Source organism: Silurus aristotelis (assembly GCF_946808225.1).
Source record: "Silurus aristotelis genome assembly, chromosome: 26".
Classification (NCBI taxonomy): domain Eukaryota; kingdom Metazoa; phylum Chordata; class Actinopteri; order Siluriformes; family Siluridae; genus Silurus; species Silurus aristotelis.
In genome coordinates, this window is record NC_139599.1 from 8,743,896 (window position 1) to 8,879,227 (window position 135,332).

At 37.4% G+C, this 135,332-nt stretch overlaps 3 protein-coding genes, 3 long non-coding RNA genes and 1 pseudogene across 8 annotated transcripts in view; 3 read left to right on the forward strand and 4 right to left on the reverse strand.

Annotated features, from left to right (window-relative positions):
* Positions 1-20,669: 20,669 nt before the first annotated feature.
* Positions 20,670-22,644, reverse strand: timm8b (translocase of inner mitochondrial membrane 8 homolog B (yeast)). Its single transcript, XM_083532080.1, has 2 exons — positions 22,397-22,644; positions 20,670-22,080 (listed from the first exon to the last, which is right to left on the reverse strand). Exons 1-2 carry the CDS (start codon positions 22,511-22,513, stop codon positions 21,913-21,915), a joined length of 285 nt encoding a protein of 94 aa, XP_083388206.1. The 5' UTR covers positions 22,514-22,644; the 3' UTR covers positions 20,670-21,912.
* A 13,220-nt stretch (positions 22,645-35,864) lies between these two features.
* Positions 35,865-65,486, forward strand: LOC310720810 (carotenoid-cleaving dioxygenase, mitochondrial-like). Of its 2 annotated transcripts, XM_083531904.1 has the most exons (14): positions 35,879-35,934; positions 36,029-36,230; positions 36,681-36,767; positions 44,738-44,927; positions 45,287-45,495; positions 51,201-51,316; positions 52,563-52,665; positions 52,751-52,879; positions 55,727-55,887; positions 56,046-56,213; positions 56,297-56,434; positions 59,952-60,134; positions 64,598-64,708; positions 64,862-65,486. In XM_083531904.1, the coding sequence occupies exons 2-14, from the start codon at positions 36,224-36,226 to the stop codon at positions 64,973-64,975; spliced, it is 1,716 nt and encodes a 571-aa protein (XP_083388030.1). In that variant the 5' UTR covers positions 35,879-35,934; positions 36,029-36,223; the 3' UTR covers positions 64,976-65,486. The 2 variants fall into 2 exon arrangements, with proteins under 2 accessions (XP_083388029.1, XP_083388030.1); XM_083531903.1 differs by having other exon boundaries at positions 35,865-36,230.
* LOC310720917 lies at positions 65,133-69,201 on the reverse strand. The gene is made up of 2 exons (XR_014531859.1): positions 69,115-69,201; positions 65,133-66,114 (listed from the first exon to the last, which is right to left on the reverse strand). It is a non-coding gene; the product is annotated as an uncharacterized lncRNA (long non-coding RNA).
* A 510-nt stretch (positions 69,202-69,711) lies between these two features.
* On the forward strand, positions 69,712-89,714 carry LOC310720813 (carotenoid-cleaving dioxygenase, mitochondrial-like). The gene is given in 13 exon segments (XM_083531909.1): positions 69,712-69,823; positions 72,911-73,097; positions 73,346-73,554; positions 77,504-77,619; positions 78,667-78,769; positions 78,953-79,081; positions 82,807-82,929; positions 82,932-82,963; positions 83,248-83,415; positions 83,506-83,643; positions 87,670-87,852; positions 89,024-89,134; positions 89,270-89,714. Coding segments are annotated over 13 exon segments (1,641 nt in total). The 5' UTR covers positions 69,712-69,795; the 3' UTR covers positions 89,384-89,714.
* Positions 89,715-91,596: 1,882 nt separating this feature from the next.
* LOC310720665 (carotenoid-cleaving dioxygenase, mitochondrial-like) lies at positions 91,597-102,186 on the forward strand (annotated as a pseudogene). Its single transcript has 10 exons — positions 91,597-91,745; positions 91,968-92,072; positions 93,746-93,851; positions 95,324-95,432; positions 99,869-99,971; positions 100,065-100,193; positions 100,685-100,845; positions 101,123-101,461; positions 101,807-101,917; positions 102,070-102,186. The product of its transcript is annotated as a carotenoid-cleaving dioxygenase, mitochondrial-like (transcript).
* A 26,004-nt stretch (positions 102,187-128,190) lies between these two features.
* The window catches only part of LOC310720913, a 94,242-nt gene continuing 87,100 nt past the window's right edge, over positions 128,191-135,332 (reverse strand). The window contains exon 4 of the long non-coding RNA XR_014531852.1: positions 128,191-128,449. This is a non-coding gene — a long non-coding RNA (uncharacterized lncRNA). The remainder of the gene's footprint in view (positions 128,450-135,332) is intronic.
* LOC310720915 lies at positions 131,380-135,307 on the reverse strand. Its single transcript, XR_014531856.1, has 2 exons — positions 134,526-135,307; positions 131,380-134,195 (listed from the first exon to the last, which is right to left on the reverse strand). It is a non-coding gene; the product is annotated as an uncharacterized lncRNA (long non-coding RNA).

Consider the following 135,332-nt stretch of genomic DNA (forward strand, 5'->3'; position numbering starts at 1 on the left):
ACACTTAAAACTCTGACCCCACCCCAAGATTGTAACCTTAGATATCGTGCCACCATCTAATAATCTAATGTTCAGACAACATGCTGAGAGACGTTCAGTGTACTGAGAGAGACCAAAGATGAAAAACTTGATTGCACACTGTCCAGCTGCACAAACAGACGATGAGGGGAAAAACTCTAAAGCTCAAACTTTGCCTTGGCCTTCCAGATAAGGTTTAAATGACACAGCGTGTTGGTCACGGACTCCAAGCACCTGCTTGTAATTTTGTGTCCTTTCATTTCTGTGACCTACGTCAACCCAGAGAGTGAAACAGAATGAGGGAACGAGTTTGGGGGACTTGGAAATGGAATGTGCTCCAATAAACATCAGAATTTGATGATGTGTCAGGATATAATATTATACTGTAGATAAAACCTCATACATACATTGAACAGTGAATTATTAATACAGTAATATTATATCAAGACAGTTATGGCATGTATTAGATATTTCAAAGGTAAATGTGTATGTGCCAAAAAAGTACCCTTTGATCAATCAATCAGTTATGTAACTATAGATAACCACTTACCAAGACCAAGGCAACAGGTTGATAATGGAGGCTACACTGTTCTGAATATGACATTTTTTAAAAAGCCATGAGAAGACACACATATGATGAGCAAACTTTTAAAATATCTTGTACAGGGGTGTCCAATCTTTTCCACAAAGGGCCAGTGTGGGTGCCACTTTGAATTCCAGCCAATCATGGGCCATACCTGATAGTCATTGAAAATAAAATTTAGATTTAAACAGGAAGAATTTGATGTGGATTTGCTTGGTTGGAATGAAAACCTGCACCCACACAAAAGACACCCCTGATTTAGTAGAATTAAGTCATGGCTTTTGTTCTTGTCTAAGTTTAAACACATTTTGCTAGAATAATTTTTTATTTTATTTTTCTAAACATTCTTAATTCTTTAAAATTATCTACAGTATCTACATGTAATTCATGTACACTGGGTTTTAGTAAAAAAAAAAAAAAAAAAAAAAAAGAATAACCATATTTTATTTCTTCAAATTTACAACTAGATGTATTGAAGAACATACTTTTTTCTGAATCTACCCATTTTTATGTGATCAAATATCTCTGAATGTCTGCTCTTCATTTGAGCTTTGTGATGACTGCATTTGCTGTTAAAATGAATAAAGACCAGAGATTAAGAGGGGGGAAAAGCAAAATTTTGACACTGAGAAAAAAATCAAACAGCGACAATGCACAAGCAATGTGCATAGCTAGAACAACTATTTGAGTGTCTTGAACAAAAAAGTTATAGCACAAAACACAACCATTCGTCAGCAGAAAAATGCTCTGAAACCAAAACTAATCTTTACCTCTTTTAAAGCAAAAAAAAAGTTTAGAGAAAGAAAGAATCTGCACATGATCCAGAGCATAAAAGTTAATCAGTAAAACATGGTAAAGGCAGTGTCATGGCTTGTGTGTGAAGCAATCTTCCAAATGTTTTTGCTGTTGTAGCTAATAGTGTAACACCAAAACTTAAATAACTTAAGTACTGTATGTATTTCAAACTGCTGAAAAAGGAGATTGTAGGGAGGAACAACAACCGAGAGAAGCTGCAGTAGAAGCCTGGAAAACATGCCAGTGGGTCATTGGCTTTATGCATTTTGTTTAAGAAACAGTTTGGTGGTCTTTCACTAAAGGCTTGAAAAAATTTGTCCTGGGTGGACTTTTTTGCAACAGGTTACTGTAGCCTGCTTTTTGTAAAGAAACTACAATACATGGTAAAGTAAGCCCATTATTCCTGTGACAGATGCATTCAATTTCTTCAAAGAGTGTAAATAACATTTTGTACCTGGATTGTGTACACTCCGAACACTATAGATTAAATCCTTTATATAATGTCCAACATGAAATGTGCTGTATAAGCATTTTCACAAATTTTCTTGCTACACTGATTGCCACTTTCCATAGGACTGCTTCACCACCTTGATTAATTTACCGTGTTCGTTTATCGACAACAATCCGAGGCAGCCTTGCAGTCTGGTGGAAACATCTAATAAAAGTTCCAGGATAGAGGCCAAGAAAATCATGTCTTCTATCAAACATGGCCCTATTAAACAGAGCAGACGCATGAACAGATGCATGCAAAAGTCCCTGTGAGCAGTCGAAACAGTGTGTTCTCTTAGTTTTTTGGCAAACATCATTTACTTGTTAAAACTCTAGGTACTCAAGTCAACTCATTTGATATCCAACTTTACAGTGTATTATACTAGGTGGGTTTGACTCCTAAACTGCATGACAAAGGCCTCAGATATGCAGAGAAGATCTTAAAACATCATTAATATTGTGGGGTTTTTTTTTTTTAGAAATATAAAATGCAATTAAATTTTAGCTTTTTATGGCAAGAAAAAGCCTAATACTAGAATTAGGCTTGGGCCCAGCGATACAATATTAGACAATGTACTGGGAAATACCAGGAAGTCTAGAAATAGACAACAAGCAAACGCATTTAATAACAAGACATGGGTCTGTTTTTTATTTCAAGCTTCACTTTAGGATTAGAGTGCATACTCTGGCTTTTTGTGCTCAAGTATGTTTATTACCATATATGCACAAATAGACCTTGGTCTGCTTCTCTCGTTATAAGAGCAAGAAATTAGCTGTACAAAAAGAACCAATAGTAAAAGGGTCAAGTTTTGTTTATCCAAAAGATGAATAGAAATATCCTGACTTGGCTTTATTCAATATAAACACTAAAGCAATTCAGAGCTATCTGTTTTTCCAGCCACAGTTCAATTTTGAGTAGTATAGACAAATCAAGATGAGAGATCATCTAATTATATACAAGCTAGTGTGCGATGAAGCAACAAATGCATAGCATGCCACTAGATACAAATGACTGTGAGATAAAATTCAGACACATTTGTTTTTTGTTTTTGTGTACATCCATTGCATACAATATATCCAATTAAATTTTACTAACAATATATTTTGACTTATAAATGATGTATGCTTAAGTTTTAAGGACAATATTATCAGACAGCACTCAAATAGAATAAAAACTTGCAAAGCCATATGAAAGACCATTAACATCCTTGTGAGAACATGTGGTTTAAAAATAGAATACTATGCAATCACAATCATTTCTGTTGTTACACCCAACACAATTTTTCTCAGATAAAAATCACAGAGATGCACACCTTAAAGGATTTAGATAAACCAGTGCACATTGAACAACAAAACAGTACTGCGGTTAATCTTACTGTAGACATTCCAAACCTGTAAATGTGGGCATTTGTTAAATAATACCTATTTCCTCTTACTGTCCCTATTAAAATCAAAATGGTCCTGTTGTGCATCTAAACTTATTTACAGTATGGCCTTGTAACTGGTTACCACAGACCCTTTAATTTTTTCCTTATTAAATTTATATAAAATATGTACTCAAAAATTTGAGGCACAATGGATATTGTCACTCCTGCACAGCTCTAGGGTCACTGGTTTGAACTTTAGCTTTGCTTACTTTCCATGTAGAGTCTTTGTGTAGGTACTCAAGTTCTTTCCACCATCCAAAAACATGCCAAAGGTGGCTTGTCTATACTAAATAGCTCCTATTTGTTAAGGAGTGTGTGTGTGTGTGTGTGTGTGTGTGTGTGTGTGTGTGTGTGTGTGTGTGTGTGTGTGTGTGTGTGTGTGTGTGTGTGTGTGTCCGCGCTGCCATGCAGTCGGCTGTCCCACCCAGAGTGTATTTGCACCTCACCCAAATAATACATTCAATTCTACTAAAAATTCTTTATTAAATAAGACTGAAGAACCTACAACTGTGAATGCTGAATCAGGTTATCATATACTATGTAGCAACAAGAATGATCTTACTTGACAAGAATGATCTTTCTGTTGACAATAAGGTTTATTTACATTAAAGAATAACATAATTTCTCAATTTTTATCACTTGGTTAAAGTTATATTTATACAAGGGTTTCTTTTCAACAGACAACAGTTTACTTACTGACTAAATGTAGTATATAGGGTTTTATTTGGGACACAGTCCTTGTAAGGTTCATTGCTTAAAAGCTGCTAAACAATTTGACATCATGGAGAGTAACAAAGTGACAACACATTTAGAATTAGTGACTCTTATAGATGTTAATGTTAAAGTCTGGATTGACTGGAAAATCAATCATATAACCCTATTTTAATCAGTTACATTCACTTTCTATTTTATTTTGTATACAGTACAAACTGCTCCTTAAGTCCAGCTTCTATTTGCTGGGCTTCTCTACTTGTACAACCATGCACTCAGGTGATCTATTTTCCTCATTTATTCTGCTCTTTTTCCTTTATTGTCAGTGTTTTTATTCTGTTATACATTTGCCTTGAATTACTTTAGGTACTTTTTATGACAAGTCTTTGTAAAATTATAAAAAGATACAACACAAATTTAACTGGCCATCGAAATTAATATTTTTTTTCCTGGCAGTGTGTCACACATTTCTAAGAACTGGATTCAGAATGCAGAAGTATAAAGTCTCATTTTTGGACAAAGCATTTGGGCTGATAACATATACTATGACTCATTCCAAGCTGCAGCGTCCAAGGATGTTATAATTCTTGCCACGATGGTGGAATCAGTTTCTTGACGCATAAGTCGGCCGTTACGTCCACACAGGCATTGTGTCATTTGATGTTTGCAGCTGTTGTCAGGGAAACTGTCCACGTGGCTTACTTTTTTGGAGTTTGATGTAATGCGAGCCAGGAAGCTGTCCTTTGTCTACACAGTGTCAAGAAAGGTAAAGTGGATTAGAGCAGCCTGCAGACAAAAGAGATGAAGAAACTATTTCTTTTTTTCACTCATTTCATCTGCTACACAGATGATGATGATAAACTGTTCCTCTAGCTGAATCAACTGAGGTAATTCTACAAGGTATTCATTTCATGTTCAGGCTGGTATAGTTCACATTTATAGCTAAGTTCTACCTTTGTCTAATCATAAGTATGACATTCATGTCAAATATGTTGTTAGACAAAGCTGGCAATAATATTCTTTCTTCTTATTTAAGCTCACAAATATTTCTGCTTTCATAATTGGATCAATTTAACGATCTTATTTAGTTTGCGTTCCACAAATAAATGTGCAATAACATACAGAGTTTTTTCTTTTTTTCACATAAATGCAGTTTGTATGTTCCATCTTTTCTGCGGTTCGTTAAAATACATTACGGTGGGACTTTCGTATCACTCTTTTCAGTGTTTTGCTGTCTGAAGTGCAGTAATAGGCCAAAGAGCTGGCAGTTTCATTATAAAGCTCTTATTCGCTTTCATCACTAATTAACAGTTGGCCAGACAAGTGTTCAATTTATACAGTTTTTTTTTTACTTATATTGTTCCTATTGATTTTTTTAATAAATGCAAAGTATTTCATAACCACCATCATGTCTGGTGTCTCTGGATACACAGCCAAGTAAAAATAAGTTAGATAGGTTATATTGTTGTTCAGTTGAAAAGTGTTCAAGTGAATGAGACCATTTTATTTTTCATTGCCATTTTCTCATTGGAGACAGAAAAACCAACCTGATAAAAAAATATGAAGTAAAACAAAGATACACAGACATAATGCAGAATTTTAAAGCTGGTGTAAGACTCCTAAACTAATTATCCCTTCATTATTATTTACAGTATCTCACAAAATTGACTACACCTCTCACATTTTGGCAACCATTTTAGAATATATTGGTACAATACAACAGAAATTAAACTTGGATATATTTTAGAGTAGTCAATGTGCAGCTTGTATAGCAGTATAGATTTACTGTCCTCTGAACATAAATCAATATACAGCCATTATTGTCAAAATAGCTGGCAACAAAAGTGAGTACACCCTAATTGAACATGTCAAAACCGTGTTCAAAGTGTCAATATTTTGTGTGAGCACCATTGCTATCCAGCACTGCCTTAATCTTCCTGGGCATGGAATTCACAATAGCTGCACAGGTTGTTGCTGGGATCCTTTTCCACTCCTCAATAATGACATAACAGACCTGCTAGATGTTAGACACATGGCGCTTCTCCACTTTCCACTTGAGGATGCCCACAGGTGCTCAATAGGGTTCAGGTCTGGAGATATACTTGGTCACTCCATCAACTTTACCTTCACCTTCAGAAAGGCAGTTGTCACTTTTGTGGTGTGTTTGGGGTCATCATGTTCTGCTTCAGCAGGTCACAGTACATGTTTTTTTTTACCTCATGTGTCTATTGACTTCATTTAAAAAACAATAATCATCATCATTATCATATATTGCTTCTTTAAGTCACTAATATGCATAAGTCATAATATATACACCTTGCTACATTACTGTGTCAATCACAAATTCATGTCAGTTGTTGTTAATGAATTTATCAATTATTACCCACAGTTTTCAAATATGATTGCATTTACATTTACATGTATGGCATTTAGCAGACACCCTTATCCAGAGTGACATACAAATGTGCTTTGAGTCTCCATCAATGAATAAAACAACACTGGTTCACTAGATTACAAACATAAGATCAGCCTACAAATTTGTTGAAATTATTTTTTTTAATCACTGTATAATCAAAAGAACTTGATCAGGCTACTGAATGCTTAGAGGCAATGTTCCTCTGCACTCCTAAGCTCCACCTATAATCTAAATAATTACAGAGAAAAAACTAGCACACTGCTATAATAAACATATATGCACTTTATAACATAAGAACGTAAATGTGGTCAAACTAATTACATTGAAGAATCGCCTCCCAAGCTATATTAAAGCTCATAGTTCTGCTCTATGTATTTCTATATGTATTATCTATATGTAGCAGGGATGATTCATTAATTTTTTTCAATTACAATATTTTAACATTTTAAATATCAGGCAAAATTTTGCATGTTTCCTTCTACTTCATTTTGACAGAAGTAATCATACTAGGATCACATGAAGCTATAACTATGCTTTTTTTGCAAAGCATCTCTAAAAGGTCTCTTTAGCAGTAAAATACCTTGGAGTGATTATTAACTTATACAGATACTGTAATATTACTAAGAAAACCTTGTTTCATCTAAGAAATACTATTAAGATAAGAAATATTTTGCAGAAAACCTAGATCAGCATAGATGTGTGTTAACACAATGTCAAGGAGGAACGACATCAGCAATGATCTTCAATCTGGGATGGATTATTTGGCCATTTCCAAACAATTTTAAGATAATCTTTTTACAGTGAGGAAGATTATTTGCAAGAGGAGATGATTCAAAACATTTGCCAATCTTCAGGAGTGGATATTTTGCAGTCACAGGTCTTGGGCACCCTGCGATAATTGAGTTGACTATGAACTACTCTGTAAATAAAGTATTAAAAACTAAAAGTATTCAATAATCAAATGCAACAAGACAACTCTCCTAAGCACACCAGGAAATGTACAACAGAATGGCAGAAAAAGTGAACTGAATCAACGTGTTGCAAATGGCCGAATCAAAATCCAGACCTTAACCAAACTGAAACTATTGCAGAAACTTAAGAGAGCTGAGAAATTTCCTCCACAATAAAGTGAGAAACTGATAAAGTCATACATAAAACAATTACTTTAGGTTATCACTGCTAAAGCTGGATCTACCAGCTACTTAACCATAAAGTGTACCTAGTTTTACACAAATGGCTTTTTAATTTTAGATTTATGTTTATAGAATAAATAACGTGGTGTAGAAAACATGGTCCTAGAAAAAATTCCTAGATATTAATACCACAATTAATGAATGTTCTGTCAGTAACTTCATTACTGTGCAACTGGATTCACCATTGTGTGTCCTGTATCTGTACCCATCTAGGAATGGGAAAGAGCCTAGGCCTGGTGCTTCCCATTATAAATAAAATGTTTAAAAGCAAAAATGACCTGGCCACAGCCACCAGCATGAGAGACGCTGATGACACTAGCATATGAGCACGTCCCTGTTGGTCTCGGAAATCCACTGCGATGACTTTCACAGACTCCAACCGGAACCCAGACTGGGACAAAGCCTCAATCCACCCGCTGCCTGTCTGTCCTTCCCATCAGGCTGGCAGCCTTCCACCAAATTCCTTTTCTCAGCTTTACACACACAATCCTTCATTTGCCACTAAAACCATTCTTTCATTCTACTCACTATTATTTTTGTTTTTCATATGACAGAAAAGTCTAAAATCAAACGCATATGCAAATTTCCTTTTCATGGTTATCAAAAAAAGACAAAAAAAAATATATAAATTTTTTTAATTTACAGTTTAATTTAATTTGATTTTTTTCCTGGATGAAGTTAAATGAATACTGCTAAAATGTCATTATAAAAATAATAGGAATTTAGGAGACATGACTGTTAAAGATTGCACACTTCTTGTCTCATGACTGGTTTGAGAATAACAGTAAAGACACTTGCTATACGCTTTCTAAATTTTGTCTTTTAACAGGTGTTCACAAATTCACTCTATATGCTCTTATGTGATATTTGGCTAAATCCATTCCAAAGTAGAATTTTGGAAAGGTATTTTATGCCAAAACCCTCTGGCTATTATGACCGATGGACAAATAAAGTGGGTGGAGAGGAATGGCAAAGGCAATTTCAAAAGAAAAGTGCTGATTTAAATGTACTAACATTTATTTTCCAATCAATTTATTGAGCTTTATGTGGTAATACAATGACAGCCTATGTAAAATAAACCTTATAAAATGCTTAATTATACTCAGCATGAACAATTATCTGTTTATTAAAATACAAAAAGGTTTCCGCTGTATACAGCACAAATATGACTGTCAATTTTTATTTATATATATATATATATATATATATATATATATATATATATATATATATATATATATATATATATATATATATATATACCTTTCTTTAATCACTAACACACCATGGGTTCACACATCAATGTTGTCATTAAAACACACAGACTAGGAGAACATCTGGGATTTTTTTTTGCATTTTAGTCTAAGTTCAAATCTCCACTTGCTTTCTAGTTAACTTTCTCTTTTTATTCCTAATACTTTGTCCACTCTTGTGACTAAGCATTATATACATTATATGGCTTTCTTTTAACCTTCATTCATTTATGTTGACCTTAAAACTTAATAGTAATGCATCAGATAAAGATCATTCCAGATCACAGCTTGCTGTTAATGGTTTGCATAAGAATACTCCACCAGTAATAGCTGCAGAAGCATGTGGGATTGGTCAAGATTGCCTGTGTAAATATTACATAATTGATTGTTTTGAGAGTGGGTGGAAAGTAAATTAAACAAATAAATATTTTGCACACCTCTACTCACCTCCGTCTATAGAGGATTACAGCCCCTCAAGTTTTTGATGGCTTGTGATTTTTCCCATCTCTGATTGTGGCCCGTTCAATCACTGAGGGCTTAACATATGCATCCACTAGTTGAGATATTACAAACATACTATCTCTTTAGAATTGATGACTCTCTCTGAAGGATCACAGATACCCTTTCTCTTAAGGATCAGAGACACTGCCTCACTCAAAAGTTGCAGATGCTCTGACTCAGTCTCTAACTTAGGAGTTATAGGCACCCCAACAATGTACTAGATCACAGATCAAAGCCCTTCTCTGAATTGAGCTCTTAGATATAATTACCTTGTGCTTAATAACTCTTCATGTTTTTCCAGCCTCTTCCCTAATTCCTCCCATTTATCTAAATACCCCTAATCTATACAATCCTATCTCCCCAATAATAGCAACTCTATGTTCACACAATCTATACCACTTCTCTCATCCATATGACCTCCATCATTCATACCACTTGACTATAACACCTAATAATTTTTTACTATCCTTTGTTCATCCCAAGTCCACACAGGCTGCAGTTACAGTTGTTCTGTTTTGCACCAAGATTTCTTTACCCAATCCCACAACAGAAACCTTCTGATGATGCTTAAAGCTTGATGATGGTTGATTGGCTGTCATAGTTAGTCTTATCAAGGTGCATGCTTGCATGATAATAATAATTCTTTCCCCTTTCTGTCTGGCTTAGGACTACAATGTGGCTTAGGACTGGCTTAGGAATGTGGCTTAGGACTACAATGTCTGCAAACAGCTTGGCACTCTGGTCTCTTTTATTGAATTCTTAATAGCATCAACAAAATAGACATAATACAACTATAACAAAGTCTGAAATAAATCTGATGCTTATTTTCATATGTTGCTGGATCGACCATTTGGTTGAGCCAGACTCAAAAGGAAATCCATTCAATTCCTTTTCACTTTTGCCTTTGGCTAGCTCACCGCAGGATACATTTTAAATGTAAAATTTACATCCAGGGTGTATGTATTTCTGTAATTTTGTATTTCTTCTTTGCAACAATTTCCAATGTTAAAAGCATTATACAAAAAAAAATAATTTGAAATGAAGTATATCTGATGCTTACACCATTATTGTGCTACAGTAACTCTGAAGTGTGTAAGTTTGTGATCCGATACTATCCCTACCATTCCAGCTATGAACTAACTATGAATTAACTATGACTGTCAATGTCCTTCTTTATCATTATTAACCAGTTACCCATCAACTGTCATTATTAGAAGCTCTTGTGGCTATTTTATGTTAAGCACAGAGGGTCCTCAAGTTCACATGCCATCTTTTTAAGATCTAATCATCCCATTTTACTACAGGGGATGTCATTCATACGCTTTCTCTCTGAAATTAGTTTTGTATCTTCATCAAAAAAATAAAAAGCTGATTTCTATTTGACCAGCTCCTGCTAGGCAAGCATTCAACTTGTTGAAGCCATATACAATTGTCAGCGCCTGAGAGGGCTTACAATTATTTATTCTAATATATTGACAATCATCCACACTGTCATTAAAGACACCTACAGTACTATCATCTGCTCTTCCACTAACAAAATGACTATATTCTTAACAGTATTGATTTGTTCATGTTAGAGGTAAGTATGTGGTATATTTTGAGGCAAAATAAATGTTATGCCCTGATATTAAAGGAAATCAGGGAATGCTTTATAGCATTATCTTACAGAAATGAGTCTAGGAATAGAGCTATTGTATGTAAAGCTACCTCAAGCTTGCAGTTCCTGAGCAGAGATGTAAGGTGTTCATTTGAAAGCATTTTCTGTTTCTCCCTTCACACGAACATCTGTTCACATGAATAACCAAGGTCTGCATCTATGGAGCAAGCATGGAACATGGAACAACAAATATAACACAAACACACACAGGACACATATATCTTTGTATTCATTTTAATATTATACATTAGTCATAACAGCCATAACCAAAGGAAAAAAGCTCTAAGGAAAGGAGAGAGTTGGAAAAGTCTGAGGGAAACCTTTGGAAAAATAGGGCAAAAAAGACTGTTTACAACTCCAAATGATAATCACTTTCAGTGTTCTTGAGAGATTAGAGATGATGACAGCTAATAAGGTTATGTCTGGATTTAAAACCCACATGCCACTGAGATCCACTAACCACAGGGAGACTCTATCTGCAACCACATTTATCAGGCAGACTGCTTGGTACTTACACATCTTTAAAAAAGTATTACCACATTAACACACATATATCATGCTGAGGCATCGACATACAAAGCTATTAAATTTTTTAATTTAATACCAGCTAACCAGTTTAGCTGCATAAGACCATCATTAAATTTTCTTAACATGAAAATAACACATTACATAATCTTCTGGGCAAAGACATTCATCTTATTTTGTTACTCTGCCATAGTATGCCACTCAGAAATAACCAAGAAGAAAACTTGAAAAGCATAGCAAAAACAGGACAGCTGGGATTAAAGTTGGAATAGTGATTTGAGCCACAGGCTCCTTATATAGTCTGCAAATACTGTTGTCCCCATCTGAATAGTGTCTGCCATCTAAATACCCATAACTGTAGTGGATTATTTTGTCAACACAATTGTAAGAGAAAGATTTACAGTCCTAGTTGCCTATAATACAAGTGAAACATTGAAGAATGCTGCCCCCAGATGGTGTAGTAAGAATAAGTTCATGTTAATGAATGTCCAGTACTATTATTATTTATACAAGCTTGTCTTACATTATTTCGTAGCAACTCACCTGGAACACAGATCTAACTGTATATGACAACACATCAAATCCTTGGGCACAGGACAGGCAAACACAGTTAAGAACAGCGGCACTTCGGCTGTTACAAAAATCCCAAAGCTTTCCATGCCCAAAAAATTACCCACTTGCCACAAACACACCTGCAAATGTTATCAGCTGCTGTCACTTGCCTAGGGGCAAACACCCAGACAACAATCTAAGCATTCAGTCAAAAAGGAAAGGAGACAATAATGAATAGATGGACCAGGTTGATGACACATGTCTCTCTCATCTGGTGTCTGGCAAACATTTGTTACCAAAGCTGATTAATAGCTTACTGAGTGTAAAGTAGGACTTTTTTTTTAATTATTATTATTAGTCATGGAGGAAGGCAATGAAAACTTTAAAGAGTTTCTAAATACTTCAATTCTTTATAACAACAGTAAAAAAGGAAGTAAAAAATATTATATTTGGTGTCTTTGTATGCTTTAGCAGTCCCTTTTCCTATGTTTGAAATGGAGAAGATTAGGAAACTGGAAGTGCAGGAACTTGAATGGTCTGCGCCTTACCACCACCAACTGGGCTCAAATCCCAACAGGCAGACTCCAATGTGCACTAACAAGTCACTTTAATAGAAACAAATGCGTAGCTCAAGCAGATACTCGCCACAAACCTTAGTTAATATTCACATGAATCAATGAAATGTTTAAAGGTCTGATGTGATATATACACAACACTGTCTAGAATCAACACAGAATAGTGCAGATTATATATGAAGGTACACTGGCGATCAAAATTAAAGAACAATTTATAAACAATTGAACAATTCTGAAATAATATCATCCTCACTGCTCAACAGTTGAAGGAGTTTTTGTCCTGTCTATACCATGCTACCAGAACACCTTTTTCACAAATTAACTAAGGCATTTAAAAAAAAACATTATATTGCAGAAAACACACTGATCAATATTAGAGAACAACAATGACTGTAGCAGGGAAAAAGATTACAACAAAATTTTATGAAGGTTACAACAGTCAGCAATTAGTAGGAAGTGTACAGGCCTCTGCTCTGAATGACTTCAGCACATCTACGTCCACAGGACAGCACTAGTCTCTCACACTGCTCTGGTGTGATTTTGGTCCACTCTTCTTCCAGTCTCCTCCACAGTTCGGTGACTGTAGTGGGTTTCTTGGCCATAACTTTGTCGCCAAGGATTTTTCAGAGGTTCTCTATTGGGTTGAGATCAGGACTTTGCTGTGTGACATGGAGCTTTGTCCTGCATGAACACTGCGGGCTGATTGGGTGATGAACGCAGGGAAGGAACCATATGTGGTTGAAGAAGGTTCTGATAAATATTTGCATTCACTCTGCCATGTAGCTGTATAAGAGGCCAAACTCCTGCTGCAGAAAACATGGCCCAAACCATGACACTTCCTCCTCCACTTTTCACTGACTTCTTTACACACTTTGGGTTCAGTCTTTCTCCAGTTTGTCACCGAACATAATGTTTCCCATCGGACCCAAATAAATTAAACTTGCTTTTATCACTGAAGTGAACTTTGGACCAGTTCTCCTCTGTCCAAACAACATGCTCCTCAGCAAAGCTTAGTCTAGCCTTTTGATTCTTTCTGCTAATGAGAGGTTTGGTCACTGCAGAGTGGGCTTTCAGTCCAAATGCTCTTAAACGTCGAGATCCTTACCCTGTTCAGCGCTGAACTGGTGAGCAATTCCAGCTGCAGTGTGGAAAAGATTGCCATTGAGATCCTCCTCTGTCCTCTCTTGTATTTGTCTTCTGTGGACGACCAGCCTTCTTGGTGGACTTGAATGAGTTTGTGATGATGAAAAGATTCAATATTCTCGAAATCACAGATTTGGAACGACCAACTTGTCTTGCTATGGCTGATAGGGTCTTCCCTTTGGCCTTCATCTGGACAACCTGCTGCCGGAGGCTTTCAGTCACTTTAGAACGGCCCACCATCTTGCAGAGTCAGTGAAACTGGAAGTTAGGCTGCCAGTTAAAGAGGGGTTGACAGATAATCAAGGAAATTAGCACCCGGTGCCAGATTAACACCAATAACTGAGAGGTATCTAAAAGTGTTCTCTAATTTTGATCAATGTGTTTTCTGCATAATAATGTTTTTTTTTTTTAAATGCCTTAGTTAATTTGTGGAAAAGGTGTTCAGGTAGCATGGTATAGACAGGACAAAAACTCACAGCAGTGAAGATGACATTATTTCAGAATTGTTCAATTGTTTATAAATTGTTCTCTGATTTTGATCGCTAGTGTATATAAACTGTGATTTGTGATTATTAATGTTGTATATTGCTATTCTATACACCACTTCTTCTTCTTCTTCTTTCGGCTGCTCCCATTAGGGGTTGCCACAGCGGATCATCCGTCTCCATACCACCCTGTCCTCTACATCTGCCTCTTTCACACCAACTACCTGCATGTCTTCCCTCACCACATCCATGAACCTCCTCCTTAGCCTTCCTCTTTTCCTCCTACCTGGTGGCTCCATCCTCAGCATTCTTCTACCAGTATAATTCATGTCCCTCCTCTGCACATGTCCAAACCATCTCAATCTCGCCTCCCCCACCTTGTCACCAAAACATCCTACATACGCTGTCCCTCTAATAAACTCATTTCTAATCTTGTCCATCCTCGTCACTCCCAACGAAAACCTTAACATCTTCAGCTCTGCTACCTCCAGCTCCACCTCCTGTCTTTTATTCAATGCCACTGTCTCTAATCCATACAACATCGCAGGTCTCACCACAGTCCTATAAACTTTCCCTTTCATCCTTGCAGATACCCTACTATCACAAATCACTCCTGCCACTCTTCTCCACCCACTCCACCCTGCCTGCACTCTTTTCTTTACTTCTCTAACACACTCTCCATTACTTTGCACTGTTGACCCCAGGTACCTGAACTCCTCCACCTTCTCCAGCTCTTCTCCCTGCAACCGCATCACTCCACTGCCCTCCCTCTCATTCACACACATGTACTCTGTCTTACTCCTACTGACTTTCATTCCCCTTCTCTCCAGCGCATACCTCCACCTCTCCAGGCTCTTCTCGACCTGCTCCCTACTCTCACCACAAATCACAATATCATCCGCAAACATCCTAGTCCAGGGAGACTCCTGTCTGACCTCGTCCGCCAACCTGTCAATCACCACTGCAAACAGGAAAGGGCTCAGGGCTGATCCTTGATGCAGTCCAACCCTAACCCTGAACCAGTCTGTCGTACCTACTGCACACTTCACTGCCGTCACACTGTCATCATACATGTCCTGCACCACCCTCACATACTTCTCTGACACACCTGACTTCCTCATACAAAACCACAACTCCTTTCTTGGCATTCTGTCGTACGCTTTCTCTAAATCCACAAACACACAATGCAACTCCTTCTGTCCTTCTCTATACTTCTCCATTAACATCCTCAAAGCAAATAAGGCATCTGTGGTGCTCTTCCTCGGCATGAAACCATACTGTTGCTCACAGATGGTCACCTCTTCTCTCAGCCTGGCTTCCACTACTCTTTCCCATAACTTCATGGTGTGACTGATCAACTTAATTCCCCTGTAGTTACTGCAGGTCTGCACATCCCCCTTATGCTTAAAGATCGGTACCAGCACACTTCTTCTCCATTCCTCAAGCATCTTTTCACCTTCCAAAATCCTGTTAAAAAATCTGGTTAACCACTCCCATCTCTCTTAAACATCTCCATGCTTCTACAGGTATGTCATCTGGTCCAACCGACTTTCCACTCTTCATCCTCTTAATCACTGCTCTTACTTCCTCCTTACTAATCCTATCTACATCCTGCTTCACCAACTTAACTTGCAGCACATCCTTCCCAGCTCGGTACCTCTGCCTGGCCAATCGGTATAAATCCTTTTCTCCTTCCTTAGTGTCCAACCTCTCATACAGCTCCTCGTATGCCTTTTCCTTGGCTTTCGCCACATCCCTCTTTACCTGCTGCCGCATCACCTTGTAATCCTTCCTACTTTTCTCATCACTCTGTCTATCCCACTTCTGTTTTGCCAACCTCTTTCTCCTTATGCTTTCCTGCACTTCCTCATTTCACCACCACGTCTCCTTGTCTTGCTTTCTATTTCCAGATGTCACACCAAGTACTTTTCTAGCTGCCTCCCTCATCACTCCTGCAGTAGTTGCCCAATCATCCAGCACCTCTTCACCACCACCAAGCCCCTGTCTGACCTCTTCCCTGAACCTCACACTACACTCTTCCTCCTTCAGTTTCCACCATCTTATTCTTCTTTCAGGCCTCACTCTCCTACTTTTCTTCTTTGCCTCCAAAACCATCCTACAGACCACCATCCGATGCTGTCTAGCTACACTGTCCCCTGCCAACACCTTACAGTCTCCAATCTCCTTCAGGTTGCATCTCCTGCATAGCACATAGTCCACCTGTGTGCACCTTCCTCCACTCCTATACGTCACCCTATGATCCTCCTTCTTCTTAAAATAAGTGTTCACCACTGTCATTTCCATCCTTTTAGCAAAATCTACCACCATCTGCCCTTCCACATTTCTCTCCTTAAAACCATACCTACCCATCACCTCCTCATCACCTCTGTTCCCTTCACCTACATGCCCATTAAAGTCTGCCCCAATCACCAATCGTTCTTTCCTAGGTACACCATCTACCACTTCATCTAATTCACTCCAGAATCTTTCCTTCTCCTCCATCTCACAGCCAACTTATGGAGCATAGGCACTGATGACATTTATCATCATCCCTTCAACTTCCACCTTCACGATCATCACCCTATCAGAAACTCTCTTCACCTCCACTACACTCTTACTGTAATCTTCCTTCAGAAGCACCCCTACACCATTTTTCTTTCCATCCACACCATGATAAAACAGATTAAACCCACCTCCAATGTTCCTGGCCTTACTCCCTTTCCACTTGGTCTCCTGAACACACAACATATCTACCTTTCTCCTCTCCATCATATCAGCTAACTCTCTCCCTTTACCAGTCATAGTACCAACATTTAAAGTACCAACCCGAACCTTCACTCTCCTACACTGCTCCTTTTCCTGCTGTCTCTGTAGACGTCTTCCTCCTCTCCTCCTCCTCCTTCGGCCAACAGTAGCCCAATTTCCACCGGTACCCTGTCGGCTAACGATACCTGTGGCGGTCGTTGTTAACCTGGGCCTCGACCGATCCGGTATGAAATTCTCATTTGTGATCCGCATATTTGATTTGGCACATGTTTTACGCTGGATGCCCTTCCTAACGCAACCCTCCCCATTTACCCGGGCTTGGGACCGGCACTAAGAGTGCACTGGCTTGTGCATCCATAATGGCTGGGTTAATACACCACTATACCTATAATTACTGATGATTACTGACTGTTACATTTTAAGCAATCAAATGGCTAAAATTGTGTTTTACACACTACAACCACAAGTTAAGATATATATACTTTATAATTATATAATTTTACCATACAAATGGTACACAGACAAATGCTCAAGATCTATAAGATTTTTAGAAAAAAATTTAAAATTTATTTTATTTTTGGTGTCTTTTCTTTATATTAATACCACTTGGACCCACTGTGCACACAGCCAATATTTGTAAACACACTTTTTTAAAATATATTTTCTGACACAGTGCATAGAATGTGTATTGTGAAAATATTTTACGTTTGTCCTTGCAACTCCTGTTCGGATGAAACTGACTTTTAGAAGACAGAATCAGTGAAAGCCTGGTGGAGCTCAATAGGCCAGTCTTCGATTTCCACTGCGGCATCTTTGTAGTGGCAGCATCACACAGATCCTACTGTCCTTCAGGTGTCAGTCTTACAGTGCACAGTTTTTTTGTGGAGCTTTAAAACACAGGGCCCTTTTTCTCCATGCACAGGAAAAGACATGGCACAGACACAGACACTGATCATGGCAGGTTTAGATCCTATTATGCTACCGGGTTTAATTAAGAACTTGTTGATCTTGGGGCTTCAGCTTCACAGTGGCCTTTTGTAAAGGACAAGGCTTGGGGTCTGTTTTCTCTGATAATGAAAAAGGGATATGAAGGATATATAAGATAATGTTTCATTTTCTTTACATCAAGGCAAAAACAGATTTTTTTTTATTAAAAATATGAATTTTAAAATGGATACAATAATGCAGTAATTATTGCTTATCTGGAATGCAACATTATAGAAAACACATTAGAAATTCAATAAGCAACTTCTTGGTTTGTTAAAAAATAAACAATAGTTAAAAGATGCAAACAATGTAATTAACTATTTGCAATTCTAAATCAAAAATCATTTTCAGCCTATTTTTATGTCTATTTTTATGAAGGAATGTTTTATTTCCTTTCATTACAGCCTGCCAGATCTGTTATTTCACATATCCTTGATAAAACACCTCAGAAGACAGGAGGCACTGTCACTGTACTGTTTTCTAATGCTGTAGCTGTACTAAATTCTAACATAACATGACATAAGCAAGTAGAAATACTTCAGAATTTCCAAGAGAAACAAGAACAGAAGCCTCACTTTTTTGTAAATTAATTTCAATTCAATTATTTTTTATTTGCATAATGTTTTTCACAATAAACATTGTCTCAAAGCAGCTTTACAGAGAGAGGTGGAAGGTTAGAAGGTTGTATAAAATAATGTATAAGTTCAGTGCCTAAAAGTTTGTTCCTTATCATTTTAAGTTTATCCCTAATGAGCAAGCGAGTGGCAACTGTGGTAAAAATTTTTTGAATGAGATGGTTTGTGGATGAATCTTGATAAGAACCAGACTCAGAAGAGAACCCATCCTTATCTTATCTAATAGCACAATATAAATAGGAAAAGTAAAAACAAAAAAAAGTGAAAAAATCTAGTAAAAACTAGACAAGAATTCACCACAATGTCAAAAATATTGTCATTTATGACTTTATATAAAGACATTGAGACTTTTCTGTATTGACTTGACCAAATTTGTGAAAATATTTTGAGTCTTTTCTTTTTTCATACACAACATTTGACAAGAAATATCATTACAGCCTAATGACTTGGCACAAATAAATCAGAGGAGCAAAAGTTTGGCCTTGAAAAGGATTTGATGGGATTAAAATTCTACTAGGTATTGTCTAGCTGTATTGTTAATAAAGATCTATTTTCCTGATCCTAATAATTTTTTTTATTTTATTTTTTATTTTCAAAATCAACTATGTTTTTTATGTATTAGAGGCACATTTAGGTGCTCACATAGAGGCAGTCATTACAGTTCAGTAACGCCACTCTCTTACAAACAATCCTTTTGCTGGCTGTAAGACAAAAAAAAGGAGTGTTTGTTGTCATGCCAGCTTTAATCAACCTGTGGCAGTCATGCTATTGAAGATTCTATAACTTTGGACTTCCTGCATGCTCCAATAAGCATTGCTAACCTATCTGCTTCCTGTTTTTAATGAGCTCTGATGACAGACACCCAGCCTACAAGACATACACACACAAATGCATCAAAGGCCACTTTGTGTACAATACACAGAGGAAGCAAAAAGGCCAAATCCTCAAAGACCACACTACTGACCTTATTCCACTGCCTGTAGCATTGTGGAGGATTACTGGGCAAACTAACTGTAGGTGGTTTCAGCTGTGTAACATGAATCTGTAATTTAATTCATTGAGAAAGATTGTAAATTTCACCAAATTTTACAAGTGCCTGACATATTTTGCTCATAATATTTTAGGGTTATGACTGCAGTCATTTTTGGATCATTCCGTATGCCGGTTGCTGTAAAGCTCCAAATTATTTTCTACATTTATTTTTCAGTCCTATAAAACTAATTTGGTCATTTTTTTTCAGAACTCCAAGCTTCAAAAAAGAAGACACAACCATAAAACAAGCTTCCTACAAATAAAGATAGTATTAGTAATAATAATACCAATGAAATAACATTCTGCAATGGTGTACAATGTTACACTGCCATTTATTTATTGTAGCTTAATAAATTCATTTGTTGATTACTGGATACACACCATCATTTTCTTAATTATGTATAGCATTTGACAAATACAAGATGGAAAAAAAGTGCCATGGCTCATAAACAGGCACCATTTAAAACTATACACCTCATCATTAATCATGACTATGCAAAGTTTCAGGAACTACTGCCCTTTTATTATTCTCCCAGTAACCATGGTGTCAGTGTTTCATGACTGGAAGCATTTATGAGGTCATTTGTTTCTTAGACCAGATTCAGCCACTGCTACCCAAGGCACAGAGTCAAAGATTACCAAAACTGGAATCTGTGACCTCATGTGTGCAGAAAGGGGTTGGGTATCACTTTTCTCTAAATGTGTTACATCGCCCTGTGATGGAGCAAGTGTAGCAGTATTAAACTATATGGTTGGTGGCTTCATCTGACTGAGTAAATTATGCATTAGGCTTTGTCCTCCCAGATTGGAAGTTATAAAACCTCTTTACTGGGTTGATTATGCTGAGGCATAAGCAGAAAATCCTTGGGAGCTTCTGTTAAATCCTAATAAAAAAAATAAATCTCTGATCATTGGGCAGCTAAAGCTAGATTAGAAAATTCAAAATTCTTTATTTTTTACATTGGATATGGGGCTAAAAACTTCAGTCAGGCAACAAACACGTACATACATTTAAACACGCATTTTGGTGGAAAATTATATAATATAAATGCATGACTAACAGGTATACAGGTGCATCATAATAAATTAGAATATCATTAAAAAGTTGATTAATATTAGTAATTCAATAGAAAAAGTGAAACTCGTATATTAAGAAACTCGTGATTTGGTGGGTTTTTGAGACAAAATCATCAAAATTAAAAGAAATAAACACTTGAAATATATCAGTCTGTGTGTGATGAAACTATATAATATGAGTTTCACTTTTTGTATTTGATTACTTCAATAAATCAACCTTTTAATATTCTAATTTATTAAGATGCACCTGTATATAGTTGAAATTTTTACAGATCTCACATCTTTAGCTCAAAATTTTGACTTAGTTTAACCTGCTAAAATGTAAAAAAAAAAAAAACTAAAAAAACTATTTTTTTATACTGTATTTAATTGAAAAAAGCACACATTGTGTAATTCCATTGTAATACGTGTCAAAATGAGAAATCCATGAGACCCACATCACAGCTGTGAAACAGAAACATTTGAACTTCAAGAATCAGACTTTACACTTTATCCAGGCAATCGCTGAGTGAAATGTTACATCAGGTCATTATACGTACTCTGATCATTATGTCTAACAAAAGTTTCAAGGGCTGTGAAAACAATAACTGTTTGGAAACACTACTGTGGTGAGAGAATTATTACGTGAAACTACCACACGATCGCACAGTCCACTGTTTGCACTAGTCCCTAGTTTATCTTTTAAAGTTATGAGATATAAGTGAAGGTACGAGTTATGATTCATGATCTTGAACAGGGGCTGAATCCCAAATGGCTCCATAATGTGATGTACAGTATGTTGAAGCAAGTACAGCATGGGGGTTTGATTTAATTAAAGTGGCTTAAAATGGTACATTCAGGGGTACTTTAAAGTAGAGTTTGCTAATGTGTGGAATCTTCCCAGAGGGTGAACTCTATTTCTAGACTTGAGAAAATGAAGGAGAAAAATGAACAAATGAGAATGTTAAAGCATTCAGAGGGAATAAAGAGTCATTTGGGATTCATTTTGAGAGTTTGGCTAAAGTCCTCTCCTCTTTATTCGCCAGTGAGGAAGAGGATGCCAAAAGAAGCATAGGCCTTTTGTCCTTGAGAGGTCGTGCGGTGACAGCATGCTCAGTGTGTGCCCTTCTGCACCATCTGTGTGAAGCGGTTTGTGATGGCCAGTGTGGTGTCAATAAAGCGTTCCACACAGCTCACGAGGCACGTCTCGGTGCGCGAGTCCAGCTTTGAGCTCGGCTTCTCTATACATTTGTCCCAGCACACATCTGTGAAGTCATGCACCTGTAAACATACACAGCCTTAGCATCAATTCAACAAACAAATATGAAAGGGTGTACTAATCAAATACGATCAGATCAGTGTCAGTACTGGCCTTATTCCGATGATATTGATATTAACATATTTTGTGAGGCAATACAGATATCTTGCACGTGATCAAAAGGTCAGCGCCACTTTGGTGTTTCAAATATTTTACATGGTGTATACTGTGTTACAGATATAATCAGATCCTTCGTCCTTCTGAAAAGCTGGTATCCAAAGATCAGCCTCTATTGCCATGGCTTCTGCAGTGCAGATTTTCTCATTCTGATCGACATACCTGAGCCTGAAACTGTGCTTTCTGCTGCTCCACAGCGATCAGACGCTGGAGTTCCGCAGCGTCCGCGTTGTTTGACGAGCCGGCTGACGGCATATCGAAACTATTGAAATCCGCCATTGTCACTCTGTGCTTATGTATTTAATTTTATAAAACAGTGCGAGATGGTTAAGAATGTCACCTCCAAGGTTTGAGCACGGAGAGAGAAAAGCGTGCACCCTGAAAAGACTTCCGCAGCCGGGTGGATATGACGTCACACACTCATGATACTCGCCAAGCTAAATAAAATATTATTATTAGACTTTCAAAAAAAATAAGGTGAATATTGAAAATGTTGATTTTAAGCATCTTTTATTTCTTTTTTTTTTTTATTCCACAAAATTATATTGACCTTCAAGTTATGTGTAAAATACTCACTCAGGCCCCTAGGTGGTAGCAAAGGAAAGAAAAAAAACATTTGACCACGCTTCCGGTGTGATATGATACAGGATACATGGTACAGGAAATGACATGTGATGCTATGCAGTACTGCAAAGCGAAAACGTGGCCGCCATATTGGAAAGGGCCAAATTATATTGTATATTATTTCGTATAATAATATATGATTATGACAAACAAATCATATAAATTCAAATATGTTTATTATAATTGTTTATGTATATATATATATATATATATATATATATATATATATATATATATATATATATATATATATATATATATATATATATATATATATATAAATCTTAGTACAGTGCAGCATGTCCTGCAGTAGTCAAGTAGACATTTATTGTCATTCCAACCCTATACAGTGTAGACCATAGTGAAACAAAACAACATTCCTCCAGGACCAAGGTGTTACATAAGACAACATAAATGGGGTGCATTTTAAGGTGTGATGAGGTCTCTGAGGTAAGATGGTGTTTTAAATCAGTGTTTTGGAAGCCAGTGAAAGGAGCACAGCAGTGGGGTGGTGTTGGAGAACATAGGCAGGTTGAACACAAGTCGTGCAGCTGCGTTTTGGATCATTTGCAGTGGACGAATAGCGTTCAGAGGAAGACCTGACAGCAGAGAGTTGCATCAGTCAAGTCTCGAAATGACAAGAGACTGAACAAGCACCTGGGCAGCCATGGTCGAATCCTTCAGATGTTGTAGAAAAGATATCAAAAAGAACGAGCCACATTAGCAACATGTGAGGAGAAGGACAGTTGATTGTCCATATTGTTGCGAGATGTGGCTGAAGGAAAGAGCAGAGAGTCATGAAGAGTTATTCGGAGATCTTGACCTGGAGATGAATCACATGGGATGAACAGCAGTTCTGTTTTGCTGGGGTTGAGTTTTAATTGATGAGCACTCATCCATGAAGATATGTCTGTCAAGCATGCCAAGAACTGAAAGCTGTCGTATTTGGTATGAGCGACCTTTTCACAACCTCATATGACCAAAAATCAGTTTAAATCAATGGTGTGACCAATTTCCCCTTATTTCATGAAAACTTAACAACACTAGGACCCAACTCTGAACTATTTACCACCTTATGTTCAAGTCAAGTCAAATCAAGAAGCGTTTATGGTCATTTTAACCATATATAACTGACAAAGTAGACAGTGAAATGAAAAATGTTGTCTCATTTCATTGTGTACTGCATCAGCTACAGTATATATGGTTGAAAGTGGACAGATGCACTAATAGTGTGTGTGCAGTCCAACATGCAGCAAGCTGTAATGCATTGTGTATTGTGAAGCCTTTTTTATCATATCCAGCATTAACTTTTTCATCAACTTGTGCTACAGTAGCTCTTTTGTGAGAGTGGATTAGGTGGGCTATCCTTCACCCCTACACACCTGAGTAAACATTAAGCACCCATGACCCTGTCCTGTTGCCCAGATCCTTACACCTGTCAATTATCCCTGCTTCCAATACATCAACTTTGAGAACACTTGTCATTTAATATATATAATTCCTTGGCAGGTGCCATTGTAAACAATAATAGTCATAATCAGTGTTTTTGAACTGTCAGTAATTTTAATGTTATTGATGTTTTTTGTACAACACATGGCCAATGGATGTGGGCATCACACCTCTAGGTTCTTTCAGATCATAAAAATTCAATAACATAGACATTAATATGGAATAGTTTCCTTTGTGCTGTAATAATAACCTCTTATTTCTAAAAATGCTTTCCACTAGACTTTGGAATGGCTGTAGGCATTTGTTCTTTTCAGGCACACGAGCATTATTAGGATGAGCACTGATGTCAGGAAAGGAGGCTTGGCATACAATCTGTCTTCCAGTTCAGCCCAAAGCTGCCTATTGAGGCTGATGCCAGGGATCTGTGCAGACCAAACAAACTCATCCACAGCAACCTTAACAAAACATATATTTATGAAGCTTTGTTTGTGCACAGCATCAACAGGTTTAGACAATTGTTTCGAGTGAAGGACATTTATAATGCAATAACATACAAAGATATTCAAAAATGCCAGTTTATATTCCTTCATGCAACTGCCATTTTCTATAGAACAGATCTGATCAATGACATAAGAGGCCTTAACTTCTGCTATGTTTATAAATTACTTCTCTATCAAATTCTTGCCATTCACAAACACAAATCAGCTTGCCTGTCACTGTTACACAAAATGTTCCCAAAGTGCCAGTATTTGTACCTTTTTTATTATTTGTCTGCTTTCAATCATGACTATGTAACTACATTCCCCATCAGCCACCACACTTCACTGACCCACAGCTTATCTTACTCAGTGTCTCTTGTTTGTCTTTTATGGTCTTCATGTTCCTAAGTTATCTTTATTTTGTTTCTTGTGCCTGTATTCTATGTGGGCATGTTTTTGTTTCTTACATGAAAGGACAAAAGACCAATTCAGTGGATGCCAAGTGTTGTTGTTTTTTTTTTTTAAATGACATCAGTCGCTGCCTTGATCGTTGTTTTGGAAGACATTAACCACACAGTTGGATCTATCAACCACCTACTTTTTATCCAGCATTGTAACCACTTTCCCAAAGTTTGTACTTGGCTGTACGTGTGCTCAGAGCACGTCCTGATTTTGCCAAGTCCACCCTGCAACCAATATGTTTTTATGATGACCCTGGGACAACAACTTCCTCAGCCAATCAGCGTTTACGACGTCATCACTATGTGCGACCCAATTACTATCACCATTTTGCAGAGTCCGCCAAAGTCTGCACCTGCACCGCACCAGTATCATTTTACAGAAGTATATTAATGATAGTAAGCTTCATATTTCTTTTGAAATTTGTGGGAATTTTAAAGCAGAAATTGTAATATTAGTTTGAATTTCCAAGTTAACCGCGTTAGCCTTTCACTGATGTAAGTTACCGTTAACTTTCTAGTGCCAGTTATAACAGTCTAATAACGACTGTTAATAGCTGTCAAAGAGATGCAATTAAATAGTTGCATTTAAAGACGAATGAAATGCAGAAGAAAGCAGCGCTAGTTTGAGCACCGCATGGATCATTCAGCTCTGACCACCATCAGATAGAATTTGAGACCCTACTGCGATCCGCTGTGAGATCCAGGTAGAACCGAGTGAAACAGATCATTTATTCTGTTACATATGAATATGATGACCTCAAGTCATCACTGATTTATTCTTACATATGAATATGTTGACCTCAAGTCATCACTGATTTATTCTGTTACACATGAATATGATGTTTTCTTGAGATTATCATGGATTTTCACTTTACATTATTGATGTTTAATCTAATTGTTTTTTGTCTCTTTGCTCTTTAGATTTAACATTAGAGATGGAGGAATTTATAAAAACAACAGTCTACAAAGAGGAGCGCTTTAAAGGAAAGAGGCAGATATAACAGTCCATGTTTTAGAAAAGGATTTAGATGCCTGTGAATTTATTCAGCAAAGACTCACTGCCATTAACGCCTTCAAAGACGCCAACTTCAGGACTGTGAATTCTGCAAGTCTTCAAAATCAAAAACATGGATATTTCTTATTTTTATGTAAGCGCTCTGGAGCATGCACTCAACAAAGTCGACATGCCAAAGGATGCAAGGCCTATGTTTCTTTAAAAAAAAAAAGACAGACTGGCTCAACAAACTAGTTATAGTCAAAAGGCTTTACAGCATTCATTCAGGACATGACCCATCGAGTTCTTCTGAGGGACACTCAGAAAACATTAGTCAAGAGCCTATCAAGCATATTCAGGATTTAATATCTCTTGGTGTTAAACCAGATCATATGAGTGGTCAAGGGAACAGGGACATACTGATCTCAACAACCGAGCTTATTTTGTTACCCCAAAAGACATTGAAAATATTCGGACGTGTATGATGAGAAAAAAACAGCAATACAAAGATGATGCCACTAGTACCTTACACCTTCTAGAGGGCCCTTTTAAAGACTATGTTATTTTTTTATCAGCCTTATAGTCCTCAAACAGATCTTATCATAGTTCTCCAAACACCATCCATGAGAAACAACCTTCATGAATATGGAAGAGAGATTGTTTTTATGGATGCGACACATGGTGTCAACCAGTATGGTTTTCCTTTATTTACATTAGTTGTCAGAGACATTCATGGTCATGGAATCCCTGTTGCCTATATTATCATGGAAAATGAAAAGCAGGACACACTTCAGCTGGCACTGGAAAAGCTAAAACCATCATTTTCTGTACTTCCAAGGTAATACAAACAGTTATAAGTAAATTAAATTAAAATGATTAATTATTCATTAGTAGAAATGTTTAATTATTATTTTATTATATGATTAATTATTCAATATTTTCGATACAAACAGTTTCTTGAAGGGTCAGTTCACCCCAAAATGAAAATTCAGTAGCACTTTATTTTACAGTCCTGTTCCTCATGTACATACAATGTACTCATATAAGTATTGTCAATAACTGGGTAATAACAGGGTACCAACCCTGAACCTACAACTAAACCTTAAGTTAAACCTCTGTAGTTACCTTAAATTATGCATTACTTTAGTAATAATTATTAGGTAAATGCACGTACTGTAAAATAACGTGCAAAAAAAAATTTGGTAGCATGTACATACACTGTACTTATTATAGTAATTGCAAAAACTGGGTAATAACAGGGTACCAACCCTGAATCTACACTTAAAACTAAACTTAACCCTCTGTAGTTTCCTTATATTACACATTACTTTATTAATAATTATTAGGTAAGAACACTGTAAGTGCATATACTGTAAGATAAAGTGCAAACAAATATTCTGTCATCATTTACTCACCAGCAAATTGTTCCAAGCCGGAATAAATGTATTTGTTCTGCTGAAGAAAGAGAAAGTTATTTTGAAGAATGTAACCTAACAGTTGTGGGGCTCCATTGATTTCTTCAAATCATGCTGATTAAAAGATATCAAAAGCTCTTTGGTAAACCCAACACTTCTTGAATAAAATGCAAACCAATTTAAAGCAGAGCAAGCCAAAATGTACGCAAGGCTATATCCCAAAATGCTTTAGAATATTCAGACCAACTTGGTACTTGGTAGATGTTGATATCTGTACAATGTAAACATTGGTGTAACACGAGTAAGTACTAAGTTAAGATAGAATGACTTAGATTTTTGGCTTTTTTGATAAAACTTAAATATAACTATTATTGTTCAATCAAAATGAGTTTAAATTTATATCACAAATAGCATTTTAGCAGTAACTGCAGTTATTCTTAAGTTGTTCCTTCAGTGGCTTATGAATCAGTGTATAGAATTCCTTTTGCATTGCAACATAATGGAGGAATACATTTTTTTGCTCAATTTTCCTGGGCTATAGCAATAACATACTTGATTTTTTATTTATTTTTTGGTCTCAGTACCCCTTAACTAAAGAAAATTTTCATCAATTGATCACATTAATTATAGACAAATGTGCCAAAAGAAGTTCTCACCAATTTAAATAAATGACTTTACATTTCTCCACAATTTTTCACACACAGGCAGTAACTCGTTGGCTGTCAAGATCTGAATCTGGTGTGAGTGGGCCTGAAAAGGCAAATTCAAGAGCAGACATCATGCAGTTTATGTCAGTTTATGAGCTAAAATCCTGTTCAACGGTGTGTTGCTATTTCATTTCTTTTACAGTACAATACTTTCTTGTAGTGTGACATTTATACATTCATGAAGGTTTGGTAACAAGCTTGTAACAACACAGTTTTATAATGTTTTGAAATGTTATTAATGAAAGTTAATATAAAATGTTAACCCTCATATTGTCACGCTTCAGCTGGAGAGAAAGACACAGATGCAAAACATAGGGATAATAGTCCAATTTGTTAGTAAATCCACAACCTGGGAAACAGGAACACGCAAACGTCTTTGTGAACACAGCAGAATGACGTACAGATGACATTTGATGACCTGACAAGGAAGCACACAAACACATGGGTTTATAATACACAAGGTAAGGGGGAACAGCTGGAGAACAATCAAGGGTAACTAGGGGCGGGGCAACTACAGGGGCTGACACAGGACAAAACACAACAAAACAGTCCATATTCCTGACATACAGTATATATATACACACACTGTATGTGGGTTAACATTTTATAATAAGTTTCATTAATAACATTTTAAAACATTATAAAACTGCATGTTGTTACAAGCTTGCTACCAGAGTTTCATGAATAAATAAGTATTAAAAAAAAATCAGGTGGACAGATCTGGTCCACAACACAAAAAAATAATTGAATCTATAATAATGACCCTCTAAAGAAGTGTGCATAGCCATGCATTTTTTCGGGTGTTATAACCATTGATTATTTTTAGGTGGGTCACTGTTTTAGTTGCTGCCTTTAGTTATATTTATTTAATGTCATATTTAATAAATCATAAATAGTTTACAGTATAATCCATGAAAAACATTACAGATTCTCAGTACACTAACTACACATACTTGGGTATAGGTCTGTGTCAAGGTTTACCTATATGACCTATAAATTAACTGCAGTTCTTAAAGTAATAACACAAAAAATACACTGTAAAAACAGTTTGTAGTTTTTACCAAAAAATATGGCAGCTGTGGTTGTGTAAACATATCTGCAAAAAAACCCTGTAAATTTTAAAGTATAAAACTAATTTACGAAAAATAAATAGAATTTTTAAACTATTAAATAGAGCATCTCATACTATAATATATAAACTATGATATTATCTGTTTTGTACCACATTCATCCACATGATAAAAGTGTGACACAAAATCACAGTAATTTCTTACAGTGAGTGTGAGTGTGTGTGTGTAATTCTGCCTGTTGGTGTATGATCTGTATATGCATTTTGTGCATGTATTCATATGCATATAACCGCACTTACTTTATTTTTTCCTAAAACATTTTTGGCACAAATTCCACATTTTTTGGTTCGATTTGTAAATACACATTTAAAAATGTATTTCTTTATATTTTCTTTTGCATAATTAAGGGAAATTTTTTAATTTTGCACCAATTTCCCAGTTTCTGGTTTTATGGATTGATTCAATTTAATGAATGAAAAACACTGACAGGTTTGTAATATAATGTAATCCTTTTCAGCCAGTGGAAAAAGCTCTGGAAAACACTTCATAGTGCACCTTGCACTTAGGTTTATAGTATTTTATTTATTTTCAACAGTGGCCTGTTACTTCACTTTTCTGTATAACAACAGGGGATCTGATTATCCAGTCAGTATCCTTCAACAACACTTTTGATGCCAAGGGTCCAAATTTCGAAACTTTTATAGATAATGATATTCATTTAAAACATTTCATTCAATTAGGCACATACCTATGGATTGAAACAAAAGTGAGGCCAGGCGGATTCTCTCTTGTTGTATTACAGGGCACTGGAACGAGGTAATGAAGCCACCAGCCTTTATACATTCAGGCAAACTTAATGGAAGACAAAAGTTTTAAAATAATACAAGCATGATACAGCAATAGATATGTCACTAAATACAAAATCTGACAAGTGTTGGCACTTTAACATAACCATGCTTAAGGAAAGATTATGTATGATAAGTTAAAATTCAGTAGGTAAAGCACATGCACACAATGATCTATGCTTGGTAACTTACTGCAAGTGTGTGGACACCACATGACACCGAATCGGTTTGCAAACTGTGTTTTGTGGTTTTAAGGTCCCACTCTCCTTTAACTCCCCTTGAGGTTGAAAATGCACTGTAATAAACAAATGCATAATTGGCACTAGCATCCAACTCAAACAATTCATTTCAAAATAAACATTTTGTCATTGTTTACTCATATCCATGTCAGATTATTACTCTATAAACAGTATTTGTGTCCTAATAACAAAGATGTAGCTTAAGCTACAGTGAGAAGTACTTGTGCTTGTCACAGGAACTAATTGTGCAGCAGTGGAACTGTATACAGTGTGAATTGTGAATGGGACGTATTTGGTTAGAAATTGGGTCAGATGGATAAATACTACATTATGTAATAGAGTTCTACTAGCAGGTACTACAATTATACATAAATTAACACTTTAAGTAGACCTCTATCCTGTTAGACCACTGATATCACAATTGTAAACAAATCAATTAACACTTACCACCAGTGTTGAGCAATTGGTTGGCATTGCCACTCCATCTCTCCGAGTAAGTTAAAATAGGTGATGCACCTTCTGTCAACATTGCAATGCTATAACAGAAATATCTGAAGTTATAATAACCATAAGACAATTATTGCAATACCATTCAATATAAAAAAAATTGCAAAAAATGCGCACATCCATCTAAATTGGGTGCCTGACCAAAAATATATAATGAAAAATAAAGTCCAAAGTCTGCAACACCAGAGCTCCAAAAATATGAAAAAAATACTCTGCTTCATATTTGATGTGACGTTTCAAGCACACAGGCTCTTCTTCAAACACATGGAACACTGTGTTAAATGTGTCTGAAGAATAGCCTGTGTGCTTGAAACGTCACATCAAATAGCTATGAAGCTATGACTTTTTAATAACAATAAACTTTTGATATTTTTGGAGCTCTGGTGTTGCAGACTTTGGACTTTATTTTTATTATTTTATATTTAATACCATTCAACAACCTCAACTGAACACATGGGATCCTGACAATTAAGGTCTCGCTAGGTAAACATTTTTAAGCAGGTGTGAGCTGCTTGGAGCAAAACTCTGCAGAACAGTGGCACTCCTAGACCAAGTTTAAAGACCCTGGCCTTGAAGTTTGAAGTGTTGGGCTAAACTGCGTACCTTTTATTTCCAGGAACATTTAAGAAAAAAATAGGATTCATGTGTGACACAGCTTATAATAATGTCAAATATTTTATTTATCATTTAACCGTGTAATAATCTTTCTTCTTTTTTTGCATTTTACCTTGAAAGTTTAGAAATGTGTTGGGCTTAAATAAATTATGTTGCACTTTACATATTGATTCAAATGAGCGATCCTTAAGAGGGTAATATGTAAAGGTTTTATGCAAGAATAAAATAGAATCTGCATACGAACATGTTTTATCCTTAAAAAGGTTTGACTCACAAAAAAGGTCCAGTGATTACCATTCTCCAGATACACACCAAACACCTCTTATGCCCTTTCCAAAACATTATTCTGTAGATTCAAAGAAACAACAGAAAAAAACACAAGCATATGACAATCAAAATGCTTTTATTAAGCTCGCTGATGTTGAGGAGCTATTCATTAATATAGTACCTAAAAAAATCACTGACATACCTTAAGAAAGTAGATGCTCTTTGCCCTTTTAGAGCCATCCAGTATTTTTGTAAGCGCCTGACAATTGATGTGCACAACACGTGGGCGCACCTGGTTTAGAGTAGATCAACAAAATATTGTTTCAATAGTTGAAGAAATACTGTAAGTATGCGTGACTGCACTAAATATTACATTATTTTCTTTTTATTATTATCATCAACATCATATTTTATGTGTACACTTCAAGATATTGCTGATAAAATTACACTTACCTTACTAAGGATATCACATATGGAATTCATGACCTGAATGTTTCAAGGACAAATGTGACATTACAAAATAAAAATAAATGAAATGTTACGTTATGAAATGTTGTTGTGAATAATTTATCAACAGCTATTTTTCATTTTCTTTAATGTTGTTGAAACCTGGTCAGCAAATAAATGTTGTAAAAATATTTGGGAAAACATCCAGAACATGTTTGAAGGCTAAATTGTAGAACAGGGGTCTCAAAATTTAATTGTCTGGGGGCCATTGTTGTGACTGACATCTCAAGGGAGGGCCAAAAGAAGGCACAAAAACAAACAAAAAAACCCTTAATTGCTGAGATGTTGACTTTCATTTGTTTTAAATTACCAAGGTATACTTTACAAAAATGTAGATAAGTGTCTGTGCATTATTTTATTTTATTGCATTTAATTTTTTTTCATTTTCAACAGATACCTACTTTATTTTAACTTAAGTAACTTGAGCGATGAACAAATGAAATTCCTGAACACATTTGCAAACTTTTTTTTTTCTTGCCAGACAGTGGTTTTTATGCTTTCAATTCATTCATTCATTCATTTATTCATTCATTCATTCATTCATTCAGTCATTTTCTACTGAACCATTTTTGTTCAATAGAAAGTTCAAATGAAACAGTATAATAAATAATGTCATATTTACTATCCTACTAAGGCAAAGTGCAGTACTTACACAAACACTGAAACTGTAAAGTTTTGACACCACATTTAAAAAAACCAAATGTAACACTTTTATTATTATTAATAATTATAATTTTGCAGTCTGGACATATTTTTGAAATTAGTTGCATGTCGAAAAGACAAAGGGACAAAAGCAGTTTAAGAACTGTTCTAGATGTAGGCCATAGTGGCTTGTTTTGGTGGTAGGATAAGTACACAGGAAATAAGTCACAGAAAATAAGCGTAAGAATTTCCATGGTTCATTATAAAGATAACCATTTACCTCATCAGAAACCCGGTTGTCCTTCATTAAGGTGTTCAAACTGTTCACTTGAATGTCATATGGGCCCACACTTCTTAATGTGAATGTTGGGCACTTGTTTTGTAGACACCTTAATGCCTGATCTATGTAGATGAATAATAATGAAAAAAATTACACATTTGGCAACCATGTTGCATTGCAAAGATATGTTTATTACAACATGGTGTGAAATAAGTTATTTCTCATGTAGCTTATGTGGAAGCAGCCTGTCCCCCCCAACCATCAGCAAGGTATACGTGGAAATAAAAATCAAACCCTCCATTGTGTGCTCTTGGTTTCTTGGTGCCCTTTAAATACAGAAGTAACAGAGTTTGTTAACTGATAAATCTCCTCTTATCCATCTGGAATTCTGGATTCCAAGATGTTACAATGTACTGCACAAGAGTTGGACAACATTTAAGTCTTCCAGATTACTGACATTCATTATATAAAATTAGTTTAATAGATAATAAAATATAACATTATAAAAATGACAGCTGTAAGCACATAATATACATGACTGAATGTATTTAGAAAGCAGAACTTTTTCTCATTCATTAATTACATTACCATTTTGTTAAAATGAACACATTTAAAAGAACAGATCCCTTACTAATTACATTTGAACAGCACTCAAAAATCAGATTTTGATGTAGGTACAGCATGGCCTCATTATGATACTGTGTTTGATATTATACTGCCTATAAATGTGATTTATTTTATTTTTGAAGAAGTAATATTATACAAGATTTTCATTCATTTCTGTGAATAGGTGCTACCACATCCTTCCACCTCATTACATGACAAATACTGCAGACAGCTGTGCAGATTAGGGACAGCATATTCTAAAATAGTAACAACAACAAAGGACATCATAAAACTTTGGTGTAATATATATCTGAGGACAAGATCATGTAACAGAATAACTCTGACTTGAGGTCATCACTGATTTATTCTGTTAGACATGAATATGACGACCTCAAGTCATCATGACTGGTGGTCAACATATTCATATGTAAGCAAATAAATCAGTGATGACTTGAGGTCAACATATTCATATGTAAAAATAAATCAGTGATGACTTGAGGTCATCATGTTCATATGTAACAGAATAAATGATCTGATTCAATCGGTTCTACCTGGATCTCACAGCTGATCGCAGTAGGGTCTCAAATTCTATCTGATGGTGGTCAGAGCTGAATGATCCATGCGGTGCTCAAACTAGCACTGCTTTGTTCCCCATTTTGTTCGTCTTTAAATGCAACTATTTAATCGCATCCCTTTGACAGCTATCAACAATCGTTATTAGACTGTTATAACTGGCGCTAGACAGTTAACAGTAACTTACATCAGTGAAAGGCTAACGCGGTTAACTTGGCGATTCAAACTAATATTACAATTTCTGCTGTGAAATCCCCACAAATCTAAAAAGAAATATGAAGCTATCATTAATATACTTGAAAATGATACCTTAAGAAACATTAAGGCACGGTCTTACTTTTTGCTGGTGGCACCAAGGGCGTAAATATCATTTAACAGTAGGGGGGACAATAAATATAAAATTTCTAATGAGCATTTTTTGAAGGGGACACAAATAATACAGTCAAATTGTACTTATAAAGATATGGTTTAGGTGCACTGAAAAATGATCTTATGTCCATTTTCCTTTTCTCCGTCATTTTATCTAGTCTATGACACTGCAAGGCAAATTTATTTATACTGTAGCACATTTCATACACAATGGTAATTCAAAGTGCTTCACATAAAGAAAGTAAAACTATCATAAAAAAATTATCACAACAATAAAAACAAGGAATTAAAAAAAGGTTTTTTTTTTTTTTTTATTAATTAAGACACTTAAGAACAGAATAAAAAAATATTTTTACAAAAAAATACAGTGGGATCAGTTCGGACGTAGCCCAGTGCTCATTTAGTAAATGCACAGAAAGACAATATGCTAATTGTAGCCGTTAATGTTAAGTTAACATTATGCCAAGTCGTCGCCTTAGCTGCAGTGCACTATGCAACAAGCTATTGTAAACAAGCTAACGTTCACTAGATAAGCAATATTTCAATCCCTAAAATAGCAGATTCATGGAAAATTACATCGGTAATCAGCATTTTTGCCGCAACTAATTTATGAATGAGTCTGCATCAACTACATTAAAGAGAATCGCTTTATTTTAAGTGAATAAAATACCCTAAGTTAATGGAGTTCAAAATTAATTGAGCCGCAGCCACACACCTGACTCGTGTGTGCAGAGTAGGTGAGATGAATTGGGATAGCAGGCAGTGGGTCAAACCACTGTGAGGAAATGGAGGGGGATCTCTACTGTTTCTAAATGCATGTCCCCTCCGCCCCCCCGGATTTACGCCCATGGGTGGCACATCCTGATTTTGCCACTGGTGCGGTGCAGGTCCAGAACGTTGTTTATTTTGTATTTTGGCGGACTCTGCAAAATGGTGATAGTAATTGGGTCGCACATAGTGATGTAAATAGTAAACGCATAAACAAATATTGGTCTCAGGGCGGCACGGACTTGGCAAAATCATGACGTGCGTGTTCAGCACAGTCAAAATGGTATTTTAGTCTCAACTTAGGATAATTAATTCTAAAAATACTTTTGATACAACTAATTGCTCTGTGATTTAACCTAAATACGTTACCAACACAGTAACAACAACAAAGCACTGGAGGGCAGGGGTCATTTTTCAACCAGGAAGTGGCCCAGTTACAAGCATGTTTACATAAGCTGACCAATGATTGGCCTCCCAACTGCAGTGGAAAGCAAAAGTCTCTGACCTACATAGGTTGTTTTCTTTCTGTGCACATTCATTGTTCATAACTTTGGGTAAACTTACAAACAACCATGAAAGGTAAGCCTAATTTTGTGATATGTTATTTGTTAATTTGTCTTTCAGTCTCCCAACGCTGTTTGTTGCTTTAGGCTTATCTAATAAAACGTGTACAAATGTGTTCTAGGGCTCCTCAGTGACTGCAGCCTCATTGCTTTGATTATTTGTTGCTTTTATGTATATTAGTTCTGCTCCTATAAATCGGATGAGTTTTTTTGATGCATGCATATATTATCCTATTGTGTTATTATGTTCTATGCTTTGTGTTAATACACCTTAATTATATCTCCAATTTAATTCATATTAGATAAGGTAGTGCCATCCAGAGGCAACACTTGGTGCCTGCTGTGGTTGTTTTGAGGCAGGGTCTCGCATCTAAATTTCTCAGACTACATCTCCTTCCCTTCCCCTCTCTCTCTCTCTCTCTCTCTCTCTCTCTCGCTCGCTCGCTCTTTCTCCCTCTCTCCACAGCCCTACGCAGTCATTTCCATTTTGTCCGCTCTGCCATCAGCAGCACATCATCTTTCACCATGTCACATGTGAAGCCTCATCCCACAGGTAAGATGATGCTACTTCGCTGATGTGTGAAATTGCAGCTTGCTTCTGCCCAGATCACATCGTCAGTGCTAAGAAAGACAGACAGAGAGAGAGAGAGAGAGAGAGAGAGAGAGAGAGTTTGGATGCTTCAGAATTAAAATTAGTGGTGTTCCTGCCCTATGATGACTTGCCTGTTTGTAAAGGTTAGCAATGTTTTGCTGGTTTTAGAGACGTAGACTGCATGGGATACAGTATATGATGAAATTATGTACATTGGGACAGCTTTTAAAAATAATTTCATTCATTCATTCATTTTCTCCCGCTTATCCGTAAGTCGGGTCGCGGGGGCAGCAGTCTAAGCAGGCCCCCTTCTTCGACTGCTGCCCAATCCTCACAGCACCTTCCCTTACGGTCCCTCCTGCAGGTGGTGAGCCCACGGGAAGAAAATAATTTTTAACAGTTTATTTTCATGTCTGATAAGTGGAAGACAAAATTCATGTAATACAATATAAGAACATGGATTAAGTGTCAGTCAGTTGACCATAATTTGCCTCTTGACATTCCTTTATAATAATTTTTCATAAGGTTTAAAAGATGTCACATGTATTGCACATTATTCTTAGGTCTATACCCTAATTTAAGTTATGAGAATTTAGTATAATAGAAACATTTTATATATATTTTAAAATCTTTGATTCATCTCAGATTAAATGCAGTGAAACACTTCAAAAATGCATGCACACATATGGATAAATGATGCATTGACCCTACGTTGCCAGGGTTAAAATCTATGACATGAGGCTTCCAAATTTTAGCAGTGCGTCACCTATCACATAAAGTCCATGTTCCTTAAAGCTGTGACTTTAACCAATTAGATTCTGAGTTGGCAAAACCAACTAAAAATATACTGTATGGTGTTAAAAGCTCCAAAATATATTTTTGTGTAACCAGAGACAGAAGCTTTTTATTTAAGGCTACATTAAACAGTGTTTTCCCAGTGCTGTGGTTAGGTTTATGAACTGTTTTATTTCCTATAGATTTTGCACAAAAACACACAATTTGCCTTAATTTCAAATCCCCAGGAAAACCACAGTGCAAAAAAAAATGAACAAAAATGCATGGAAAATCCCAGGGTTGTTTTATGAGGTTAATATTGAGGATCTTGCTAGAGATGGTGTATATGGGTGGCCAGCTATAGCTGCAGCTAAAGAAGACATGTTGAATTGTGTTTCTTGTTTCAATGGGTTTCTTGCTTTAGTAATGGCATTCATTATTACTGTATAAAATACCTGTACTCTGTTACACTGCATTTCTTTATAATATTGATTTATATAGCCATGGCATCATAATAATGGTATTGGATTAATAATACATACATAACATAATAATGGTGGATTGATTCAGGTAGAACACCACTGAAGTCTTCGTTTGAAATACACAGCCTGCCACTGCTTTGAAAAAAAAAATAGTTGATGAGTTGTCTAGAACACGCATTATTATACATGATTTAATAAGGAAATATTTTTTTTTAAGTATCATTTAAAATTGTATTAAGGTAGAGATGTTTGCTTATCCAGCAGTTATAATAGCCGTTCTGCTCTCTTTCCATGGCACCACCTCGTCTGCCAGTTATATGATTATTTATACAACTAATGATTTTTTTAACTTAATGTTAAGGCAAGGGCATACTTGGTCATTGGACATAACCTTTGCTAATTTACTCATTTCTCTAATGTTGCACTATTAAGTGCATATAAACACAAATGACACTAGCTAAAAGGCTACAAGAACATAAGCACTGCTTTAGAACAGACTTGAGGCCATTTACAAAAGTTTGTCTGTATGTTGATGCTTTACCATCTACTTTATTTTTAGCCTCAATGCAAAATTTAAAATATGAATAATTGTTGGCATTGATTAGTTTTTTCTTAACCGTACATGAAGAAATTCCTCCACTCATGCTTTGTTAATATGGGTACAGGGTTATGTGACTGACTCCCTCTGTAATACTCCACCATTGGTCTGCCCTTTTATTATTTGAATTCCAGTTTACTTTGCCAGTTCATTGTTTTTGCATGCATGTTCTGCACCAGTGTCTCACAGTAACACACAGTTTGTTGATGAATGAGCACTAGCCTAAGGCCTAAGGGAAGCATTGATCTCGCATATAAATTCATTTTAGCATTAGCATTTACTGTGTTTCTGAGCTTGACTTTGCTGCTTTTTTTTATTATTCTTTCTTGTTTCTTGTATATATAATCTTGTTTTCCTCACCAGTACCAAACATGAACAGTTTCATTCTCTTGCCTGTGAGAACATATATAACGTAACATATTTGTCACGTTTTCCCCACTATATATATTTATATATATTGTGGAACCTGGTTATGTTCCCGGCCTAGGGGACGCCAAAAAGCGTTGAGATAACCGATGATCGAGATAAACAAAAACCAATATGGCGCCAATATGAAATTTCTTTATGTACATGATGTGCGTTATTAAATGAGAATGTGCATGCACGTGTTTTTGGAGGTTTTTTTACACAACAGCGTTGCCGCGATTTGATTGATTGGTCATGCGGATCGAGATAACCTGTAATGCGGATGAGGAGGCGGAAGCCGAAGTAAAAGCAAACAAAGTTTATTGGGAATACTCAGGAGATAATCCACCAATACTTGTAGCGAAGCAGTAATATCCAGTGGTGCGCTCCGGGAGCGCGGTCCACAAAGTTCTGTGAAAGCAGAGACAGTTCGTGTAGAGAATCCACGGATCCAAGGAAAAGGCAGCACTGGGCAGCAACGGATAACCGTGGTGCAGACAGCGTGAACATGGAAAACAGCAGGATCGGGGTGCCGTTGAGAAAATGCGGAGTCTAAAAAGAAGGGTACGTAGCGGGATACGTATACGCGATTACACAGACCGCCATGAACCAACACATATGATCATGCACAAACAATAACGGACCGCGAGGGGTGTGGAGGTGAGGGGCTTAAATAGGAGATGGGATGAGTGAGTGAATGAGAGTCAGGTGTGTGTGATCAGCATGACTGCGACTGCGACGAGGAGAAGAAGCAGGGTGCTTCGGAAGGGGGCGTGGCAGGGGGATTCCTGACATAACCGTGTGGGATTCCTGACATAAAGTGGCAAATTTATATATATATATATATATATATATATATATATATATATATATATATAATTATATAATTATATAAATTTGTGATAATATGTGAAACTGGTGTCACATAGATGCTAATGTAGAATTTTCTAATAGGACTATTTAACATTGATATACTCCTAGAGAGTAATTTGAGAGGTCAGTCTTGTGCTTATCTTAGGCATCCCTGCTGTTGGGTGTAGATCTGCTAAATGCATGCAAGTAAATGCAGAGGAATTAAATTATTTAGGCTCTTTCCTGTATAGAAGCAGAGATGGAAAGTACAAGCAAAAGTACACACCTCTGTCACTTAAGTAAAAGTACAGTGTTCCAACAATCTTCCAACATTTTTGACTCCAGTTTGGGACGATGACTTGCAGTGTTTCAAGTTCCAGATCAGGAGAAAGTGCAAATAATTACTATGCCATGCAATTGTATCACAATATTACTTTGAAAATGTGAAAATGTTTAATGTTGCAGTTTTGTTACATTATGTTTAATGTTATATTTAGTCCCTTGTTGATCCCTGTTACTTGCTGGCACACAGGTTTTAAAAATAAAACATGATTTAATATATATTTATATATATTTATATATATTTTATATATATATATATATATATATATATATATATATATATATATATATATATATATATATATATACAGTGAGGAAAATAAGTATTTGAACAACCTGCTATTTTGCAAGTTCTCCCACTTAGAAATCAAGGAGGGGTCTGAAATTGTCATCGTAGGTTCATGACCACTGTGAGAGACATAATCTAAAAAAAAAAATCCAGAAAACCAGTTCTGGGCTGATTTCTCACCTTCCTTAGGATTATTGAGACCCCACGAGGTGAGATCTTGCATGGAGCCCCAGTCTGAGGGAGATTGACAGTCATGTTTAGCTTCTTCCATTTTCTAATGATTGCTCCAACAGTGGACCTTTTTTCACCAAGCTGCTTGGCAATTTCCCCCTGGCCCTTTCCAGCCTTGTGGAGGTGTACAATTTTGTCTCTAGTGTCTTTGGACAGCTCTTTGGTCTTGGCCATGTTAGTAGTTGGATTCTTACTGATTGTATGGGGTGGACAGGTGTCTTTATGCAGCTAAAGACCTCAAACAGGTCCATCTAATTTAGGATAATAAATGTAGTGGAGGTGGACATTTTAAAGGCAGACTAACAGGTCTTTGAGGGTCAGAATTCTAGCTGATAGACAGGTGTTCAAATACTTATTTGCAGCTGTATCATACAAATAAATAGTTTAAAAATCATATTTTGTGATTTCTGGATTTTTTTATTTTAGATTATGTCTCTCACAGTGGACATGCACCTACGATGACAATTTCAGACCCCTCCATGATTTCTAAGTGGGAGAACTTGCAAAATAGCAGGGTGTTCAAATACTTATTTTCCTCACTGTGTGTGTATATATATATATATATATATATATATATATATATATATATATATATATATATATATATATATATATATATATATATACACAGTGAGAAAAATAAGTATTTGAACACTGTGTATATATATATATATATATATATATATATATATATATATATATATATATATATATACACAGTGAGAAAAATAAGTATTTGAACACCCTGCTATTTTGCAAGTGTATATATATATATATATATATATATATATATATACACACACACAGTATATGTGTGTGTGTGTGTGTGTGTGTGTGTGTGTGTGTGTGTGTAACGGGAAATAAAAATACAAACCCGATTCCAAAAAAGTTGGGACACTGTACAAATTGTGAATAAACAAGGAATGCAATAATTTACAAATTTCATAAACATATTTTATTCACAATAGAATATAGATAACATATAAAATGTTGAAAGTGAGACATTTTAATATGTCCTGCCAAATATTGGCTCATTTTGGATTTCATGAGAGCTACACATTCCAAAAAAGTTGGGACAGGTAGCAAAAAGAGGCCGGAAAAGTTAAATGTACATATAAGGAACAGCTGGAGGACCAATTTGCAACATATTAGGTCAATTGGCAACATGATTGGGTATAAAAAGAGCCTCTCAGAGTGGCAGTGTCTTTCAGAAGTCAAGATGGGCAGATGATCACCAATTCCCCCAATGCTGCAGTGAAAAATAGTGGAGCAATATCAGAAAGAAGTTTCTCAAAAAAAAAAGTGCTAAAAGATTGAAGTTATCATCATCTACAGTGCATAAAATCATCCAAAGATTCAGAGAATCTGGAACAATCTCTGTGTGTAAGGGTCAAGGCCGGAAAAGCCATACTGGATGCACGTGATCTTTGGGCCCTTAGACGGCACTGCATCACATACAGGAATGCTACTGTAATGGAAATCACAACATGGGCTCAGGAATACTCCCAGAAAACATTGTCGGTGAACACAATTCACTGTGCCATTCGCTGTTGCCGGCTAAAACTCTATAGGTCAAAAAAGAAGCCATATCTAAACATGAGCCAGAAGCGCAGGTGTTTTCTCTGAGCCAAGGCTCATTTAAAATGGACTGTGGCAAAGTGGAAAACTGTTCTGTTGTCAGACGAATCAAAATTTGGAAAGTTCTTTTTGGAAAACTGGGACGCCATGTCACCCGGACTAAAGAGAATAAGGACAACCTAACTTGTTATCAGCGCTCAGTTCAGAAGCCTGCATCTCTGATTGTATGGGGTTGCATGAGTTTGTGGGGAATTGGCAGCTTACACATCTGGAAAGGCACCATCAATGCTGAAAGGTATATCCAAGTTCTAGAACAACCTTTGCTCCCATCTAGACGTTTTCTCTTTCAGGAAAGACCTTGCATTTTCCAACATGACAATGCCAGACCACATACTGCATCAATTACAACATCATGGCTGCATAGAAGAAGGATCCGGGTACTGGGATATGGCCAGTTCTTTCACACATAGAAAACATTTAGTGCATCATAAAGAGGAAGATGTGACAAAGAAGACGTAAGACAGTTGAGCAACTAGAAGCCTGTATTAGACAAGAATGGGACAACATTCCTATTCCTAAACTTGAGCAACTTGTCTCCTCAGTCCCCAGACATTTGCAGAAGGTTATAAAAATAATAGGGGATGCCACACAGTGGTAAACATGGCCTTGTCCCAACTTTTTTTAAATGTGTTGATGCGTTGAAATTTAAAATCAACTTATTTTCCCCTTAAAATTATTTTTTTCAGTTTAAACATTTGATATGTCATCCATGTTGTATTGCAATTGCATCCAGATAAGTGGTGTCATATGAATTGAGTTAGTGGAGGATTCTGTTCATGTGAGTTTGAAATGGTACTAGGGCCCCGAATAAGTAATGTTACCAAAATGAAGTGAAAAAGGCATTTCCTGTTTTTTTCTTTTGCAAAGGTTTGCTTTTAAGGGAATCTGCTAGTACCCCTTTCCTATATCCATTGTTGAAAAAAACAAAACAAAACAACAGTACATTAATGCAAGGCATTGGATATGCGTCAAATTTAGACACTAATTCGATTTTTCTAAAGTACACTAACCCACCTCTATTTTATCTGTGGTAGTTAAGTACCCATGTTAAACAGCCAAGAGTGGCATTCTTGTGTTTTTACCTAATTCTCCTGTGTCAATTGTCCCAGTGTGTTTTTTTGCTTTCAGGTAAAAACAAAAAAAAAACCCCAAAAAAACAACAACAAACAAACAAATTTGAATGCTTGGCTAATATAAATGGGCCATGAGATGAGTTAGTCCTTATCCTATTCTCTCTTTTGCCTGAGTTTCCTGCATCACTTGATATAACCCATAAAATTATGGGTGGGATAGAACAACATTAGACTGTATTTGGTGACCATCAGCTGTTTTCACTTGTTTGAAGTCATGCCTCAGGGCTTTGTCCAACAACTCTTCCAAGAAAAACCCCCTAAAGGATGTTGTGGCCCTGGCACTGCCTCCTCACCCCAAACTGCACAAATTACACAACGTGTCTTGGTACTGCTGGACCATTCACAAATACTTCCTTCACTTATGCCTGAATTCCCCAGCCAATTTGTCCTAAGAATCATTCGATGGGCAAGGCAAGGCCCCATGCAAACTGTTCACAGCAAAAAAAATTATGCATTTTTAATACCCTTTCATGAATCAAGCGTTTATAGAGGCATTATACAAATTCAGATATTAAAATTCTTTGGTCAGCGTTTTTTCCTCATTTACATAAAGATAAATAGAGCTGGAGGTAGCAGAGCTGAAGATGTAAAGGTTTTTGTTGGGAGTGACAATGATGGACAGGATTAGAAATGAGTTTTTCAGAGGGACAGCGCATGTAGAACATTTTGGTAACAAGGTGAGGGAGGCGAGATTGAGATGGTTTGGACATGTGCAGAGGAGGGACATGGGTTTTATCGGTAGCAGACTGCTGAGGATGGAGCCACCAGGAAGGAGGAAAAGAGAAAGGCCAAAGAGGAAGTTTATGGATGTAGTTAGGGAAGACATGCAGGTAGTTGGTTTAAAAGTGGCAGATGTAGAGGACAGGGGGGTATGTAGACGGATGATCTGCTCTGCCGACCCCTATTGGGAGAACCCGAAAGAAGATGAAGAAGAAATTATCTTTTAGCGAATTATGGTTCAGAATATACAAATACATCCTCTGAAATAAATAAAAAAAAATCCACCTTCGAAATCATTGCATAGTGTATGCAATTGATCAGGTTTGGGCTGTGCTGCACTACATGTAGGTTACTTTTATAACTTGTTGAATAGCATTAAGACTTATTTTTATCTGAATATTGGTTATTGAGAACAGATCCTGGGCTTTTAATTGACAATTTGTAATATCAATTTTTATCTTTTTCAGTTTTTAACAATAAGCCAAAAAATACATTCAAGAAAAAACATGGACTTCAGGAGGTTTTCAACCTTGTGCGAAGTGTGGAGGAGACTCTAGAACCCATCCATACCACCATCATCAAAGGCACAATACCTACATGGATTCATGGAAATCTTCTTCGCAATGGCCCTGGAAAATTTGAGTTTGGAAATCAACAGTCAGTAAAGATACACAAATGCAATATCTGATTCATTAGTTATGTACAAACAAACCATAACAACAGCATAATATTGCACTATTATTATGTACAACTTTATTAACCTTAACAAACCTTAGGTACACACACACACACACACACACACACACACACACACACACACACACACACACACACACACACACACACACACACACACACACACAATTGCTGAATAGTTTACCAGTTTATTGTATTCCACACAATTCTAGTTGTAAAAAAAAATTACATACAAACGTGCTGACCAGTTTACCAGTTATTGTTTTTCACTTAATCCTCATTGTAGTCAGTTTATGATTTTATTTTCTCTCTCGTCTTAGCTTCAACCACTGGTTTGATGGAATGGCCTTGATGCACTGCTTTCATATTAATGATGGTCAGGTCACCTACCGGAGCCGGTTCCTACGCAGTGACGCTTACAAGCAGAACAGTGAGATGAATCGAATTGTGATGTCTGAGTTTGGCACTCTTGCTTTCCCCGACCCATGCAAAAATATCTTTCAACGCTTCCTATCCCGTTTTGAGATGAGTAAGTATAGTCTACCTACAATTGCAAAGATGTTCAAATGTTGTAATTCAGTTGTTTTTGATCCCAGGCCAGGGATTGTTATCCTTTTATGGACAGGCTTTTTGTGTACAGCTGTTTTGCATGACCCAGCAATCTACACTGAACAGATTGAACAGACATTGCTATTCCTCTTTCTCCCTGAAAATAAAAAGCTGGAATGACTTGATTCTGGAATGTGCTGCTAGCAGATTCCAGAGCATATTCCACCACATTGGACAGTTCCTTTATTCCAAATATATCTGCAAAGGTTGAGCATGTGATCAAAAAGAAGGTGGGCAAACCGGCAATAATTGCCATTATGAGATAAAGAGTGGCTGATCGGGACTTGCAGCACATACATGCATACATGCACACAGAAAAACAGACAGGTGTGAGCTTGAAGTTGGTAGAATGAAAGCTGTGAGTCTGTTTCTCGTGAGCTTTTTTATTTTTTAAAAATGTTGTTTGAAGTAAGCTGAAAAGCATGGACTGCATAAATGACAGTCTGGAGCTCAGATAACATTCTGCTTGTCTCCTGAGTCTCATGAAACTCTGGATTAAAGAAGGATTCTGACACCACAATGGAAATGCCTCCTGAGTGTATGAGATCATAAAATCCCTCACACTTCTCTACCAAACCCATTATCAAGGATTTCACAACCTATGCAAAGAGCTGCAACTGTGCTTGCACATAAGCAGGCCAAGAGGTGCTACTACAGAGTACAACATCTCCATGTGTGTTTCCTGCTCATGTTTTATCTGTGTAAAGCTGCTTTGAAACAATGCCCATTGTAAAAATTGCTACATAAATTAAAATGCATTTAATTGTGACACTTAGAAAGATAGCCCTCGTGGTTTGCATGGCTGTAGAAGGAATATGCACTGTGCCTCCTCTCACTGCTTTCAGAGGAAGCCCAATTCTTAGCCTATAAGCAGTCATTGCACTGATCAATGCTTTTGTTCCCGTTCAGGAACTTGGTGGGGGTGATGGATGTCTGCAAACCCTCAGACACTCCCCCTTAGCCAATCTTGTTTGAGGCGCTACTGGAGGTAGTGACCTGAGCTGTTGCCAAACTTAACATTGAATGGCCAGTTATGGAACGGTGCCCCGAGTTAAAGAAACGCTGGTTGGCTATCTTACCCTAGATGCAGCATCATCCCTAAAGACCCTAGCACTTCCCCCTTTGTACTACTTTGGCGCTGATGGGCAAGGCTTACGCCTCAGCAAGTCAAGCTGCAAGCTGTCTGCACACCATAGCTGTGCTCCAAGCCTACCAGGCAGAACTGCTACGAGAGCTAAACATGGGAGACATCCACCCTGGTGTCCACTGAAAGGCACCTATGGTTTACCCTGTCAGACTGTGCTGCTGGATGCCCCTCTGGTGCCGATTGGCCTGTTTGGCCAAATTGACAAATTTCATGAGGCCTAAAAGCAGTCAGTGGTGTTCCAGCACTTCCTCCCACATGGCTCTTGTGGGGCTGCTCGGAAGGGGCAACCCGAATTTCAACCCAGCACCTCCGGGCACCGAGAGCTGCAAAGACAAAGCACACTAGCACTCCCCCAGCTTGGGATCCTGTGCGACGCTCTAGGCCAAGAAGCCCCTTTGGCCAAGAAGTTCTGAAATGTCCTGCACGGCCAGCTCCAGCAAATGTCCAAATTTTCGCCCGGTACCCTAGCAGCCTCTCAGGATGCCCCTAGAGTTGCACCAGGGCATAGCTCTGGCTCTAGGCACACCAGTGATAAGTCTCGAGAGACTGATTCCTTTAAGAAACTGTCTAGCAGCTTGCCAGACGTGTCTCAATGGGTCCTGTGCACTGTCAACAGAGGCTAAACTATTCAGTTCGGGTTTTGCCTGCCCCGATTAAACCCGATTAAACAGGGGGTGGGGCTCAAGTAGACTCTGGTCATGGAACAAGAATTAAATGCTCTCTTAAGGATGAAAGCCATTGAGGTGGTCCCTCCATCAGACAGAGAATCCGGGTTCTACAGTCGGTACTTCATAGTTCCCAAAAAGGATGGAGGGTTGCGTTCTATATTGGATCTTCGTCAGCAGAACCGCTCACTTTTGAGGCTTAAATCAGGTCAGAGGACTAGTTTGTCATGATAGATCTTACCAATACCGGGTCCTTTCTTTTGGTCTTGTCCACTCACCCCGCACCTTCATGAAATGTGTGTATGCAGCACTGGTCCTGCTGAGATTCCGTGGTGTCCCCATTCTAAATTATTCAGACGATAAGTTGATACTGGAGAGCAGCTGCCGACTCGGCATTGAGATGTTGTTCTCGCCCACATGAAGGAGCTGGGGTTAAGGCTGTATGCCAAGAAGAGGGTGCTTTCTCCATTGCAGAAAACCACCTATCTAGGCGTAGTTTGGTATTTGACCCTCATGCAGGTGCAGTTGTCTCCTGCTCGAATTAAATCCATTCTTATGGCCATCAAGAGAGTGAGAGAAGGCCACTCACTGTGAAGCAGTTTCAAAGACTGCTGGGTCTAATGGCAGCTACGTCCAATGTAGTTCCACTTGGCCTCCTGCACATGAGACCCCTTCAGTGGTGGCTCCGGATTCAAGGGTTCTCTTGGATGGGTAACCCACCTATCCGTATGATCAAGGTCGCGCAGCAAGCGCTACATGCCTTAGATGTATGGAAAGATCCATGGGTCCTCTCTCCGGGCCCCATGCTGTAAGTTCCTGGTCGTTGCATAACGCTTACGACAAACGCTTGCCTCAAGAGTCATGAGTGCCTTTATATTATAAGAGAATTTACTCTTATAATTTACTCTTTTGCTCTTATAATAAGATATTTTTTAAAAGAAGTAGCATGGACCTTCTTGAATCTTGAGAAAGGTGTGGTGCTCACACTTAGGAAATTGCTTTGTCAGTTTTGGTGGACATATAAATGTGATGCTCAGAAGTAGTAGTTCTCCACAACATCTCAGCATATTTTGTATATCCTGACTGACAATAGAGGGAATATATGTCAAATATAACACAGCAATTTTGTAAAAACATTGTGATGATACTAGTCCATAAAAGTGAGAAGCAGAAACTGTAGGCGAGTCTAAAAAGTGTAGCCAAATTTACCTCAGTCCTCTGTGGAGTTCAATTCTCACTGTCCCAGGGGGTACAGGTTGCTAGATTGCAAGAGGAGCTTTGCAGATGTGTTTATTTCTTATCTAGGCACACAGCCTATTAAACTAAATCTGCACATTGAGACACCTCCAGCCATTTTAAATAGGTGGTTCAGGATGAACACCATCAACATGGTAAATCATCAAAAGGTATCACAGTAATTGGAGCAGCCTAGTAGTTTTTGAGTTAACATTGTGTAGTAGTAGTTAAAAAGTCAACATTGTGTCTACCGTACTACATTGTGTCTACCGGACTATAAAGCGCACCCATATATAAGCCGCACCCACTGAATTTTACAAATATGCGCTTCCTTTAGGAGCATAGCGATATTTTGGGAATGGCATGCCGCCGCATTTTTCCACTATTACTGCATGTGTGGAGACTGAGGATTATGTCCTTATTATTTTTTGATGCTCATTTCTAAGTTTCTTTGACTAACCCGTAATGCTGTTGCCAAGAAAAATAAAAAAGCACGAGTTTTGGAAACCTGTCTGTGCTTATATGATTTCTGTTGCAACTGGAGAAGCTATCTCTGACTGAAGCTATCCCTTCACCCTGACTCAACGCGTTACAACGGCTTGTATCTAAACAGTAGCCGACCAATTAAGTCATTGTTCACTGTCTTCCTCCTTCCTTTCACAACTATTTCTCTCGAGAGTTTATCTTTTGGCATCATCGTGCGTTTAAAAATCACCCGATGGGAGTCTTTTCTCCCGAAGCCGTGCAGCTCAGAACACAGGTGAGGTGCGTTTTTTTTTTTTTGTTTACGTTCGGAAATTTCATTGGGCTAATGGTATAGGGTTCAGTTTTTTGGCTTGAAGTTTGTGAAACCCAGGAAAAATTCATAAATTAGCCACTTCGTTGTTTAAGCCGCGGGGTTCAAAATGTGGGAAAAAAGTAGCGGCTTATAGTCCGAAAAATACGGTACATTTAATGCATATCCGATGTCATGCATTTGGGTTGTTTAGAGCCCTATAAATGTTTTAATATTATGGACAAAATACAACTTCTGCACTATACAATTCCACCTTTTATTTGAATGACATCATAACTTAGAATAATGACTTTTGGCATAATTTTTCCATTCTTGAGATTACAAATGCTCCCTTACTTTTATTTGCAGAATGGCAGGGGGCTGGGGCCATTTTATCCATGGCGGTGGAGGGATAAATACACTCCATACCGAAGGCCCTCTTTTCATTAAGTGGGCAGCCCTCACCATCTAATATTACCTACTGGGGTCCCCACCTACCTATCTCTTTGTTTTGAATATTCCCCTTCTCCAGTTAATCCACTGCCTGAAGTATGCCAACACACATCACTTTTTGGTATCTGCCACTTCAACCATTGAAATTAAAGGTTATAATGTAGCAAGGGCATAAGGTCCCCTGGTGGTCTAGTGGTTAAGATGCAGCGCTCCCACCGCTGCGACCCGGGTTCGATTCCCGGTCAGGGAACCATCCCCAGCCACTCTTAGTGCCGGTCCCAAGCCCGGATAAATTGGGGAGGGTTGCGTTAGGAAGGGCATCCAGCGTAAAACATGTGCCAAATCAAACGTGCGGAGGATCCGCTGTGGCGACCCCTAACGGGAGAAGCCGAAAAGAAACTTTAACTTTAATGTAGCAAGGGCATGCAGAAGGTGTTGGTCGATAACCTCTTCCAGTGTGAGTGTAACTAGTTGCAGACCTGACAGCTCCATAGCCTTAGTTTAACAGTGCTAGTGGGCTATGGATGAATTGTGGATGTGGACTGAAAGAAAGTGGGCAGTAAATGCCATTAATGCAAAAGAGAGCGTGGCTCATGCGGTTTTGCAAGACACACAAAAATTTTTTTTGTAAGTGTGTTGAAACGCATGAACTGAATAAACAAAAGCCCAGTGCTTTGTTAATATTCTGCCTGTCTACTAGGTCTTTCTCAATATCCACAGATATCAAGGTTGCACAATAACATACCAATGGTATGGATGTTACTATTGGCGTTACTTGTCCGTCCTTCTCCTTGTCCACCCTTGTTTTATATTTGTACGGTGTGTAAATATGTAGCTCGGATGCTTATATGATCTCATTTAAATCTGACAGCTTTAGCGCATAGGTTGTATTGTCTAATAGGACTACACACATTTCGTCTTAAGCCAAAGCATTGAAAAGTTCAGCTGAGGACAGCTCTCTCCTCCTGTTATAGTGTGATTCAGATTAAAACCACATGCTCTTAATTATCGTAAATTGACATTTAATAGGAAGATGGTGATTCCAAGATAAAAGAAGATTGGAATGTTTCATGAGATCTTGGACAAGGCAATTCTGCAATAAACTGGGGGCACAAGATTTAAATCGCGGTAAAGCGGGGTAATTCTGTATTTGCAACTTTGCACAGTGTATAAGAATATAATTTACTTCAAGTTACTGTTAGTGATTAAACATTATTTTTCTATTCTTATTTTAAAATGCAATAAACATGTGCTATCTGATTTTTTGCCCTTTAATATTATGCAACAGCATTGACCCAAAGAACAAATCCACCAATTTAACTAACTGGCCAATGTTCATCTCTTTACAGAGCCCACAGACAATGCTAATGTGAACTTCGTTAAATACAAAGGTGACTACTATGTCAGCACAGAGACAAACTTTATGCACAAAATTGATCCAGACACTCTAGAAACAAAAGAGAAGGTATGTAACATAGGACATATGCAATTTATATATACATACACACACATTCTCAGATAATAAAAGTCTCACATTTAACAGACATGTGCTTTTTTTAAATATTAATGCAGTCTTAAATAGTCCCACACAGACTTTTAAAACAATAATAATAATAATAATAATAATAATAATAATAATAACAGCTGATGCCACTATTGTGATCTGTCATGTTGCCTGTTGCTACTTTGACCTCTGTTCCTGATTGCTTACATTCCTTGCATAGCCTTAGGGCATATTGAGATTTGTTTAAAAGGTCTTTGTTAACAGTAAAATTGTTGCGAATATCAAAATAACTTTTGAAATTCAGACAAAATCTCAAATCCTATTCCAAAATAATTTAATAACTTTTTTCAAGGTTGATTGAAAATAAAGGATTTAGGATGTAGGTATTTAGTAAGAAATAGCCTAATATGCTGTATGGCACCTTCATTGTCATATTTGTTGGGCAAACTGTGTGGAGTATTCTAAACGTTATTCATATGTCTTACTTGCTCTGTTTGTTCTGAAGATGATGTATGCCAAATTTGTTGGGTGAGATATAATTTGTGGATATTTTGGACACACGGTTAAAAATAATGACCACTGATGACTTCTAAATGAGAGCCACATTTGACCCAGTGGTGTCAATAGTGTTTGCAGGACTAAATTTGTGCAGAATTTTAATTGGAAAACTTTTTGCCTGGTGTTTATATGGGCTGCCAAAGAAAACCAACAAGAAGAAGTGGAAGAAGGTTAATAATAAGTAAAAAATTAATTACTACTCATTACTCAAGACCATTTTCAATGTTGCACCATGGATCGACAAGGTTTTGGTTTCTCACAAAGTGACAAAATATATGGCTTACCAGAGAGCTAAGCATCCTAGGGACAACCCAAAATAATAATCTTTAACTTTTTGTCATCGGTAGAAGTGCTACATTGCAAAAGTAATCAGGCTCTACAATCAGTCCTTAAAACATGCATCATGGCAGTTCATGGCTTGCAGAAAAAACTTGGGTCTGGAGCATTGCCACAATCAGAAAACATTGAATAACTTCAAACAATGATCAGTATCTTGAAGGCATTAAAATAGAAAACATTGAAGTTATTTTCCCATATTCCCATTTTCCCAAACATATAAAGTATGTTTATTCCACCATAATATATTTGTGAAAGATTTAATTTACTTTTAAATGTTTGATCCTATGTTCCTTCCACAATAATGGCAAAGGTGGACTGGAGCAAGTTCATTGCTGTTAATGGTGCAACAGCCCACCCTCATGTAGACCCAGATGGTACGGTCTACAATATGGGCAACTCCTATGGCATAAAAGGTACGATTCTAACATATATCATTCATACATATATATGCATTAGATTTGAGCTAAGATATAACTACACATTATATGTCTTTGGTAGGAGCTTTATACAACATTATCAGAGTGCCTCCAAATAAAGAAGACCCTGATGAAACATTGCATGGGGCAAAGGTGCTATGTTCCATTTCTCCTGCCGAAAAAAACAAGCCTTCCTACTACCACAGCTTTGGTAAACTCATACACCTGATATACCACAGCTACCTACAGTCGAGTTAATAGTTTAACCTGATCACTAAACTAAGTAAGCATTAGTTAGCCCAGTAGTTCGCAAACTTTAATTGTAATTCCCTGCTTTATAGGGAGTGGATTATCACAGCCCCACCTGTCCTACATCAGCCCAAAAGTTTTGGTGAAATACTATGTTTAACAATGTCTAATTTATTGAAATGTCAAGTTCTAAATTAATAACATCCATTAGCATCAAGTTCAAATACAGAGAAAATAAAAGTGTAGTTTTTTTAGGTCATTTTAAATGATGTTTTATTTTACTTGCTATAATGACCTAATTGTTTGTGGTTGCTTAAAGTTTATGAACTTTACTTTTGATAGAAAATCATAAACTAAGATTAATGAAGAACACACACAAAAAAAATCTGCAATTCATTTCACTTCACATCTCATGTCTTTATTCCCCACTAAAGGGGTGCACCCTACACTCCGAAAATCTCTGAATTAGCCTTACATCTAATATTCATTATATAAATTCTGCACAGATTGCAGTCTTTGAGGAGGGTGCTGCCGCTTCTCATGATTCTGTCCCCGATTCAAGGCATTCAAGGACCTGAGGCTCACAATTGGACCTCGCAGGGGTTGGAGATGGGCTCTTCCCTTTCGCCTCCCTCACCTGCCGGGTCCAGCACCCAATCGCAAGTTTCAGAAGCATGCTTTTCAGTGGTTTCTTCCATTTGCAAGGAAAGTGCTCAGCTCCGCCTCTCTTTCTCTGAAGGAGACTGGGGGAGATTTCTGTGAGCCCCCTGAGACTACCCCTCAGGCAGTTCTTTTTGAGGAGTCTAAGAGGTAATGACCCATGGCGTCGCCAAGCTCGAGATCGACTAGTCGGCTGATTGGCAGAAGGCTCGTCCACCTAGTAAGCTTGACAAGCCCTTTCTGCAACCCACGTTACTGCCTCCTATCTTCCCAGACATGCACACATGCTCCAGGTTGTGGGTTAGGCCTTATTCCTCCCTTTTTCTTTAGTCTTTGTGTGTAACTATATTTGAATATAGTTGGACTGATAGAGTGTGGTTATGGGGCGATGCCCCGGATTGCAAAGATGCTCACTAGATGTCTTTCCTCGGGTAATGCATCATCTTTTAAAGCCACAGCGCTGCCCACTAAGCCCCTGAGAACCACCTCGGCGCTGGTGGGCAAGGTTTATGCCTCAGCGGGTAAAGCTGCAAACCATGGCTGTGCTGCAGGCCTATCAAGCCGATCTGCTGCGGGAGCTAGATGTGGGAGATGTCTCGGGTGGTCAGCAAGTCCATGAGCTCCTCTTTGCTACAAACCTAGCCCTTAGGGCTACCAAAGAGACCGCCAAGGCCATTGGCCCGGTCCATGGTCACCCTAGCCTCGACTGAGAGACACATTTGTCTCACCCCGTCGGATCTTTCCAATAGGGATAGGGCAGTGCTACTGGACAACCCGCTAGTGCAGCCTAGCCTGTTCGGCGATGCTGTTAATGCGGTCATCCACAGGTTTCAGGAGGCCAAAAAAGCAGTCAGAGGTGCTTCAGTGATTCGTCCCACGTCACCCTCATTGGGCCTGGACCACAACACTGCACTTCCGGGCATTGTGAGGTGCAGAGACAGAGCTTCGAAATGCATACTCCCCTAAGAAGGATCCGGTGTGACGCTCAAGGCCAAAGCCCTGGGAGATGACGGATCTGAGGACCGTCATCTCAGATAAGTTAAGACTAAATGCCAAAAAAAATAGTATGCTTTCTCTATCACTTAGAACCACTTACTTAGCGTATTATGGGATTCAATTTAAAATAATCATGCGGGGCACATTTCAAACATAAAAAAAAATAAATTGTTGGGTCTGATGGCAGCAGCATCCAATGCGGTTCCACATGGCCTCCTGCACATGAGACCCCTTAGTGGTGGCTCAAGACCTGAGGATTACCCAGAGGGGTGATCAAGGTTACATGGTGAGCACTATGTGCCTAAGATGCGTCCAGAAGACACAACAAAAGCCGGAGTTGGTCTGCCGAGCAACTCCCCTCCAAACAACTTGTTTGCGACTCAAGAGACATTGCACTGCCCCCTCTGGTTTTCCCAAACACCCCTAGCCTATCTAGGGCTGGATGCCACGGTACTGTATGCCTTTGCCCCGTCACACTGCTCCTGGGAGTTCTGGAGAGAGTTCACTGGGACGGAGTCTGTCTCCTCCTGGTGGCCCCGCGGTGGCCAGGCAGGCCATGGTTTGCAGACCTGGAATATACTTGTTTTTTCTGCTATGTGTGGCTCATTCAAGAAGGAACTCAGTGTTCTTTATTCACTTTGCATTGACTAAGCTGCATATCATAATTCTATAATGCATCAAAAACTCTTAAAGAATATTTAAATAACTGTTGTGAAATACATTTGAACAAAACAATTAAATCTGCACCAACAAAGCTAAATTCATATTGAGAAACGTTTGCATATTCAATCCAAAAGAGTAAAAGATGGATTTGATCCTCAAAATTAGAGGCACCAAATCCGGTTTGAAAGTCAACTGTGGACCTGTAGACGTTCAGATATTATAAAATAAAATAAAAAACACTACTAGATATGATACTAATGATTTCTAACTATATACCTAGCACAACTTATGGAAAATGGTTAGTATATAGATCACCATTGATTTTAAAATTCTCCAAGAAATGAATAGAGACACAATAATGGACATGGTTGTTCTCTGGACATTTCATACTTTAAACCATAATACATAACTAAGTCTTTAACAAACATTTTTATTTAATCTTTGTACTGTATTTGAGCAGATCATGTAACATTATGTATTTTCTTTCTAGCCATGTCGGAGAACTATCTGATGTTCATTGAACAGCCCATAAAGTTAGACCTGTTTAAGATACTGACATCTGGGATGAGAGGGAAAAGCATTGATGACTGCATCTATTGGGATCCAAAACAGGAGACTGTCTTCCATGTTGTAAACAAACATACTGGAAAGGTGACACCAATGAGCATTTTTGACCAGCTAAATCCAGTATTCAAAGATTTTAAATCTGTTCCGTACTATTTTTAGTGTGGATTTTTCTTAACTTTTAGTTTTTATTCAGTTATTAAAATTGTAGGTCATTCACAGAAATTTCCATGTTTTTGTAACAGGTCAGTCCTGTGAAGTACTACACAAAGGCTTTATCCACCTTCCACCAGATCAATGCTTTTGAGGAGAATGGCTTCCTAATTGTGGATATGTGCTGCTCAGATAATGGACAAGCCCTTAAAATCTATTTTCTACAGAACTTGCACAAGTCAGGAGAAGAACTAGATGAAGTTAGTAAATTTGTCTTTCCGCTTTTTTGCATTGGTGTTCAACTTTATTCAGGGTTTAATATTTTTTGTACTTTTATAATCAGGTTTATAACAGCCTATCCATGGCATTTCCTCGCCGCTTTGTATTGCCTTTGAGCATTACCAATGATACTCCACTGAACCAGAACCTCAACACAAGGCCTAACAGCTCTGCTACTGCCATCTGCCTTAGTAAAGATAAGGTAGGCTGCTAGGGAATTTTTACAAATATTAAATTTATAACAAAAATACATGAATATACACCATCCAGGCATATCATTATTACCAGTCAATGAATAACACTAATTAACAGGTGGCATGATAACACACTATAGTTATATATATATATATATATATATATATATATATATATATATATATATATATATATATATTGTATTGACTCGCTTGTGCGACAGGAGGAACCCACACACTAGAAGAGCAGAATTGTAAGTGTCACGTCGTGTTTTATTTACAGTATTTACAGGAGTGGTGGGGGAAAGGGAGAAGTGAAGTCGTGAATGCGAGTATTTCTTAGTCCGTTGGTCGCCATTATTTGGAGCTCGGAGGGGTTTCGAGTTGCTTGAAGCCACGGCCGGGCCGAAGAGAGCTGAGACCCCGTCCTGTCTGTACGGGTGGGTGCTCGGTGTCCTTGGCACGTAGGAACCTCTAGAGGGTCAAAGAGGCAGGGTAAGCGTCGGTGTGGTCGCTGTGATAGCTCGCACTGCTCTTGCTGCTCTCGCTGCCATCTCTGCTTCCTGTGAGAAAAGTGAGAGATAATTTGTGAATTAGTCGGGAGCCAGACATTCTTAAACCTGCTTTCCTTTGTGGCTCCTTTTATACTATGAAGAGGGTGAAGAGTTGCCGCTCTCCTCATTAGGTTCCAACCGTGCCTTGTTGTGTCGCTCCACCCCCCTGTCATGTGCGCCGTGGCTTTCAATAATATGGGTGCTGAAAATGATGAAAAATTGATATACTATATATATATATATATATATATATATATATATATATATTAAATTTTGTTTAAAATGTGTTTCGTCCATATACACAGTTTACAGGGAATTCTCGAAAACTGCTGTTAGAACTGTGTATAACTCAGTGTCAGGATCTTGGCACTCACTTCCGGGCTCATGGCACTGACTTCCAGGTTTGCGGTGTGTGCTTCCAGCTTGGTGTCCATCTTGCCGTTTTTCCCGTGCCACCCATTATTTTAAGAGACCTTTTACATTTACTCTGGGCTAGATTATCTCACTGGTTCCTTATGTCCCGAGGTTAGTCTTGCTGTCTTGCCTGCACTATTTCCTGGTTCCCAACCCTGTTTCGAATCCCTGTTTTGCCCTGCCTGCCTGATTATTGGTTTGGACTTTGGACTGTTTTTGGTTTGTGTTTTTGCTCTGCCTGCATTGCTTCTTTTGCATCTGTTTAGACCCTGGACTGGTCATCGGACTGCTCAGCTCCAGACCTCTGCCGAGGGCACTGCTCAGCTCCTGTCCTCAGACAAGGGTGCCACTCAACTTCGGACCTTTCCCAAGGGTGCCACCCCCAGTCTATCCGCTTGACATTCTCTGCAGTGCCAGGTGGCTTTTACAGCAGGGCTGATGGGCTGTAAAAGCTTCCAGGCACGGCAGAGAATGTCCCCCAGCCTGCCTGTCATGGTGCCCCTCAGCTCCTGAGCCCGGCCAAGGGCACCTCTATGCTCCCAAGCCCCTCTGAGAGTGCCACTCAGCCTTGGACCTCCACCAAGGGTGCCGCTCCGCTTCAGATCTCCGCCGAGGGTGCCGCTCTGCCTCAGACCTTTGCGAAGACCCTTGCTTCACCTTATCATGTCAAACAGAAAGCCTGGGTGCCCACCGGAGACCTAGACTTAGTTTGTGGTGTCTGATTTTTGTCTGTTCCTGTATTCGGTTTTGTCTCAGCTTGCATTGCTTTGTTTGCCTGTGTTTAGACCCTCAACTAGTTATTGGACTGTGTTCTTGCCTTTGCCCCATTGCTCTGTCAGTCGGCTCTCACTTTAAAACTGATTTCTCTGTTTGCTACTTCCATTAAAGACTGTTTTCTCCATACCCCTTTTGCATTCTGCATTTGGGTCCTCCTTCTAGTCTCACCCACTGACACTCTGCTAGGCATCACATAAAATGAAGACAAAGTAGCCTAGCTAACAGAACAATTATAAAAACCATAAATACTATACAAAAACGCAATATAACAACACGTGGCATTACAGCAAAAGAGGCATTTTGCATATGGATGGTGAATACCATTTTACTAAAGCAAACTTTAAACCTGTACACTACAACCACAACTGTGCCACCTCCATCATCTGGAGCAGTTCAGAATCAATATTTGTCTAATAACATGACAAAAACAATTTAAATTAAATACAACCTACTCACCAGAGATGCATCCTCATAATTTGCACCTCTCCTCAGAGGCTGTAAGCCAGTGGTACCGCTTGTATTCACTGGTCTGGAAGTGGTGAACAAACCCCTTCCCGGGCTGAGACAAGCTAGCTAGCTTCGGGGTTGGTCGACCTCTTATGATGATGTCGAGCTTTTCTTGAAAATTTATTTTTAAGTATGTCGAGACCAAATAATTTCTCTTCCTCCGTAGGCATAAAAAAAGCCTAACTCTGATCTATTAATGTGTGCAGCATGCTACAGATGTGTTTTGCCAGTTGAACTTGGCTGTAACAGTTTACCTCTGACCAATCAATCAGAAGACAGAAAAATTATGATGATATTCTGAGCCAGCTAGTTGAATTTGAAATCTGATTGGTTAAAGAATCAGACACATTGCTAATAGAGACTAAGGTAAAAAAGGCCAGCAGTACAGACTTTGAAAGCCCTGGGCAGATTACATTGACATGGCAGCACATAGAGGCTGAAATCTGATTGGACTAAAAATCTAACATCCAAATACTCATCCTAGAAGCAGTGCAGCCAAGAGAAACGATACAAAATAAAGAGAATATACTTTTGGGAATAAATTAATACAATTTGATGGAACAAATATTGTTTGGTTGCAAATGTAGGTCAGTGCATCTGATGGTGTTTAGGCCAGTACAGAAGGCTTTGCTGGCCCTGACAGCTCCCCACTGTATAAACCACAATGTACATAACCTCTGGGATGACCTTTCAGTCAAGGTTGTTGTCAGAATGGACACCATGGTATTTGTAATCTAGCTCAATATCTTAATCAATTATGATAATGGGGCTAGCTGTTCCAATCCAAGTCCATGAAATTGTTGATGCACCCAACAAACTCAATATCTTCAGAACACTTGGCAGGTGGCAGAGATCTGAGTTTTACTGAAAGAGATCACCTGTCTTCTTATCTTCTCTCTCGACTAGGAAGGTTGGATGGTGTTAAATGTACTCAGCAAATCAAATAAAGTGATTCTTATTGTGACACTGTAGTTCAAATGTGGGAGAAGTGGGTCTTCTGCAGAAGATATTTAGATGCATTGTCCAAGTCTTCCTGAAGCTGGTAGGCAAAATTTAAAAGAGTTGACCTGCTGTCGGAGATTTCTGTGGTTCTTTGTTACAAGCAGGTGGATAGGGCACTGATTAGTTTCCTCAGTACTGTAGGTCAAAAACACTACAACACAAAAATCCTATAAATACACCATTATAATCTTCTCAATGGGGAAACATGTGCCACACATTTGTTTACAAATGTTAATTATTTTTTAATGTCTGTTTTATAATTATCTACTAGGTATTCTGCATGTCGGAAGATCTGCATGACAAAGAACTGCTGGATTATGGGGGATTTGAATTCCCTCACATTCACTATGACAGGTGTAACACCAAACCTTACCGCTATTTCTATGGATGCGGTTTTGGCCACCTGGTGGGAGATTCGCTGATCAAGATTGACCTCGATAACAAAAAGTTAAAAGTAAGATCATGCACTGATTTAATTCAAAACTTTTTTTAGGTTAGGTTTTACATGATGAAAATGTTGAAAAAAATATTTGAGTCTGATGTAATTAGAGCTGTGTTCATATTATAAAATATTTAAAAGTGATAAAGAATATTTTAAGATTATAGTGGTATACGAAATGGATGCAACGTTATACAGTAGTGTGAAAATTACACTTTGTTTTTTAGTCTTTGAGTTCTATGGTTTAATTATCAGGACATAATAAATACAACACATGACATATTATACAGTCTTAGTATTCTACATTTATAAAAAACAATAAAGCCAAATTAGATCAGCCATGTCTAAAAAAAAAAACTAAGTACACCCTTATTGCTTCCATAGGAATTTAGAAGTAGCAGGCCCATGCTGCTAATCAAATTCCCTTGATTCATTGATCACCACTATGAATGTTTAAGAGGTTTGTTGGTCTAGAGCATTTAGGTGTATGTTAACACAATGCCAGGGAGGAATGGTGCCAGCAATGATCAAAGAGAGGCAAATGCTGTTTCCTAATAATCTGACAAGGGAAAGGTGTAGGCGTCCATCCCTAGAGGGGCTGGAGGTGTAAGGGAGAACCAGAGGGGTCTTTTGAGTCGCGAACCGGTCTACTTGAACCCTGCCGAATCTCTTCAATTAGGGGTGGAGCCACCATTCCCCTGGCCTTGGCTCTTGTCTTAAAAGGGTGTCTGCTGCTTCGTTCTTTCAAGGAGAGCAGCTTTACCTGGGCCACCAGGAGGATCCGGCATGCCAGCTTGTATAGGAGGTATGAGCACACTCTTTTTGGCGTTCAGCGTAACACCACTTCCTCCATGTGAGCGAGAACAATATCTCGATGCTGGACCACTAAATTCTGTGATTAGGCTAGTATCAACCAATCGTCGATATACTATAAGATACGGATGCCCTGAAGTCTCAGGGGGGCCAAAACCGCATCCACACACTTCATAAAAGGTGCAGGGTGAGAGGGCAAGACTAAACGGAAGGACCCGATATTGGTACACCTCGGCCCCGAAAGTGAACCTGTGAAAAGGAAGGATGGATACATTAAAGTATGCATCCTTTAGATCTATCGTGACAAACCAGTCCTCGGATCTGATCTGAGACACAACCTGCTTGATGTTCAGCATTTTGAACCTGAGTCTAATTAGTGAGTCGTTTAGCTGACATAGATAGAGAATAAGACGCAACCCTCTGAACCCTAGAAACTGGATTCTATATCGGTTGGAGGGACCACCTTGATTGCCTCTTTCATCGGGAGAGAGTTTACTTCTTGTTCCATGACCAGAGTCAGGGTGGGACACATCCTGTTAAACCGGGGCAGATAAGACCCAATCTAAATCATATAGCCTATGTCTACAGTACGCAGGACCCACAGAGACAGGTCTGGTAGAGCTTCTGAGACTGCCAGGTAGTCTCTTCAGGATATCAGTCTTTCAAGACTGACCTCTGGTAGGCCTAGAGCCAGGGCTACACCCTGTTCCAGCTCTAGGAGCCTCGAAGGGGGCCATAAGTCTCCAGCTCCGCTACGATACTGGGCAAGGTGGATGCTCGCTGGATCTGGCCATGCTCTGAATCACTGTTTCAGTGGCAGAGTTGTGGCAGCGTTGATGGACCAGGTCCCTGGAGGTGCTGGAGTGGGGCCGTCACTGTGTAATGAGGTGCACCATGCCCTTTCCCGGCAAAGTCCCCAGAACATCCTGTCTCAGGACTTCTTGGCCAAAGTCCTCTTATTATAAATGACAGTCCTCAGATCTGCCATCTCAGTAACATCTCAGGTGCTGGGTTGGTACTGGTGCTGCGCCTGCCGAGCAACCCCCAATGATAGCGACATGTGAGAGAACCACTGAAACTGTTTCTTGGCCTCCTGGAACTTAATGACTACTATGTTTACGGAGTTGCTGAATAGACCAGTCTGCACTAGATCGGCGTCCAGCAGCACGGCCATGTCTTTTTCTGTAAAATTCAGTAAGGTAAGCCATAGTTGCCTCTACGTGGAGGCTAGGGCTGCCATAGACGGGCCAATGGCTATAGCGGTCTCTTTAGTTGCCTTGAGAGCTAAATCCCCATATGGCGGAGCTCCTGGTCCTCCTGGCCGCCCAAAATGCCTCCCACGTCTTTCTCCCACAGCAGGTCAGCCTGATATGCCTGTAACGCTGCCATGGTGTGCAGACATGCAGTGGCTTGACCTGCTGAGGCAGAAGCCTTACTCGCCAGTGCCGACGTGTTCCGGGACAATGCATCTCTTCAACCCGGGGCACCGATCCATAACCATGCTTTTCTCATAACATTGGAATACAACGTGGATTTGGGACTAAAACGGCGGGCTGAATACAGCTTTGCCCAGGCCCTGGACACCTCAGTGCAGGTCAGGTTGTGATGTAGGTGGTAGAAAGCCACCTTTCTGCTCATTAGCCGGCTGATCGAGCTTGGCAACGGCACGAGTCACAACCTCCATAAGCTCCTCTACTTCCGGCTCGCAATATGGACAGACAATATACACATGCACATAGAGCGCTTCATGAACAAACAGAAGCTAGCACCGGCTTCACTTCATGCACGTTTTACAGCTTCCTGGTCAAGACGTCACCCTGCCAGTGATGCCGCACTTTCCATTGGACAGATTAGACACATGATTCTGAGTGTGTACAACGCAAAAGCGTCCCCAAAGCATTGTTGATGCAGCTCTAGTTCTTGAAAGGGAATCTCATTGAACTGAAGCAACAATGTAAAAAAGAGTGAGGTACAGTTCCTCCACAATAATGTGAAAGGTACTTGGTCCCCTCCTTTTCTCCCTCTATACCCACTCTATTGGTAAAGTCATATCCCCTCATGGGTTTTTTTACCACCGCTATGCTGATGACATTCGACTCATCTTTTTCTACCCTCCCTCAGATACCACAGCTTCCGCTTGGATCTCGGCATGCTTGACAGACATATCTTTATTGATGCGTGCTCATGAATTCAAACTGAACCCCAGCAAAACAGAACTGTTGGTCATCCCAGGTGATTCAGCTCCAGGTCAAGATCTCCGAATAACTCTTCATGACTCTCTGTTCTCCCCTTCAGCCACGTCTCGCAACCTTGGGGTAACTATGGACAATAAACTGTCCTTCACATGCTAATGTGGCTCGTTCTTGTCAAATTTTTCTCTACAACATTTAAATGATTAGACTATTTCTGTCCTATTTCGAGACTGAACTAATGCAACTCTCTGCTGGTAGGTCTTACTTTGAATGCTATTTGTCCACTGCAAATGATCCAAAATGCGCTCCCTTCACTGGCTTCAAGTAGCTGCATAAATCAGATTTAAAACACTCCAAAAATGGGCCAGCACCATCTTAACACATAGAATCTTCATCACACCTTGCACTGCACCACGTCTGAGATCCTCCAGCACTGCTCGACTGCTACCACCTTCTCTCAGAATGAGAAGTAAGTATACCTAAAGGCTCTTCTCTGTTCTGGCACCGAGGTGGTGAAATGAACTTCCCCTATATGTCCGAACAGCTGAGTCCCTGGCTATCTTTAAGCGATGTTTGAAGACCTACCTCTTCCTGAAACACTTTAATTAGCAATCTACAAGTTTGCTTTGTTAAAATAAGGAGTTGTAGTCTGATTTATTTTAAGCTTGTAATCTAGCGTATCAGTGTAGATTTATTCATATCTAGAGACTCAAAGCACATTTGTACGTCGCTCTGTACAAGGGCATCTGCAGAATGGCACAAATGTAAATGTGTCAAAAAACGACCAGCCTCGCCTCTCTTTAACACGCCGCCTGCAAGAAGTGTTAAGGAGGAACTATCTGTTCTATCGGACTATCTGTTCGTGTAATTATCTGTTCAATCGGACTGTGTGGACTTCACCATCCCCTGGCGTCCTATGGATTTGCTAAACTTACCTTTCTCAAGGACTTTAAGGATTCTGTAGACATTCCCGGTACGACACCAACTCCCCGTATCTACCGATACATTCTGGATCATAATCCCTTCCCGGTACTGTTACTGCTTTTCACTGCTCTTCTCTGTACAAACTTATTAAACCTCGCAAAGTGCTACTTTATTTTTCGCCTGTGTTTTTCAGGCCTGACAAAATGAAAGACTAATAAAGTAATACACAACATAATTACTTCAAGTTTTAGCTGCTAAAGTTGGTTCTACAACTGGTATTGAATCATATTTTGTACTTTTTTTTTGCATACATGGATTCTCCAGTTTGGCTTTTTGTGAACTCAATGATGACAGTGTAATATGCCATGTGTTGTTCAGTTAAAGCTACTTTATTTTTCACATGCATGTATTTCCACTGATTTTTTATTTTTTTTATGTAACTAAAACAGCATATATTTTAAGATAAATTGCATATGTACATACACCATATGTAATTTGTATGAGTTAACAAATACAAATAATTTTTTTTTTTTTTTTTTTTATGGTTAGGCATGGCATCAGCCAGGCTTTTATCCATCTGAGCCTGTGTTTGTCCCCTCACCTAATTCAGAGGAAGAGGATGATGGAGTCATCCTGTCTGTTGTTCTCACACCTACTGAGGTACTGTAAGACTCTGCAAATTAAAACATATATAAAAACATAGACACATTCAACATTCAAAGATGTTCTATGAAACTTTCTGCAGTGTTTTTTGTTTGTTTTTGTTTTTTTTACTTTTTTTATGTAAATGTCTATTTTGTGTGTTGGGTTTAGGATAAAGGTACTTTCCTGCTGGTTCTGGATGCTAAGACATTTGAGGAAGTGGGAAGGGCTAAAGTTCCTGTTAACGTTCCCTCCGGCTTCCATGGAACCTTTAACTCCTTGTAAAAGAACAAATATAATCAAGTGACATAAGAAGCCCCAGCGTTTGCCATGTTTATAAGTGTCATCAAAAGAAAATTGCCTTTGGCAAACACAAATCAGCTGTCTGACACTGTTTCACAACTTTCACAACTTGGTCCTTTCGTTTTCAGAATTAATCTGCTTATTGTCTTTGTTTTTTTTGTTTTTGTTTTAACACTTGCTGTTGATTATTAATTTACATATACAATAGACATTATTGCATTTGGAGACACTCATATTTTTATATCAAAACACTAATATTTAGGACTGTTCAAGTTTAATTGTTTTACTTCTTGTATTAACAACAAAGAAACAATGCTTCCTAGATTGTAGCTTTTGGAAACATAAAAAGTCACACTTAAAATCAATTACATATGCTGTTTTCAGTATTGTAACCACTGTACCAAACTTTAGAAACCTAAATGTTCAGCACACCTATTACAAAACTGTATTTTAGAACACAAGCTTAATAAAATAATATATGATGATAGAACTAGTTCTTCTGGAAATGTGTGTATTATGATTGTGGTGAACCCTAAAAGAAATGTGAGTATTGCTTCTAAGGAGCATAAGAAGTTATTAATCCTCCCCACAGGTGGTGTCGCATCTCTCTGTTGGCCGAATTACACACGTGTTTCAGAGTGGGGAAGTGTTCCCAAAGCGTTGCGATGCAGCCCGAGTTCCTAAAAGGGGACCTGAGTGATGACTTAATATAGCCTGCAGACGGTCATTTTTGCCCGCTTGTTCACTCCAAAGACTTTGAATTGTTATTAATTGAATAGACCTGTTTAAAGACCATGTGCTATGCTGCAAAAAAGAAGCATTATCTCAATACAACTCAAGTTACCAGTAAAGGTCATGTTGATTTTAGAACAGAATGTGGACATACAGCAATTTAATGAACATAATTTGCTGTAAGATTTGCTTTTCTGGCTGCTGTTTTGCCATTTTTAATCTTGTTTTTTGCAAGACTAACACTTTCTTACTCCTTATGGGCAGTCAAAATATTTGCCAATTTTCCATCTCCATGATTGCCTGTGATTTCTGACCCCACTTAAGTCATTGTCAGTCTTGTTTTGTTGTTCATTCATTCAAATGCTTTGATCATCTTAAAATGTAATCTTCTTCTTCTTCTTTCGGCTGCTAACATTAGGGGTCGCCACAGCGGATCATCCGTCTCCATACCACCCTGTCCTCTATATCTGCCTCTTTTACACCAACTACCTGCATGTCTTCCCTCACCACATCCATGAACCTCCTCCTTGGCCTTCCTCTTTTCCTCCTACCTGGTGGCTCCATCTTCAGCATTTTTCTACCAATATAATTCATGTCCCTTCTCTGCACATGTCCAAACCATCTCAATCTCGCCTCCCTCACCTTGTCACCAAAACATCCTACATGTGCTGTCCCTCTAATATACTCATTTCTAATCTTGTCCATCCTTGTCACTCCCAACGAAAACCTCAACATCTTCAGCTCTGCTACCTCCAGCTCCACCTCCTGTTTTTTACTCAATGCCACTGTCTCTAATCCATACAACATCGCAGGTCTCACCACAGTCCTATAAACTTTCCCTTTCATTCTTGCAGATACTCTTCTATCACAAATCACTCCTGTCACTCTTCTCCACCCTGCCTGCACTCTTTTCTTTACTTCCCTAACACACTCTCCATTACTTTGCACTGTTGACCCCAGGTACCTGAACTCCTCCACCTTCTCCACCTCTTCTCCCTGCAACCGCATCACTCCACTGCCCTCCCTCTCATTCACACACATGTACTCTGTCTTACTCCTACTGACTTTCATTCCCCTTCTCTCCAGCGCATATCTCCACCTCTCCAGGCTCTTCTCAACCTGCTCTCTACTCTCACCACAAATCACAATATCATCTGCAAACATCATAGTCCAGGGAGACTCCTGTCTGACCTCGTCCGTCAACCTGTCCATCACCACTGCAAACAGGAAAGGGCTCAGGGCCGATCCTTGATGCAGTCCAACCTTCACCCTGAACCAGTCTGTCGTACCTACTGCACACTTTACTGCCGTCACACTGTCCTCATACATGTCCTGCACCACCCTCACATACTTCTCTGACACACCTGACTTCCTCATACAATACCACAACTCCTCTCTCGGCACCCTGTCGTACGCTTTCTTTAAATCCACAAATACACAATGCAGCTCCTTCTGTCCTTCTCTATACTTCTCCATCAACATCCTCAAAGCAAATAAGGCATCTGTGGTGCTCTTCCTCGGCATGAAACCATACTGTTGCTCACAGATGGTCACCTCTTCTCTCAGCCTGGCTTCCACTACTCTTTCCCATAACTTCATGGTGTGACTGATCAACTTAATTCCCCTGTAGTTACTGCAGGTCTGCACATCTCCCTTATGCTTAAAGATCGGTACCAGCACACTCCTTCTCCATTCCTCAGGCATCCTCTCCCCTTCCAGAATCCTGTTAAACAATCTGGTTAAAAACTCCACTGCCATCTCTCCTAAACATCTCCACGCTTCTACCGGTATGTCATCTGGTCCAACCGACTTTCCATTCTTCAACCTCTTAATCGCTGCTCTCACTTCCTCCTTACTAATCCTATCTACATCCTGCTTCACCAACTCCACATCCTCCAACCTTCTCTCTCTCTGATTTTCCTCATTCATCAGCTGTTCAAAATACTCCCTCCATCTTCTCAACACACTCTCCTCACTAGTCAACACATTTCCCTCTCCATCCTTTATTGCTCTAACTTGCAGTACATCCTTCCCAGCTCGGTCCCTCTGCTTGGCCAATCGGTATAAATCCTTTTCTCCTTCCTTAGTGTCCAACCTCTTATACAGTTCCTCATATGCCTTTTCCTTGGCTTTCGCCACATCCCTTTTAACCTGCTGCCGCATCTCCTTGTACTCCTGCCTTCTCTTCTCATCACTCTGTCGATCCCACTTCTGTTTTGCCAATCTCTTTCCCCTAATGCTCTCCTGCACTTCCTCATTCCACCCTTACGTCTCCTTGTCTTGCTTTCTATTTCCAGATGTCACACCAAGTACTTTTCTAGCTGCCTCCCTCATCACTCCTGCAGTAGTTGCCCAATCATCCGGCACCTCTTCACCACCACCAAGCCCCTGTCTGACCTCTTCCCTGAACCTCACACTACACTCTTCCTCCTTCAGTTTCCACCATCTTATTCTTCTTTCAAACCTTACTTTCCTCCTCTTCTTCTTCGCCTCCAAAACCATCTTACAGACCACCATCCGATGCTGTCTAGCTACACTGTCCCCCGCCAACACCTTACAGTCTCCAATCTCCTTTAGGTTGCATCTCCTACACAGAAGATAATCCACCTGTGTGCACCTTCCTCCACTCTTATACGTCACCCTATGATCCTCCTTCTTCTTAAAATACGTGTTCACCACTGCCATTTCCATCCTTTTAGCAAAATCTACCACCATCTGCCCTTCCACATTCCTCTCCTTAAAACCATACCTACCCATCACCTCCTCATCACCTTTGTTCCCTTCACCTACATGCCCATTAAAGTCTGCCCCAATCACCAATTGTTCTTTCCTAGGTACACCATCTACCACTTCATCTAATTCACTCCAGAATCTTTCTTTCTCCTCCATCTCACAGCCAACTTGTGAAGCATAGGCACTGATGACATTTATCATCATCCCTTCAACTTCCACCTTCACGATCATCACCCTATCAGAAACTCTCTTCACCTCCACTACACTCTTACTGTACGCTTCCTTCAGAATCACCCCTACACCATTTCTCTTCCCATCCACACCATGATAAAACAGTTTAAACCCACCTCCAATGTTCCTGGCCTTACTCCCTTTCCACTTGGTCTCCTGAACACACAACACATCTACCTTTCTCCTCTCCATCATATCAGCTATCTCTCTCCCTTTACCCGTCATAGTACCAACATTTAAAGTACCAACCCGAACCTCTACTCTCCTACACTGCTCCTTTTCCTGCCGTCTCTGTAGACGCCTTCCTCCTCTCCTTCTCCTCCTTCGGCCAACAGTAGCCCAATTTCCACCGGTACCCTGTCGGCTAACGATACCTGTGGCGGTCGTTGTTAACCCGGGCCTCGATCATCTTAAAATGTAATCACAATTAAAAACTCTCTCAACAGTTGCAAATTTAGCAATAATGCTGAGTTAATTAAATTTCCTTATCAGTACTGATTTCAATTCTATTCTTTTTTCACATTTGCTTTTTAGATATTACTGCAAATGCAATCAAAATATACTGATTGCTCTTTCTATTAGGTGTCTATCTTTTTTGGTACAACCTAGAGACCACTATTTGTATATATATATATATATTGATGTACCCTCTTTGTGGATGCATAAAATATGTTATAAAAAAATCATGTTCTGTAGTATCATCTGATGTATTTTTAGGAATGGTTTAAAGGTCAGCCAGTTGTGTAGTCCTACTGTAGTCTGTTTTGCAGACCAGGCATTATAGAAAAATCTATCAAATATAAAATATTTAATAGAGCATGTGCACATATTTCTTAATTAACTTCAGCTAAATGCTATGCTGATTCATTTGTATTAAATAAGTAGTTACTTTTGCTATTTAGAGGTAACAGACATACATAAAACAAATAAATAAAGGAAAGACTCATGGGTGAGAAAACGGCTAGGATAATTCAACTGGGGCGGAGTCTTGTGTATATATAAGGCCATTATTTCTCTTCTTCACTTCATCTGTGTTTTCCTCTACAGCTATTTATACCCAAATTCACATTGTACATTCTGGCAACAGGAAAGCAACATTTTTCACCATGCCACATGTGAAGCCTCATCCCAATGGTAAGATTGTTGTCATCTCCACTGTGCTCCATCACTCTTTTGTGAAATTAGTGACTCTTCAGCTTTGGTCATACAGTATCATCTCTAGAGAGAGAAAGAGAGAGAGAGATGATAATGATGCTTACAGTTTAGATGTTTCACCGCAGTTTTGGAATATAGAAAATGAATATGTTTATATTGGAATTTTGAACAGAAAATGTGAAATAATGGTCATAACTGCTTTATTTATTCTTTAAAATTAATAATACAATTGTGTTTTAAATTTTTTTTATGTAATTTGTTAGTGACAACATAGTTTAAAATGTTATTTCTAATGTTCCTAAACATGCGGTCGCACTGCGGATTATTTATATTAAGATAATCCGTAACTTGCTGATAGTTAGGTTCCAAAGGAGAACTTTACGGTCCTCAACATTTTTGTACAAATAGCTGCCAACAAAAGTGACTACACGCTAAATGATAACAGCTGTATGGTGTGTAACCACATGTCCATTCATTAAAATAGTTGCTCTCCACAAAGATGGATTAAGCTTAAAGATTTATAGAGTTACATTGGTACATTAGCCAGGGTTATACAGAGGTTTTTCAAGAACATTTCAAGGTTCCATTAAGAAGGGGCTTCGCAAGTGTTGATCACAGAAGTTGATTCCTCGTGCTGTGCATCAGGTACAGAAGCTGGCTTTAAAACCAGACACATGAGTGCTGACAGCATAGCTTTTAAGGTTGTAGAAGCAGAAGGTCAGCTTATCAGTGCTCAGACCATACACCACACACTGCAACAGGTCTGTTTGCATGGAAATCGTCTCAGAAGGAAGCCTCCTCTAAAGCTGGCTCATAAGAAAGAACGCAAACAGTTTGCTGAAGACGACCTGTCCAAGAGCATGAATTACTGGAACCCTGCCACCAGTACTCAATGATAGATCTCCACCATGGTCATGTAAAATACTAGTCTAATGTAGCAGTACAGCTCGCTGACACTAACATCTGCATTTTTACACAATTATCTGTACTTTCTACTTCTTACATTTTCAAACCTGCCTTGTTACTTTTAGTATAATTTCTTCTCATTGAGCGCTGTTTCCAGCCTATCAACCTATCCATGCGCGGCTTTTTCACCATTGCTATTTTTTTTTAAATAAGGATGTTCAAGTCAAGTCAAGAGGCTTTTATTGTCATTTTTGCTATACACAGTGGTACACAGTACACAGTAAAAACGAAACAACATTCCTCCGGAACCCTGGTGCTACACTAAACAACAAAACAACAACAGCATAGAGCTACAACACAAACATAAAGTGCATCGAGTGCAACCTGGTGCAAACAGTGCAGACAAAAAAACAGTACAGACAGACAACACAAGACAAGACAAAAGACAAAAAACCAAGTATAGCGTCGACTAGTAAACCTGCAGTATACTTGATTATACAGTACTGTGTAAGGAGAAATGTAAAACTATACCCAGGAGAGAATACAAACAGAACAGAACAATGTAGTGCAAAAAAAAGCAGCAAGGAGGTGCAAAGACAGCATGTAAACATTATACTGAATACAAAAGGTGCAAAGACAGCATGTAAACATTCTACTGTAATACAAGGTGCGAGTATAAATAATAATAAATAGATAAATGGTGGTGGAGTGGATCGAGATGAGTGATGATTGTGTTTAGTCCAGGTTGTACAGTTCAGTAACACACATTTGAGTGAGTGTGTGCGAGTTCTGTTTCAGTTCTGTGTGTTGAGTAGCCTAATGGCTTGTGGAAAGAAACTGTTGTACAGTCTTGTTGTGATGGCCCGAATGCTTCGGAACTGTTTTCCTGATGGTAGGAGTGTGAAAAGTGTGTGTGACGGGTGTGTGTAATCGTCCACAATGCTGTTTGCTTTGCGGATGCAGCATGTAGTGTAAATGTCCATGATAGAGGGGAGAGAGACTCCGATGATCTTCTCAGCTGTCCTCACTATCCTCTGTAGGGTTTTTCGATCCGAGACGGTGCAATTCCCAAACCAGGCAGTGCTGCAGCTGCTCAAGATGCTCTCAATGATCCCTCTGTAGAACATGGTCAGGATGGGGGGAGGGAGGTGGGCTTTCCTCAGCCTTCTCAGGAAGTAGAGACGCTGCTGGGATTTCTTGGTGATGGAGCTGGTGTTAAGTGACCAGGTGAGGTTGTCTGCCAGATGAACACCAAGAAATTTGGTGCTCTTGACAATCTTCACAGAGGATCCATCAATAATCAGTGGAAATTGGTCGCTCTGTGCTCGCCTGAAGTCCACAACCATCTCTTTCGTTTTGTCCACATTCAGAGATAGGTGTTTGCTCCACACCAGGCAGTTAACCATTGCACCTCTTCTCTGTTCTTAATGTTCTTAATTTCTGTAGTATGAAGTTGTCATTTGAAATCTGAGGTTTAGTCAGATAGTTTCTATATGTTGTAGAACTGCTATACAGGTGAAGTATAAATTATAAACTTCCTGTTTGAATTTCAATAAAATGCACAGGATAACTCATCTTAAATTTGTCATTCGAAAAGTACAAACGTTTCGGGACACCTGACCTTTCCTGCTATATTGGTGGCCCAATACTTTTATAAATATTATTTTATATTTTTACACACACATATATATATATATATATACATATACATATATATATATATATATATATAAAATGTCTTTTTTATTTATGTTATCTTAATCTTTTCTCTGCTTGTATTCTATATGGTGGTTGTTCAGCCTGGATACATTTAGTTTTTGTATTAATACATTGATATAATGTAAGGTTCAGTTACCAGTGTGACACTAAAACAGGTAGTAGTAATGGCTACTTTTTATTTAAATACATGTCAGAGCCCAAACCTCTTTACTTTAACTTGAGTAAAAAGGTGTAGTCAGTACTTCAAAAAAATCTTTCAAAAAATGTGTATATTAATACAGGCATTCTCTGTATTACTTGGAAAAAAGTTCACTGAAAAATGGTATTCATATAAAAAAAAGTGGCAGCTTGGTGGTGTTTGGATTTGAGCTCTTTATTAATTCGGAAAGGATTCTGGTATTTTCATTGACAATTTACGATATCAGGCTTCATCCTTTTTAGTTATGAACAATGAGCCAAAAAATACCTCCAAGAAGAGGCATGGGCTGCAAAACATTGTCCAACTAGTGCAGAGTGTGGAGGAGACTCAAGATCTCATCCCTACCACTGTAAAAGGCACAATACCTACATGGATCCATGGAAATCTTCTTCGCAATGGCCCTGGAAAGTTTGAGTTTGGAAATCAACAGTAAGTAAAGATAAACAAGAACAGTATCTGGTTTATCAATTGTTTTAGCAATAGCAAACCAAAACTGAATAGTTTTGCACTATTATTATGTACTATGAGTCTAGTTGTAAGAAATATTACATACACCATACACATGCGCCAGTTTATTGCTGACCATTTTACCAGTTATTGTATTTGACTTAATCCTTACTACAATGTATTACATTACTACAATAGTCAGTTTATGACTATTTTCTCTCTCTTCTTAGCTTCAACCACTGGTTTGATGGAATGGCCTTGATGCACTGCTTTCATATTAATGATGGTCAGGTCACCTACTGGAGCCGGTTCCTACCTAGTGACGCTTACAAGCAGAACAATGAGATGAATCGAATCATGATGTCTGAGTTTGGCACTCTTGCTTTCCCTGACCCATGCAAAAATATCTTTCAACGCTTCCTATCCCGTTTTGAGATAAGTGAGTAGAGTTTACTTACAAATGTAAAGATTTTCAAATGTTTTCAAAATTTTATTTAGTTCTTATTAATCCCAGGTCAGGGATTGTTCTCCCTGTATGGACACTGTTTGTGAACAACTGTTTAGTATGACCCAACAATCTACATTGAACAGATTAAACTCTCTGGAGTTGAGGTTTGGAGGGACACAGATTGTACCTTTACCTTTTTACTGAAAAATTTCCCTTTGGAGCAGACATTGTACAAGACCCTAAGGCATGCATTCAACCAAGTTAAAGTAATTGACCTTCAGCATAAAAAAGCATTCGGAGAACCTTTTATTCTATGTGGTAGAGGGCCTATGCTGGATTTAGACAAAAAGAATGTGGGCAGTAAATGCCATAATGCAAAAGAGAGTGGCTCTCACAGTTTTGCAAGACACACACACAAGTGTGCTAAAAAAAACATTGTGCCTGTCTCCTGGGTCTCCTTCCTCCAAATCCACAGACATTAAGTTGTACAACATGGTACCAATGGTATTGATGTTCCTGTTGATGTTACTTGTCCATCCTCCTCCTTGTTCATCCATGTTTTATATTTGTAAGATGGGTGAATATGTAACTTGGATGCTCAGATGATCTCATTTAGCCTGAGTTATTTCCTGAGAGATGGAAGCCACCTCTGAAAAAGACCATTTAAAGAAATCTGACATCTTTAGAAAATATATTGTATGGTCTGATGAGACTTTACACATTTCGTCTCAAGACAAAGCACTAAAAAGTTCAAAAGGGGACTGGAAGAAACTACATAAATCAAAATGCATAAACCTAAAATATACACAACCTAAATGACTCAAATTTGTGAAACAACAAATAATTCATGTAGAAGGATTATTCATATTTAACAGTTATATATTATGCAATTTCTAGATTTTTTTATTATTATTATTCTGGGGACATCTTAAAACTAAATTCATATAATTTCTTCAGAGTAATTTTAACCATGTGATTTTGTCAATTCATCAAAAACAGATTTCTGTAATGCTTTTCCTTGTCATGTGACGTACATTAGCTGTTTCAGTAATATAGTCACAAACTTTAATCTATTAATTAGTGTTCATTGACACATATTTCCCTTTTTTTGTGTGTCGCTGAGCACAACTGCAGACGATCATGTGTAATGCTAACAGAAATGCAAAATGTAATCTTTTTTTCTCCATTTTTACCAGAGAATAAGGCAGAAAATATATGATTATGGTAAGGGTAAGGGTTATACTGTAATAAATGTGTGTACCACTAATTAATAAAGTTTCCTCAATAATATATTTACTGTATTTTGACTGGAAAGAACCACTAATAATGGTTTATAATAGCGAGAAGCTTACAGAATATAAAAACAAGGATAAAATCTCCTGTTTAAATATTAAGTAATAGTGCTTGAAGATGGAGAAATCAATAACAAACAAGAAAAAAGCAATACCGCATCTGTGGAATGTCTTTGGTGGGGGCACCAAAAATACTTCCTACTGAAATAAATGACATAGATAGTCCTCCTCAGTGACACGCAAAAAGAGGAAAATTATTGTCTATGAATATGAATCAATTGACTGTCACAAAATGCTGTGAGACTGGGCTGGTTGTTTAGGTAACATCATTTAAACTCCTGTCTACATGCTTCTTTCTACCTTCTACCTGTTTTATTGGACTTTTCATTCACCCTTTATAACAACCTATTATTTGTGGACTATTTTGTCCTGTATGTGAATAAACACCCTATAAGCAACAGCTCTCTCTTCCTGTAATGGTGTGATTTCATATGCATTTCCATTGCAAATCCACGACCACTTCCAGGACAACAGAGACACCCGGCGCATGTGGCAGGGCATCCAGGCGATCACAAACTACAAGACACCATCACCTGCTTGTGACCCTGACGCCTCCCTCCCAGATGCACTGAACGATCTCTATGCTCGGTTTGTGGTACAGAACAACGTGAAGGTGAGGAAGACCACCCCTCCTCCCAGTGAACAGGTGCTCTGTCTAAACATAGCTGAAATAAGGAAAAAAAATATGCAGAGTTCAACCATGAAAGTCTGCTGGACCAGAAAACATTCCTGGCAGAGTGCTTAGGGAATGTGCAGAACAGCTAGCGGATGTCTTTACAGACATCTTCAACATCTCCTTGAGCAGCAACATTGTTCTTACGTGTCTCAAGACAACTACCATGTTCCCGTGCTGAAAAAGTCTACTGTCTCCTGCCTCATTAATCCTGTCGCCCTTACACCCATCATGATGAAGTGCTTCGAGATTTTTTTCATGAGGCACATTAAGACCCAGCTTCCACCCTCCCTGGACCCCATGCAGTTTGCGTATCGTCCAAACTGCTCCATGGACGATGCCATCCCCACAACCCTCCATTTGGACCTCACCCACCTGGACAACAAGGACTCATATGTACAAATTCTGTTCACTGACTTTAGCTCAGCATTCAACACAATCATCCCTCAGCACCTGATTGAGAAGTTGAGCCTACTGGGCATGAACACCTCCCTCTGCAACTGGATCCTAGACTTCCTGACTGGGAGACCTCAGTCAGGCCGGATCGGGAACAGCATCTCCAGCACCACCACACTGAGCACTGGGGCACCTCAGGGCTGTGTGCTCAGCCCTCTGCTGTTCACTCTGCTGACTCATGACTGTGTAGCAATGAACAGCTCGAACCACATCATCAAGTTTGCCAATGACATGACTGTGGTGGGTCTCATCAGCAAGAATCACGAGTCAGCTTACAGAGAGGAGCACCATTTAACAGCCTGGTGTGGAGCAAACAACCTGTTTCTGAACGTTGACAAAACCAAAGAGATGGTTGTGGACTTCAGGAGAGCAAAGAGCCTCGATTTTCCCCTGATCATTGATGGATCCTCAGTGGAGATCATCAAGAGCACCAAATTCCTTGGTGTTCATCTGGTGGATAACCTCACCTGGTCACTCAACACCAGCTTCATCACCAAGAAAGCCCAGCAGCATCTTTACTTTCTGAGAAGTCTGAGGAAAGCTCATCCCCCTCCCCCGATCCTGATCATGTTCTACAGAGGGACCATTGAGATAGTGAGGACAGCTGAGATCATCGGAGTCTCTCTCTCCCCTCTATCATGGACATTTACACCACACGCTGCATCCCCAAAGCCAACAGCATCATGGACAACCCCACACACCCATTACACACACTCTTCACTCTCCTGCCATCAGGAAAGCAGTTCCGAAGCATTCGGGCCGTCACATCCAGACTGTGTAACAGCTTTTTTCCGCAAGCCATCAGGCTTCTCAATACACAGAACTGAAATGGAACTCACACACACACACACACACACACACTCACTCAACTGTGTGTTAACAAACTGTACAACCTGAACTTAACACACTTGTGTTTGTGTTGTGTTATAGCTCTATGTTGTTTAGTGTAGCACCAATGTTCTGGAGATACGTTGTCTCATTTTTACTGTGTACCACTGTGTATAATAGAAATGACAATAAAAGCCTCTTGACTTGACTTGACATGATTTAATCATTTTAAGTTGTTATTTTATTAGAAAGATGGTGATTCCAAGAATGACAAGTTTCGACATACTGTAGGACGATATTTCTTACTTAACCCACACATAGACACAGAGAAACGACGGATTAGTTGAGGTATTTCCTCCATCATTCCTTAAACCAAATATTTTAGTGCACAAACTATAGATATATACTTGGTTATAACATTTGCACACTGTTTAAGAATATAATTTACTTCACATTACTGTTTGCATTAGTAATACAGTTTAAACATCATGATTTTTCTATTCCTATTTTTGAATGCAATAAACATCTGTTATCTTTTTTTTTTTTTTCCCCTTTAATAACATGCAACAGCATTGACCCAAAGAACAAATCCACCAATTCAACTAACTGGCCAATGTTCATCTCTTTACAGAGCCCACAGACAATGCTAATGTGAACTTTGTCAAATACAAAGGTGACTACTATGTCAGCACAGAGACAAACTTTATGCACAAAATTGATCCAGACACTCTAGAAACAAAAGAGAAGGTATGTAACATTAAACATATGCAATTTGTATATATTTGTATAAAATTACGATAGAAAAATTATTTACCAATCATTTAACATCAAAATGGTTCCGAATATCACAATTACTTTTAAGATTTGACAAAATTTGCAAAAGGAGTAACAATAATGACAGATGTAAGCATTTTAGTAAGTTATCGTAACTGGTTATGGATGTGGAACCTTCATTGTCAGATTTGTTGGGTAAACTGTGTAAAGTATTCTAAAAGTTATTTATAACATACTCTATGTCTCACTTGCTCTGATTGTTCTGAAGATGATGTATGCCAATTTTTTTGTTGGGTGAGATCATTTGTAGAAGGAATAATCAAATACTGCTTGTCAAAATTAGCTTTTATATTTTGAACACATGTTAAAAATAATGACCATTGGTGACTTCTAAATGAGAGCCACATTTGAACCAGTGGTGGCAATAGTGTTTTTAGGACTTGGCCTAAATTTGGGCAAAATGTCCATTAGACAACTTTTTTGCCTGGTGTTTATATGGGCTGCCAAAGACAAACCAAGAAAAAGGAAAAGAAGTGGAAGAAGATTAATAATTAGTAAAATGTAAAATAATAATACGATGCATAACCACAACCTCATTACTACTCATTACTTAAGACCATTTTCAATGTTGCACCATGGATCGACAAGGTTGTGCAATTTGCACATAAAGAAAATATATGAGAAAATATATGGCTTACCAGAGAGCTAAGCATCTCTGGGGACAACTCTTTGTCATCGGTACAAGTGCTACATTGCAAAAGTAACCAGGCACTACTCTCAGTCCTTGAGACATGCATGGGTCTGGAGCTTTGCCACAATCAGAAATCTTTGGACAACTTCAAACAATGATCAGTATCTTTAAGGCAATAAAACAGAAAACATTTCAGTTATTTTCCCCATCAGTTTTTAAAAAGCATATATTTTCTTATACATATTTTCATTCCACCATAATATATTTGTGAAAGATTTAATACTGTTTAACTTAAAAAATTTTACGGTACTTCCACAATAATGGCAAAGGTGGACTGGAGCAAGTTCATTGCTATTAATGGTGCAACAGCCCACCCTCATGTAGACCCAGATGGTACGGTCTACAATATGGGCAACTCCTATGGCATAAAAGGTAAGATCCAAACATATATTTTTCATACATTTATATATATATATATATATATATATATATATATATATATATATATATATATATATATATATATATATATATATATATATATATATATATATATATATATATATGCATTAGAGATGAGCTAATAGATAACTACACATTCTATGTCTTTGATAGGAACTTTATACAACATTATCAGAGTGCCTCCAAATAAAGAAGACCCTGATGAAACATTGCATGGGGCAAAGGTGCTATGTTCCATTTCTCCTGCCGAAAAAAAAAAGCCTTCCTACTACCACAGCTTTGGTAAATTGACACACCTGATATACCACAGCTACCTACAGTTAAGTTAATAATTTAAGCTGATCACTAAACCAAGTCATAAGCTTCAGTTAGCCCAGTGGTAAACTTTTTCTTTGATTCCCTGCTTTAGAGGGGGGTGGATTATCACAGCCCCACCTGTTCTACATCACCCCAAAAATGTTGATGAAATACTTTAAGTTTAACAATATCTAATTTATTGAAATATCAAGTGCAAATATAAAGACAATACAAGTGTAGTTGTTTTACGTCATATTAAGTGATGTTTTAATTTACTTGCATTAATGACCTAATTGTTTGTTTGTGGTTGCTTCAAGTTTATGAACTTTATTTTTAATAGAGAAAATCATAAATTAAGATTAATGAAGAACACGAAAAACAAATAAATCCTGCAATAAATTGCACCCCACATCTCATTTCTTTATTCCCCACTAGAGGGGTGCGCCCCACAATGTTTGTTAACGTAGCTAATGTTGTTGGCTTAGTTACAAAATGTCAACCTTCTCTTGCTTTTGAGTTTTCTTAGCTTCTTTCCTAGCTTCCTAGCTTTCAGGCAAATAAAATGCAGTCTAATGCAACTTACTAATAACATAGAAGCATTTTTGTCTTGTCGACTAACTCATTTAAATTTTTTTTACTATCTAATTATGTCCGCAAATCATTACACAGCAACTTTAAAGCTCTAAAATCTGGGAATGATTTCATAGAGCTCAGGTAGACCTGTTTGCGACTCAAGAGACATCACACTGCCCCCTCTGGTTTTTCCCCTAGGGCTGGATGCCATGGTACTGTACGCCTTTCCCCCTGTCACGCTGCTCCCGGGAGTTTTGAAGAGAGTTTGCCAGGATGGAGTCCGTCTCCTCCTAGTGGCCCCATGGTGGCGGACCTGGTAGCCCTTCTCGAACACCCTCTCTGAAAGTTTCCTCTCAGGAGGGATCTTCAATCTCGGACAATGCAATAATACACCCCCACCTACGACCTGGAGTTCATTCATAGGACTTGCCCATTGTCTTCGAGTCCCTGTCGAGCCTCTGAGCCTCCCTTTGAGCCAATGACCAAGGTCCCTTCAAGTTTCCTTACAGTTAAAAATGTGTTCCTCTTGGCCATATTCTCTCTCAAGAGAGTAGAGGATCATCAGGCCATCTCTGTGGCCCCTTCTTTTCTGGAATTTACTCCAGGCTTGGCCAGTGCCTTCCTCTACCCTAGATTAGGGTATGTTTTTAATCTACCCTTGGTCATCCCACAACCTGTTATGCTGCAGTCATTCTCTCCTTTTCCCTTAAAGTAGAAGTTTAACCAACTGTTGATATAGGTCCACAGAACAAAACTGTGAAGGAAGTCGGAGCAGCTGTTCGTCTACCATTCCTCTTTGATGAGAGGTCTCTCTGCGGCCAAGCAGACGCTCAGCAGATTGGTTGTGGATGCTATTTACTCCTGTTTTGAGTCATCTGGTCTTCCTGCTCCTTTTGGGTCAGAGCGCACTCCACTCGAAGTGTGGCTGCCTCTAAGGCCTTGTCCTCTGGAGTTTCCCTCCAGGACAATTGCAATGTTGTGGGCTGGTCCACCCCACTGACCTTTGTCAGGTTCCATAGCCTCGACCTCAGTGCCATTCCTGGCCCCTCTGTCCTTTGCCCTAGCTGTGCCTGTCCACACTAGGCAGAGATTGGTCAGTCTGGCTTGATTGGACACTCGTTCTGTTTCTGACGCAGCTTGATTTCTTGAAGTGGAAGTTACTTATATAACCATAGTTCCCCAAGGGAATGAGACACTGCGTCTCCATGCCACACTGCCTGTATCACTGCAGCATTTCCTTCCCCTTTCAGAAGCTAGTGCTCAGTTCACTCCATGTGCTTTTATGCTTTCTGGTCGTAACGTCACCCTGCCGGTAAAGCCGCACTTTCAATTGAAATGATTATACACAGAGCATGGACAACGCGGAAGCATTCCCAATACATTTCTGATGCAGCATCTCGTTGCATCTGGGAACATCTCTATATTATGTATGTAACCCTAGTTCCCTGAGGGAACGAGACGCTGCGACAAAATGCTTTGGGAACACACCCAAGTGTTCATGCTCTGAAATAATGTGTGTACTCAGTCAAAAATTGGATGCTGGCCGTCACCAGCGGGTTGATGTCATGATCAAGAAGTATAAAATGCACATAAGCGCCGACGTATTACACAGAGGTTTTGTGGGTAATGTCTGGGTTTTGAAGGAGGAGGCGATCCTGGGAGAGAGATAGCTCGCATCTCTTTAACCTGTGGCATCGCTCCATATCCTTTTACTTTCCACCTTATGACGTGAGAATACAGCGTTGAAAAGGGGCTGAAGGGGCTTTGCCCATGACCGTGACACCTCAGTGTGCAGGTCTGGAAAGAATAGGAGACCCCGACATGGAGGTTGCGATCCGGTGTCAGAGAGTGCTCGGTCAAGAGCCGGCCAAGTTATGTAGCTTGGCTACGGCACTGGTCACAACCCCTGAAAATGCTTACTTGCTTATTATTATTATTATTTACAAAGAGGCGAGCCCCAGGAACTGGCGTACTCCTCGGAGAGTGTCGCTCGGGAGCAGAGCGATAGTATGCTCTGCTCCCAGGAATTTACATTTTTTTACACTTTTATTCTAACGAACAGTTGACAGATAATTTAACATAAACACACAGAGCCCTTTGTGAACAAACAAAAGCTGGCTCTCGCCTCACTCCATGTGCGTTTTATACTTCCTCCTCATGACGCCAGCGTCCAATTTTTGACTGATTACACACATTATTTCACATTATTATACACTATTATACATTTCACATTCGGGGGCATTCCCAAAGCATTTAAGCTTGAGTTCCTGAAAGGAAACGTCTCTAGGTTACATAAGTAACCCTACTAGTTCCCTGAGGGAACGAGACTTTGAGTTCCTAAAAGGGAACTATGGTTACATACGTAACCTCAAGATGATACAGTTGCATAGCCAACCAAACTAATTTTTTACTCCACAATTTTTTTATTATAAATTATTTTTATTTTTTTATGTATAATGTTTAAGTATCCTAAACATTTCTGTTTAACTTTTTATTTCTTGATTTTTTACAGTGGTTTGAATTTTTTTTTTCCTATGATTGCATAAGACAAGTTTTTTCTCCTATGTGTGACTCATATAAGAAGGAACTCAGTTTTTGTAATTCATTTTGCATCGACTCTGAGCTGCATATCATAATTCTATAATGCATCAAAAACCCTTAAAGAATATTTGAATAGCTGCCATCAAATACATTTGAAAAAAAAAACAATAAAATCTGCACCAAAAAAGCCAATTTCATATTGAGAAACGTGCATATTCTATCCAAAAGAGTTAGAGATGGATTCGAACCTCAAATTTACAGGCTCCAGTTTGAAAGTCAAAGAGGACACAGTCCCTCTAATATTTCTGTGGATGTTGCAGGTCAGATATTGTAAAAACCACTACTAGATATGATACTAATGCTTCCTAACTATATAAATGTAGCACAACTTATGGAAAATGGTTAGTATATAGATCATCATTGATTTTAAAATCCTCCATGAGATGAATAGAGACACAAAAATGGCCATGGTTATTCTCTGGACATTTCATACTTAAAAACAGCAATACATGACTGTAAGTCTTTACATACATTGTCATTTAATCTTTGTACTGTATTTTCATCATATCATGTAACATTATGGTTTTTCTTCCTAGCCATGTCGGAGAACTACCTGGTGTTCATTGAACAGCCCATAAAGTTAGACCTGCTTAAGATACTGACATCTAGGATGAGAGGGAAAAGCATAGATGACTGCATCTATTGGGATCCAAAACAGGAGTCTTCCATGTTGTAAACAAACATACTGGAAAGGTGACACCAATGAGCTTTTTTAAACCAGTTAAATCCAGTATTCAAGTAAAAGATTTGAGATTTGTTACGTCCTATTTTTAGTGCGTTTTTTTCTTAAGTTTAATTTTTTATTGTGATTGTAATGTGTGTAATGTGTTAGTGTAGCATCAACTGTTACAGTCAAAAACTAATGTGCATTTAGAACTAGTTTTTATTGCAGAATGTAGTGATCACACTTGTCACTTTAATTTGTAATGTTACATTTTTGTAAGTCATTCACAGAAATTTCCCTGTTTATGTAACAGGTGAGTTCTGTGAAGTACTACACCAAGGCTTTAACCACCTTCCACCAGATCAATGCTTTTGAGGAGAATGGCTTCCTAATTGTGGATATGTGCTGCTCAGATGATGGGCAAGCCCTTAAAATCTATTTTCTTCAGAACTTGCGCAAGTCAGGAGAAGAACTAGATGAAGTTAGTAATGTTGACTTTCCTCTTTTTTGCATTGGTGTTCAACTTTTTTTACAGTGTTTAATTTTTTTTTATTTTCTATTTTTTTTTCAGGTTTATAACAGCATATCAATGTCATTTCCTCACCGCTTTGTATTGCCTTTGAGCATTACCAATGATACTCCACTGAACCAGAACCTCAACACAAGGCCTAACAGCTCTGCTACTGCCATCTGCCTTAGTAAAGATAAGGTAGGCTGCTAGAGAATATAAAAATATCCATTAAAAGAATTATATATATTAAATATATATAAAAATACATGGATATACAACATCCAGGCATATCATTATGACCAGTGAATGAATAACACTGATTAACAGGTGCCATTATAAAGATATATATATAATATATGAACGATTGGCTGTGGGGACCCCACCCCAAAGCCGAAAGAAAGAAGATATAACACACACACACACACACACACACACACACACACACACACACACACACACACACACACACACAAACATATATATATATATATTAAAAGTACAAATATAATAATTTTGGTTAAAGTATGTTTTGTACATTAACACAGTTTACAGGGAATTCTTACAGGGAATGTTTAACACACATGGCACTGACTTCAGGGTTTGTGGTGTGCGCTTCCAGCTCGGCGGCCACACTGTAAAAACTATTACTATGATCTACTAAATTTCTTTGGTGAAGCATTTTTACACTTAAAAAAATTGAGTAAATTTGAAAGCTGTGAAATCATTGAAATATACTTTAAAAGTTAAATAAATGTGACTAAAAAAAGTAAGTAGATTTAAATAATTAAATGAATTGATATCATAAATAAAATTGAGTAAATATATTTTAAAAATTAAGTAGATTCAAATAATTAAATTAAGTAATCTTATAAATAAAATTGAGTAAATATAATTAAATACCCTAAACAATAGTAATTTGGAAGTAAATCAAAAACACCAAAAATAATTTAAATTTAAGGGTAGATTTAATTTACATGCTGTATATACAAATGGCCTATATTTAACTCTTTACTGTAAAGTAAACTGTATTTACCATTCAGTCCATGAGTACAAAAACCAAAATGAAAACACCACCACATCATTTTAAACATTTATTTGTCAAATTTGATCATGACTACAATTCAGAAAAACATAAATACAAATTTCAGCCACTGAACTGAAATTCTTCAAAAATTACAAAGTTATACAATAATACATTTATATGCCACATTAGACCAGTGACATGTCATTAACCAACCTGGCATACTTTAAAAATGACAACATTGAAAAAATGAAAATTTTAGCTACTGGACTCATATGGGGACTAACAAACATACAAAATTCATCAACCTTTTGGCCTTACAAAACTTAACTGGCCTGAAGCGGAGTACAATTTAAACCTAACATTAGATAACACCTATCCAAAATGCATTTTAACAATTATACAACACATGGATGATGGACAACAATCTATGTAATCAAGTAATTTTTTTAACCAAGGTCTGTACCTTGGTTGAAAGTTTAAGTGGATTCAGCTCCAGGAGAAGTTTTTGGAAGTTTTTGGAATGTTGTCAAAGTATATTTAATGTTCTTGGGGTATCGCAGGTCCAAGGCATATGTCAATCCCATAAGATAGCAGCAGGCTCTGCTAAGATTACAGAGTTTGTTTAGGACAACAACACCTTCAGTCACAATGCCTACATCGGTGACTGACCCATCTTTCTGAAGCAGGTAGATCTTCAGCACTTCCTCTGCTAATTCATCTTGAACACAAATAGGTTGATCAGCAACATCCTGAAGACACAAATATAAAGATTAACAGGTTAGAGCTAATATTCATGGCAGTTACAAAGGAAAAAAATGTACACACATAAACGTGACTGACTGATAAAACATTACAGTTTAAAAACATCTTGCTGAATTCTTCATAATTTCTTTGAGTCATAAGAATGACAGCGTTTGACAATTAATTGATTTAAAATGTGAGTGCTTTACAACTTTTGAACTTTGCACTTATACAGAGATACCAATAATGTAGACTTTTTACACGCAGTGATATTGTAGTTTGGACAATTAAGTTACGACATGATGTGAACTCACCCTGAGAGACAGCGTTCTTTTAACGGACCATGACGCAACGGCCCACCGGGATTTGTCCCATTAACGTTATCTGTTACATCAGTCTAGTTAACTTACAATTGCTGGACTAACTTAGTCGTTATTTTCTGCATTTAAGTTTCTCACACGTGACTTTTTATGCCCACCACCCAAGTAAATAACAAAGCCAACTCAGCTGTAATACAGCCTCGCCTCCCCTCCCTCTTCATATACGGTCGGGCACACTAACATTACGCTGATATTCGGTCCATTTTAAATACATTTTTAAGTTTCGTGCTGTAACAACCGAATTTTAGCTGAACATTCAGTGGTTTGAAAAAATACAATCACCGTGATTCTAGAAATGCTGGCGCCTTTCAGAAAAAGTTACCACAGAACAGCACTGCTGCAACAAAATTAAAAAAAAAACAAAAAACGAACGTTTTGTGTACCCAAAACATGGCCAATATGTAATTACATTTAGACAACTGACTACTTACCAGTTTTTACAGAGTCTTACGGTGGTTTTAGTCACTTTTTAGTCTTCCTGTGCCCAGCAAACTCAAACTGGTTTCCCGTCGTTGAGCGTTGTCCACGTGACGTGATCACAAAAGCCGGGAAACATACTCAATTTATTTAGTCGATCCAAAATACAAAAAAAAATTTATTGGAAGTTAGTAATCGTTTTTGGTCTTTAAGACTAAGAAATTTAATTGCATCATTCTCAAATATTTTAATTTAAATGTACCAAAAACATTAAATATATATATAAAAAATATAGTTTGTTGGGTAAATGCTTATTTTTCTTAATATAATATACTTAATTAATTAAGTAAATATTATTTAAAAAAATATCTGGGATTTTTACTCAATAATTTTGGTAATTCCAATTTAAATAATCTCTTAAATGATATTTAGAGATTTTATTGAGTTAATACAAATAATTAATTTTGTGATATTTACAAATCCACTGAATTATTTTTTACAGTGCATCTTGCCGTTTTTGCATCGGGCGGCTCTTAGTCTTCCATTAAACCAACTTACATGGGTTGCCATGTAATCACTTGTCTACATGCTGTAAATGGCAAGCTAACAGAAATATAGTCCTAAAGATGCTTCAGTGTTTTAATCTAAATACAGAAAATTTAGACAGACAGACAGACAGACAGACAGACAGTCAGTCCTATATTTTACCACCACCACCCCAAACCCATCCAAAGAGCTGCCCAAAACCAAATCAGCCTTTTTGATAATTTCTTTTTATCTACAATTCTGATCTGTCCTCCTTAACATAATGCTGCACAGATAACCACTAGCTAGCTCAGACTGGTAGATGATCTCTAACATCCTGCTGTAAACGATAGAAACTGAAATTCCTTAGAAACCACAATGTACATAACCTCTGGGTTGACCTTCCAGTCCAGGTTGTTGTGAGAATGGACACTGTGGTATTTTTCATTTAGCTCAACATCTTGATCAATGATGATAATGGCGCTAGCTGTGATCTTGTTCTTATAGTCTATCACCATCTCCTTTGTTTTAATTAATTGTCTCCTTTGGCTTAATTAAGGAGCAGATGGCTGTCTCCATGCAAGTCCATTAAATTGTTGATCCACCCAACAAACTCAACATCTTCAGAAAACTTGAGAAAAAGAGATCTGAGTTTTACTGAAAGACATCACCTGTGTTCTTATCATCTGCTAAGGTTAGATAGTGTTAAATGTACTCAGCAAATCAAACTGTGAAAATCAAAAGTCAAAATGATCAAAGTGATTCTAACTGTGTCACTGTAGTTTATATGTGGGAAGAGTTGGTCTTCTACAGAAGATATGTAGATGCATTGTCCATGTCTGCTGGTAGGCAGAATATAATAAAGTTGACCTGCTGTCTAAGATTTCTGTGGTTCAAGCAAATGGATAGGGCTCTGATTAGTTTCCTCAGTACTGTGGGTCAAAAACACTACAACACAAACATCCAATAAATACACCTCATTATAATCTTTAAAATGGTGTAACATGTCTAATTGTTGACTACTTATTCTCTGTGTCTCCCCTTCACAGCAACTGATTTCCCACACTGCCACACATTTGTTCACACATGTTTATTATTTTTCAACGTTCTGATGTCTGTTTTATAATGATCTATTAGGTATTCTGCATGTCGGAAGATCTGCATGACAAAGAACTGCTGGATTATGGGGGATTTGAATTTCCTTACATTCACTATGACAGGTGTAACACCAAACCTTACCGCTATTTCTATGGATGCGGTTTTGGCCACCTGGTGGGAGATTCGCTGATCAAGATGGACCTGGAGAGCAAAAAGTTAAAAGTAAGATTATACACTGATGTAATTCAGAAGGTTTCTTAGGTTAATCTGATTAAATTAGAGCTGTGACTATGTTCATATTATAAAATATTCACAAGTGATAAAGAATATTTTAAGATTATAGTGGTATACGAAATGGATGAAACATTATACAGTAGTGTGAAACAGAAAGTACACCATATATGAGTTCTATGGTTTTAATTATCAGGACATAATAAAAGTCATCTGATCCTTTTCAGGTCTTAAATTAGCTAAATACAACACATGACATGTTATACATTCTCATTATTTATTTAAAAAATAAAGCCAATATGTTGAAGCCATGTCTAAAAAACTAAGTACACCCTTACTGCCCTTGATTTACTGATCAGTGTGATCATCACTATGAAAGTTTAAAAGGTTTGTTGGTCTAGAGCATTTAGGTGTATGTTACACAAAGCAAAGGAGGAATGATGCCAGCAATGATCAAAGAGAGGCTAATTCTGCTCCCTATTAATCTGGAAAGGCCATTTCCACAATTCAAAGCTCAACATTCTACAGTTGGGAAGATTAATCACAATAGGAAAACAACCAAGACGGTTGCCAGTCTGTCCAAGAATGGATGTCCCAGCAAATTCATCTCAAGTTCAGACATTGCATTGCTCAGAGGGAATTATTTTTTACTGGCATTAGTTAGCATGTTTAATGTGAAAATTAATGAGAGTACAATTACAAGTATGGTTGGTTTTTAAGCGTTGCCAGAAGAAAGCATCTTTTTTTCTAAAAATAACATGGCAGCATGGCTTAGGTATGTAAAGTTGCATCTGAACAAACTGTCAGACTTCTGGAACATCTTTCAGACAGATGAGACCAAAGTGGAGATGTTTGACCATAATGCACAGCAAAACGTTTGCCATTTATTATGCCTTGATATATAAAACTATAAAATTCAAAGAGTATGCACTTTTTTCCACATGAATGTGTTTTCATCGATTTTTTACAATGGATTTTTTTAAAAGTTTGAATGTATATAAAACAAAATACATTTTAACAGAATTTCATTGGAATTAACATATGTTATCAACATTACATATGTTAATACCATATGTTTACAAATACAAATTATTGTATTTCAAAAATGCAAATGTACTGCCATTTTTCGTATGTTTTTTTTTTCTTTCTTTTCAATGGTTAGGCATGGCATCAGCCTGGCCTTTATCCATCTGAGCCTGTGTTTGTCCCCTCACCTAATGCAGAGGAAGAGGATGATGGAGTCATCCTATCTGTTGTTCTTACACCCATAAAGGTACTGTATGACTATATGAGGTTTTACCGTATAAAAACAGAGACACATTAAACTTTAAAAAGATGTTCTATGAAACTTTCTGCATTTTTTTTGGTTACTTTTTATGTAAATGTCTATTTTGTGTGTTGGGTTTAGGATAAAGGTACTTTCCTGCTGGTTCTTGATGCTAAGACATTTGAGGAAGTGGGAAGGGCTAAGGTTTCTGTTAACGTTCCCTCCAGCTTCCATGGAACCTTTAACTCCTTGTAAGAGAACAAATATCATAGAGTGACATAAGAAGCCCCAGCGTTTGCCATGTTTATAAGTGACACCACAAAGAAAATTGCCTTTGGCAAACACAAATCAGCTGTCTGACACTGTTTCACACCTTTTACAAATTGGTCCTCTCATTTTCAGAATTCATCTGCTTATTGTCTTTGTTTCTTTTGTTTTGTTTTAACACTTAATGCTGTTAATTATTAATTTACATATACAAGAGACATTATTTAATTTGAATACTCAAATATTTTCATATCAAAACACTAATATTTTGGACTGTTCAGGTTTAATTATTTTACTTCTTGTATTAACATCAAAAGGCAAAGTTAATATCAATTACATTTGCTGTTTTCAGTATTGTAACCACTGTACCTAACATTGTACTTTAAAAACCTATGTTTAGCACACCTATTTCACCTATTTAGAACACAAACTTAATAAAATAATATATGATGATATAATCCTTATCGTTCTGACCTGTTATTCTGGAAATTTGTGTATTTTGATTATGTTGTGAACCCCAAAAGAAATACGACTTTTGCTTCTAAAGCCAACATGGAGAAACCAATTGAGCTGTGAATAAACAAATGCCCACAAACCAAACAATGTTGTAAAGAAGAATGAGTCAAAACTCTTTCACAACGATGCGAGAGGCTGATAAACTAGTACAGAAAATGATTTTTCCAAGTTACAGCTGCTGATGGTTCTACAGGCTATTAGTTCATAAGATGTATGTTGTTTTGCAGACATGTATTTGCGATTTTAGCTCTATTTTTGTAAAATTCACTGTGTAATATGTCATATGTGTAATATGCTGTTGTTCAACTGAGGTTGTATTTACCTACTTCTAAGACTTAATAAGGTGCAGATGATTTTTTTTTTAGATATATCCTGATCATATACTATAGAATTTAAAGATGGTGTACTTTCTTTTTACTTTTTCCTTTTATAAGCTGAAGTGTAGCAGAATTTTATTTGTAAATATCTTGTCACTGGTAAGGTTTTTGGGGTAAGACAGTGATCAAATCCAGGTTCATAATGCTACAAGATTGATTAAACTAAGACACTTTTAAAATGAGAGAAGGGAACTTCTTTTGGCTTCTTGTTTTCTTGTGACACTTAAGAACATTATTATAAATAACTTCTCTAATATTTAGACAGGTGATGTTGATGATTATCTGGGAGGATTAGCCTAATTTATTATTACATATTTGCTTTCATTTAATCCATGTTTCTTTTAAACTCAGTACACTAAACGCCAGTTCAATACATTTTTTTATAGATCCATGTGATCTATTGTTTAACAGTCTAATCTTCAGAACAAAGGTGCTGGTTTTAATTATAATATATTTACAAAAATTGTGAAAAACAGATATAGTCTTGGTATGGAGAACATCTCTAGGTTACGTATGTAACCCTAGTTCCTTGAGGGAATGAAACACTGCATCGCAATGCTTTGGGAAAGCTTTCACATTGTCCAGGCTCTGAATCAAGTGTGTAATCTGGCCAACGGTAAGACGCGACATCACCAGCTGGAACCAGAAAGCTACAAAATGCGCATGTGGTGGAACTGACGCTAGCTTCTGAAAGGAGATGTAAGTGCAGCAGGGATACAGGGAGTGTGGCATGGAGATGCAGCATCTGGTCCCCTTAGGAAACTAGGGTTGCGTACGTAACGTAGAGACGCTCCCTTTCAGGAACTCGAGCTGTGTCGCTTTGGGAACGAGAGTCTAATCATGCCACACTGACCAGTCCCTGCCTAGTGTGTAAGAGCACTGCCAGGGTGCAGGACAGAGAACCTGAGTAATAACTTAATATAGCCTGCAGACGGTCATTTTAGCCCGCTTATCCACTCCCAAGCCTTTTGATTGTCATTAATTGAATAGACCTGTTTAAAGACAATGTGCTTTGCTGCAAGAAATAAGTCTTGCTTCAATACTACTCAAATTACCAGTAAAGGTCATGTTGTTCTGGCAACAGGAAAGCAAAATCCATCACCATGGCACATCTGAAGCCTTATCCCAATGATAAGATTGTTGCCACTTCCACTGTGCACTCTTTTGTGAAATTAGTGACTCTTCAGCTCTGGTCATACAGTATTAGCTCTAGAGAGAGAAAGCAATTTTGATTGACAATTTACGATATTGGGCTTCATCCTTTTTTATTTATGAACAATGAGCCAAAAAATACCTCCAAGAAGAGGTATGGGCTACAAAAACATTGTCCAACTAGTGCAGAGTGTGGAGGAGACTCTAGATTCCATCCCTACCACCATAAAAGGCACAATACCCACATGGATCCATGGAAATCTTGTTCACAATGGCCCTGGAAAGTTTGAGTTTGGAAATCAACAGTAAGTAAGATAAACAAGAGCAGTATCTGGTTTATGAATTTTTTGGCAATAGCAAACCAAAACTGAATAATTTTGCACGATTATTATGTACTATGATTCTAGTTGTGAAAAAAAATTACATACAAACATGCAGGTTTATTGCTGACCAGTTTACCAGTTATTGTATTTCACTTAATCCTAATTGTAGTCAGTTTATGATTTTTTTTTTCTCTCTTGTCTTAGCTCAACCACTGGTTTGATGGAATGGCCTTGATGCACTGCTTTCATATAAAAGATGGTCAGGTCACCTACCGGAGCTGCTTCCTGCGTAGTGACGCTTACAAGCAAAACAATGAGATTAATCAAATTGTGATGTCTGGGTTTGGCACTCTTGCTTTCCCTGACCCATGCAAAAATATCTTTCAACACTTCATATCACATTTTGAGATGAGTGAGTAGAGTTTACTTACAAATGTAAAGATGTTGTATGTCAGTTTGTATTAATCCCAGGCCAGGGATTGTTGTCCCTGAATGGACACACTGTTTGTGTACAGCTGTTTAGCCAACAACAGAATTGATTCATGTGGTACAGGGACTATGGTGGATTTGGACAGAAAGAATGTGGGCAGTAAAGTTTTGCAAGACACATACATAAAAGTGTGCCGAAAAGCATGTCCTGAATAAACAAGATTAGCTGTTGTTTCAGCACAGTCTCATGGCATTTTGTGATATAGTCACAAACTTTAATCTATTGATTAGGGTTCATAGACACGAATTTCCCTATTTTTTCGTGTCATTTACCACGACTGCAGACAGTCATGGGTAATGCTAACAGAAATGCTAAATGTAATCTTTTTTCTCCATTTTTTATCAGAGAATAAGGCAGAAAATATACAATTAGGGTAAGGGTAAGGGTTAGGGTTGTACTGTAATAAATGTGTGCCACTAATGAATGCAGTCTCTTTAAATAACCAGGATAATATATTTACTGTATTTTGACTGGAAGGAACCACTGATGATGGTTTATAATAGCGAGAAGCTTATCAAATTTACAGCAATAAAAACAAGGATAAAATCTCCTGCTTAAATATTAAGTAATAGTGCTTGAAGATTAAAAAATCAATAACAATTTACAAAAAAAAGCAATACTGCATCTGTGGAATCCAGTGGCAGAGAATTTTGGCAGAGACACCAAAAATACTTCCTACTGAAATACATTACATAAAAAGTCATCCTCAATGACATGCAAAAATGACTCATTCAAGAAGTAACCTTGAGTTTACAGGCATCAAATCCAGTTTGAAAGTCATAGAGGAAACAGTCTCTCTAATATTTCTGTGGACGTTGCATACAAATGCTTCCTAACTATACAACTTATGGGGAATGGTTAGTATATATATCATCATTGATTTTAAAATCCTCCAAGTGATGAATAGAGACACAATAATGGCAATGGTTATTCTCAGGACTTGTTTTTTTAACAATGCTTTTTATTAATTAAGGCTAATAAAATGTAGTCAGATGCGGATGCTTTAGACTGTTAATTGTATATATTTTTTTATTTGATCCATTAAGTTTTATAACATTGTGTATGAAAGTGTGTGTGTGTGTGTGTGTGTGTGTGTGTGTGTGTGTGTGTGTGTGTGTGTGTGTGACTTAATACTGGAATTCATTATTGTTCTCCATATTCTTTCTAGTGATGCCTAAGCAAGTCGGTTTGCATGGTCATTGTCCTATTAGGAAGCCTTTTCGGAAGTTTATCAGTTGTTTTGGCAATAGCAAACCAAAACAACAGAATAGTTTTGCACTATTATTACACTTCTAGTTGTAAGAAATTTTGCATATATGCTACACACGGGAACACACACACAGTTTTCTATTTGTAACAATTTACAACATTTCTCTCTCCTCTCAGCTTTAACTACTGGTTTGATTGAATGGCTTCGATGCACAGCTTTCATATTGCTGAAGGTCAGGTGACCTACAGAAGTCGTTTTCTGCTCAGTGACTCCTACAAACAGAACAGTGAGATGAATCGAATCGTGATGTCTGAATTTGGCACGTTTGCTCTCCCTGACCCATGCAAGAATGTCTTCCATCGATTTCTATCCCGTTTTGAGATGATGAGTGAGTATAATCTGCTTACAAATGCAAAGATGTGCAGATGCTGCAATTCAGTCCCAGGCTGAATTGGGTCACATGAATTCATGTGTGAAAAACGGCTACCTTAAGTACATGTTTGTTAACTAATGTATTAATTAACACTTTAGGTTACGCTTAATATAACTTGCTATATGAGAAAGAATATGAATTAAAAGTGCACTATATAAAAAACATTACAAACACCATTAGATGGTGCTAAATTATCCTCCTAATGAAAGGCTCAAAGGCACAATAATAAACACCTGTTTCCACATGTTTCTTATTAAATCTACCCACCATGAGTGGTTACAGTGGCCTAGGCCCCTGTCCACTGCTCCATTGTCCTCATGGGTGAAGTACCAACATGTATTCATGAAGCAGACATTACTTTCCAAACTACAAATCAGCTTTAGCCTACAGGTGATGGTTTTCTCCTGCTTTACTGTGGCTATTTTTTGGACTGGTTTATTGTGTCAATACTGATCAAGTGTCCTGCCTTTATATCATAATGAACAATCTATACATAAACACAGCAGCTCTCCTATTTAACTTTACCTAAAGTGTTAATTAATACATTAATTAACAAACACGTACTAACGTAATTAAGGTAGACGTTGTTCACACATGAATTCATGTGACTCATGGTGTAGTAAAGGTTAGCTCTTAATTAGTATATGCCTTAACTCATCATTAGTTCATAAATGTTCAAAATAACATTTAGTTTACATATTAGTACATGCTTATTTATCTACTGTTATTGTAAAGTGTTACCATTCAGTCTAATTATGTTTAGTCGTATTTGAGAATACACTTCATATGATGGTGCATTAGGAATTCATTTTATTGGAACAAGTTGCCAAAACCTGTTCCAGCATGACAATGCTCCTGGGCACAAAGTGTGTTCCATACAAACACATGGAATAGCAAGGTTGGTGTACCTGAGTGGCCTGCATATTGCTCAACCTCATGGAAAATCTTTGGGATGAACTGGAACACCAAATTCACACCCTCTTTGATGGGCATTAATTACCCAACCGTTTGTGCTTTTTTGGTTTACTGCAGATATTTATGGTCCAGTATTTAGTGAAAAGACTTCATAGAGAAAAAGGATATTAGAGCATTAAAGGAGCGACCACCTCTATATTAATGTCCATGCTTTTTTTTTTTTTATCAAGGTTTAGTGGTCAGTCTGTCCACTTTACATTTATTGTATTTCTGCTGAGTAAAGGAGCAGAGAACAGTTTTGACATTAGCTCAAAGTTATTACAGATGGAGAAATAAGGGATATGCTGAAGTATTTCTTTTGCAAACTAAAGACCTACAGTAATTCCACAAAATAAGATCATATGTTTGTGCTGCTTTGTACATTGTTATTCAGTTCCATATACTGTAACTGCATGCTCCTAAAGAACAGATTCACAAATTCAGCTAACTGTCAAATGTCAATTTTTTCACAGAGCCCACAGACAATGCTAATGTGAGCATTGTGAAATACAAAGGTGACTACTATGTCAGCACAGAGACAAACACAGAATTGATCCAAACACTTTAGAAACAAAATAAAAGGTATGTAACATACTGTATATGCATATATAAATAGGCAATCTGTCATTTGTTTAACATAGAAATAGAGTAAAATGTTTAATATATAGAAGTGTAAAATACACAATCAAGCTGTGTCAAAAGTGTGAATGTTACTAAGAAGTCTACAGATATAATATAATAGTGCATATTATATGATAGAGACATCATATTCAATTCAGTTCAATTCATTTTTATTTGTATAGCGCTTTTAACAATGAACATTGTCTCAAAGCAGCTTTACACAGATAATGTGGTGATTAAACGTAAATATGTTCTTTGTAAGTATGTTTGTCTCTGATGAGCAACTGTGGCAAGGAAAAACTCCCCGAGATGGCATAAGGAAGAAACCTTGAGAGGAACCAGACTCAAGAGGGAACCCATCCTCATCTGGGTTGCACCAAATTTCCATTTGAAGCAGATATACAATGCTGCGGGGTACAGTGATGACGATCAGAAGCAAACTGCACTCCCGAGTCAGTGCAGCAGACCGCCGACACCAACTACAGTCCAATCCATCCTTAAAGGATAAGAGACGACCCACCACACCACTGTCAACAAACCCGAGTGAACGTGTGAATGTGAGGGGACGACAGCATACAAATATACCAGTTCACCAAACACTCTATATCCATGCTCCCTCCAGATCTGAGCCTTTACCTAAGAAAAATCTACTGATAAAAGGCTTGACTAAATAAATAAGTTTTCAACCTCGACTTAAACACTGAGACTGTGTCTGAGTCCCGAACACTGGTTGGAAGGCTGTTCCATAACTGTGGGGCTTTATAAGAAAAAGATCTGCCCCCTGCTGTAGTCTTCATTATTTGAGGAACCAACAGATAGCCAGCACCTTTTGATCTAAGTAGGCGTGGAGGATCATACTGGTACAGAAGTTCACTCAGATACTGTGGTGCGAGACCATTAAGTGCTTTATACATCAGTAGTAATATTTTATAATCAATGCGAGATTTGATTGGGAGCCAGTGTAGACTGATTAATACAGGAGTGATGTGGTCATATTTCCTAGATCTAGTGAGGACTCTTGCTGCTGCATTCTGAACTAACTAAAGCTTATTTATGCACTTACTCGCACACCCAGACAGTAAAGCGTTACAGTAGTCTAATCTAGAAGTAACAAAAGCATGAACTAGTTTTTCTGCATCCTGTAACGACATCATATTTCTAATTTTAGCAATATTTCTAAGGTGAAAGAAGGCAATCCTGGTAATATTATTCACATGAGACTCAAAGGAAAGACTCGAGTCAATAATCACACCAAGGTCTTTGACAGCCGTACACGCTGAAACAGAAACACCATCCAGAGATGCTACGTTATCGGAAAGTTTACTTCTAGCTGCATGTGGTCCTAGTAAAAGTACTTCCGTCTTATCTGAGTTGAGCAGATAAATGTTATTAAGCATCCACTGTCTAATGTCCTTTACACACTTCTCAACATTGTTAAGCTGATCCCTCTCATCTGGCTTTGCTGAAATATACAGCTGTGTGTCATCAGCATAGCAATGGAAGCGAATCCTATGTTTATGAATGATTTCACCAAGAGGCAGCATATATAAAGAGAAAAGCAGTGGGCCTAAGACAGATCCTTGAGGAACACCAAACTTTACCTCATAGAGTGTGGAGAACTCACCATTTACATCAACAAACTGATAGCGATCAGTCAAATAAGACCTGAGCCAAGATAGAGCTGTTCCCTTTATTCCAACAACGTTCTCAAGTCTAGCAAGCAGTATAGTGTGATCAATGGTGTCAAAAGCTGCACTAAGGTCGAGCAAAACAAGTAAGGAGACAAAACCCTGATCAGAGGCCAAAAACAGGTTATTTACCACCTTAAGTAGCGCCGTCTCTGTGCTATGATGAGGCCGAAATCCTGACTGATACAAAAATGTTATTCATAAGTAGGTGTGAGCATAACTGCTGTGCTACAACCTTTTCCAAAATATTGGATATAAAGGGGAGATTTGATATTGGTCTGTAGTTGGACAACTGACATGGGTCAAGGTCAGGTTTCTTAATAAGGAGGTGGATAACTGCCAGTTTGAAGGATTTTGGTACATAACCAGTGCAAATGGAAGAGTTAATTATTTTTAAAACAGGTTCAATTACCTCTGGAATTATCTGTTTAAGGAAACTTGGAGGCAAGGGATCGAGAATGCAGGTTGATGATTTTGATGAGGAGATTAATGAAATTAAGTAATTCTCATGAATAGGAGTGAAGCTTTGTAGTTGATTGTCTGCTATAATTACACTGCTGTCTACAGGGTTACTTGTAAAATAATTTGGATTTATATTGACCGTCTGGATTTCTTGCCTGATGTTTTCAATTTTATTATTAATCATATATATTATATGATATTATATGATAGTGACAGAATTTTATAGCTGTTCTAATATAGACAGTTTAGAAAATATTACATAATAATAATAATAATAATAATAATAATAATAATAATAATAATAATAATAATAATGATTTCTAGCATAACATAAAATATATAAACTAAGTAAAAGATAAAGTGTGTTCTGAGTATTTAAATGATAAATAAATAATGTAGCTTAATACTTTTTCATTATTATGTTTGTTTATATATATATATATATATATATATATATATATATATATATATATATATATATATATATATATATATATATATATATATATATATATATATATATATACAGTGAGGAAAATAAGTATTTGAACACACTGCTATTTTGCAAGTTCTCCCACTTAGAAATCATGGAGGAGTCTGAAATTGTCATCGTAGGTGCATGTCCACTGTGAGAGACATAATCTAAAAAAAAAAAAATCCAGAAATCACAATATATGATTTTTAAACTATTTATTTGTATGATACAGCTGCAAATAAGTATTTAAACACCTGAGAAAGTCAATGTTAATATTTGGTACAGGAGCCTTTGTTTGCAATTACAGAGGTCAAACGTTTCCTGTAGTTTTTCACCAGGTTTGCACACACTGCAGGAGGGATTTTGGCCCACTCCTCCACACAGATCTTCTCTAGATCAGTCAGGTTTCTGGCCTGTCACTGAGAAACACGGAGTTTGAGCGCCCTCCAAAGATTCTCTATTGGGTTTAGGTCTGGAGACTGGCTAGGCCACGCCAGAACCTTGATATGCTTCTTACAGCACCACTCCTTGGTTATCCTGGCTGTGTGCTTCGGGTCATTGTCATGTTGGAAGACCCAGCCTCGACCCATCTTCAATGCTCTAACTGAGGGAAGGAGGTTGTTCCTCAAAATCTCGCAATACATGGCCCCGGTCATCCTCTCCTTAATACAGTGCAGTCGCCCTGTCCCATGTGCAGAAAAACACCCCCAAAGCATGATGCTTCCACCCCCATGCTTCACAGTAGGGATGGTGTTCTTGGGATGGTACTCATCATTCTTCTTCCTCCAAACACGTTTAGTGGAATTATGACCCAAAAGTTCTATTTTGGTCTCATCTGACCACATGACTTTCTCCCATGTCTCCTCTGGATCATCCAAATGGTCATTCGCAAACTTAAGACGTGCCTGGACATGTGCTGGTTTAAGCAGGGGAACCTTCCGTGCCATGCATGATTTCAAACCATGACGTCTTAGTGTATTACCAACAGTAACCTTGGAAACGGTGGTCCCAGCTCTTTTCAGGTCATTGACCAGCTCCTCCCATGTAGTTCTGGGCTGATTTCTCACCTTCCTTAGGATCATTGAGACCCCACGAGGTGAGATCTTGCATGGAGCCCCAGTCCGAGGGCGATTGACAGTCATGTTTAGCTTCTTCCATTTTCTAATGATTGCTCCAACAGTGGACCTTTTTTCACCAAGCTGCTTGGCAATTTCCCTGTAGCCCTTTCCAGCCTTGTGGAGGTGTACAATTTTGTCTCTAGTGTCTTTGGACAGCTCTTTGGTCTTGGCCATGTTAGTAGTTGGATTCTTACTGATTGTATGGGGTGGACAGGTGTCTTTATGCAGCTAACGACCTCAAACAGGTGCATCTAATTTAGGATAATAAATGTAGTGAAGGTGGACATTTTAAAGGCAGACTAACAGGTCTTTGAGGGTCAGAATTCTAGCTGATAGACAGGTGTTCAAATACTTATTTGCAGCTGTATCATACAAATAAATAGTTTAAAAATCATATATTGTGATTTCTGGATTTTTTTTTGAGATTATGTCTCTCACAGTGGACATGCACCTACGATGACAATTTCAGACCCCTCCATGATTTCTAAGTGAGAGAACTTGCAAAATAGCAGGTGTTCAAATACTTATTTTCCTCACTGTGTATATATATATATATATATATATATAAGTTAACTTACTTTAACTTGTAATATGTTTGAGGATGGTTTTAATGTTGGTTTTCAATTCTATGGTACTTCCATAATAATGTCAAAGGTGGACTGGAGTAAATTCATTGCTGTTAATGGTGCCACGGCTCACCCCCATGTTGACCCAGATGGTACGGTCTACAACATGGCCAACTCTTATGGAATAAAAGGTAAGATCCTGACAGACAATATTCACACATTTGAATTTGTATTACACATTATACATGTAATTTTACACATTAAACATTATATGTCTTTGGTAGGAGCTTTATACAACATTATCAAAATGCCTCCAAACAAAGAAGACTCTAATGAGACATTGCACGGGGCACAGGTGCTATGTTCTATTTCTCCTGCTGAAAAAAACAAGCCTTCCTACTACCACAGCTTTGGTAAATACACACACCTGATATACCACAGCTGCTTATTGTTGCAATAATAGTTTGCAAATCTAAACACAAAACATCTGCACAATTCATTAGCATCAGCTTATTACAGTCAATTGCAGTTAGCTCAGCTATGTCTAAGCCAAATGAAAAGATTATTATTATTTTTTTTATCCTAAATATTATATGACAATGTTAACCATTTCTTGGTAGCTTGTCAAATAAATACAAAGTAGAAATTTAATATAATAATAATTATATATATATATATATATATATATATATATATATATATATATATATATATATATATATATATAAATGAATAAATACAAAGTTTCCAAATTATGAAATTTCTTTGTTGGCAAAAAAAATCTTTAATAACTTAAATAATTCCATGTATAAATAAATAAATGTATTTTTTATTGTATAGAGCAGGTCATTGAATGAAATATTCAATTTAGATGCAAAATGAATAACTTTTTTATTTTTTCCAGCCATGTCGGAGAACTATCTGGTGTTCATCGAACAGCCCATAAAGATAGACCTGTTTAAGATAGTGACGTCTACGATGAGGGAGAAAAGCATAAAAGATTGTATCTACTGGGATCCAAAACAAGAGACTATCTTCCATGTTGTTAACAAACATACGGGAAAGGTGACACCAAAATAACTTTTTTGACATCTAAGCTAAAGCTGGTATTATATATAAATACAAAAAAACTATTTAATCTTGAGATTTATGTTTATTTTTAATTCTTATTCTTTTCTCTTCTCTTGGCTAATCAAATGCAAAGTATTATGCTGAGTGTAGCATTTCCTATAACATTTAGTAATCAATCTGCATTTGATACTGATTATAAATGCAGTAATCACTCTAGATGTTTTAAATTGAATTTAAGCCAATTACAGTAATATCTTTGCTTTTCTAACAGGTGAGTCCAGTGAAGTACCACACCAAGGCTCTATCCACCTTCCACCAGATAAATGCTTTTGAGGAAAATGGTTTCCTAATAGTGGAGTTATACACTTGTTCCCCATACTGCCACAAAGTTGTTGCATCTCTTTTATATTTCTCCATTACCTACCAGGTATTCTGCATGCCTAAAGATCTGTATGACAACCAACTGCTGGATTATGGGGGATTGGAACTTCCTCACATAAACTATGACAGGTGCAACAGCAAACCATACCGCTATTTCTATGGATGTGGCTTTGGCCACCTGGTCGGAGACTCACTGATCAAGATGGACCTGAAGAGTAAAAAGTTCAAGGTAAGCTTTAAGACACATTCCTGATTAGGGATGTGACTTATGGTCAAAGTCTAAAATATTCAATAGTTTTTTTAATATTAATAGTTATTTTCTAGACATAGTGATATAGAAATTGATCACAGAAGCATATATATATATTTACATCTAATGGATTTCTTATAAAACAGCAGGCATTTTAATAGCATAGAGTTTTTTTTAACAGCATCCCTTTTACAGTACAAACATACTATTGTTTGTAGGAAATTGAATATATATTGAACTTTTTAATTTACAATGGTTGCAGATATCTTTTTTTTTTTTTTTACATTCGTGCATCTGTCTGTGTTTTTTATGTTCAATGATTAGGCATGGCGTCAGCAAGGACTCTACCCATCTGAGCCTATGTTTGTGTCCTCACCGAATGCACAGGAGGAGGATGATGGAGTCATCCTCTCTGTTGTCCTTACACCCACTAAGGTATGACAATGCTAAGTGCTCAATAGTTTATAGATGGTTTATAAATAGTTTATTAAAGACCCACCAAGCAGTTTATATTTTCCACCAAGCAGTTTATATTTCATTATCATTTGTAAATGTATTTTTCTTTTAATTGGCTATTTTCTGTTCAGGATAAAGGTACATTCCTGTTGGTTCTGGATGCCAAGACATTTGAGGAACTTGGAAGAGCTGAAGTGCCTGTTAACATTCCATATGGCTTCCATGGAACCTTTAACTCCAGTGTATAGAAGGGATTTAATCTAATGCACTGGCCAAAGAACTCGTCACTTCATTTTTTTTTTTACTGATTTTAATTTCATTATTAAATTATGTTTAAGAAAGAAATTTAACAGAAACTATTCTATTAATTGTTACTACAAATACTAATTGCTAATTGTTTTGCCGTGTAGCTTTGATTGCTTTAAATGTAGAAAAAATTTAGAAATGTATAAAATCAGAAATGTTCCCATTATATAAAAGTGGTATATGAATAAAAATGAATAAAGGTATATCTTATCTTAGAAACTGCAGCTTCATTATACAGACCATGCTGTTTTGTTTTGTTTTGTTTTTCCAAAAGTATGTAGACAACTGACTATCTAAACATACAGGCTTACAAAGCATTCCATTTGTTTTCCATTAGTCCTCCCTGTTCGCTTTTAACAGCCTTTACTCTTCTAGACAGGCTTTCATTACATTATGCAGCATGGATTTTTACTTATTTGGAAGTAATCATTAGTACAATAATAGTAAACCATATATTTAGAATTAATATAAAGTTACAAAATCAAATTGTGCTCTTACCAATGGGCCTTATTCTATAATGAAACCAATAATGGTCTCTTCCAGGGTGATTTCTCTACAGGGGATTTCAACTGACCACTTTTGGTAGATTTTTTTAAAGAACTATTAGACCACAAACCTCAAGAATGTTAAATGAACGGTCCGTTATCAATATTTTATCAAAAAATCAGGCTAATTTTAACTGTTTGCTGCTTGGTAACTTCATGAATTGGTGCCCAGTGCCATCTGCTGGAAATTCTTCTTCAGTTATTTCTCAAACATATTTTCCACATCTATAAATATATAAAGGACAAAAACTATGATGTCATTATAGTGATTTTATTTTTCAAAGTTTTGTAATTTGTTTTTATATTAATTAGTGACTAACAAGTTCATAAACAAAAGTTATTATCTTTCAAAGTGCAAAAAAAAAAGGGGGTAAACTTGCAGATTCTCTTCTACACACAAAAGTGTGGTTTATTGATAGACAGGCTGTCAAGAAACTGCTTTAGGTATATTAACATGACAAATGTTTCTACTTCAAATCAACTGCAAATCAACTTGAACAGTCCCTCAGTTGTACAAAAATTAGGACAAAATTTCACTAGTCCACTAGGCGGCAGTACACCTGCATAGCAGCTAGACTTAGATTATTTCAATGAGGATTCACCACACTGGTTAAAATGCACATATATTATTTGTCACATATACATATACTTTAGACTCACTTTGCAAATTATTTAACAAAAATTATACTTCCTTGGTCTGTACTAATTACAAAAACAGTCAAATTTGATATATTATTTCATACAAAATATGTTATAGCGAAGGAAAGATGGGTGGGCGTTTAGCATGTTTTTGATAGCCAGGTGCGCTAGAAATTAGTAATAAAGCTCTGTCATTTAAAAATGAGAAAAGGTTCTAAAAAATATGGTAGAATTAATATCACAATATTCTGTGGAGTAAAATCACAATATCCTTCACCATGAAATCCACTCTCCAAGGTCAGCTCATTGCCTGTGCAATGATGCGGCACCTGATGCTGAAACTGTACCAGCTTTTCTTGTGTGTGATGTCACATTATAAATAATCACAGCTTGCTGATGGTGAACTTTGTGACTTCTCAAGCCCACAATAAGTCAAACAAGTAAACTAGGGCAGGGAAATGATATGTAAATGAGGTATTTGCATGTTCTAATTGTTCCCAGTATTTTCACAGCGAGTTCAACTCCTGGAAGAATTAACTGAACTTAAAGCCCAAGTATGATGCAGACTAAAGGTCAATTCACACCAGTGTATAATTACGTGCTTGTTTATGCGTTCCACATCATGTGGCTTCTGAATAAGGATGGAATTGGTGTGCAATTCCCACAATCAAAATGCATTTTATAGGCATTTCATCCAACTGTATTTCCAAGCAGTCACTATGGATCTGGGGTCAAAGTTGTCGTTTATTAAACAATGACTGCTGTTGTATGAGGAACTGTAATTGAAGTGTAGCCAGTGTTGGGACTTTTATGGTGTAAACAGAAGATCTTTTTAACCCGGTCACAAAGGGAGAGTATAATATTCTTGCTATATTATGCATATGGATGCATGTTTTTTTTTACTTCTTCAAAGTTCTCACTTTTTGCTGTGTTTCTTGTACCTGTGTGCATTTTCCCTGCATTCTCAGGTTTCTTCCCAACCCAGAAAACCACTGCCAGTAAGTGTATTTGTAAGGTAATATATCCCTAGGTGTGAATGTGTCTGCATGGTGCCCTGCAGTAGGTGTATTCCCTACCTAGTGTTCTTGAGATAGGTATACGTATTTTAATGTGCATTTTTTAAACATTTGGTTGATCAAGCATCATCATACACAATTTGTCATGCATCAGATAAACTAGATCCATTAAAATTTATAACACATGTTGTGAAGAGGCTGTAAATGGTCACACGACACAGTTGTTTTTAAATCAAGCATAAATTTATTTAAACTCTATAGCAATTATTTGATGTTGCCCACATTTTACTTTCTATATGCTGAGCAAAATTTCACACGAAGGTGAACTAATCACACGCCTCTAGTCTGATGGAAGTTTGACTTTATATATTAATAATCGAAAAAAAATTTTCCTTAGCACTACAAAACCAGAAACAGACAACATGACAAATTAAACCAATAATGCTACTCGGCATGTGGCCCCATGGGGGAAAAACTTACACACATGTATTATGTTTTGATTGCAGCAAACTCCAGAACATGATTTTATGGCTCAAATGGCCTAACTCTGAAATGTGCAAATGTTAAAACAACCATAAGTATGATTTTACCTAATTTTATCCCACCTGGCGGAAATGGACTTCTGCAAAATAGAGTATTTCTTAACTTACACATTTACACACAAGTTCTTGGTCTCAGTTGTGGAATGTGAAAAAGCCTAAGATCTGAAGCCTCCTGTATTTTTTTTTTGCCTCTGCCCAGTCTCTTTCAGTGCGTGATCTAAACTGTATGGAAGGTGCTTTACCTATAACATATTCAGAACATAACCATTGCATTGTGTATGCTTGCAAATGAAAGGATCAGTTCGTATTTATGCACTTTTAGTGAACTTTTTTCCCATTTATAAATATAGTAATTCAAGTGAAAACATAACCCAAAGTAAACTCTATTAAAAGAAAATAAATAATTGGCAGCTGAAGTTGTTCCAGATATATTATTCAGCACAAAACACAGTACGTTGCTTACAAAAGCAGCTGTCAAGTTACTACATAAGACTGTGTGTGAGATAGTGTTCATTCCCTGTTTCCCTGGAAATCCACCTAAGACACCAGCACTCTACGCTGCCCACTGCCGCTTCAAACAGCTGCCGAGGTGAGTAAGCAAAAGTCCCCTGAGAGCAAAACAAAACTTCTTACAAACAGAAAGGGACAATGTGTAACAAGACATTTTTTTTTATTTCCTTCTGCAAAGCCTTAAACAACATAATATTGATTATACATTCAATATTTTATGAAGTGCAACACTTTCTGGGCACTAATACATTTCTTACTTACTTGCATAATAACTGTATGTCTATCATGAAATGGTACTTTATTGTAAACTTTGGCAACAGTGAACCATTTGGTAATTCATTTCACTGACAAAAATCTTTTCTGAGAAATCTGGTTGTGAGGTGGGAATACACTCTGGGCTGGGATGTCTGTCCCATCATAAGGTTTTTCTAATTGCTTTGAAATGGAAAATAATCAAACAATAATTCAGTTGAAAACTATTTGATTTTACACTCCTAAAAATGAAATCAAACTAGTTAGAAAAATATAGAAAATATCTCAATTTTATAATCTAATATCTAATATATATATATATATATCTCCTGACAGCACCCTTTTGTCTTAGACGTGTGAATAAAAACTAGATCTAGCACTATTGTCAATATTGTTCTGGATCTCTTTCAAGTGTGCTGGGTTAGAGAATAGATGAAAATATAATTTACTGTAGGTGGGTAATTACATTTTAACGTAATTTACACTTTAAGACAGAGAAGCATTGAGAAGTCCAATTGGCATCACCAGGTTTTCCCATTGACCCAAACTTGTACTGAAATCTGTCTTCCATTTCTCAACCTTTCTGATACAACCAAGATTATGAAAAAAATAATTATTTTCAAGATCAAACCTCGTGAAGACATTTATTATTTGAAGCTTGGGTGTAAATTTGAGTGACTGTGTGTTTCAGGTCATGTTAATCTATGCATGAATGCAGACTAGCAAGTCCAAATGATCACCTATAATGAAACACTTCTAGACTGATGGGTGCAGTGTATACCGGGATGACAGTGTTCCCATCCACAGAGCACGAGGGCTCACTGAAAGCTTTCATAGAATGAAAATGATGTAAATGATATGCTAGAAATAATATGATGAAATCATCCAAGCAGGGTGTTGCCTCAACTTAAAATGTGTGGCTGTATTTGAATTGCCTTTTTTGACATTCCTAACACTTCTAAAGATCACTATATAACTTAAATATCATATCATGAAACCTAAATATTTAAATTATAAAAAACATTTTCTTTATGCATTTTAATTTATTTAAAAATATAAAAGCATTTGTTTGAGAGGGTGTGTGTTACTAAACATTTATTACATTATAAAACAGCAATGTTATTACACGATTATAGTGTACTGCGGCATTCAGCAGTTATATACAGATTACTAGACAAAGGAAGACGAACATATAAAAGGGTAATTATATTATTATAATTTTAAGAATTTAATTTAGATTTAATGGCATACAGGTGCATCCTATGGAGCACTGATACATTTATGATTATGGCAAGGTCATATTAAACACGCACACGCACACGCACACGCACACACACACACACACACACACACACACACACACACAAACACACACACACACACACACAGACATACATGCGCACACACACACACACCTCCTGCTGTATTTTCGATGCTTCTACTTACAGACTTACTCTAACCTATAAAACATGTCTGACATATTAATTAAGTCTGTGGTGTGGCTCTCTCTCCATCTTTCTCTTTCTCTCTCTCTCACACACACATACACACAACCACTCTCCTGCTGATTCTAGAGTTTTGATTGGATAATGAAAAGGATCTTCACAACCAATTAGAAAGGGCTGTTTCTGTGCTTTCCTAGCAACAAAGCCAATTCCTTCCAGCACTACAGAGAAAACCAATATTACAACATGAATAATGGGAGTTAAGGGTTTCGGAGTGGGGGCAGGGATATGGTAAGTTTATTTCTCTTTATCCTTCTGTTTTCCTCTCTGCTCTCATGCCTGCTCTGTTGCTTATGCTTCCATGTTGGCCCTTTTTCTTTCACTCTGCTCTTCTCCCTCTCTTTCCTCACACTTCCTCTATTTTCTCTTTCACTCTTTCTCTCTGTCTATTTGTTCTATATCACCTCCCTCGCATTACCCCATCACCCCCCCTCCCTGATCTCTCTCTCTCTTTTGCTCTGTCTTGGCTGCCTATGTGTCTCTGTTAGGGGCATGCAGGCGGCTCCTGTTTCATAGTCTTAAAGGACCGGTGCGGCACATTTGACTTGGCCAGGGGGATTCTGGGTAACAGGACGCACTCGTTGACCCTGGGAGAGTGAGAGGCACTACACAGGGAGTCGCTGTAGAGTAACAGACGCTCAGACCTTGTTTAGCCCTTACACACACACACACACACACACACACACACACACACACACACACACACACACACATACATCAAAGAACTTGTCACAGCTGTTTAAAAAGTATGAGATTTAAGAGAGCAAGTTAGGTGTTTAAAATATTCAACCCAACATGGTCATAAAAAAGGATATCAATGAATACATTCCAGAGAATTAACTTTATTGTACTTTTTATTTTGTGAAACCTTTTGTGAAAAAAGTTTGAGCGGTGTAGCAAAGTATTCAATGGTATTTCACGATTAATTGTCCTGTTATGTTGATAAAATGAGCATTTCATAAAACAAAAATCCTGACAGCTAATAATAATCGTTTTGTTTCAAATAATGTGTATTTTTAGACCTAATGACATGTTCTTCACAAAACTATTTTCCTTCATCTATGAAAATGTTTTAATGGGCTTTTGTTCATTTAAAGGTTCTTTTGTGTATCCAGTGCACAACATGAAAAAATTAGTAGTAAAGAAGTAAAGAAGCATGCCGTTTTATTAATATGGATTTGTGTGGCATGAAATTTATTTACTGCAAAAATGCTCAAAGAAATGGACATAAAGAGTTTACAGGCATCAGAAAGGCACCGTTTTAAACTTAGAAAATGCTTCTCTGTTTTATGGATGTCCCCCCCCCCCCTCACTATTTCAATTACAGCTAACCACAGGGCCATACAGTGTGCTCCATTCACTACTACAGCTCCCCCACTAGCTTGGTGCTAATCTAAAAATTATCTCCACTAAAATAACCCAGCTCAGGTCTAGATTCAATAACCGAAGACATGCATTAAATATAGACCTGGAGAGAACAAAAGCCCTGATGAAGGCAGCCTTGATCTGATATACTTCATTGTACCCAAGGCTATGTGCTTTAAATTACACTATAATGGACCTGTATACCCCCTGTATCTTCAGCTGACACAAATCATATTCTTAAATGTACTGGCAGAAATTTTGGAATGGAATGTCCCCTCGTTCTTTTATAACATTTTTAAAAACTACTGCGATTTATTAGAAAGTAGTTGTTTTCATAAAATACAGTTGTGACTCATAGAAATGGTGTGTGTGTGTGTGTGTGTGTGTGTGTGTGTGTGTGTGTGTGTGTGTGTGTGTGTGTGTGTGTGTGTGTGTGTTTTCAGTTGCCTTCATAGTAGGAAGCTTTCAGAGAGTTCTCAGTAAATTACAAGGAAATGCAGTGTTTTCGTTTCAAGAATCTCATCTACACTTAACAATTAATTTCAGTCAGATGTGCTTGTGTGAAGCCCCTCCCTGTAATTTCGTTCTGTAAATTCCACTTGCAACAAGTTAACTATTTAGATTAACTAATTTAGCATGCCAAGTTTTTTGGATTTTATACTAACTCATTTAGTATATCATATTTTCCTTAACTAGCTTAGCTCAGAATTTAGCTGAGCTGCTGTTGTAACATTAATTACTGCTCACAAACTCGTTACCTTAAAAGGTATTCTTACATATCTGGATAGTGAATTTGAGTTTTACAAAAGCTTTCAGCTTTAACCCATTCATGTGCACACTTTATGGACGGTCAATTTAAAGCTGTAGTAAATGATATGATGATAGCTCCTCAAAATCTACAGAGATAATTCTGGGTTGTTTCATGTACCACCTTGGACCTGGAGAAACAGTGTTAGCACACACTGTACTGTGGAAAAGTGAGTTGCAGGTTAAGAGAAAAATAAATCAAGGACCGTGACGTCGGAGCGACGTGGGGCCACCTTCCCGTGGGCTCACCACCTGCAGGACGGACCGTAAGGGACTGGTGCTGAGAGGATTGGGCAGCAGTCGAAGGCAGGGGTCTTGACAGCCTGATCCCTGGACACGGAGAAGTGTCTGGGGAATCTGCTTAGACTGCTGCCCCCGCGACCCGAATTACGGATAAGCGGGAGAAGATGAAATGAAAAAAAAAAAAAAGGTTAAGAGCTATTATTCAAAACAGGCAATAATTTCAAAACATAAAGCAGCTTTACTGGTAGAATTTAAAGAATTGAGGTTTCAGTAGATCATGAAAACAAATACAGCATTTGTTAAGCCACATCTGTTGTTTTTCCTAATTAGAATTTAACATTAATTTAAGCTGGTAGTCTTGTTAAATGAATGGGCTTGAGTATAAAATGTATAAATAAAACAAAGATATCAGCAAACAAAGATATATAAAAAAAAAAACTACAAAAGTATTGGGAAACCTGACTTTTCCAGCCATATATGGTTCTTCCCCAAACTGTTGCCACAAAGTTGAAGGTACACAATCATATAGGATGCCTTTGGATGAGGTAGCAATAAACCTGAACACTGAACTAGGAGACCAAAACCTGTTTCAGCATGATACACATGTCCCTGTGTACAAAGCAAGCTTCATTAAAATATGGTTTACATGGTTTGGAGTTGAAGATCTTGAGTGGCCTGCTACAGAGCTCTGACTTCAACCTTATTGAACACTTTTAATATGAATTGGAATGATAACTCCACCCAGTCCTACATTTACACCTGACTTTAATAATGACATTATTGAGCTCAAATCTCTACAGCCACATTCCTAAATCTAGTGGAACATCTTCCCAGGATAGTGGACATTATTATAACAGCAAATGAGGACTAAATGTAGAATGGGTTGTTAAAAAAACAGATACAAATATTATAGTTAGGTGTCTGCATTTCGTCCATATATTGCATTACTATGTAAAGCTGTTTAGGTTGTGTAATTGTGAGACTCTGTTAAAAATTTCATTGGAATAAACTTGTTTGATGACAGGTTGTGGGGAATAACTAATATAGCTTCGAAGCCAACCACCTTAAAACAAATGAGTGATCCATAAACTGGAACAGTGACCTGAATGAGTACTTTCAGGTTGTTTAAATTCGCAGAATAACTATTAGAATGTAAGCTAATACTGTTATCCTAAACATCTAAAAAATAAACTACATTCATTAGTCTTGTTCAAGAGGCTTGCAACTGCAACCTGACTCCAATTTTATTTCTTAAATGTGTATTTATTTAAAAAAATAATAATAATCTAATTAGTTTATAAAGTTAAGCTATCCCTATTTACCCATTCATAACTTAATATGGATAGACATGCCTATTTGTAAACAAATCACGGATTAACATATGGCAGTCTCAGGTAACACTATACCCTCATTTTCTTGGGCTCAAACAGTTTAGCTATGATATTGGAGCAAGCTGATAGTACTTCTCTTATTCTAGCTTCTTTCTCTTTTTTTGTCTCTTGTACTTAGAACTTCTGCTCTAGAGGAATTCTGCCTCTGGGCTTTTTAATATTCCCTGGGATCCAGTACGGCCCAGCTAACCTGAGCTGACACCGCAGATTAAGCGGAGACAACAGGAATGTCGCAGCGCTTTAATGCCACGTGGAAAGCCGCCAACTCAACATCTTCAGTGAAAAACTGAGGAGAGAAGAAGTGTGTTACAGAGGTCCCATTGCAGGGTTGAAAGCAGTTCTAGAAGAAGACCTCATTTCCCACAAGCAAGGTGAGAAGGTAAAAATTATTGCTAATGGCTAGTCAAGACAGCAAGCAGCAAACATGAGGTGTGAATTTGTTAATAAGATGTAATGAAAAAAAGTAATGAAATGTGGTAATTACACAAATAAAAAAGCTTTACAATTTGAATGAAAGAGCAGTTACACAAGCTTAGTTTAATGAATAATTGTAATGATTAAGATAAATGTTAGAAATCATAGCTTTATTTAGCTGTACTAGGAAAGCACTAGGAAATCAACATTTATTCTTACAAAATTCCTTAGAATTAGTATGTCCAAAAATAAGCCATGCAAATGCTTTTCTAGCATGCTTCCTAACCAAACAGCAGATTACATTTGTTTGCATGTTCTGCTTGTATGCATGTGGGTTTTCTCCCTCATTGCAAAAATATGTAGGCAAGTTAATGGGCTACTTTAATTTTCCCCAGGTGTGAATGAGTGTAAGAGTGTGCGATGCCCTGCAGTGGACAGGCATCCCTTCCAAGGTGTATGAATTAGTGAATGACTAAGCAAATCTCTGAGTACGAGAGACTGTGTTGGCTTTACACAGGTAAAGCTGGAAATACTGACAACAGCCCTCACCAACATTTTTTTATGTTGACTCATGTAATATCTTATAAATGAAGTCAGTGCTTTTCAGGTGCAGGATGGCAGAGATTCCTTTGTTTGTCAGCCAGATAACCAATAGCTCTGGCTATATTTCACATTTTCCTCTGACCAGAATAACTTTATGGAATTATGTCATTCTGCTAAATAAATATTAATCTGATATTTGAAATATCAATGAATTGATTTTTACAGCGTCTGCAGCACATTTGTTTAACCTAATATAAAGGCATTGCATTTTGATTGTAATCATAAAGGAAATTATATGCTATAAACATGCTATTAACAAGAAAATTATACTGTATTTATGGGGAAAACTTGACCTGTATTCGCCTGATCTGTATAAATAATGCTTTGTATGAATAATCACTTTACCCTGTGACAAACTGTTTATTAAAAAGCTTGTTATAACATAAATTTAAAGCTTTTGAGTTTGTTGACATCAAACACATTTATTTTTTTTATTATTAGTCTTTGACTTTTTTTTTGTCTCAGCCCTGAAAACACTATTTTTCTTGTTTGATTTTGGTTTCACTTGCATTTTCTGCTTTTATATTCCACTTCAACTGCACTAATTGTAAAGCTATGCATTTGTAAGGTACTGTAGAGGAGGCTGAAGAGAATGCAAATCCTGTTAGTGTTTATTAAAAAGCAGGCAAGCAAATCCAAATCATGAAGCAAAGTCAAAGAATGTAAACAGGCAATAGTAAGGTTATCAGAAAAAGCACCACAAACAGGGCAAATTTCATATGTGAAAAAACTAAAATGTGTTTTTGAAACTGACCTGACAGCATTTAGCTGCCTTTTCCCCTTATTGTGTTCCTTAATACTTCTTCTTCTTCTTCTTCTTTCGGCTGCTCCCATTAGGGGTCGCCACAGCGGATCATCCGTCTCCATACCACCCTGTCCTCTACATCTGCCTCTTTCACACCAACTACCTGCATGTCTTCCCTCACCACATCCATGAACCTCCTTCTTGGCCCTCTTTTCCTCCTACCTGGTGGCTCCATCTTCAGCATTTTTCTACCAATATAATTCATGTCCCTTCTCTGCACATGTCCAAACCATCTCAATCTCGCCTCCCTCACCTTGTCACCAAAACATCCTACATGTGCTGTCCCTCTAATAAACTCATTTCTAATCTTGTCCATCCTCGTCACTCCCAACGAAAACCTCAACATCTTCAGCTCTGCTACCTCCAGCTCCACCTCCTGTCTTTTACTCAATGCCACTGTCTCTAATCCATACAACATCGCAGGTCTCACCACAGTCCTATAAACTTTCCCTTTCATTCTTGCAGATATCCTACTATCACAAATCACTCCTGTCACTCTTCTCCACCCACTCCACCCTGCCTGCACTCTTTTCTTTACTTCTCTAACACACTCTCCATTACTTTGCACTGTTGACCCCAGGTACCTGAACTCCTCCACCTTCTCCACCTCTTCTCCCTGCAACCGCATCACTCCACTGCCCTCCCTCTCATTCACACACATGTACTCTGTCTTACTCCTACTGACTTTCATTCCCCTTCTCTCCAGCGCATATCTCCACCTCTCCAGGCTCTTCTCAACCTGCTCCCTACTCTCACAACAAATCACAATATCATCCGCAAACATCATAGTCCAGGGAGACTCCTGTCTGACCTCGTTCATCAACCTGCCCATCACCACTGCAAACAGGAAAGGGCTCAGGGCCGATCCTTGATGCAGTCCAACCTTCACCCTTAACCAGTCTGTCGTTCCTACTGCACACTTCACTGCCGTCACACTGTCCTCATACATGTCCTGCACCACCCTCACATACTTCTCTGACACACCTGACTTCCTCATACAATACCACAACTCCTCTCTCGGCACCCTGTCGTACGCTTTCTCTAAATCCACAAATACACAATGCAATTCCTTCTGTCCTTCTCTATACTTCTCCATCAACATCCTCAAAGCAAATAAGGCATTCTTCCTTGGCATGAAACCATACTGTTGCTCACAGATGGTCACCTCTTCTCTCAGCCTGGCTTCCACTACTCTTTCCCATAACTTCATGGTGTGACTGATCAACTTAATTCCCCTGTAGTTACTGCAGGTCTGCACATCTCCCTTATGCTTAAAGATCGGTACCAGCACACTCCTTCTCCATTAGTCAGGCATCCTCTCCCCTTCCAGAATCCTGTTAAACAATCTGGTTAAAAACTCCACTGCCATCTCTCCTAAAGATCTCCACGCTTCTACCGGTATGTCATCTGGTCCAACCGACTTTCCATTCTTCATCCTCTTAATCGCTGCTCTCACTTCCTCCTTACTAATCCTATCTACATCCTGCTTCACCAACTCCACATCCTCCATCCTTCTCTCTCTCTGATTTTCCTCATTCATCAGCTGCTCAAAATACTCCCTCCACCTTCTCAACACACTCTCCTCACTAGTCAACACATTTCTTCGCCTCCAAAACCATCCTACAGACCACCATCCGATGCTGTCTAGCTACACTGTCCCCCGCCAACACCTTACAGTCTCCAATCTCCTTAAGGTTGCATCTCCTACACAGAACATAATCCACCTGTGTGCACCTTCCTCCACTCTTATACGTCACCCTATGATCCTCCTTCTTCTTAAAATACGTGTTCACCACTGCCATTTCCATCCTTTTAGCAAAATCTACCACCATCTGCCCTTCCACATTCCTCTCCTTAAAACCATACCTACCCATCACCTCCTCATCACCTCTGTTCCCTTCACCTACATGCCCATTAAAGTCTGCCCCAATCACCAATCGTTCTTTCCTAGGTACACCATCTACCACTTCATCTAATTCACTCCAGAATCTTTCCTTCTCCTCCATCTCACAGCCAACTTGTGGAGCATAGGCACTGATGACATTTATCATCATCCCTTCAACTTCCACCTTCACATTCATCACCCTATCAGAAACTCTCTTCACCTCCACTACACTCTTACTGTACTCTTCCTTTAGAATCCCCCCTACACCATTTCTCTTCCCATCCACACCATGATAAAACAGTTTAAACCCACCTCCAATGTTCCTGGCCTTACTCCCTTTCCACTTGGTCTCCTGAACACACAGCATATCTACCTTTCTCCTCTCCATCATATCAGCTACCTCTCTCCCTTTACCCGTCATAGTACCAACATATAAAGTACCAACCCGAACCTCTACTCTCCTACACTGCTCCTTTTCCTGCCGTCTCTGTAGACGTCTTCCTCCTCTCCTTCTCCTCCTTCGGCCAACAGTAGCCCAATTTCCACTGGTACCCTGTTGGCTAACGATACCTGTGGCGGTCGTTGTTAACCCGGGCCTCGACCGATCCGGTATGAAATTCTCATTTGTGATCCGCATATTTGATTTGGCACGTTTTACGCTGGATGCCCTTCCTAACGCAACCCTCCCCATTTACCCGGGCTTGGGACCGGCACTAAGAGTGCACTGGCTTGTGCCCCCCCTAATGGCTGGGTTATTGTGTTCCTTAATACAATGAAATTAAATGATTATTGATGTTAAAACAAATACATATTTCAACTTATAATCCATATTAGAGGCATTTAAGAATCATATAAATATCTCAAGAGTGAGTGGTGGGTGATTATAAGATTTAAATGGAAATGCTGTTTCATTATAACCAGCAAATCAATGAATAGGAATTTGGAATTAGTCCTTATGGGGCGAAATCCACAGCAAAGGTCAAATGTGTGTAATAGCTTTTCTTCTTCCAGAATATTTGAGTGTATTTCCGCAATACAAATTAGTAAATATAAAGGACAACACTTGGTAGGAGACAAATAATTGTTAATCCCATTGGTATTGAGTTTGACTCTTAATAAAGAACATGACATACTAATTTTCAAGGTGGAATCAAAAGGTTTTGAGACTAGCTCTGTGTACATGTACTTAATTTATCTAAGTTTACACACTATCACACTCCCAGCATTTGTGCCACTTATGCAATGTGTCCTGTAAGTCTTCCATTCAAATTGTATCAAGGACCTTCGGCAATACGTGCTGAATCTCCGCAATGGTGCCACAATGGTGACCTTTGAGCTGGATCTTCATCTTTGGGTGGAGCAAATCTGGTAAGTAAGGTTTGTGCAAAAGTGGGATTATGTTGTTTCTGTCGAGAAACACACGTGTGAAGTGCTAGGTCACATGGTGCATTGACATTATGGAGCGTCCAGTTTTTTGTGCCCCAAAATCCCGGTCACTTTTACCGAATGTCCTCCCTCAGACATTTAAAAACCTGCCAGTAGAACTCATTATTGATGTTCTGGTCACTGGAGAAGACTTCTCGATGCACAGTACCCCGAATCTTCCAGTGATGCTCTTTTGCCCTTGAAGTGACCATGCCACTCAAAGCACCTCGATGATTTAGTGCAGCATCACCATAAACTTTGATGCTGTTTGGCCCAGTTTCACCCAGAATTTCACTTTTTGCGCTTTGTTCTAACTTGCTGTCCATGATGAACTCGCAGACGTGGGAACACGCGGTAAGAATGGCACCAGTTGCACAGCTCACAGGGTATACAGGATGATGTCATTTGGCACACTGACTTATAAAGCTCTGTGATCCCTATGACTGGGTGTGCAGCCTTGTGCTAGCATCTGTTGGCATGGTACAAAACTAGTCTCGAAACTTTTTGACACCACCTCATATTCTCTGTGATATGAGAACTGCTCAACATTTGTGTGAGTTAAGGGGCCAACCTCTAGATAATGAGATTGTCTTGAGAAATGCGATACAGTTGGTATATTTTTACTATTAACTAACCATTTACTAACTGCAATAACTGCAACTTTGATATATATAGTTTTTAGGTAATTTTTGCATACATGGCAAAAGCAGACTGATTGAGATACTCTGATTACAGACTTTAAATGTATTTGACTGACAATCCAGTGTCCTTCTAACTGCAGCTTTAGTGAGAACTCAAAGAGTCCATCCTACACTTCCTTTTAACTGCATCAGCTTATCAGATGTCTACACATGATGAGGAGAGAGGAGGGGAGAGCCCCTTCAAAAAAGGATGGGAGACCCTGCAGTGCCAGTGGTGCAGTCACACACTTGGCATTCTGCTGGCGGTCCGAGTTGCTATGGTAACACCAGTAAGACTTTGTTGATTACACATTTTGCATGCAAGATTCAACTTAATACGAAGGGAATTAGTCTTATTTTTTTGTAATTGTAATTTACAACAATGTATGCAATATAAGCTTAACAACATAGCAGAGCAAATAAAAATAGATACAGTTCTTCTGTGTGTGTGTGTGTGTGTGTGTGTGTGTGTGTGTGTGTGTGTGTGTGTGTGTGTGTGTGTGTGTGTGTGTGTGTGTGTGTGTGTGTGTGCGTGTGTGCGCGTGCGTGCGTGCGTGTGTGTGAGAGAGTGTGTGTTTTATATCCAGAAGAGCATTAATCAATATATGAGAAATTTATATGAAATTGTCAGTAATATAATCTGCTATTTTACAGTTCAGAAAAAATCAAAATTCGAAGAAAAAGGAGATTTTTGAATATAGTATTGGAACTGTACAATGGGATAATGGAAGGAGTAATAGAGAAGTATTATTCAGACCAACAGGAAAAAGAGTTACAGATTAGTGAGATGGCGGGAGGTTCAAAGAAAGATTAAAGATTAAAAAGTGTGTGTGTGTGTGTGTGTGTGTGTGTGTGTGTGTGTGTGTGTGTGTGTGTGTGTGTGTGTGTGTGTGTGTGTGTGTGTGGGCGAGTGAGAGGTAGAAAGTGAGAAGGGTGAGAGAGGGGGCACTTTTGGCACCACAAAGATCTGAGAGAATAGTTCAACCAAAAAGAAGTAAAAAAGAGGGAAAATCGCAAGTTAAAAGAAAGCAAGATGAGGAGAAAAAGAGAACAAAACAGAATTAAAGGCTCACCAAGCAAAGAGGCCAGGAAAGGGAGGACTGACACACAGCACACAAAGCCAGGGAACGAGAGAGCAAGAGAGAAAATTACAAGAGAGAGAGAGAGAGAGAGAGAGAGAGAGAGAGAGAGAGAGAGAGAGAGAGAGAGAGAGAGAGAGAGAGAGAGAGAGTAAAAGGAAGAAAGAAGAATAGAAAACTCCAGTGGCGGAAATGAACTGATGTAAAATGAAAATCTTGAAAACTCCAAGTTTGCCAAACAAACACACGATCCCTCAGCCTAGGACAGAAAAAGTAAGAACTGCTGCACATGAAGTCAATGTGTTTCGGGAAGTTTATATATTTTTTGGATATACCATAGAAGTGGAATAGGGGAGTTGTATTTGACTTTAGCTTAACGTTTAACAGGCTACAGCATGCCCAGATGTTACAGTACCAGACACACAGTAAAGCAGTTTATTGGCAATGCTACTGCAGTGGAATGTGAGGGTTAATGTATGTGTGTATGTGTGTGTGTGTGTGTGTGTGTGTGTGTGTGTGTGTGTGTGTGTGTGAGTGTGTGTGTGTGTGTGTGTGTGTGTGTGTGTGTGTGTGTGTGTGTGTGTGTGTGTGTGTGTGTGTGTGTAGTAAGGGATCTCTGTAGCAAAAGAAACATGTAGTTACATTTTTACTGCTAGCCAGAACATCTCATTTACATCTTACGACCAGCTGACTGAATCACAATGATTTTTTTTTTTTATAAGAAAATTTACAAAAATTCAAGTGAGGGTCAACCTAACACATAAAAAAGGTCTGAAATTTCTAAATTAATGGAAGACTAAAGGTATTAATGTAAATATAAAAAAAAATTCAAAAATATAAATGATTTCTGTAGCTTCATACATGCCACCCAGGAACAACCCCAATTCCAAAAAAAGTTGGGATGCCTATAAAATGTAACTAAAAACAGAAAGCAATGATCTGATAATTTGTGCATGATCTGTGCATCATGAAATAAAAACTCTGCACCCATTGGTAAAAGATTCTAGCTGTTCAACAGTCAAATAGCTGCATTGTATCTATGGCTACAATATTCATTTATTGCTGAAAGCACATAAGATTATTTATCCACCACAGAACAACTTTCACATTTGAGGCCATGTAGTGGTGGCTTTTCAGTAGTGTTTCCTGGACTTGTCAGATCATAGTCTTCAGTTAACCATTCTGTTTAAAATGCCATACATACAGACACAGGCAACCTGGCAGAGAGCTAAATATTACTATCTGTCAAGGAGCAAGGAGACTTAAAAAATGCAGTCGTGCTGGCAACCATAGGGACATAAGTAGATGTTGATACTGTAAGAAGATACCTGGCTGAATATGTTTGGCCAAATTACAAATAACCACCTCAAGTTGGGATGACATGCTTTGGAATCCAATTTATGGCCTTATACTAATGCCATCATAGGTGACAAGGCCGCCAGCCAAAAAAGCATATGAATAGGGTAAATAAATAAAAGGCAGCATTTACCAGGGCATATTAAATGTGATATCAAGCATTGCACAGTCACTCAGTGTGGTTGCCTGGCATAAACCACACCTGTGCTGCTTGCTGTCCTTACTGGTTGTTTCTCGGACTAAATTCGAGTCAGGACTCAAATCTACCATCCAAGCATGCTGCGGTGACACTGGCACTGTAATCAGAGGCTCCCCACTCAGTAAAGTGTGAACTTTGTTGGCGAAACAACCCAAGTGTAGAAGAAAAATAAACAGTGGCATGTGAGGAATACCAAAAGAGTGAAAAAAAACATGAAGATCTATCTGATTTAGCAGATTCAGCAACTAACCATATAATATTGATGGATTATTGACAGATTAAAACTCTTAGAGGCGAATTTCTGAATATAAGCTCTCTAGGTTCATATTGTATTTGTTTAATCAAAAATATGCATATAGGCAAAAACATGTCAATTATATGACCTTGGTGGGGGTTCTTGGAATGTATAAATCTCTATGTAGGAAAACCAACATGATATTACACTCATATCTCACACTCAGATTTCATGACTCCCTTAGCAAGATTAAGGCAAGTTTTGTGATGTGTTGTTCTTTTTTCTAATAAATGATATAATGAAATGAGTTTGTTCTTGCATGTTCTTTGTTACTAGTCTTTTAAGTCTCACTCAGCATATTTAAGACACATTTAAAAGAGAAAACATTTTAAATGAACCATATTGTATATTTTCCCAATAAGTCCTAGTCTTGAGTAAAATTCCATCTATTGTTGAACCATATCTACCTCTACTATGACCCTCCCCCAGGTACCAGTACTGACTTTTATTTTTGGAAAACCCCAACTGAAAGACTATGATTAGATCCCACTGGTTCTGCCTTTATCAACTTTGGTGATGCAAGCCGTGTGTTCAGACAATCTTGGGTAGTATTACAACAAATCATCCAGTTTCATTTGCATAATAAATCTTTCAGAGAGAATTGTTTATTTTTTATGACTTTTTTTTATCCTTTGAACTTTTACTGATAAAATGACAATATTTAATAACAATGTATTCAATATGGAGACATAACTTTTAAAAGTTTTAATATATAAACCATCTTCTGTATGTTTTTTTTCCACCTGCGAGCATGAACAATGTAATGTTTATTTATTAATGCCCATTAGCAATGAATGTGTTGTGCGATGAATGAGAGAGTGATTTCTCTTCACACACATGCACACATGCACACGCACTTGCACATGCAAACACTCAAATATGCACACTGATTTTTTTTTGCTTCTGTGTCTGGAGTACTAATTACAGTTGTAATTTTAAAAGAATGAATACAACCCAATTAGATAAATATTGTAGTAACATATTGTTAAATATAGTAAAATATTGATTTTGAGTGGGGTTTTATAGTGCACTTCAATGGAACATGGGAAGTTTCAGAAAAAGGTTTTAGAAAAAGTCTTGTATTTTTGGTACTGGTCAATACACACCTAAGCTAGATAAAAGATTATTTTAAAACAGTGTAACTAAGTAGACCAAAGTAAGCATAATAGAAGACAAAGAAACAAGTATCTCCTTTCCAAAAAATGACTTGTAATAATACTAATGTACCACATTCCAGAAAAGTGGGTTGGTTGCATTGGAATAAACTAAACAAAATTCTATGTAAACCATAATAGCTAAAGTCAGAGCTACACAGATAAGTGAGCAGAGATCTCTCTGTTCGGAGACATTTTCTCTGCCACAAAACAGTTATAATCATTTCATGGTTTTTGGCCCGGCTTTAGAAAAAAATCTAAAATTGAGTGTAAGTGTACCTGCATCTGAGCTTCAAAAATTCTAATCTCAATGAGTGCATATTCCCAATTAAGATTTTCCTGATGAATAAGACTTATAAATTACTGTATATATCACTTCTTCTAACCATCTTGATTGGTGAGTTTCATCAATAGATATTAAACAGATATTCAACAGACAAACATCAAAAAATGGCATGGAATTTGGTATAAATACAACAGACATTGTTCCTTTTTTTTGGTCTTTTTTCATAGTTATGGGCTCAGTGGAGAAATCTGAGTAAGAGATAGTGACTACAGTTGGTGCACTGCCTAGTTTCTAGAGTGCAAGTCTTTCTTGGAATCTGCTTGAAAACAAGAGTCTGCCTATGCTAGAGATATTCAGTATCAAGTGCAATTGCAGCATGTCACTGCACAATGCATGGCATCTTATTTCTATTAAATATGGTAACTTTGTTTGTTGAAGGTCTCAGCATGCATGCTGCATGCACATGGACAAGACAGTATTCAGATGAAGAAAATACTCTAGTCCTTCACACACTCGTTCAATATAAAAGCGATTTAGCATTATTCTAAGCACTACTAGGGATGTGGGAGAGACTAGAGAGCAATAGAAATCCCAAATAGACACAAGGACGAACTCCACATAGGCAATAACCTGATTGAACTGGATTCCCTGGAGCTAAAGAGCAGCAATGCTACCCAAGGTATCGTCTACTCAATAATACAATGAGACTGTAGACTAGTTAATTACATGTAATGGGTACCATGGAGTTATAACTTGAATATGAAGCCATTGTAGATAAACCACACACCTTGGTGTGTTAAATGTCATCACACAATTTGTCAGTTTTAGGAACAGCTCTTTGAGCCTTTAAACTTATTGCCCATTGAACTTAATGTAGATGCATCAACATCCCCTATTTATAACCATATGCGCTGCCACATTATTGCTATAAATCTTTCTGCTGTTACACCGTTTACAATGTTTGCATTTTAATAATGTTTGCATTGCACTGTCAATTTCATTCACTTCAAGTTTGCTCTTGTGTTACCAATGTTTACAAATCTACTGCACTACCAAATCACACTCTTACCCTGTATTCATTTCTTGTTTTTTATTTATTGTTCTTATTATATTTCATATAGAATGTTAAATTATCTATCTATCTATCTATCTATCTATCTATCTATCTATCTATCTATCTATCTATCTATCTATCTATCTATCTATCTATCTATCTATCTATCTATCTATCTATACTTTTTCAGTGTTTTGTTTATGTTCAGTGTTTATCAAGAATAATGATGTTATTTGTTCAGGATGGTGACCCTGCATATATAAATCAATCTTTCATTCATTTTGTCTTCAGGTCAATGTCAGCTATTCAATTATTAAAGTTATAACCACAAAAAACACTTTCCTGCAGGTGAAGTTGAAAATACGTTCTGTTGTCTACCTGATTATAGCCTTAAAAATGGTAGCTTCTTTAAAAACAAGCAAGCAAACAAACAAACAAAAACATTTCACACTTTCAGAATTAATATTCATTATTTGCAGCAACCTCAGACACGTCTGTTCCTTTCACTTCTTTTATAAGATCTTGATATTTTGCTGACCGCTTTCCTTGAAAGTAATCTGTACGAATTAGGACGAGTTTAGCATTTGTCATGTGACAGTTTCATTCCATCCACTTATTCCTGCACTTGTTTAATGCAAGTTTGATGCTACATTTTATGTAGCTTGTTTCCTAATCACCTGTGTAAAATTACAACATGTACCTCAGATTATTTGGGTGAATTTTATAAGCAAATTATATGTTATTATATGCAATAAGAAGCAGACAGCTCAAATTTGCTTCTGCAGACATTTTGCTATGCTCAATCAATGCAGCCTAGTATTTCGAACTAACAAAACAATGCACGTATAAGTGCAGAATAAATATTCTGACTTACCCTGGTAAATAAAAAGAATATTAAAAACATGCATTTATGAAATGTCAGAAACAATGCCAGAGCCAGACACTGATATTGCATATTTATTGTTTTACTGTTTATTTTTGTTTTAATGTTTTTTTTTATTTTTTTTTACCAGCATCATGTCAAAGTTTGCCCAGATATTATTGACATTCCCATTACTGTGCCCATCAAGAGTTTAAATTTACAGTATAATAAAGGCTTTTTTGTGTGTGTGTATTTTGTTTTTTTAGATACCTTAGAGGTTGTATTTGAGGTTAATTGCATCTTTCTGTCTTTCTAATCCTGTGTGTGATCTGTAGCAGGTTACTGAATGTTAAAAAAAACAAAATGAAAAGAGATTCCTTCAGCACTCTTTGAACACTCTCTTTGCTTAACAAAGAGGAAAAAATAATAAAATGCTGGCTTGTGCAGATTTTAAATATCTTTGATCTGGCGCTGTATTTCTGGTATTTTGTTATTCTTGCTGAAATATCCAATAGCTAGAGGGCTAAAAAAACTATTTTTGGACAAATAATACTGTCTTACTTTATTACCGGCTACATGAAGAGCAGCATGGCTTTGAGGTCACTGATGAACTCAAACTCCACACTGAAAGCTATATCTGCAGCTTTGTGTGTTCTAACTGACTTCAGGACATGGGTGGGATGTGGAATTTGCCATGAGAATGCTCATAAAAGTCACGTGTGTGTCTCTTTTAGCTACGGACTAAACAGCAGGATTTACAGTAAAGCCATTCCAATGTTGGCCTGATTTTTCTTTACAGTAAATATAACTTATAGCGTAACATTAACCTACATGACTTCTCATAACAGCAAATTAAGTCCTTTCGTTATGGTTACAAGGCCATCCAACACAAACTGCTCGAGTGAGATTGCGTGTAATGCATGTTCAGTAGTGACATATCCTTTTATTACTTCATAATATACATTTTATTGTAAGGGTAGTGTGGTGCTTTCACTTCTTGTGTGACATAAACATGGGGTTTATTGTGCATGTGTGTGTGTGTGTGTGTGTGTGTGTGTGTGTGTGCATGGAGAGAGAGAGAGAGAGAGAGAGAGAGAGAGAGAGAGAGAGAGAGAGAGAGAGAGAGAGAGAGGTGTTGAACGTGACCTTTTGCTTGCACGCTAGATAAATCTTTCATAATCTAACTACCATAGACATTATACAGTAAATAAAAGGGTGACAGAGAGTCTCTTAACCAAGAAGGAGTATGCATTACACTTTCTATACATTCTATACCACTGCTATTGTGCTACACCTTACACATTTCTGTGCCTTAGGGCTGTCATTTAGATTTAGTAAGGTGTGTCAGCTGCTACAACCTGACTACTAGCTTAAGCATAAGCCAATATATTTCCCAGATCTCCAGTTAAATTATTACAATTGATGATATTGTCATCAATGAACTGCAAAGTTTTACACAATATAAACATGCATTATTTTAAAGAGGACATGTTTCACGGTTTACTGATTACACTTAAGATATACAGTAGACTCACCCATACAATATATATATTTAGGGGGTTCCCTGTTCGGTATGTACCTCAGTTTTTAATTCAGGGTTCGTTTCAGTTTCAGTACAGTTAGAAGGAAAAAATGCAAAACATACAATTGATTGTAATTTTTTTATTAACACAGTTTATTATTATTGACATTGGTAAACATCAAAAGTTTACATTCTTAAAACAATTTTAAATAAAATCCCTGCTTGGTTAAATAGTATAGATAATAATATTTTATAATATTTTATAAAAAATAAAATACACACAAATTAAATATAATAAATATAATTAATGCAATAAACTTTTTTATTATATTAATTAAATTAAATAATCGATTAAATTGGAAAAGATTCATTTGATTAAATAAAATTAAATAATGGAAAAATTTACTTTAACTGTTGACATATGTTAGACCCCATTTTGGTAATACAGATACTTATGTATAATATATTTATACAATACAATTATTTCAGCGTACTGTAATAAATGTCTTCATTCCGTCCATCCTTTATTTATTGAATTGATAGAGTTCATTAAATTCAATAAATCGAAATCGTCAGAATTTTCTTCTTTTAAGTGAACTTCTTGAAGCTGGACATGAAACACAAAACAATCCGTACCGTTACACTGTCGTAAAAACAGAAGTGGCGTGTTTTCACACGTGCAAAAGAAAATCTGAATTTTGAACAACGCAGTACAAAACTATTTTGGTCAACTACAAATCGTCTTTCCGGTATGGAGTGAGTAGCCACAGTGATGCTGCGTTAACTCTAGGTTTATTTTTTTATACCCCTGGCATTGTTGTGTATGTTTTTTAAGTTTAATAAATTTTAAATAAAAAAATCAGTGACACTGCGCTCAAGTGCGAGGTGGAGACTAAATAAATTTCCAGTCCGCCACTTAATAGGTTCGTCAGGATTTTTATGTTTTAAATGTTCTTAATTCATGATTGTTTTTATTTTATGTTCCGCATGTAAAGAGGATTGCATTTGGGCCCAAAAACACTAAACACTAAACTAAAACCAGCAGATTTTTTTTGTTTTTGGTACAAATATGTGTAATATATACAACAAAAAATTTTATAAAACAAATAAAATTGCTTTTTGATAATACACTTTACATACAATAAACTTATATATAATAAACTTAGAATAACATTTTTTAAACTATTTAAATCCAATAAACAACAGAAAAAAAAATATTTTATATTAAATATTTAATCTCACTTAGGTATAGTGTGCAGAATTAACAAACAAATGTAAGATGCTTGATGATGTCTGAAATGTAATTTAGCCTTGTCAAAAAGTACAGTGTCAGAAAAAGCATAAAATGTTCTTATTGCAAAATTCTAATTAAAAGCATCACTTTCAGTAGCTGCTTAAAAGTACTTGAATGGAAATGTCCACAATGTATATTAGAATGCTCAAAGAAGTCTAAAGTAAGAAATATACCTACACATAACATATTTTGATTGAATTAATTATGAAAAGTTATGAAGGTTATGGTAAGGTGTGGGATTAGCATATTATTCATAACTTTCATCAAACAATAATATAGAAATCCAATTTAAATTTTATATTTAGTTTTGTTCAGATTCTTTAAATCAGGTTTAAAATCACCAAACTGAGATAGTTTGTATCTGTCACTCATAATTCACAGCTCTAAATTGTTCAAATAAAATGTAGTGGTTTTTGTTAGCTTTTACATTTTTTTTTTTTTTATTAAAGTTAATGTTGGAATAGAAGGAAATGTTTGAATTGAAGAAATCCAAATAAATATGTATGAAATTGAAAGCTATGGCTTTTCTTTCTTTAGCAGAAATGTAACTGCATAACTGTACTAGCACACTATTTATTTTCAATTATATTCAACTATATTCAGATAAAGTACAAATCCCCTGAAAAAGTACCTAGAATTTCTGTAGTGATGAGCAATTACTTGAGTGAGTTCCACCTGTGATAAAGACAGTATGGAGAAATACAAGAATACAAGTCTAAGAAAGTCTAATATACAGTATTATTATGCCTGCTTTAGAGTTACCCAAGGCATCTTACCTACAAAAGCTTTAAAACAAATGTGTTGAATAAAGAACGTGAAAACAAGTGGTTCTCACAAATTGGAACATTCTTCATTTCTTTGGTCTGGAAACAAATAACTTATAGCTGATAGATATAATTTGGTTACATGTTCTGTAATGTGGTGAATGGTAACACAGTGTTGCAGCAGGAAGAGTTACAATCTTACAAGTTCACTGTTGTTAGTTTGATCCTAAGCTCAGGTTACTGTCTATGCTACAAGTTTTTTTGCTTTCAGATGAGCTTCCTGTCACCTCCAAAACACAACTTGAAATGATCTTTTATACAGTTATACAAAATATCACAAATTATATAACTTTATTGACTTATATATTTGTTTATATTGCATATACTCTAATCGACAGCATACTGTTGGTTTTCCATGTTAAGATCCAATGTAATTCTCTCAAATGAGAGTGTATGGGACAATAGTCCAAGGATGGATATCATATTGTACCAAATTGTGTGTTAAATTAATGAAACCTTTTTCTTAAGATCTTTCAGGGTAACCAAGGATACTTTATGGTTCCTTTCAAAACATAAAACTAGGTAATAATAATTTAAATTGGAGAAGAACAACCCATGCATGAAGAAGGAGAGAAAGGACAGTTTTGTGCGGTTGCATATAAATAAAACTGTAAAAAGGTTACATGGATTATAAGATCTAAATTACTGTAGCATTTCTATTTAAAATAAATACATTTGAATCAATTAGAATAAAATATAGTGGGAATTGTAACAGCATTTAGAAAAAGGCAGATATTGTTGTTCTTACTGGAAATAAACTCTTAGTGGATATGCAGTTTGTTCAAACAAGTATAAACTTTCAATTTGAAATAGCATCTCACATATTACGTTGATCAAAATCAAATTTTGATTAACACATTTATTGGCATTGGCAGTAAAGAAAAGCAATGAAGGAACAGGCTGTACCTCAGGAAAAAAACTTCTCAATAATGTTTAGTTAAAATACCAGAAATCGTGAAAATGGAGAGGTTTAGAGATTAAGGGGTGATTAGACCACAGGTGTGTGTGTGTGTAAATGTTCTTGCCTCGAAATAATGTTTAATTAAAAAGCAAAGTTTAAAATAAACCTTGGAAACAAAACAAAAAACAGTGGCCAGATTGAGATAGCTCAACTTTGAGGATTTGTGAAGAGATACTGATGGGACATCTGCTCACGACTGAACTGCATGAAGAATACGATGGCATGGGTGGCAGGCAATAGCTAGCTCAAAAAAAAGGATCCTGGTCAGATTGTGAAAACAATAAAGCTAGTCTGTCTCCAAAGCAGTTAAAAAAACAACAAGACTAGCAAGTGCTAAAAAGTGCATTTCATAGCACCTTAGGTTAATACACACACACACACACACACACACACACACACACACACACACACACACACAGACATACACACTGATTATTTATCTCTCTTCCTATTTATTGTTCGGCAACATCTTAAAGTGAGGTAAAGTGTTAGCAAATGATCTACTGTATGTTTCATCTCCGGCTAACTCTAAACTCTTCCTGTGCAGGTTTCTTTTCATGGGAGCTAATAAGCTTAGATCTGTCAGGTGCTCAGGTTTGGATCTCCGGCTCGGCCCACAGTAATCCTGGCTTTGATGATACACAGTGTGCTGAAAGGAAATGAAGAGTCTTGTGAAGGACCTAGCAGCCAGCCTAGACAGGAACAATGATACAAGCTCTGGGTCATTTTGATAGGGTTTAACATTTGCTGGTCCACTTTACAATGTTCACAATATTTAAATATTACTATATTAAGTACATAAGCATGCGCATATATGTATATGGCAAACCTGTATATAAGATGTTGTACAAGTTTTTCTCAGGCACACATATGCACACACACACACACACACACACACACACACACACACACACACACACACACACACACACACACACACACACACACACACACACACTTGCGTAGAGTAGGGCTAGAACTGACTCAATCAATACCGTCTCCACAGAGAGCAGCTGTTGGCCAGGATGTTGAGCAGCACTCTGCTGTCACTATGGCGACAGTGCCGGCTTCGACAGCTGGATGAGAATGGTGTATGTGCACACATATGAGTGAGTGTGTGTGTGTGTGTGTGTGTGTGTGTGTGTGTGTGTGTGTGTGTATGTGCATGTGCACTTGTGTGCATGTGTGTGTATGTGTTGATGATTAATCTGTGTGCACCACTTACCACTGCAGTGTATGTCCTCATCCCCCATGTGCCATATTGCTTCAGCGAGAACAGAAAGAGAAGCCAGAGCCTGTATAGGCTCTAAATGAATTTAGGGGTTGACATCGATCTAATCAGTTGCAACCTTGCATGCAGAAACTGCTGAACCAGCACCATGGTGTGTTCTGTGTTCTCTAAGGCAGCCTACATTATTTTGAAGCCATATTGTGGTGAAACGAATAATTCCTGTGTTTTTTGCTCATTTCCATTTAATTTATCAACAGCAGTGTTTTTGTATTTTCAAAATCTCATAATAAAAAATAAAAAAAAGGGCACATGCAGCAGGTAACAGGAAACAGCTGGTCATTTTAATAAACACTCAGCCTGGACAATGTTTGCTTAAATTATGTCTGTATTGTTTGTTCTGCAATGTCGTGAAACTGAGCAGCTTTGCTTTTAAAATAACTGCACTTGCTTAGATTATATTGAGAAACTATTGCTATTACAAAAATTCTTATAACATTATTGATAGATTAAAAAGAAAAAATATATGAATCAAAGGCAATAAAGAAGTAACATGAAAAAAAATTTCTGTCTTAAAGAAAAGTAAAATATAAATATAATTTAGTTTTATATTAACTTTTGCCCAATTTTGCTTACTTCTAAACCTCCAAGCAGCAAATAGGAGGTCCTACATAAAAGGCATTCGATACATACAGTAGAATATGTTTTTTTGTAGGGGTGTTGCGGCACATGTATTCGTACCAAAAGTTTTCGGTACAGGGCTTTCGGTTTGGTAAACGTGTACCAAATGCAATCCTTTTTACGTGTGGAAAATCTTTCAAATCTGAGTTGCCTCAGGAACATATTAAGTTTGTTTATTCTTTGCCTTGCACTTTGAGTGAATTTTTTAAACTATTATAATTAATAAAATTGGAAACATACACAACAATGCCAGAGGTATAAAAAAAACAATAAAGTTATGGCACTGTCACTGTGGCTACTCATTCCGTACCGGAAATGAGACTTGTTTTTAACATGTACGAAAACGCAAAGAATCTATAGCTCTAACATTAGCTGCTAAGCAGGAAGTGGCTAGCGGCTAATGCTAGCGCTATGGATTCTAGAGCGTTTTACATCCAGCAACAAGAAGTGAGGGGGTGAATGAATAAAGGCTTGTAGGAGTAAAGACATTTGTTAAAGTGTGCTGAAATAAGTAGAACAGTTAAGTAAATCATATCCTTAGAAAATTAACTAATAAATGTAAAACACACACACACACACACACACACACACACACACACACACACTTATATGCTCATCTTTACACCCAAATAGGGTGTAACAAATGTAAATTATTTAATTTCATTTTCTATTTTATTTAATTTGTGCCAATTTAATCAATAATAAAAAAAAGATTTTACATTAATTCGATTTATTCTATTTTATTCTTTAAATTTCTTTATAAAATATTATTTTATATATAATTTAACCAAGCAAATGTCGATAATCACAAATGTTAATAATAATAAACTGCATTAATATAAAATGGCAAGCAATTTTATGTTTTGCATTTCTTCATCTTTGCCCCACCAAAATTAAAACCGAACCATGACTTAAAAACTGAGGTTACACCCCTATTATACTGCTATTATTTATGTACACTATTTCTAATTTAAAAAAAGAACACTTCAAAAATGCAATCCACAGTAACATTAAATACACTGGAAACCTCATTACAGAACCATCATTACAAAATATGAACAATAAGCACTTCATTCTAAATGTTAAAAATAAAATAGATATGTAGATAAGTGGGGTCTCCATATGAGACACTTTAGACAAAGAAATTAGTCTTGGGATATGTTATATGTGTTTATTTTACAATTTTATATGTAAGGTCAATGGGGATATTTAGTACAATTTTATTGATGTAGCTATTAAGTTGTTGGAGTATGAGATTACTATAAGAATATATAAATACAGTAACTAATAATTTTTCTAATTCTATTTTATCTAATTGATGTTGTGTTCACTATGGTGTTTTCATTGTCTTGCCCTTGGACCGTCTCGAACCTGTGCCTAAATCATAAACATAAGTTACTTTGGTTAATGACTTGACTTGTGCAAATTCTTATAAATGTGCTTTTATGAAAGAGTTTAGTACGATTATTATAATTACTACATGAAAATTATAACGCTACAAAACAAGCCTCCCGATAAATGTAATGTTGATGATGTGTTCAATGCATGAATGTTGTAAAGATAAATCAGGATGTAACATCATTCGCTTTGACTAATTCAATATTGCTATTGTTTGGAAAGCATTTTAGTCATTTGATTTGAAATTTACTTGGTCAAACTAACAATTTTAACAATAACATTGTTATCTAAATACAATTAAATCATGTTGAAGGGTTTTTCTTTTTTTACTTGTATCAACCCTTTAATAACATTTGCTGTCTCATATAAATGTGTTTGTAATACAATTCTATATACAAGAAAATTACAGTTCAGAGGTAAACCATTACCAACTTTTCACAAGAAAATAAAAATTCTTATTAATCTGCTATGCCAAGAATGTGTTCAGGCACAGGTGTTGTTTTAGCTGGAGAGCTGAAGAACTTGGCCCACCATTAATCACTACTAACACAACAGAAAGGTCTATAAATCACCATATTCTCACAATGACTTAATGCTTTCGTTGTGATTAATTAATACACACACACTAATCATTATCTTATAACAGAATAATGGAAGTGTTGTTTATTTAAACAAATATTCAAGCTATGTGTCTATAACATATTGGTGCAGTGAAAAACCTTTAAGCTTGAAACTTAACAAAATACATTCTAAACATACATTACATATTGATAAAAGCTGTGTTATGAGCTGTAATTTTACTGTTCTAAAATAATGTTTTTTCCACAATTGGCACATTAGAAAATAATTGATTATTTTGGACAGTATTTGTATAATTAATGAACCAAAAACAAATTCTCCCCAAGCTTAAACAACACCACTGTGGGGTACGCGAGTTCATGTAATTCGGATTAGAGTTTAATTGAATTTATTTCGAAATAAGAAATTCATTGATATAGTATTTGAAAAAAGGCATGTCTCAAAATTCATTCAAGTACATAGTATGATCTAGAACAGGAGTGCACACCCTTTTTTAGCATGCGAGCTACTTATAAAATGCCCAAGTCAAAATGATCTACCTACTATAAAAATGCATAAATAAATATCTATTTTTAAAATGTTAAGCGATCTACCCACACTACCTTTGCGATCGACTGGTAGATCACGATCGACGTATTGGGCACCCCTGATCTAGAACATATGTACATTTAGATTTATGCCCTTAAACAGAACGACTAACAAATATCTCATGTATACAACTGAGGGTTAAGGGCCTTGCTCAGGGGCCCCAGAGTGATAGCTGGGATTTCAAGTCATGAAATCCAACATATTAGCCACTGAGCTAACACTTTCAAATGTTAACAAAATGCAGTTATTTAGGCCAGTAGAACGTGCTGTATAAAAGTTATTACAAAAAGATCCGAAATTTGCTGAACTTACATCATAATGTGTCTTCACCTAGATTGTACAACATTCATAACTGTAAATGATCTTTAATACTACTCCAAGACATTATTAAAATGTTTAAATTATTAAGTAATATACACAGTTAACAGCTGGATATTAACGTATATGATTCATTTTTCAGTAGGGATTAGTTCATGCATAAATGAATTATTAATTAATGAGTTAATGATGCTTAATCACTTTGTCATAATGATGAACCTCATTGTAAAGTCCTAACTAATTATTTACAGATTTTTACATTGTATTGATTCACAGCAATAGTAAGAAAAACACAGACACTTTTTAAACAATAATTGGATTAAACAAGAATTAAACAATTCTGGTAGTCAGTTTATTTCACAAATTTCAAAAAGATTCTTACAGGCAACTTACGTCAAAATCACTTCAAATCGAATGAGTAAAAGTAATAAATCTGAGAGGGTGAATGGGGAGAGGGATTAAGGGGTAAGGAAATACAGTGCAATGAGTGCATGGAGTAAGAAGGAGGGAGGGAGGTGTTTCGCCTCACATTCCACTATCATTTGCCCTCTTGAAAAAAAGAAGGAAGAAAAAAAAAGGGGGGGGGGTGTATGCCATACACACAGGGCTACTGTCTGGTTTCTATGGAAACCACAAGGCTATTATCGTACCTTGTCATTCATTATGAAAGGACTTTCGTTGATGGAGAGGGTGGGATAGAGGGGCGCAAAGGAGAGAGAGAGAGAGAGAGAGAGAGAGAGAGAGAGAGAGAGAGAGAGAGAGAGAGAGCGAGAGAGAGAGAGAGAGAGAGAGAGAGAGAGAGAGAGAGGAAACCTTTTCTGAGCTCACAGCTGGGATATGGTGGGAAAGAAGATTGTTGGAGCGAGAGGAGAACAGTTAAAAAGATTAGAGAATGAAATGATTTTACTGACTATAGCAAAGATTAAGTCAAGCAAACATTTCTTAAATAGTTAGACCATAGATGTATTTTCCCCCCTAATTCACTGATGTTTTAAAAAAGAGCTGGAGTTACTCCACTGCTGTAAAAAGAAAAGGGGCTCCTTTAATAAGACTCTGGAGATTTAACATACTATAGACTTGTCATTCTTTGTTCCTTCTTTGTAAATGCTGAACAGGTGGGCTTTGACCAGTCCCTCTCTTTTCTGGACGATGGAGGCCACGCTGCCTCCTGGGACGCTTGGTCCAACACACAAAAAGCCAAAAGGGTGAGGGAGAGAGAGTTATAAAGAAAGAAAGTGACAGATAACATAAGAGAGCAGGAGAAATAAAGGGAGCTGCAAAAGAAAAAAGAAAGGTTAGAAGAGAAAAGCACCTCCATAGACACACACCTATGCTTCAGTTGAGCAGACTGCACCATTTTATTCACTGTTTGCAAGAAAAGTTGAAATGTATAAAATGATATTGGGAAAAATTATGATCACTTAACCTGCTGCAAAATGTCCCAAAATTGTACATTTGCATTTGACATACCTTGTGAATTACAGTACATATACAGTAATGATTATAGGAATCAAAAGACAATTCTTATATCTTATTAAAGAGAAATATCACTTGGCACAGCAAATGCATACAGTTGATATACTCCTATACCTTCAGACGGTAATCTGAAACCTGAAACCTTTTAACACCATGCTCCACTAGTATACCTAAGTGACAGAAGATAATAAACCTGATTATTCCCATGTGTGAAGCATTAAAATGAGCATTTTTAAGCATTAGTACACAGCAGGAAAACATCATTTCCCTAATTGCTCTGTCTCTGCAGTGTTACATGCCACTTAATATCATCTCCTCAGAAAAAGCAAAGCTAATACTATTATACTATATTAAACTCCATAATATTGAGTGATTAACATGCTGTGAATTTCTCCGTCCCTTCCACACCAAACAACTAAATTCTTCAACTGCATTGAAATTTACATCAAAACTATGCCTGGTATAGAAGTGTCTCTAGTGGGATGTTTTGCATTGCTTACTGGTTTCACTCCTGGGACCAGGCTGTTGAAAATATTCCAGGTGTCTTTTAAGATAACCTGCTGTATTTATTCTACCCAGTTACTCTATTGTTTGCACGCCTACGCACACAGTGGGGCTCGTAGGGTGTTTGTCTGGCAGTAATGCCTGCAGAGGCTGGCTCGTCTCAGCTCTGCTCTGTAAAGTAGGGCAAAAGCCATTTGAGGACAGAGAGCGAGAGAGAGAGAGAGAGAGAGAGAGAGAGAGAGAGAGAGAGAGAGAGAGAGAGAGAGAGAGAGAGAGAGAGAGAGAGAGAGGGAATGAGCATGAGAGAAGGAGGGAGCGAGCAAGGGAGAAATAAAAAGAATGTGAACGAATGTGAGGATTAAATAGTTTAAACTGCAACCACGGTCCTGGATATTTCCAGCGATTTTTCGAGTGGGGTTCCACCCACTCAAACACACACCCGTGCACAGCAAGGGCATAAATAAACAACAAAACACACGTACGTCATTTTACAACAAGCTTTTTGTGGCTTACTTTTTTTTGTGGCTTTTTCAAGGTGGCTTTGAGGTGTACATCGATTCGATTCGCTGTACTCACTACTTAGTACTTCTACGTATTACACTGGATGACTCACTACCCGTTTTCCCGCCGTTTTTTTTTTTTTTTTCCTACAACAGTACAGCAATGACAAAGAAAATCCCAAATGCATTTAATGGTACGTTTTTTAAAATAATAATAGACAGACAACTGTGTTTTTTATCATAGATATTACAAATTGGTTTTGTAAAAAAATAAAAATAATAAATCGGATTGCATTGTGGGGG

Bases quoted from the DNA above. Each gene is read 5' to 3' on its own strand.
- timm8b (XM_083532080.1), bottom strand. From the start codon at position 22,513: ATGGCGGATTTCAATAGTTTCGATATGCCGTCAGCCGGCTCGTCAAAC. The intron at 22,081-22,396 runs GTATGTCGATCA...GTATGTTTACAG, and splicing joins AAGCACAGTTTCAGGCTCAG to GTGCATGACTTCACAGATGT.
- LOC310720810 (XM_083531903.1), top strand. The intron at 44,928-45,286 runs GTCAGTAAAGAT...CTCTCGTCTTAG, and splicing joins TTTGAGTTTGGAAATCAACA to CTTCAACCACTGGTTTGATG. The intron at 60,135-64,597 runs GTAAGATCATGC...TTTTATGGTTAG, and splicing joins TCGATAACAAAAAGTTAAAA to GCATGGCATCAGCCAGGCTT.